The sequence below is a fragment of the Panthera pardus genome, unplaced genomic scaffold (genome assembly GCF_024362965.1).
Source record: "Panthera pardus isolate Hobbes unplaced genomic scaffold, ASM2436296v1 HiC_scaffold_6, whole genome shotgun sequence".
In the NCBI taxonomy this organism is placed as follows: Eukaryota; Metazoa; Chordata; class Mammalia; order Carnivora; family Felidae; genus Panthera; species Panthera pardus.
Genome location: NW_026526991.1, coordinates 56,645,540 through 56,789,718, shown reverse-complemented (window position 1 = coordinate 56,789,718; position 144,179 = coordinate 56,645,540). Strand labels below are relative to the sequence as shown.

The 144,179-nt window shown below is 39.4% G+C and overlaps 1 protein-coding gene across 3 annotated transcripts; it reads right to left on the bottom strand.

Annotated features, from left to right (window-relative positions):
* Positions 1-76,944: 76,944 nt before the first annotated feature.
* Positions 76,945-129,399, bottom strand: LRIG3 (leucine rich repeats and immunoglobulin like domains 3). 3 transcript variants are annotated; one of them, XM_019454953.2, is made up of 19 exons: positions 128,897-129,399; positions 123,222-123,293; positions 122,934-123,008; positions 99,223-99,354; positions 98,289-98,432; positions 97,121-97,264; positions 96,676-96,819; positions 96,139-96,282; positions 95,133-95,213; positions 94,161-94,232; positions 91,691-91,762; positions 91,029-91,192; positions 88,370-88,690; positions 86,545-86,826; positions 85,119-85,571; positions 84,198-84,356; positions 82,248-82,391; positions 81,879-82,154; positions 76,945-80,660 (listed from the first exon to the last, which is right to left on the bottom strand). In XM_019454953.2, exons 1-19 carry the CDS (start codon positions 129,139-129,141, stop codon positions 80,416-80,418), a joined length of 3,369 nt encoding a protein of 1,122 aa, XP_019310498.1. In that variant the 5' UTR covers positions 129,142-129,399; the 3' UTR covers positions 76,945-80,415. The 3 variants fall into 3 exon arrangements, with proteins under 3 accessions (XP_019310498.1, XP_019310499.1, XP_019310500.1); XM_019454954.2 differs by lacking the exon at positions 81,879-82,154; XM_019454955.2 differs by lacking the exons at positions 122,934-123,008; positions 123,222-123,293; positions 128,897-129,399 and adding an exon at positions 106,773-106,899.
* Positions 129,400-144,179: the final 14,780 nt, after the last annotated feature.

Sequence of the window (144,179 nt, the reverse complement as noted above, 5' to 3'; positions counted from 1 at the left end):
CTGAAAGAACAGATCTTAAATGTTCTCATTTATGGTAAATATGTGAGGTGATGGATATGCTAATAAACTTGATTGTGGTAATCATTCCACGATGTGTATGTATACCAAAACATCACATTGTATACTGTAAATACATACACTTTGCATTTGTCAATTACCTCAATAAAGCTGGGGAAGGGGTAGAAAAAACACATTTAAAATTTTTTCCCCTGTTTTCCTGAAGATATGATTTTTCACGGATCCCGACTTTCCAAAGGGGACTGTGATCCGGCTCTCAACCCTAGTTAGGTCCAAGGCTGTTTTCCTTTTCCTCTTATGAACATAGAAGCTCTAACCTAACTGGTTTCTCACATGCCCTCTGGGAAAACAAGCAGCTTCCTCACCACTATCCACTCTTTCAACTTGTGCTCTCGCTTTTTTGTGTGAATTTGGAGCGATTCACTCAGGGTTCATCCGTTTCTTTACAAGGATAATTTTAAAATATTTTTTCTGACATGTATTTGTACGTGTGTGTAATGGAACAGAGACATTAAGGTCTCCGAATGTTACAGAATCAAAAACTGGTATGTTATTTCTCTAATCAAATAAAATGTAACAAGTGTACTTTTAGGGTAAAATACATTAGCCCTTTGTTAAAGGGGGAAAAAAGACATACTGGCACCCTACTTACTTAATGTTCATCCGTAACAGAATTGCCTTCACTGACAGGTATTCTGATCCTTTGAGAAAGCCTTGTTGCAGGATAAGGGGATTTGTGGGATTGTATGGCAGACGCCCAGATCAAAGAGCGGGTGGAGGAATGAGACTTGGAACAGCCCCAGAGAGTCTTGGTAGCAGCACTGATAAACTGATAAATGCCGTCTCTCAGACAGTGTCTCCGACATTGAATGAACTCCAACCATTTTCGATTGCTTTATGAATTTGCGTATTTCAGAGAGGGAGCATCTAATTGGCTTCTCTTAGGTTAATTGGCAAAGAGTGATAACTATTTCCAAGCATCCGTGTTCCCTTCTTCCCACAACAGAACTCAGTTTCAGGCTAACCAGCTAGACCACGTTTCCTTGGCAGCGAGGTGAACAGAAACGATTTCCTCAGTTTTCAGGTTCTCTTAAAGATAAAGGCATGTTCCCTAGGACTTGCTTCTCCTTCCTCCACATGGGGAAACAAGGACATGTGGGATGTTAACCCTGACTGGCGTTGACGGACCGGATGATGACAGTAGTCCTGGGGGTGGCACAACAATATGGAAGGATGGAGACCCTGGAACCGTGTTCTGGAGCAAAGCTGGTCTGCCGATCTGAAATGACTACTATCATGAGAGAGAAATAAACTCCTGCCTCATTTATTTAGAAGCATCTTTGTTACATCTGCTTATACTTTGCCCTGACGTGACTATGCCTGTGCTAGGGGGCATAAGACACCATGTTAGCTGACTGTCCTTAAAATGAATTGGGATGCCAGAACCGGCCCCCCAAAGTGGAATCAATTCTGGGCAGCCAAAGCAACAAACGTTCAGTACAGATTTCATGGGGTACCAAACATATTTTACAGCTTCTATAGAAAAAAGGTTATTTTTTTAAGTTTATTTATTTATTTATTTATCTATTTAGAGAGCAGAAGAGGGAGGGAGAGAGAGAGGGAGTTCCAAACAGAGTCTGCACTGACAGTGCAGAGCCCAGCATGGGCTTCGAATGCATGAACCACAGGATCATGACCTGAGCTGAAATCAATAGTTGGTTACTTAACTGACTGAGCCACCAAGACCCCCAAGAAACAGGCAATTTAAACTTATTGCTGTGTTTGGTCTAAGAATATTCTGAGAATTTTGTCCAGTACATCACTCCCTACATTAAAATGTCCCCTCCCCCCACTTTTTTTTTTTTGAGAGAGAGGGAGAGAGAGAAAAAGAGGGAGCAGGAGCATGAGTAAGGGAGAGGGGCAGAGGAAGAGAGAGAGAGAGAGAGGGAGAGAGAGAATCCAAAGCACTCTCCATGCCCAGCACAGAGCCCAACATGGGGCTCAATCTCTGGACCATGAGATCATGACCTGAGCCAAAATCAGGGTAGGACTGGGTCACCCAGGCGCCCCTTAAGTTTCTCGTAAAATACTTTATTTACAGGGCCAGCTGGGTGGCTCAGTCAGTTAGGCATCCGACTTCGGCTCAGGTCATGATCCCCCAAGCCCCATTTGGGCTCTGTTGCTGACAGCTCAGAGCCTGGAGCCTGCTTCGGATTCTCTCTCTCTCTCTCTCTCTCTCTCTCTCTCTCTCTCAAAAATGAACAAACATTTAAAAAATTTTAAAAAATACTTTATTTAAAGCTAAATGTTTGGAAAAGCTTTTGTGCCCCTGGGGTAGTGATGTGATTTTGATTTTGACAGAAAAACTACATGCATGTACATGTTTCCTTCTTTGTTTGGTACTAGGAAGTTTAGAGTCGAATTACAGGTCAGATAATGTGTATATCGCTCTTCACAGCCTGCAAAGTATTTCCTTTTTTGGTTTTTGATCTCACTTTCTTAATCTAGTTTTATTTCCTGGATTTTGACTTTTGAACTTTTATATTTTGGGATTTTACTTTATATGACTTAATTGTCATATAGACTCACCTACTCTATAAACTGGTGGCCCATAAATGAATGAGAAAGTAATTCAACAAACAGAACGTTCATAATTCTGAAAGATACATGTTCAACTTCTATTTTATCAGGAAACTCTTATCTCTCTTTTATTTATCCTGGCCAAGTTCCTATTCTCCTTTTGAAGTTTCTGTAGATTTTCTCTAATCTCCTTTCCTTCACTCTCCCAACCAAGCCCTTAACATCTTTAATTGTGGCCACTTAGCCTTATGTTTAGGACACACAGTAGGATCTAGGTTTTATGGGACCTAAAACTCATAGAACACAAGGGACCCTTCTTTACTCAATGCACACCAAGGAATTAAAGTGAATATTTACTTAGAACGAGAAATCATAACAACACATACATTTTTTAAAGAAGAAACTGAAAAATACCATAAACAATAAATTTGGGGCAGGAAAGCTAATGTTATTATTGAACTGCCTTATATACCTACATAATACTCATTTTCCTACATTTTTTTGGCTGCCTATTCTTCAATCATATCTTCATATACCAACAAATTTATAGTGTTATTTTCTCTATATATACAGAATATAAAATACATCAGCCTATTTTATAATTGGTATTTAGGAAAGCTACTTGTATCTTTATAACTTATTAGGAATGTCATTTCAACTTTTAGAATGATTGTTACATTGAGATCATATCAATGACCAATAAATATCAATATATAAAACATACTTGCAGGGGATTTTATTCTAGTGACTAAATATTTTGGGGATCTTTGACACTTCTTTAACAGTTTGCTCTTTAAACCCTCTTTGTAGTTTTTTTTTTTTATCTGTGCCAGCGTTTCATGTTCAATCAACATGAAATTAAATAATCTTCTAATGTGTTCATTAATTCATATATTTTCATCAATTCCACTAATAAACAGGCAAAGAGTCCCCAGTTTAACTTGAAATTTGTATCTTCCTCTTAATGGATGATTGCTTTTGATACTGTGGAGAAATTTTTGTTATAAATTGCTTCCTAATGTAAGAATAGTTTCTATTGATTTCATTATTTATCTTTATCACTTTTGTTTCATATTTCATTACTTTTGTGATTCTTTTATCTTGGTGTTTTAAAATAACTAAATTTAAAGATAATACAAGAAGGATGTCTCATATATGTTACAGTAATATGCAATTTCTCACTTATTTTTTATAACATCCCAAAATATCTTTTCAGATTTTAGTTAGCAGCTCTTCCTTCCTCCCTCCCTCCCTTCCTCCCTTCCTTCCTTCCTTCCTTCCTTCCTCTTTCTTTCTTTGTCTCTTTCTTTCTTTCTTTCTTTCTTTCTTTCTTTCTTTCTTTCCTTCTTTCTTTGGAGGCTTCATGCCCAGCACAGAGGCCAACGTGGGTCTTGAACTCACTACCTGAGATCAAGACTTGAGCTGAGATCAAGAATCCGATGCTTAACCAGCTGAGCCACCCAGGTGCCCCAGCAGCACTTTTTTGAGCTTATCAGACACACCCTTACTATAAAAAATGATGTTTTTATAATATGATATCAGGGACTGTTTAGTATATTTTTTGACACAAGAAAATGTCTTTTCTGACTGGCATTTGATGGACAGTAAATGTTCAGCTTGGAGTGCTATATACCTAAAGATTGCATCATTTTCTCCCAGACTAGCATGTTGACTCCTTACATTTCAGACCTGAGTTCTCTACTGTTATCCCATACTTCCAGGGCTGAGCGCCGCCATTCATATTGCCATGTGGCAGCTGGCCCCGCAGCCTGGTCCACAAAGCAGTGTAAGTCAGCACGGCAGGTGCTAGCCCCATTCTTGGAAGCTAGGTGTTCTTTCTCCGGGCAGGTGGTAAGAAGTCAAGAATGGCAGCCAAGTGCATAAATACATTTTACGATATTCAAACTGAAGGTTTGCCTCCAACACAACTACCCTAAGCCTGATCCCCAAAATGCCTGAGGCTCCTCCAGTGCCATCTGATAACAGAAAGTCAACCAAAATCAGAGTGACAACAAAAGTCAGAGTGAAGGGGCGCCTGGGTGGCTCAGTCGGTTGGGCGTCCGACTTCGGCTCAGGTCATGATCTCACCATGGCTGTGAGTTCGAACCCCGTGTCGGGCTCTGTGCTGACAGCTCAGAGCCTGGAACCTGTTTCAGATTCTGTGTCTCCCTCTCTCTCTCTCCCGTTCATGCTCTGTCTCTCTCTGTCTCAAAAGTAAATAAATGTTAAAAAAAAAATTAAAAAAAAAGTCAGAGTGAAGACAGACTGAAGCCTTCACTCAATGTGCTCAGTGTTTGCAAATTTACAAAAACATATGGCCGTGCAAACACATTACTCACACCCTTGTAGGAATGCCCTGAAGCTTAAGCTTTATTTTTTTCATGGTAAATCATCTTCTGCTTGAGTATAGTTTGAAACTTGAACAGAGAAATAAACCATATCATAGAGGCCTTTTATTGAAAGGCCATTCTTAGAAATTTGCTTTAAATACTAATATTAGCAGTAATTATTTCAATAAGAATATATTCTTGAATGGAAAAATTCAAGGTAAAATTATCTTTTAAAATAACGTTCCCTTGATTTTGTAAGTAATGCATGCAAATAATACAAAATTGCACTTTGAATCACATCCTTTAGAGAGAACCACTGCCAAAATTTTAGTATGTTTCCTTGCAGTATTTCAAGTGTACTTTTAAAAAGTTAATATCTACAAACAGTAATGTGCTATTTAAAAATCATATGATATAAGTTATATATCCATATGAAAAATTTATATCTGTAATATCCATATGAACTAACTTCTTTCTTTTTCTTTTTCTTTTTTTTTAGGTTTATTTATTTATTTATTTTGAGAGAGAGAGAGAGAGAGAGAGAGAGCACATGCGCCAGCAGGGTAGGGGTAGAGAGAGAGAGGGAGAGAGAGAATCCCAAGCAGGCTCTGTGCTGCCAGTGCTGAGCCTGGTGCAGGACTCGATCTCATGCACAGCAAGATCATGACCTGAGCTGAGATCAAAATTTGGGCCCTTAACTGACTGAGCCACCCAGGTGCCCCTCTTTCTTTTTCAAAGTTTGTATTTTCTAGCTCTGTCCACTGAAAAGGCCTAGAAACAATAAAAAATAAAAAATAAAAAATAAATGAAAATGAACACACCTAGCACTCAGACACATATGTCTGAATTTCACAGCCTTTATTTCTTCATGTAAGTTTTCTACCCTTTTCTCTCTTCTCCTTCTGGGACCCCTATAATTCAGATGTTATCCTGCTTGGTGTTGTCCCACAAGTTTGTTAGGCTAACTACACTTTTTTAAATTCTTTTTTAATTTTGTTGCTCTGTGTGAGTCCCACTACCCTGTCTCCCAGGTCACTGATCCATTTTTCCACTTCAGCTGGTCTGCTGTTGTACTACTCTCATGTATTTTTCAGTTCAGTTGTTGTGTTCTTCAGCTCTGTGACTTCTGTTTGGTACTTCCTTATATTTTTGTATTTGTTGAAGTTCTCACCCTGTTCACCACCTTTTCTCCTGACTATGACCAGATAGTATGGTATTGGAATAAAAACAGACACCTAGATCAATGAAACAGAATAGTAAGTCCAGAAATAAATCTGCAGATATATGGTCAATTAAGTTATGGCAAAGGAGTCAAGAACATACAATGGGAAGAGGACAGCCTCTTTGATAAATGTTGTTGGGAAAACCAGCCAGCCACTTGCAAAAGAGTGAAACTAGACACTATCTAATACCATACCCCAAAATTAACTCTAATGGGTTAAAGACTTGAATGTAAGACCTGAAACCATAAAATTCCTAGAGGATAACATAGGTGGTAAACTCCTTGACATTGGTCTTAGCAATGCATTTTGGATCTGACTTCAAAGGCAAGGGAAACAAAATTAAAAAATAAGCAAATGGGACCACACAAAACTACAAAGCTTCTGAACAGTGAAGGAAACCAAACAAATGAAAAGGCAATCTATTGACTGGGACAAGATATTTGCAAATCATATTTCCAATAAGAGATTAATATCCAAAATAGGTAAAGGACTCATATAACTCAACAACAACAAAAGACAATCTGATTTAAAAATGGACATAGGATCTGAATTTTTTTCAGAGAAGATATGCAGATGGTCAACAGGCACATGGAAACTGTTCAACATCATTAATCATCAAGGACTGTAAATTGGTGCAACCACCATGGAAAGCAGTATGGATATTCTTCAAAAAATTAAAATGGAACTACCATACGGTTCAACTATTCTACTTCTCGGTGTTTATCCCAAGATATGAAAACACTATTTCAAAAAGATATATACATCCTATGTTTATCACAGCATTATTTATAATAGTCAAGACACAGAAAGAACCTAAGTGTCCATCGATGGATGAATGGATACAGAAGAGGTGGTGTATATATACAATAGAATACTACCCAACTACAAAAATGGAGGAAATTTTGCCCTTTGTAATAACATGGATGGGCCTTGAGGGTATTACATTAAGTGAAATAAGTCAAATGGAGAAAGACAAATACCATATGATTTCACTTACATGTGAAATCTGAAAAACAGAACAACGACGAAGAAACAAAACAAAACAAAACAAAACTCAGAGACACAGAGAACCGATTGGTGGTTACCAGAAGGGAAGGGGGGGTGGCAGTAGAAGGATAGGCAAAATGGCAGAAGGAGCTCAATTGTATGCTGATGAATGGTAACTAGACATGGTGGTGATCACTTTGCAATATATACAAATACTGAATTACAAGGTTGTATAACTGAAACTTATATGGTGTTATATAGCAGTTTTACTTCAATAACAAATAAGTAAATAAATAAATAAATAAAATTGAACATTTATTTTGTCTTGAGGATAAGTTGTATTTTAAGGGAACAAAATAGCCCTAGTTGATGGGAGAAAGATTGTACTGAAGAACTTCAGCTAATAATTTTTTTAAACATAAAAATTAGGAAATTACCATCTTTGTAATCCCCTAATGAAAAAAATTAACACATGCAATTATCATTTATGGGTATAGACATTAGATCAAAAACTGATGTGGAGCATCACATTAGAGGGGACAGATTGTCAGCCACCTGAAATCACTGATCAGTCTCAGCCTCGCTAAAATATTTCAGGTTTTTAATGTGATGCAAGTTGGAGCAGACAGCAATGTCAAAAACAAAAACAAAAACGTTCTTGCCAAAAATGTTAAACCTAATACTAATCAAGACTCTAGAAATAACTTGCATTTAGAGCAAATATGGAGGATGGAGGGACAAATTAAGTGATCTCTTGAGGAATCATGCAGGTTAATCCAGACTGTGGAACATTCTACACAACAATAATTTAGTTTCTTCTGAAAAACTAAATTTTACAAAGGGGGGAGAGAAGATGAGGAGGAAGTGGGTACATTAAAGCGGATTAAAGGGATACATCAATTAAATGTAATGTATGAATCTTGTTTGGATCCCGTTTCAAACAAACCAACTACAAAAACACATTTTTAATATAACAGAAATTTATTTATGTACATTAGCTGATCTCAAGGAATTGTTTTTACTTTCTTACACATGATAATTGCATTGAGGTTATATTTATTTTTATTAAGTATTTTTTAAAGTTTATTTATTTATTTCAAAGCCGGGGAGGGGCAGAGAGAAGGAGGGGGAGAATCCCAGGCAGGGTCGAATTCACAAACCATGAGATCACAACCTGAGCCAAAGTTGATGCTTAACCGACTGAGCCACTCAGGTACCCCCGCAGTTATATTCTTTAACTGAACAAATGTTTAGTTGTATAATGGAGGATGCAGGGGTGAAAGGACGTGATATCTAGAATTTGCTTTTACATTTTTTGGTAAAGAGAAAAAAAAAACCAAAACCAACTAGATGAAGCAAATTGATCATTTTTCAAATTTGGTTGATGGTTCAACTATCTTCATAAATTGAAAATGTGTACTCCATATCATTGGCTTAAAACACATAAAATTTTGTTTTAAAATGAATTATTATTTTTATATTCAAGTAACTACATTTTCGTTGTATAATATTAAAGTAAAAAAGAAACAAAATAGTTTGAAATCTGCTCACTGAGAAGTAACCATTGTTAATATTTGAGTCTAATATTTACATAAGTAAAATAATACTGTAATAAAGTTTCTAACCTGTTAGTATCCAGTCAATCAATATCATCATACATGCACAATACAGAATTATTCCCCAAAACCTGATTTTAAAAACATTTACTTAATATCTTGAATTGCTATTACTTACATATTACCCAATATCTAATAGACTAACTAAACATTACCTGTGATATCTGTTGTTGCATTTGTTTGGCACATACTTTGATTGGCCAAATTCATATTTTCTCATCTATTTCTCTTTGTCAACTATTACAACAGCTGGCAAATAAATTTAACAAGCATTTATTGAATGCTTACTATGTGCCAGATAGGATGCACTGATAAATTAGATATTGTTGCAGTCCACAAATAATAAGAATCTATTAAGTAGTATGGATATATGAATTTAAGATCTACAATAAAATGTGATATGTGCTCTAATGGACGTGTGTGGAGATGATACGGAGCACAGAAGAGGGAGCCATTAACTCTTCCTGGGAAAGTATAAAAAGACTAATATGATTAGCACAGTTATTCATGCTCAATTTTGAAAGACGATCAAGGTTTGGGGTGGGAATCAGTGAAATGGCATTCAAAATGAAGACAGTAGCAGGGCGCCTGCGTGGCTCAGTCGGTTAAGCACCTGACTTCGGCCCAGGTCATTCATTATCTCATAGTTTGTGGGGTCTCTGGCCCTTCCCTGCTTTGTGCTCTCTCTCTCTCTCTCTCTCTCTCTCAAAAGTAGTAAATAAACATTAAATTTTTTTTTTTAATGAAGCTAGTAGAAACAAGGAAGACAGGGTGGCATAAACACTAGCTGTATAGGCAGCACAGTACGAGTTCACGGTGAAAGTTGTGCAGTGAGTGGGGTGACAGTGATGGGACATGGAAAAGGAGGTAATGGGCGTTTATGAGAGGCAAGACTAAAAAGTAGGCACAGCCAGATCAAGCCTATAATATAAAAGTTTGATAAAACCTTGCAATTGTTACACAAGCCTATGTAATACACTAATGCACAAAAGCTAACTTCCAACTATTTTCTCAGGTATTAATGTTTTTCCCCCCTGATCTTTAAAATAAAGACTAGGGTGCCCGGGTGGCTCAGTCAGTTAGGCATCTGCGTCTGACTCTTGGTTCTGGCTCAGGTCATGATCTTTTGCCTTCCAGAGCTGGAGTCCATGACAGGCTCTGTACTGACAGCTGGAGCCTGCTTAGGAGTCTCTGTCTCCCTCTCTCTCTCTGCCCCTCCTCCACTCACTCCGTCTCTGTCTCTCTCAAAACAAATACATAAACTTACAAAAACAATTTTTTTTTTAAATTTTAAAATAAAGACATTAGAGTATTTTACTTCTGCTCCTCAGGAGGAAGACAGGAATAGATTCAAAAACATGATCAAGTAAGCCAGACACAGACAATCCAATAAACGCACGCACGAGATTGTTAATGCTCTGTAATGAGAGTTGGGCCGGTTTTCATAGCCAGTGTCCGTTTGGTGGCAGCTAATGAAATCGCAGAACCGTTAAAGCAAAGCAAGCTGGTAGGAGCTCACTTCGGAATCTCAGGACAGATTTCGGATGTCAGTTTTGTTATAAAACCGAATATTGTTCTTTAGGCTAAAAGCACTCAGTTAAAGAAAGGATTAAATTGCATCGAAAGGAAGAATTCACTGGTGAAGTCCAAATTTAGAAAGGATTTTTTTTGTTGTTTTCTATTTTATTGTTTTTACACCTGTTTCTTTGATAACAGGGATGTTCTATTTATTTAGACCTACTAAAGTATTCTGAGGACCCACAGAGGCACAAAGGGAATCTGATGTACTTTGGTTTGTTATTCAAGTTTCCCCAAGTTCAACTTCTTGGAACAATAACGAATCTCAGTGAATACTGGCATTTTCTCTACCTCCATTTTTTTGGAATTTGGGAAGAGATGTTGGAAACCTAGAATTTCACTTATTTAGTATCTAATTTCTTTACATGTTCAATTTTAAAGAGCTGTCTTTTATCCCTCATTCTTTTTGAAAGAAATGACAAGAATATTTTTGTTCCAAGTTGATGGAATGTTAAATTGTCAGTTCCGGCTTTCTCCTTTTTTTTTAGCTTTCAAACACATTGCACAGGTCATCCATTTAAATGACAGATAGAGGTCTCATTTCCAGAGACGAAACCATATTCCTGCAAAACTAAAGTATATATTGCGGGGAAAAAATATGATACAGACCTTCTTGACACCAAGTACGTAGAGATGCAGCTCTTACCTTGGAACTACTCCTTGCCTTTGCGTTGGTATGATCGTGCTGTCATGCAAACCATCTACACGGATTCCTTTTGCTCCAGCAATTGCAAAATAAATTGTTGTCAGACATTGGAAATCTTTTGATATGCCCTCTTAATAGGAAAAATAATCAGAGATCACATATTTCTGAAATAGCAGCATTGAGCAAGGTAAACTATGTGAAGAAAAACAAATGGAAAAATTCATTGCAAAACAATTTTCATAAAGCAGAGGAGTTGTCAGCCACATCTGGTTCTAAATATGGGCGAAGTTTCTCCTTTATAGAAGTTTCATAAGAGTTTCCAAGGTTCAAAAAGCTGAAGTACAGAAAATGATTTTTTTTTTCACTTTTAGAGTAGCTTATTTTGCAGGTAAGATACTGACACTCGTGAATAAACCAAAGATGGTTGAAATTTTTAAGCTTTTCCTTTTGTGAACCTGGCAATCAAACAGTAGAGAAATGTGTCAAATCTCCTGCATGTCATTTTAGGAGGCATCTACGCAACAATTAGAAATAAACATCAGATTAACTGACAGCTTTGTGCAGCCACTCTGAAACTTTATTTGCCTCATAAAATAAATTTGAAAGTCTGGGAAATCATAACATTCTCAATAAAGACGAAGACATTGGTGCTAAGTGCTCTTTCCCTGTGACATGCGTGTGTGCACGCCCACACACACTTCAAGATGCTCTTCTTATCTCCCTTCACACTGCTGTTCTACACAAGCCAAGGTCAGCTCTGCTCAACGCCGTGGGCCGCATTCCAGAGTAAACCTCTCAGGACTGGTGCCCGAAAAAGAAAAACCCACCTGTTACTAGGATACCAAGGTTCTTTATCTTCTGACACTAGTAAATTGGAATCAAGTCGAAGATGCCCTTGTAATGCAAGAAAGTTGTTTGAAGGGCAAACCGCTTCCATAGACGACGTTTCATTGCACCCTGGCTTAAAGAACATTTCCCATAGTAAATGCCTGGGTAGAATCTTCCAAAAAACAAGAGTCACTGAAATGTAGATTAGAAACAGTGGAGAAATTTAATTTAAAAGAGCCCCATGAAAGTTTGTGTCATACCACCAAAGCAGCATACTCCCATGCCTGCTTTCATTTTCATGGTGCAAGGCGTCGGCTGAGCTAAATGAGAAAAATGTTTGAATATGGTCGAAAGCCTGGAAATGATTTTGTACTTTGCATGTGCTCTGTTATTGTACCTATCAGGGACGAACTACACAAATACTATACAAACATCATTGTTAAATTACCCTCCAGACTTGTCTTCCCTGTCCCAAATTATACAATTTCCCTTAACATATTCCCATAATTCCCATTTCTCAACTCTTTCATTATTTGTATTGTATTACGACTTCTCCAGCTTTTCTATGTCACCTTGATTTGCTGCATTGATCAAAATTTGGTCATATAGTTATTGATATTTAAGCTTGTGCAAGTTGTACAGAGCTATCATGGTGATTTTCATACGACATCCTGATGTGCACATAATATTCATATTTTCTCCTTATTGTAGCATTTTTGTGAAGCATCTAGGGAGTATCTATATAATTAATTGGAACATCAGTATAATTGAGAGTTGTAAGACATAGTTTTAACTGGTTATCTTGTTACTGCAGTAAGGTATTATTATAATAACGTAAAAGCAATTGTACATTTTCTGCAATATTTCAAAGATGGGAATCACTGGTATTGCAAATGCATCACGTCGTGTTGCCTTCTTTTCAGAGAAGTAAGAAAACATGTTGTGGGTGGTTTTATCCATGAGAGTGCACTCAGTCATCTTTGCCCAGCAGCTGTCGTTCTGTCCCCAACCCTTATGCTCTGAGCAGTCCATTACCAAGAGACTGCCAGTTAAAGGACTAAAGACCAGGTCATTTATGTCAGCAGAGTGTTTTTGTAAAATTAACACATTGTACTTGTCATAGGGCTATTGTAATGGAAATCTATTCTTCTGCAGGTGACTCCAGAGACCACGAATCATTTTCCCTGCCTGAAGACATGTTTTCAAGAAAAAAGCTAAGAGAGGGCTGTTATGGAGGTGACATTGCTGACAAAGTAAAGCTAAAATACATGAAACAGAACCATAGTCAAGCTTACCTTGTTTCTAAAAGTGACAGCTACAGTCATTAAAGAGATATTGTGATAAAAGGAAGAAGAAAATCCTTGACTTTTCCATACTCTTTACCTTAGAACTTTCAAAAGATTGAGCTACAGGACTTTGGATCCTACAGGCAAGGGTCTTTTAGGGGTTAGTGTGTTTTCTAGTGACTATGATGTGAGGTTGTGGAAAAAGCCCTTTCCTCAGATTCAGGAGACCTGTGTTCTGAGTGCAGCTGTGCCATTGGTTGGCTATGTGACCCTGTAAATGCCACTTAATCATTATAGGCTTCAATTCCTTTATTTGTAAAATGAAGGGATTGGATCACTATTCTCACCATACTGTAAGAAACCTATTTTTGTTGTCCAATCTGCTGGTTTCCACCCATTAGTATTAGAACATATTGAGATTCGTTCACAAGATAATTGAACACAATTATAACATAATTGAAAGGTACATTCTGTGAGGCAAAATTGGGAGTGCTGGTGCATTTGAGGGCTTTGGTACAGATTTTATAAACACCCTCTCAATCTGACTTAAAAAATGCAATGTCCTGATTGCTGCGAGTGAACAAGTATTCCTATTTCATTTCCACAAATTTGGCCTGTAAAGCACGGTACAAAATAAATGTATTTCCAGCCAGTACTGGGGGGAAGATACTATCTTGGGGCATTTCATCAGCAATCCCCTGCAAATTGTCCGTTACTATGTCTGTATTTAGAAAAAATAGACACAATAATATTTAATACAACAGATAAAATATGGACAGCATTATCAAGCAAGAGCAGTTACTGCAATCTGCATTCTTATACATTTTACCACCGACAAATGTTCAGATTAGTTGAACAAAACAGAACAAAACCATACCTTACCCTGACACCATCCACACACCACATTGCTTGTGATTCCCACTATCAGACCTCGTACCAAAGAGTAATAATAATTGACGTTACCATTTGTGACCAATATAGATCGAAAGAGGAGGTCAATCATTGTTAATAACTAAGAATAATGTTAGAACCACTCAGAAGCTGTTTGCGGATAGCAGAAAACTGAAATCAGGTTATGCAAAAAGGCAAAAGATAATGTTGTAAGACTACAACTTGTGTCTTATAATTGCTTTGCTTCCTTGACTCCTGTCTATGCTTGACCATTTTCCTAGGTTACCAATCCAATGGGAGAATCACCAGTTCATTTTAATCTGTTCACAAAGGCAGCTTAATCTTTTTTTTTGTTTTGTTTTACTATAAATTAGTATTTTACTTTTCTGATTATTAATACATTCTTATAAAGCATTTAAAAAATAAAAACTAATAACTAATAGAAACTAATAAAGTATAAGCGTTTATAATAAGTATTTATACATGATATAAGTTTCCTCTAATTAGGAGGAGGATTAGGCATGAAATGAAACTCAGGAATATCTGTCACAGGATAAGATAATGTGTTCAGCAAAAAAGTGAGGCATTTTTTGGTTAAAAAAATCCAAAACTATGAGGAAGAGTGGAATATATACCTATTTTCCAAATGTGGTAATTCAAACGGTAAACAAGCATTTCTGAAATATAAAGACAACCATGAGGAGAGTGAGCCATAGCATATCAAATATCTGGAAAATAATCTTGGTCTTCCATTTTATTTCCTCACAGAACACACATTTAAACACTCTAGGGTCAACAAAGTAGAGTGCAACACAGTGAGACAGTCCCTCCAGTACTCTGAAACCAGACCTAATAATAAGTAAAAGTAACAAACGAATCAAGCCTACATGTGAATAAAATACATACCAAAAATTGGCTTTTTAAACACTTACATGAGAGAAGTATGAATAACTTATGACCACAATGTTCCTTTCTTATTTTTTTTTTTAAACACTCTTTTAAGTGGGGAAGGAGAAAGGCCCTTCTTAATATAGAGAAGAAATCTCTTTTAAACCCGAAGTAAATATTATAATTAACCATGGAGTGCCAGAGACATTATTACTGCAATCTATTAAAGAATAAAACAAAGATTAGGCTGCTGAATTTGAAGTGAGAACTTAAAGTAAACATTGAATTCGTGTTAATCTCCACTCCTTTTATCCTCATTCAATAATAATCAGCATTAAAGAATTATCTGTTAGGCTCCCGTGCTATGCAAGTAAATTGCTGAGATGTCAGAGACTTTCGTGATAAGTAAACAGTTGCTGTATTTAGAGAGTTCTCAGTCTAGAGAGGAAATAGACAAGGATACATGCAATTTTGGATGGTTATGACAACCGCTATCATAAAGGTTAAGAACTGATGGCTGGGGATGCATTTAAAAAGGGATCACAGCGCAGGAAAGGGTGGCCTCTATACTAAGGCCTAACAAACAAGTAGGACTCGGGAGAATACATTGAACAGGGAGTATAAAAGGAAAGTATAAACAGGAAAGGAAAGTATAAAATATTGAACAGCGAAAAACGTTGACATGCAAGATAGAATGGTGTGTTTAAAGAACTGCAAATATTCAGGATAATTTTTAAGGGAGTTATTTAAATAGCCTCCAATAAGTCAAACCCCACTAATTTTGGATTTTAATGTGTTTTGAAGATAGCCAAAATAGTATATAATTGCATCCTTTATGGCTATGAGTTGGCATTATTATTGCAGGAAAAAATCTTCCTTATCGTTACTTTGACTTGACTCCAGTCACAGCAGGGACATCAGACATACCAATCCTTGCTTGTCTATTGTTTTTAATAAGTGATTTACTCAAAAGTGTTTATATTTAATATCTGCCCTAGAACTCCAGAGAATTTCCAGCCTTCTCAAAACCACAGAGTAACCACATAGAATTGTTTTGGGAAACCTTACACAATTCATTACTTATAGTAGAAGGGCTTGATTAGGTCATGTCTGGAAACCAGACAGGGTTCTCATCAAATCTGAAAGTCATCTTCATAAGGTTGTTAATTTCCCCTCATTTTTACATCTTTCAAACCCTTAATAACCCTCTGGAATTTTCCAAGTGCTCTACTGGGATGAAACATTTTGTCTACAAATAAGTTATCATATTTTATCTCAGGAAGGTATTATGATTTACCTTTAACATGAGCTTTATCTTTTGTTTGCAGACAGAAGTCAAGTTTGCATGAAAGTAGAGTGGTGTAGTGGCCTTAACCAGAAAGCTTGCAATCTTTGACAACTGACTTAGGAACGAACCCCAGTAACGCAGCAGCTATGTCTGGAACATACTGAGGAGTCAGTAAATACATAGTAAATAAACAAATGAATGTTGATGGAGCTGCTTTCACCTTAATGACTAGATAGTCATTTAATTCATTTGGAATATATACGCCAGCTAACACAAGTGTACTGACCAGCTAGAGAGATTTTGAAGATTCTAAAGCTGATTTATTTAGCAGGGCAATGTAATTTGTCTACTGCAGAAGAAGCTTGGGAAATTCATTTAAAAGGAAGTATTTCTTTCTTTTTTTTTTTTTTTTTAGTGTTTACTTTTGAGAGAGAGAGAAAGAGCACACATGAGTGCAGAGCAGAGAGACAGGGAGACAGAAGATCCAAAGCAGGCTCTGTGCTGACAGCAGAACCCAAGGCCGGGCTGGAACTCACAAACCATGAGATCACGACCTGAGCCAAAATCAAGAGTTGGATGTTTAAATGACTAAGCCACCCAGGCGCCCCAGGGTGAAATACAGTAGCCTGATAGTTTAACAAATGTTAATCTACACCTCAGGAACTTTCACTTCTTTGATATGACCTTCGTAGAGCATTCACAGAAGGTTATTTTTCCCAGACACATCATCAAACTCAGATCATCGTCTATTTAAACAGAGTTGCTATTGGTCCACTGGGACTTCACTCAGAGTTTAGGTGGGTAACATGATGGGGTAACAGAACAACTAAAATTCTAAACTGATGACAACCAGAGGAGATAGCTCATGATGTTACACTGGTGAGCTAAAGATAACCATGACTGTCACATTGGGGTGGATTCTTTTGTTCAAACAAATTTTGGAAATGACTTATGCCTCTAAAAAATTTGAGTTTTGAAACCACACCCCACACATTACAGGCAAACAGAGGCACAAGAAGTAAGAAGATGTAACTAGTAAAGCAAACTTTGGGTTAGAGAGAGAGAGAAGGAAAGAGACAAAAACTCCATTTGGTTGTTCATTCATTCACTCATTCATTTATACGCATATCAAATATTGAGTGCCTACCACGTGCCAAGTGCTGTTCTATTCTCTTATAATAGAGAAGTGGATGAAAAATATAAAATATTTCTGTCTACTTGCATTTTACATTCTTGTAGAAGATAATAAAAATTAATAAACAAAAATAAACAAAACAGACCATCAGAATATGACAAATGCTATAGACAAAAAATTATTCAGAAAAGTAAGGCTAGAGATTGGGGAGTTGGAGAAAAGTTGGATGTTATGATTTAAAAATTTTTTTTAATATAGGGATGCCTGGGTGGCTCAGTCAGTTAAGTGTCTGACTTCAGCTCTGGTCATGATCTCGCAGTTCTTGAGTTCAAGCCCCGCGTCGGGCTCTGTGCTGTTGGCTCAGAGCCTGGAGCCTGCTTCGGGTTCTGTGTCTCCCCCTATAAGACTCGTGACCGATCGCTCTACTGAAACTTGGCAGGCCAGAAAGGAATGGCAGGAGATCTTCAATGTGATGAACAGAAAAAAATATGCAGCCGAGAATCCTTTACCAGCAAGTCTGTCATTTAGAGTAGAAGGAGAGATAAAGGTCTTCCCAAACAAACAAAAACTGAAGGAATTCATCACCACTAAACCAGCTCTACAAGAGATCCTAAGGGGGATCCTGTGAGACAAAGTACCAGAGACATCGCTACAAGCATGAAACCTACGGACATCACAATGACTCTAAACCTATATCTTTCTATAATAACACTGAATGTGAATGGACTAAATGCACCAACCAAAAGACATAGGGTATCAGAATGGATAAAAAACAAGACCCATCTATTTGCTGTCTACAAGAGACTCATTTTAGACCTGAGGACATCTTCAGATTGAGAGTGAGGGGATGGAGAACTATTTATCATGCCACTGGAAGTCAAAAGAAAGCTGAGTAGCCAGACTTATATCAGACAAACTAGACTTTAAATTAAAGGCTGTAACAAGAGACGAAGAAGGGTCTAATAATCACAGGGTCTATCCATCAGGAAGATCTAACAATTATAAATGTCTATGTGCTGAATACAGGAGCCCCCAAATATATAAAACAATTAATCACAAACATAAGCAACCTTATTGATAAGAATGTGGTAATTGCTGGGGACTTTAACACCCCACTCACAGAAATGGATAGATCATCTGGACACACGGTCATAAAGAAACAAGGGCCCTGAATGATACATTGGATCAGATGGACTTGACAGATATATTTAGAACTCTGCATCCCAAAGCAACAGAATATACTTTCTTCTCGAGGGCACATGGAACATTCTCCAAGATAGATCACATACTGGGTCACAAAATAGCCCTTCATAAGTACACAAGAATTGAGATCATACCATACATACTTTCAGACCACAATGCTATGAAGCTTGAAATCAACCACAGGAAAAAGTCTGGAAAACCTCCAAAAGCATGGAGGTTAAAGAACACCCTACTAAAGAATGAGGGGGCCAACCAGGCAATTAGAGAAGAAATTAAAAAATATATGGAAACAAACGAAAATGAAAATACAACAATCCAAACGCTTTGGGATGCAGCGAAGGCAGTCCTGAGAGGAAAATACATTGCAATCCAGGCCTATCTCAAGAAACAAGAAAAATCCCAAATACAAAATCTAATGGGTTCTGTGTCTCCCGCTCTCCCTGCCCCTCCCCAACTTGCACTCTGTCTCTCGAAAATAAACAAAAACTTCAAAAAAATTTCTTTTAATTTTTTAAAATATTTATTTATTTTGGGGTGGGGGGGCAGAGAGAGAAGGAAACACAGAATCAGAAGCAGGATCTAGGCTCCAAGCTGTCAACACAGAGCCCAGTGGGGGAGTTCAGACCCACGAACCACGAGATCATGACCTGAGTCGAAGTTGGACGCTTAACCGACTGGGCCACCCAGGCACCCTGGATATTATGATTTTAAAATGGCAGGTCTGGAAAGTCCTTTCAGAGAGGATTAATTTAAGCAAAATTGGAAGCAGGTGAGAGGGAGCAATAAGGCTATCTGGGGAAGAAAGAACTGTGCTGGCAGAGCAAGGTCTTTTTTATTTAACAAGAAATTGGCTTCATTATTTTATCTAGCATATTGAAGAAAAACCAATGCTCCTTAGAAATATACGTGATGAGGACTTGCAAGTGTAATCTCTAAGCAGTTTTAGAAATTTTGAACAGGTCATATGAAACATCCTACAGCAAGGAAACAACTGGTTGACAAAGACAAGCACGGACTTAAAAGAGCATAAAGACGGTGGACTATGCAGGGAAGTTCTTACAAAAGATGATGTGGGGGGCGGTTGGATGGCTCAATCAGTTAGTTAAGCGTCCAACTTTGCCTCAGGTCATGATCTCAGGGTCCTTGGGTTCGAGCCTTGGGTGGGGCTCTGTGCTGACAGCTCAGAGCCTGGAGCCTGCTTCCGATTCTGTGTCTCCCTCTCTCTCTGCCCCTCTCCCACTCACGCTCTGTCTCTGTCCATCTCTCAAAAATGGAGAAGCGTTAAAAAATTAAAAAAAAAAAAAGAAAAGATGATGTGGAATGAAATTCTTTAGCTGCATCGGGGGCAGAGCTTCATCAGGGCCTAGGTTAATACCAAAACCACCTAGTCACGAATGTGTAGTTTATTCTGATCAACAGTTATTGAATGTTTGTGATGTGTCATCCAATGTACCAACTGCTTTCCAAGCACCGTTTCATACAATCCTCACTTTAAGTGATCGGTAGGACTTTTATCTTCATTTTATGAAGAATAAAGTTAAGGCATAGAGAGATTAAATGATTTGCCTATGAAGCTAGTAAATTGTGGAGAAAACACATGGACCCAGGCAGCTTTGTGATAGGTAGAGAAAAATGTATTCATGCTCAACTATATAGAAAAATAACATAAGGCACCTGGGTGGCTCAGTCGGTTAAACGTCCGCCTTCAGTTCAGGTCATGATCTCACAGTTCATGAGTTCAAGCCCCGCCTTGGGCTCTGTGCTGACAGCTCAGAGCCTGGAACCTGCTTTGGATTCTGTGTCCCCCTCTCTTTCTCAAAAGAAACTCATGCTCTGTCCCTCTCTTTCTCAAAAATAAGCATTAAAAATTTTAAAAAATAAAGATAAATAACATGAAATTCTTACACCTTCTCGTGTTTTTAATTAAATGTTTTTAAAGAAACTCGCCAAGAATAAGAATGTAAGGTATCTTCCAGACCTGGCCACAGACATATAAGCAAGGTGGAAGCCCCAACCACCCCGTGCTAACAAGACAAACACTCTCTCTCATAGGAAGCTTCTCTTTAGCACCGTGGATCTCTGCCTGTGCTGTTATTCACTACACTTGAATGTAGACGTTTGCCTTTGGCTCAAGAAACTGAAGGAAATAAAGGAAACCAAGACGAACCTCTTCCTTATTGCTGTAGAAGACCAGCGTACAGGTAATTACATCTAAAACACAAGTAAGAACAACAAGGACTCTGAGAAGAGGGACAGTAGACTTTTGTTTGGGAATTTGTGAATTTGCCAAAAACAAATTACAAACACCTGCTATGTATTACTGTCACACCCCTTTAGCAAGCTTCATCTGATTTTTCTTCCCGCTCTAATCCTTTTTCAGGTACCATTATTTCCTGAAGACCATTTGAATAAAATCTGGGAACAATGGGGAGACTTTGGAAGTAAAAACACCATTTTCTCATATCAGGTGTTTTAAAACCTGATATAAGTTCTCTTTTTTAAAAAGAGAGATGTGAATAATAAAAGATAGCTTGTTTCAAGAACTATTTCCAAGTATTAATAAATGGATATTGGAATATTTTCTGGGAAAATATTATCATAAGGGTCCCTGTGTCATTGACAAGACAAATAATGAAATTAATGTCTTATCTATTTTGGATTTCTCCCAAAGCTCCTATACTGTATTTCATAAGTAATTCTCAATCTATATGTCTATATGTCTATTATGTCTCAATCTAATATATCTATATGTCTATATATCAATTTGCTTGAATTATCTAGCCAACTGCCTCTTATTTTTACCCTATTTTGCAAAGTAAAGACTTGGTATTTTAGTTGCTTCAAAATGTACATGTTTATTGAAAGCTATTATTTGTAAGATGTTATTCACTACTTCTTTTAACTAGCGAATCTTAATTATTTAGGTCAACAAACTGGGTAGTTCCTCATGAGCCTAAAATATCCATATCTTTGTCTCTGTATGTGAATACTAACTGGCAGTGACCTCAGTGAAAATCAGTTTTGAAAAGGCCCTAATGTATGTAACGCTTACCATTTCCAAAAAGCCAAGGCTTCTGAACAATGGGAATATCACAGGGAAAAGGATCCAAGATTTTCAGACTAAAATCGCCTCTCTTTAGTGACAGGATGAAATCACTAAGTTTTAGGACCTTTACTCCCTTACTCAAATTGACCTTCTCTAACTACTAAATTAAGCATATCAATCTCAGGCCCTTCAGAGCCATCACTGATTTCATGGACAATAGCGTGAAACTAAGCATGTGCAATCCTTATGAAGTTGTAACATTGTAGAAAGATGTCTCTCTGTTTTCTCTAAGACTAAGAAATCCCACCTTAACTATTCTTTTTATTAACAATACAGTTTTAAATTTTTATTTATTTTTAGTTGCTGCTTACTCTGTTTTAAAATTCCAGTGTAGTTAGCAGACAGTGTTATATTATTTCAGGTGTGCAATATAGTGATTCAACACTTGCATACAACATGTAGTGCTCATCACAAGTGGACTCCTTCATCCCCATCACCTATTTCACCCATCCCCCCACTCCACTCCCCTCTTGTAACCATCAGTTTGTTCTCTTAGGTTAAGAGTCTGTTTCCTGGTTTCTCTTTCTCTTTCTCTCTCTCTCCTTTTTTCAAACCTTTGTCATTTGTTTTGTTCTTAAATTCCACATATGAGCGAAATCATATGGCGTTTGCCTTTCTCTAATTTACTTTGCTGAGCATTATACTCTGTCATCCATGTTGTTGCAAATACACCTTGCTATTCTCCACACACTGTATCTTCAGACTTTATTAAGCATGCCATAATTATGTAATTTAGACTGGAGTCTCACCAGACTAAAGGATCTGTCCTTCTGACGGCCTCTTTCATTAACTTTTAAATGTTTATTTATTTTTGAGAGAGAGAGAGAGAGAGGGAGAGAGAGAATGAGAGAGAGGAAGAGAGATGGAGCAGGGGCAGAGAGAGGGGGGACAGGATCCAAAGGGAGCCCTGCACTGACAGCAGAGAGTCTGTTGGGAGCTTGGGCTCAGGAACCATGAGATCATGACCTGAACAGAAGTCAGATGCTTAACCGACTGAGCCACTCACGTGCTCCCATGATGGTCTCTTTCATTTTAAAGATCTAAATTTTCATGCACCTGCTGAATGCTTCCATATTGCTACATATCCTGTGATGTTTGAACTTCTGTCTGTTTTCACATTCAAGACTCAGAGAACTTTTGTGAATATTTTTCTTTGTATCTACTAGAATATTGAATGGTGGCACAGTATTCACTTAATTTCTCTATAGCCATTTGTATAGGGATTTTTCACCTATAATATTCAGCAACTCCAATGCCCCAAGTTCGTGATTACAGCCATGGTGTTATGATTGTAACAGATAATTTTATGATTAAAAAAAGCACTTGACTGATGACAGTGGGACTTCTTTTTGCTCATGAGTGATCTTTGACTTCATAGTAGCAGGCTTAACATCTTCCCTCTTTCAAACTGCTTGGTAGTCATCATCCTACTTTGGGCTCGTTGTGGGGGGTGGATAAGGTATGCTTCATTACAGACTGCAGCCTCAAAGCCTATCTCTTCACTTCAAGAAAGTTTCAACTAATATTTTCAACATTTAAGCCCAACTTATCTTTTTGCTTTCTTTTTGTTTAACGTCCAAGTCAACATTTGTCCAAAGTGGTAGAAATTCTATTCAACTCATTTTCCCCACTAAATATGTCAGCCAATCTTTGACTTGTTCTTCAATTATTCCCCATCCTTGAAAGGCTTAGAGACAATGCCGGCAGTATATCCAGTTGTCATTCCCCCACAAGGCTTAGAAGTCTGTTGCATAAAGGACATCTCATGCAGGTACCAATATGGAAACTGTGTTGAACTCTCAGAGAGCAGGCACTATGGCTATGTTTACAAACACAGTACTCAAACAGCAAGCTAATTTTTAGAGATTTGATCAACTAACTAGTTGCTTAGTTCACAGTCTGTCAAATAATCATGGCACATAGTCGCTTCAAATTGACTACATGGACAGTTTTTTCATAATGTATATAGCCAGAATTTTAAATTAAATTGACTATAAAATCCTATGATAATGCATTAGTGAAAATAGGCTAACTGATACCACAATCCCCAAATCTCAGTAACTTAGCACAGTGAAAAGAAAAGGACCCAAGCTCCTGTCTTCTTAAGCTCTTCCTTTTCTGGGTCCATGGGCTCCTCTGTATCTAACTGGAAGGTAAGGAAAGAGCACAAGAATTATGCATGGGAGCATTTTAAAGTCCAGACCTGGAAAGGCATTACATCACTTCTGCACACATTCTACTGTCTGGAGTTAGCTCACGTGCACCAGCTAATTACAAGGCAGCTGGGAACTGTGGTATAACTGTGTACCCAAGAGGAAAGGAAACTAGTCTGGTAAATGCTTAGAACTATCTGGTACCAATGGCACCACACAAATACGGGACTTTCTTAAATCTTCCTTATTCAAGCAATTGGGATAGTAGTGGAAATGACTGGTGTCAGATGAATCTATGAAAATCGCAGGTTGGAATATGGAGTAAAGGATGCCCACACTTCAGACTCACTCCCAATATACTTAGAGAGATGTGTTAGACGAGTTGGTTTCCTTGTTCTCTGCCTCTAACAGAGTTTTAACATTTGCCCAGTTCTCTTCTTCACAACCAAATATCTGCCATAAAACTTTGTTGTGGAGACACTGGGATCTTCATTCCCGTCCCCCCCACCCCCACCCCCCATCTCTCTGAAGTCTGAGGGAGAGGTAGTATTACCTTTATTTAAAAGAACAGCTATTCACTGAAGTTGGTAACATGAAAACGATTAGATTAGGAATGCAAATCTGGAACTTCAGTCTTCTGACACTTAGTTTAGGTCTTTTTCCTTAAACATGGCTCCTCTTTTCAGCACTTATACCCCAAGAACAAGGGAAGTAAAAAGAAATAAACAGCAAGTTGGCTAGTCCATTTGCCCCTATTTTCTAGATCTAGGACGTAAATGTGATGACTTTTTACTGGCTAAATTAAGATTGGAAACATATCTGTCATTCTTTTCTTCTTTAAACAGCTTTATCATGGTAGTTATAGTTCTATAGGACTGTGTGTTTTCCCTCAAAACCTTCTTACCTGCAACAGAGGTAATTTTCAGAATCATCAAGAAAGAACGCTCTTAGTATTTTGTTCAATTCAGTCTTAAGGACTCTAAATAGTTTGGACTAGCACTCAAATTTGAGATTCTACTTTATTTCTTTGAGTATTGCCCATTTATGGCTGGGAAGAGAAAACACAGAGTGTTCAAACCTAATACTGCATAAAACGTTTTGAAAGGATTACAGTAAGTCTATCCAGTGGATCTCACATCAAAATCTCTCTAGATATAAAAGCATTTACTTTTTTAATTTTTAAGGGCCAAATATTCATCTTGCAATAAAAGCCAGAAAGCAAATAGATTCTTAGTTGGGTGAAAATAAAGATGCCTACCACCAATGGGGGAATGGAATTGAAAAGGGGATGGGGAGAAAATATCTCCAGGGCCACCCACTGTGAGAGAGTTTCAGCTGGATCCAATAGCAGGAGTCTAAAACCAGCATGACAAGAAACAGAAAAAGGAATGAAAACTTGGACTGCATTCTTGCCCACACACACACAACTGTAATGGAAAGAATCACCAAACTAATTGCCATCTGATAGTCTGTGTATTAAGGGAATCAGCAAATGCTTTCTTGCTTATGTTTGGTTTGAATACTGTTTTCTACCCACAACATAAAATTATGAACATATTAGTCAAAAAAATTGTGCTATTTGTATTCATAAAGAAATGCTAGAAAGTATGGAAATAAATAAAAGCAGTAAATAAACATCAATGGAAAGGTTACATTTCTTTTGCTATTATAAAAATTATATACACTATATTAAAAAATGAAAGCTATAATGCAGAAAATGTTTCTTAATCATTAAAGATCTGTCGTATCTCTTTTTTTTTTTACTACTTTAAGCAAAAAAGAAAAAAAGACACCAGATTTACTGACTTATCTGTAGTAATAAATCTCATGTTTAAACACTGGTAATTGATTACTATAATGATGAATAATGTAATGGAATTTGTTGTATTAAATTGTAAATATAGTTTTATTTGCTTTGTGTTTCTCCCCGCAAAATACATAGCAAAACCTCAATATATCGTTGTTATAATCAATACAAATATAATCATAAGAATAACAATTGTTGCTGCCTCTGATTATCATTCTCTTTTCAGCCTAACGGTTTTCAAGCCAGTTCATCATTTGGAGACCTGTGTGTGCCAAGATAACATATCTAAAAGTTGTTACGCTCATATGAATTCTATTAACATGTTTAAAGTTTTATTTAAAAATTTTTTTAATTTCAAAATATTTGCCTTAGGAATAAGGAAGCTACTATAAGTTTGCTGTAAAAAATATTTGGTACATTATATATCCACTGACTGTAACTTGTTTCAGTTGGAAATGAAAAAGAAAAATATCATCTTAAGAGTTGATGCTGAATCATGATGGGAATGGCAGAGTAAAAACCTCTAAAAATCCTCTCTTTCATAAAAGCAGTAAGAATACTAGCCAAAAAAAGGTCCAAATTAACTTTTAAATGTGTTTTTTTAATGTTCATTTATTTTTGAAGGAGAGAGGGACAGAGTGTAAGCAGGGGAGAGGCAGAAGAGAGGGAGGCACAGAATCCAAAGCAGGCTCCAGGCTCTGAGCTGTCAGCACAGAGACCTATGTGGGGTTCGAACCCATGAATCGTGAGATCATGACCTGAGCCAAAGTCAGATGCTTAACTGACTGAGCCACCCAGACTCACTGGTCCAAATTAACTTTTAAAGAACTCTGAAAATTAATCAAAGGCTTGCAACAATCTGGGGAGCCTATATTTAGGAAAGATGGCTAAATCTCAGTAAGAAAACCTTTGTGGCACTTACCTTGTCCTAGTCTCACTCACCTTCCCCAGTTTCTTAAGAGTCTTAGCCCACAACCCTGCAATCATGGTGAAAGGCAGCAGCCTAAAAGACACAGGAGGGAAAAAAATGGGTCGGAGCTCCTCCACAGCCTCCCTCCTAGATAACTGTCATTTGGACTCTGGCAGTTCCCTAAAAATTCCTTTCACAAAACTTGTCTTTATTTGAGCTGACTCAGAGCTCTCTCAGGGTGAACGGATGTTTTCCCTGGGGCATTTGTCAAAAACAATCAGCAACAATTGTTTAACATCACAACTGCTTGAAGCAGTGCTAGCAGTTTGGGCAAATAACTCCTGAAACAATACACTAGTGGAACACCTGGGGGAAGGAAATATCCAGAGGAGGTTTTAAAAAGTTTGGATATATCCCTGAGAATGAAAGCAACATGTATGAGTTGGGCTCTGTACACGCCCAGGAAAGACCTGAAAAAGTCCTAATATCTCACCTCTCGCTGACTTTGCAGCTAAGTGCATTCACGAAGTGAAGACTAAGACAGAGTTGTTAACTGCCTGCCTGAGCATGTAAAGCGAGCCCCCAAACCTACAGTGGACAATTCCTCAAAGGCTACGAGACTTACGGTTCCATGCGTTTAAAAAAATCTCAGTTCAGTCATTAGCTGACTACGAAGCTAAATGAGCAAAGATATCAATGGCACTGTGTGCATGTGTGGGATGTGTGTGTGTGTGTGTGTGTGTGTGTGTGTGTGCATGTATCAAGAAAAGGTAATGAATAAAAGGTTGCTTTCTCATTGATTAGAAGGATGTATGTAACCAGGCATCTATCAGCAGTATGGTAACGGATTAGTTTCAAAGTGAAAGATTTCTGGTGCTGTTTAAAAAAAAAATGTTTTTTAAATGTTTTATTTACTTTTGAGACAGAGAGAGACAGAGCATGAGCAGGGGAGGGGTGGAGAGAGAGGGAAACACAGAATCCAAAGCAGGCTCCAGGCTCCAGGCAGTCAGCACAGAGCCCGACACGGGGCTCGAACTCACAGACCGCAAGATCATGACCTGAGCCAAAGTCAGACGCTTAACCAACTGAGCCACCCAGGCACCCTTCTGGTGCTGTTTCAAAAAAAGATCTGCTGTGATCAGTTTCCCATCATGTACCACATTCACAAGGTCCATGAGCTCATACAAAAAATGAATGGTGAAGAGTAGTAACTGCCAAAATTTTACATTGAATCACCTAGTTGTATTAGGAAAGTTTTTTTTCATTTGCTTTAACGATTTCTCCTAAATAATACTCTCTCCAGCAACGCTTGACTAATATATTCATTGTCATTATTTCTGTACCTTTTTTACCCACTCAATAGCTATTTAAAAAAATCAGATAACTTGACTGGGTGCCTGGGTGGCTCAGTCGGTTGAACATCTGACTTTGGCTCAGGTCATGATCTCACGGGTCGTGAGTTTGAGCCCCGTGTCTGGCTCTGTGCTGACAGCTCAGAACCTGGAGCCTGTTCTGGATTCTGTGTCTCCTCTCTGCTCCTCCCTGGCCTACACTCTGTCTCTCTCTCTCTCTCTTTCTCAAAAATAAATAAACATTAAACAAATTTTAAAAATCAGATAACTTGAGTTAACAGAAGATTTTACTATGAACCTAAAATTGCTCTAAAAATTTTTTTTAAAAACACCCTAAAACCAACTTTTTACTATTAGTTATTTTATAGAAAAACGTAAATTAATTGGTTTTAATTGGTTAATACCTATGCAATCCTTTAAGTGTAAGTCTATTTTGCAATCTCTACCAAATGATAGAGTTATCACAGTTAGGGAGCCATCTGGTTTCTCTAAGTTCACAAGAGCATATTCTTTTTCCTCAAACGTATAGTAGTTATCTTCTGCTATATTTCAAATTATCCAGACTTAGCCAATTAAAAGAAAGATTTAGCTGGTTTATAGTTTCTCAATGTGGTTGCAGCCAAGCCATCAGGTTTACAGTCATCTCAAGGCTTAAGACTGAAGACTCTACTTTGAATTTCGCTCATAGGGTTATTAGCAGGGTTCTGTGAAAGACCTGCCCAGTGAATGAAAAGACAAGCCACGGACTAGGAGAAAATATTCACAAAAGACATATCTGATAAAGGATGTTATCCAAAATATATAAACTCTTAAAACTCAACATTGAGGAAACAAACAACTCAATTTAAAAATAGACCAAAGACCTCACCAGATACCTCAACAAAAAGATATATAGCATATGAATAAGTATACGAATAAACATATGAAAAGATGCTCCATGTTGTATGTCAACAGAGAAATTCAAATTAAAACAATAATGGGGTTGTCGTTTCCTTCCTCACATACCATTTGCAAGGAAGCTTTTGGTTCCTTGATTCTGGAGCCTCTCTCCTGGGTTATCTGAATAATCTCTGAAATGGCAGTTAGCTTTTTGAAGTACAAGTGGTGTGAGAGAGAGAGAGACCCAAGATGTAAGACAGTCTTTCTGTAATTTTGTCTTAGAAGGACATCCCATTCCTTCTGCCGTATTCTATTTATTAGAAGTGAACAAGTAAGTCCAACCCACTCCCAACAGGCAGGCATTCATGAGAGAATGAATACCAGGGGCAGGATCATTGATGGCCAACTCAGATGCTGCCTACCACAACATGCCAATGTCACCTTAGGTTGAGAGGAAGTCAAGCCACACAGAACCGTATTCTTCTCTTGAGAGAAAATAACTTCTGAGTTTCCACTTTGAGCAACTGGATAGATAGTAGTGTGATTTAGTAAGCAAGAGAACACTGGTAAAAGACAGTGTGAGGAAAGAGAACATGAGTTCAGTTATGGGTATGGGTAAGTTGGTTAAGTTTGTGGTTAATTTGAGACTGCCAGCTGGAGATGTTGAGCTGACACTTTGTTGGGTGTGATGGAGCTCAGAGGGAAGTTTGGAATGGAGACACTCACTTGAAAGCCTTTAAAGATACGGGTGTGGACAAAACCATGAGGGAGAAAACATAAAATAAGATGAGGAAAGGAACAAATTCAAAGCCTTGAATAACTCAAGATTAAAAGCCAAGTAATGGACAGCAATATAGCAAAGGATATTGAGAGGAGTTAGTTCCAGAGGTAAAAGAGAATGGAGGGAGTCTGGTGATACAGAAGCCCAGGATAGAGTGTTTCAAAAAGGACAGAGCACTCTACACATTTTTTTTTTTAAATTTTTTTTTCAACGTTTTTTATTTATTTTTGGGACAGAGAGAGACAGAGCATGAACGGGGGAAGGGCAGAGAGAGAGGGAGACACAGAATCGGAAACAGGCTCCAGGCTCCGAGCCATCAGCCCAGAGCCTGATGCGGGGCTCGAACTCACGGACCGCGAGATCGTGACCTGGCTGAAGTCGGACGCTTAACCGACTGCGCCACCCAGGCGCCCCCCTACACATTTTAAATGCTGCTGAGGGGGTCAAATAACAGGAAAATAGAAAAATGTCCACTAGCTTAGTGATGAAGGAGTGAGAGAGAAGCACAGACTGAAGTGAGGTGAGGATCGGTGATCAGTGATACAGACAATTTTTTAAGGCTTTGTAAAGGAAGGAAAAATACAGCAACCATCAAAAGGAAAGTAGAGTCCAAGGATGGTGATTTCATTTTAATATGAAAGGGAATTACATTTGTTTAAATGGTGATGGGAAGGGTGCAATAGAAAGAAAGAACAAGAAATAACAACAACAACAACAAATAGTGTGAGGTTCTAGAAAAAGTGTGTGGGATGTGTGAGCTCTAACGCAAATGGAGAGTTAGCTCCTGACCTGCCATGAGAAGGAACGGAAGCAGAAGAGATGAGACATAGGCTGCAGAAGGGATTGTAGATCTGTTGGCAAGAAAGTGAAGTCTTTTTTGGTCTGTTGGTTTTATTTTGTGGTAAAGGTGGAAAAGAGGTACATGGGCCTGTATGTGAGTGTGTACATAGAATGACAATGAAGAGAACACACAAGTAAAGCAGTTGTTGGTAGGACCTCAGGTGAGCCAGCACAGGAGGAAATGAATAAAATAGTTCAGTGACATCGCCTAATCCTTTGGAGAAAGTTAATCTCAGGCTAGACTATGAAACAGGAATATAGGCCATTCCACTCTCATTTCTAACTGTTTCTCCTTCTTCAGAGTTTTTATGCGTCTCCTCTTTGATCATAATGAACGGAGTCTAATAAAGGAAGTTCACTTATCAGCCAGGGACTTGAGTGATAGTACCTCTCAGGACAGTTTGCATTTAAAAAGAAGAGGTCAGGGGCACCTGGCTGGCTCAGTCGGAAGTGTCCAACTTCGACCCAGGTCATCCTATCAACGGTTTGTGGGTTCAAGCCCCGCATCAGGCTCTGTGCTGACAGCTCAGAGCTTGGAGCCTGCTTCGGATTCTGTGTCTTCCTCTTTCTCTGCCCCTCCCCTACTCACACTTTGTCTCTCTCTCCAAAATAAACACTAAAAAGAAGATGTCCAAAGAGGGTAGTGCTCTCTGCCTAACCCAGAAGAGTGAAGTACTAATAAAGAAATGTAGTTCCAAGCAGAGTTTGGGGTAAACAGTTCTATCACTTGCAAACTATGCAGTTTATCTGGGCCTCAACTTCCCCACCTGCAAAATGTAGACACTGAATTTAAAAGGTTGTATAGAGATTTGACATGATATATCACAAGTTCCTGACAGTCGCTCTTCTTCTTTTTATTGAAGTATAGCTGACGCACAATGTTATATTAGTTTCAAATATACAACATGGCGATTCAACAATTCTATACATTACTCAGTGTTCACCAGTCGCTATCTGTCACCACACAATGTTATTACGATACTACTAACTATATTTCCTATGCTGTACTTTTCATCCCTGTGATTTATGCATTTTATAACTGAAAGTGTGTTCCTCTCAATCCCCTTTATCTATTTCCCCCATCACCATACCCTCCTCTTCTCTGGCAACCACCTGTTTATTCTCTGTACTTATGAGTCTGTTTCCGTTTCTGTTTTTGTTTTTTAGATTCCATATGTAAGTGAAATCATATGGTATTTATCCTTCACTGTCTACTTATTTCACTTAGCATTATACCATTTAGGTCCATCCATGTTGTCACAAATGGCAACATCTCATTCTTTGCTGTGGCTGTGTAATATATTCCAGTGTGTGTATGTGTGTGTGTGTATACACATACATACCACATCCTCTTTATTCATTCATCTCTCAAGGGACATTTAGTTTTTTTTCTATATCTTGGCTATTGTAAATAGTAATGCAATAAATACAGGGATGCGTATATCTTTTCAAATTAGCATTCATTTTTGTTTCTTTGGGTGAATACCCAGGGGTAGAATTACTGGATCATATGGTATGTCTATTAATTTTCTGAGGAAGTTACATACTGTTTTCCACAGTGGCTGCACCAATTTGCATTCCTGCCAACAGTGTATGAGGGCTCCCTTTTCTCCATATCCTAGCCAATACCTGTTATTTCTTATCTTTTTGATATTAGCCTTTCTAACAGGCACAAGGTGATATCTTACTGTGGTTGTAATTTGCATTTTTCTGATGATTATTGATGTTTACTCTGTCACTCTTATCATACTCAAGAAAAATAGTAGTAGCTACCATTGCCACCAGGACTATTGTCAATGTGGTTATTCATTCATCAACCAAATATTTCTGAGTGCCTGTGTGACTCCTCAAACTAACAGCTGACCCAAGAGGGCAAGAATGCAAACAGTCACAATACAACATGCCAAGCACGACACCAGACATAAAAATACAATGTGTTGTAGGAGCACAGAGAAGGCAAAGCTAAATATGCCCAGGAGAGTTAGAGGAGACTTCACAAAAATGGAGAGTATAAGATGGGTTTTGAAGAATGAGTGAGTTTGCTAGATGGAAAGGAGGTAATTGCAGACAATGGGGTTAGCATGGATAAAGAGCCATTGAACAGGAAAAAATACACCTATTATGCAGTTTTAAATACTTCCGATTCCTTGACTTCAGTCTAGGAGTAAACACCTCCTAACCGTTGCTTCTGATCTAGAAATTGGACTTTTAGCCTGAAAAATAGCTCCATAATAAGAAAAAGTCATTTTAGTCAGAAATAGCTGACAAATATCTATTACCTTGAAACAAAGTACAATGGAAAAACATATGAAAGTCCAGTTTTAATGAGTTACTAACAGTCAAACAAATTCCTTTTGTGCAAATGCATCGTAGTTGAGTTATGAGGCTAACACCCCAGTCCACATGCAGAACAGGAAAGCCAGCTCTGGCAAGGCTGTTAGTCACCCCCAGTAGTTCCTATGTTCCTACAATAATAAAATCCCTAATTTTTATTGGATATGTCATCACCTGAACGCATTTTATTTCTCAGTTTCCTCTTTACTGGTTGTGGTAAAGTAAGCTGTGGCCAATAACAAGGGGAGAGAAGGGGTGTGGCAATTTCTGTGATGCGTTCTTAAAGGGAAAGTGTGTCTCTTTCTTCCTCTTGTTTTGCTCCTGGGAATGCATATCTGATGACCAGAGCTCCATCTTGACTTCTAAGGACCATGATGGCTCACTTTAAGGATGGTGGAACAAAAAAACTGGAGGCAGACTGGGGTTCAGAGGACTACAGAGTGATAGGTCCAACTCTTAATTGCCTATATATGCAAAATTATATGAGATTTTATATTGATGTGTTTTTTTATGTAACTCCCTTAAGAAATAACTGTAGCCAAACCTTTATTTGAACTAATACATCAACTAGGAAATAAAACTCTACTACTTTTGTATAATTTCAGATTGGCTATATATTTCTGTGTTCTTCACTCAAAAGGCTATCTTTTTAAGTTGGTGGATTTTTTTTTCCTTCTAAAGGACATGGCGATTATTATTTGATAAAAGCAAATAAATAGAAAGAGAACTCACTATACTTCGACATGGAAAGTAAAATATGAGTTTCTTACTCTGAACCTCCCTAAAAGTATAATTAACTGCCTGGCTCCCCACTCTGAATCTTCCAGTGTCTGACTTAAGTTCTTTCCAGGGACTCACTCATTCAATCCCTCCAACAGCTCTTTGAAATAGCTATTTTCAGTCCTATTGTATTTTCAGCACGGAAGTGAAGGAATTGACTAATGCCTCCCAGCTAGAACGTGAAGAACTTGGGCTTTTAGACGAGGCAGTCTGACTCCATAGCGTAACTATTAAACACAACTCTCACCACACTGTAGGTATGGATAGTCCTAGAAATTCTGTGATGGGGGCTTGTTCACAGCAGAAAAAAAAATATATAAGTAGAAACAAGCAAATAAATATCTTGGCATGAGACATTCTTATGGATGTATTCCTTAGTTCTTAGACTTTCTTCCTTGTTCCTAAAATATCGATAGACTGGATTCCTATTTTGCCCTCCATGACTGAATTTTCTGTTCCTCAGTCCATAGTGTTTTCTCTAACTCTGCTCTGCATTGTCAGATGCTTGGGACCTGAACATAATTTGGATCATTTGTTGTCCATGATCGTCGTCTTCTTTCCACTCTTTTTGAGCTACTCTACCATTTTCAGTTCTGACTTCAGATTTGTGTTTTTCTCTCTCTCTCTGTCTCTCTCTCTCTCTCTCTCTGTCTCTCTCTCTCTCTCAATATCTGGAAAAGCCAGCCTCTGGTTTGGAATGCCATGCTTAGCTTCGGTTTTGGATCTGACTTAACCTTATTTCTAAAACTAGATTCTAGACACTTAGAACTGAGAACACTGAATTTGGCAGATGGTTTGATTCTACAACAAAAGTATGATTAGCTTTGGCATTGTTGGTCACAATGTAGACGTCCTTTGGCTGGACCATGCACTCAGTTATTCACCATTCACTAAGCACTGGTCACATGCCAGGCATCTTGCTGTGTGCAGAGAGAAAACCATGAATGAGCTGGTTCCTGTGCTTTCAGAATACTTACACTAGTAAACAATACTTACAAGAGGCAACAGTGGTTACAATAGCAGCCATGGTTGTAACAGTAAACAAGTTACAGACTCTGCGTGAAGGATATAACAAGGAAGTCATCAGCTGCCTGTGGGGAGTGAAGGTTGAGCTGAGTTTTGAAAGCTGTGTGGTTCACCAGGTTGACAAGGGAATGTGGGGTATTGTAACCAAGGAAGCAGAATTTACAAACGTATAGAAGCATAACCGAAAGCTTAGAATAGGACAAAAGGAATAATCGGAGATGGTATGGAAGAGAGGTTTAGAGTTACATCAGGAAATGCTTCATATGCCATGCAGACGAGCTGGGGCTTTGAAGGGATTTAGGCAATCCAATGAAATGATGAGATCTGCCAGGTTAAACCACTCCTTCAGGCTTCTGCACATCAATGTGCCACCAGACGAGTGAATACAGAGAAGTGATTAATGAGCTCTGTGACCACCCAGAAAACATTTCTGGCAGCTGTAGGCCCCAAGACACATCGAGGAATCTGCTTCTCTGGCAACATTTAAGTTAGAAATAAGTCTATTTTTGAGAGTTTTTTTGCTGCTTTAGTCACATCTCTTTTTATCTGCCCCATCACCGTATCATAGTTGCTGGTTGCTTCTTCTTTCTATGGATTGTTTTCAGGGATTAAGATACAGATTAATTGATACAAAGAAGGTTTGTATTGCCTTAGTTTTGGGGTGAGCTGAGATGGATCATGCAAATCCAAAAATAATTTGGTAGGGCACACAAATTCCTATTAGCAAGAAGTGCATTCACTACTGTTCCCCAGTGAAGTAACAAAACTTTATTAAAATGGAAAATGACAACGTATATGTGAGAAAGCCATGTTGACAGGCCTTAAGATCCCTTCAGCCTAGTCCTCACTTTCTGATGATGCTAGCAAGGGACACTTGTAGGGAGGTCCTAGAGTTACCCTCCCTGACTCCAAACCTCAAGGTTGATGGATAAAGCTGATTACACTTGATGAACTCAACAGCTTTACTTCCACAAGCATTTAACTTCAAGTGTCATTTTGCATCTTCTGTCAACACTGAAATATGTAGCAGATTAGTACCAGGAATTTATCAGGACAATGTTGTTTATTAATACGAGCCCTTTGGAGCAAATAGGAAGTATCCAAGTCTAATTTTTAGAAGATGGAAAAATGGTATCATTCTAAAAACATCAGATAAGTGTATAATATTCTGTTCATTTGGGGCTTTCTAATCTAGCCTCAGGGATCTACTTCATGTTTCTATCTTTTTTTAGCATGAGAACAGCGTTTACCTCCCATTTTACAGTGATTGAAATTCCCAATGCCTCAACTCAAGCCAAAAAAATGAAAAAGAGTACAAGCAAGGAAATAATGTTCCAGGGACAGGATACACATTTTTGCTCAATGTAACAATACCGAGAAGTGAATATCAAGACAAGGATTATCTCCCTGGATTTTTTTTAAACAAATGCAGAGGTGGTTATAAGAAGAAATAAAATGTTGAACAGCAGAAGCAGCAGGGAGGATTTCATATTGGATGGTAACTAGTTGAGACATTTTGGATATCTTCTTGCAGACCAGTAATTGGAAATTAAATAAATATTCCCTATATAAAGAAGAGGCACCTGCTTACAGCTTTGTGTTCTATTATTCCTGCTTTTCTCCTTTGATGCCTGATATCCATGTGCTTAGAATAATTCATGAGAATTACTTCAACATTTCAGAAAAGAAGCAATGGATAAAAGCTTGCTGTCTAGAAAAATATTACATAGCTGACTTCTGACACTATAAAGAAACTTGGAAATCTTTCCCCCTGCACTATCTGCAGTAAACCTGGTTTCATTAAAAAGCAACAATTTTAGAGTCAGGTGTCCTGGGCACAAGACCCCACTTCCATTGGTAGCTAACTGTGTACCCTTGGAAAAGTCATTCACCTCTCTGAAATTTAGTCACGTGGTCTAAAAAATGATGGAAGGTGTTTGACAAGCAGTGAGGACTATGCTACCTTTAATACTCCATGACAATTTGTTATGTTTTAGATTAAACACAAATGAACTGAGAAAAAGGAAGGCAGAAATTAAGGGTGCCATCATTAATGCACTTGGGGGTATGGAGAATCACACATGAAAATCTGGAGTTGCTTTTTCCCCATACCTTAGATGGGAATAAGCAGCCATGCATTTAAAAATGAAACTTTGGAACGTAGTGAAACTAACATGTAGGGCTAGAGAAAGAACCAAACCCACAGCTTTAGGGGTGGTAGAAATCCTGATACCAGCTGTATCCTATGGTTCCTGTGGATCTGGGACTCAGAGAGGGAGAATGTGACTCACAAGGCGAACACTTTCGTTCATCCCACAGACCTCGGTTCTTACAAATATTCCAGATCAGTGGGAGACCACTCTGTCTGCCTTGGAGAACCAAGCCAATTTCTGGGCTGGGAAGGAGTAGGTATCTAAAATGAATGCTTGGGTAATGAAAGAAAAATACATCCTCTACGATCCTGGAACATGGGCCTCACAGGAGGTCTAAGGATAGGATTCAGGTTTTTCTAAATGAATTTTCTTTCCGTTTGTTTTTACTGCATTGAAATTGGTCCTTTGGACAAACTGTTGTCAAGTTATTAAGGTCCAATTATTAAAGTATTTATTGAGGCAACTCTACAGTGGATTGAGGAGTTACTATGGACAGTGAAATGGCATATGCTTCTCATGGTTGCCAAGTTATGATGTCCAGAATGATTTTTTTATGAACCCTAGGAAAAAATGTATCCTACCAGTATGACTATAAATATCTCATTACAAACTTATAATATAAGGCACAGCTCAAGTTAGAAAACGTCAGAGAAAAAAATGGTACAATGAAACTTACAGATCCTTTGGTTTTATTTTCATTGCAAAAATTAGGGGACAGAAACAGTCTTCTTGAGTAGTTGTGCTCTTTCCAAAAGAAGCATAAAGTCAACCAAGCATGTTTTCGATGCATACTAAACAATGTGGGTTTCAGGAGGAGAAAGCTTAATTTTAAAAATCTGGAACTTGTACACTTTTTTTTTGTTTACAACCATCCAAAACTTAACTCAAATTAATTCAAGCACCCACACACAAAAATAATATTAGGTTATCTCAATGAACTTAAATCAAGAATTACCTGGCCCCCAGAGAGCAACTAGAACAGGAGACATTAACTCTATTTGAACTCCTGTTTTTTTCTTATTGTGTTTATTTCTGTCCATTTACTTTATTCTACTTCATTGCAGCTCGGCTTCCACCATTTTTCTGGGGTATGGTCTACATGATAGGAATATATGGGCTCCAACATACCTATATTTTCCATAATATTAATACGTTAAGCAACCTAGAAAAGATCTGCTTTTTTTTGGTACAATACCAGTCCAAAAATTCCCAGGCAGGGATCTATTTCACCTAGCATTGGGCAGGTGTATAAACACAGGCTGATCAACTCTGGCCAGGGTTAACATTATAGGAACATAGTTGTTCTTCCTGTCACCAGTGGATGAAAGGTGTAATGTAACCTCTTAGAAAAGAATTGGTATTACTTGGCTTTAATGCATAGAAATATACTGTACACCCTTGATCCCCCAGTGTAGATGTCAAAAGTGTCCTGCTGAAAGTTTTCCGCCTTTCCCAGGTGAACTTTGGTTTTGACCCAAAATTATACTTACCCTGCATTCTGATATAATGACCGGGGCAATGATTCTCTGTGGCCAGGCTTTATGAGTGCAGCTCAGCCCTACTGCATTCAGTTTCAATTACTTATTTATATAGTTCTTTATAACATGTAATATACCCAATAAACAATGGTGGGGAAGAAAAGCAATATAATTACAACAAAAATTTTATTTGGTTAAAAGAATGAAAAAGTTGCAGTGTATATTGGCCACTGATCCTTAACATATCCTGATGTAAAGGGATATAAGGCGAATAATAAAATGAGTAAATATCTTGGACATAGGCTTGTTAACTCTCTTCTCTAGAAGTCAAGTGGATGCTTTGATTATTCTATCCACTGATTGGGAGGGTTTCCTCTAATGGGTGTTCTTCAGGAGTTGTCCTATGATGGGTGTTCCTCAAGAATTGCATTTGACATTGGAATTGGGGAGGATCTCTCCTACATCACCTCTGTAATTCTCTTTTTACCAGTACCTGTATGTGGGCCTTGCTTTACTGGGTTTCCTGTGAATGCAACTTCTATAAAATGTTGTTCAATTATCTGTCAATTTCATCGGCGAGAATTCTATTTTTAAATAACCAGTGAAAGAGATGTGTTGAATTGAACCTCTAGCCTGAAATGGTCTTGTCTTCTTGGATTCTACTTTAGAGCATCAGTCTTTAGGACTCTTCTCTTCCCTTTCTTTCTCAGTTGAAGGATCTTTTGCATGAATGAAAAACAATAGGTTGGGACAGGGAAGTTTGTGCCTTTATTCTGTACTGAGCCCTCAGCCTCCAGCTGTATTCCAGCTCTAGCTAAATATACTTTACAAAGAGAGGGTCATCAGTGTGTCCACCCCTGTACTATTGGTGCTTTGGAGGAGCACCTTAAGTTCTCTGGGACTGCCCAGATATTCCTATTCCAATTTCTAGAATGGAATTTATTTGTTTTAATTTCAGAATAGAGTGCAACAGAGGATTTGCTTTTTGCAGTTCAGCAAGGTAAACAATTGATCCCTAGCTGGTCAAAGGCACAAGTTATAAATATGTACTATTGTGCTGACAGCACACAGCCTGCTTGGGATTCTCTCTCTCTCCCTCTCTGTCTCTGCCTCTCCCACACTCGTGTGTGTATGCACACACTCTCTCTCAAAATAAATAAATAAAATCTTAAAGTAATAAATATGTCCTATTGTCTTTGAGCTGCTTTCATTTGAGCCACCTCAAACTGAATATTATTCTTTTGTGAAAAAACCCTAATAAAGTCTGAATGAAGTAGCCAACATATTAAAATATTCTGACACTTGTCACCAACTCCCCTAAACTGGATACAAGATACAAAAGAAGATAACCAACTGCTATGCTATGTCAATTCTTCTCCTGGTCCCAGGGAAGGGATTCTCGCCATCCCACCCTACCTTCATTCAGTCGGTGTGCAATGTCTGCCCTTACACTCCTTCCTTGGAAAAACAAGTTGTGCACATCCATGCCATGGAATACTATTTGGCAATAAAAAGGAAGCACCTTAATGAAGCCTTGACTCAGTGATGCAAAAGTATGGATGTCAAAACATTATCCTGAATGACAGGTGCAAGACGTGGCAAGGCATGTAGTCTGACTTCATTTATATTAATTACAAGATCAGGCAAAACTAATCTATGGTAATAGAAACCAGAGGTGATTGTCTCTGAGTGGGAAGTAGAGAACTTCCTGAAAAGGGACACAAGCAAATATCCAGCAAAATGTCTTTGTTGGAGGAGGCCATCAAGAGGATGTGACTGCCCCCTGACCCAAGAGCTGGACCAGGGCAATTGGAGGCTCCTCATGCCTTCCTGTGGCCTTGGAATGTATGTTCTTCCCACTGTTCCCACATTATGAATTATTCCAAGGACATAGCCTTCAGAGAGTGATGTGTTGTTGAGATGACCTGTATGGTATAACATGATTGAATCCAGTTAAAGCCTTTATGTAAACTTTAAAAATTCTGGAGGGTAGGTGTGGACTCTACTCATCTTGTAGCTGCCCAAGGCAAGCCTCCTGTGTAAGTTCCCTTGCTTATTAAACCTGCCACTTACCAGTCTGGTATGACCTGCCTCTTTCTTTGGTCTCTCTTTGACTTCTTTGTATGGGCACCAGTTTACCCAGGGAACCCTAAGGTTGCAAACCAAAAATTTTGTTTTGGGTAGTTGTTACATTGATGCTTACACACGTGAAAATTTATCAAACTGAACACTTAAGGTCTGTGCATCTTACTATATGTAAATCACACTTCAGTTTAAGACAAAAAACTAGTTTTTCCAGTAGAGGTAACATAAATCTCACTCAAATTAGGTACAGCAAAAAATAAAGGAATTGATTACAGGGATCTGTGAGGGTTTGGGGAAGACAAGTGGAATGCATGTGAGTGTAAGAAATGAGCTGGGACCAGAAATTTAAGTGCTCTCAGGATTCAGTCTCCCACTAAAGCTGATCTTAGCACATCTCCTTCATTTCCCTTCCATCTCTGCACCTTCCTCTGCTTCTTGGGTCCAACTGCCAGAAAATACAGATGACAGCAGTCCCTACGTGTCACATGTTACAGGATAGTCCAATCCTTCATTTGTTCAGCAAATATTTACTGATACTGATTATTGATTTTCACAGTGCGGCAGGTACTCTCGTAGGCCCTGGGGCTATTTATCTGAACTGGCCAGACAAATCCTCTGGAAAAGTATATTCCAACTAAGGGGAAAGGAGGTGAGAAGTAAAAAACACACAAACAAAAACCACCAAAACAATATAATGTTAGGTAGTAATAGGGATACTAAAAAGGAAAAGAATATGCAAGTCAAATAATACATGCCATATTTCAGAGACAGAAGAATTAGTGGGGCTGGATGAGAAGTAGACTGCTAAAAAAACATGAGGCACCTGGTGGCTCTGTTGCCTCTTGATTTCGGCTCAGGTCATGATCTCAAAGTTATGAGATGGGGCGCCGTGTCTGGCTCCATGTGGAGCATGGATCCTGCTTAGGATTCTCTCTCTCTCTCTCTCTCTCTCTCTCTGCTCCTCCCCCCACATGCATGGGTGCGCACCCTCTCATAAATAAATAAATAAATAAATAAATAAATAAATAAATAAATAAAGTCAAGAAGGTAGGCAGACGCTATCTTCGAGAGCCATAAAGACACGGATGCAGAATTGGCTTACATTTTAAGAGCAATGGCAATCGTTGTGTGATTTTAATCACTGGAGAAATAGGTTCTGGTTGATATTTTTAGACTAAAGATAATAGACTCTCATAGGTAGTTCTGATATCCCTTTCTTAAATGTATGCTTTTCTTAAGTTCCTGATTACGGAAAAAATTCCTTGTCCAGTCTGGGTCAGGGCTCCACCCCTCAGTTCAATGGTTGTGGCCATTAAATAGGATCATTTTACAGAGTCAATGGTAAGCCCTGTACAATTTATATGTTTACAGGAACAAAGAATTTTTAGAAAGGTGTGGTAGACAGACCAACCTATAAATGCTCACTCTATATCCCACCCCAAAAACTAAAGCTCTCTGCGAATTTGTTTTCTTGTACTGCCAAGTAGAGATGTGACATAACCTGGAAAGGCTTCAAGGAATCATGCTTTAGAAACACGAGAAGCAGTTTGTGCCTTGGTTTGTGGTTTGTGCCTCTGTCGACATTAACCACTCCAGAAATACAGATATTTCACTCCATATTTTGAAGGAGGTCTTAGAGGAATTGGCAGATGTGCCATTTTCCTTCAGCATAAACTGGATGGAATGACTGACGCGTCCAAGTGCAGATAGTTCCTAGCTTTCTTCCTTCACAGCTTACGAGAAGGCATGGGATCAGGTCTATACTGTTCACTGTTGCACCCACAATGAGCAGCATAGGGTAGGTACTCCATATATTTGTTGAATATGTAAATTATGATGCCACCAAAAATGCATTTGTATTTTATGTCTGATCTGGAAACTTCAAGAAAATTGATGTCTCTGAATTGTTAAAATGAAAAACACAGTGTCTTGGATGGAAAGAAAAATGCTGGGACATTATGGTTAGGTAGTGTTTGAAATTTTTGGTGGCACATCCGGGTTTGTTTGTTTTTTTTTTTTTTTTTGGCCAAAGATACAAGCTCTACACATAATCGTGGTCATTGCAATAATTATCTAACTATTCCCTGCCATGTCTCACAATCTAATAGACATCCTGATGTATAGCTGTAGCTGGTACTTCATAAATATTTGCCAAATTATTACCAATATATCAGGATGTATTGACATCAAAGATTTTTTTTCAATTATCTCAAAATAAGCCTTGTCTACTGCTATGATGTTGTCACTTGCTATTATGTTTCTTCAAATGGTTTCTAAGAATTAGAACTAATAATGAATTTCTTTTTTCATTATGTGCAAAAGTCTATGATTTTCCAGAAGACAAATCTCACAGGTTTTCATTGATCCTGAGGAAGAAGTTACACTTTTATTGAGGATTAAAGAAAACCTATGTGAAGCACTTTGACAAGGAGGGGCTCATTACTGACCTGGATCGTTTGGTGGATAATTTTCACTATGTTAACCTGGTTAACTTTCGGTTTCAATGCCCTGCAGTTAACTAACGTGCTTCGACAGAAGGCCTGTAATCTCTTTTGACCAAGATGCTCCAACAGCAAAGAAAACTGGAGGGAGAGTGCTCTGAGCTGCCAAATATCAAAATAAATCCTTCTGTAAAGTGCAGGTTCTGACGCAACAAAATAAAACTCGTGGCAAAATTTTCTGTGAATAAGTCTTACAACACTTCAGAGGAGACTGTCAATAGCTTTCAGAGGATTCTCCATGAGCCTTTGACTCCAGAATGTGAAGAACCACTGTTACCCCAACATTCAATTTATAGATGAAATGTTCTGTGACTTTTTTTTTTAATTTTTTTTTTAACGTTTATTTTTTATTTTTGAGACAGAGAGAGACAGAGCATGAACGGGGGAGGGTCAGAGAGAGAGGGAGACACAGAATCTGAAAAAGGCTCCAGGCTCTGAGCTGTCAGCACAGAGCCCGATGCGGGGCTCGAACTCACGGACCGCGAGATCATGACCTGAGCTGAAGTCGGCCGCTTAACCGACTGAGCCACCCAGGCGCCCCTGTGAGAGACTTTTAAAGGAGGAAGAGAAGTAAGCTTCGGGCCAGGTACCCTGAGAGCACTTCACATGCGTTATCAGTCATTCTCTTTCTTTCTCTCCATATGTATGTATTCAATGCTGTCATGACTCAGTTGTGAGCCCATGGCAAGAGGTTCAGTCAGTCCTGAGCAGACGATTTAGTCCACACCCCAACCACTTCCATTAAGCTCACACACTGCAGCTCGCTATGTTTTGGTCCTCATTCCCTGGTGCCAGATAGCACACAACAAGGGACAATCCCCATGACCTGAAGTCCATGAAAAATTATTCAAATTAGCCAATCCACAGACAGCCTGTGAACCCCACCCCATCTGGGTTCCCATACAAATATGCCCTCTATTCCCTTCCTCCCCAGGAACAACCCACTGTGCTCCCTTGAGGGGTTGTAAGGAACTTGGAGCTCTGTCTCTCACCTATCTGCGAGTCATTGGCTTGTGTTCCACCACCAAAAGAATCCTTAAATCTCCTAAAACACCTTCACAATCCTATGAAGTAAACATCATGGATTCTGTTTTGCAGATGAGGAAACTGAGCCTCAGAGAAGTTAATAAAGTACCCCAAATTTAATCATCTGTTAATTGGTAGAGCTGACATCTCAGTCCACATCTGTCTATACACCACTACACCTGGCCCTGAGAATGAACTCTAAGTTTATAAATTCAAATATCCTACAAATATGGTATATATTGCAATGATCGAGATTTCTTAATCTTCAGATACAAATGAGAGAGAGAGAAAGAGAGAGAGAGAGAGACATGACCTAATATTTGGTTAAGGAAAACTGACAAAAAATGTATCAAGATCAGTAATCATCACAAGTGATAATGAATCTTCACTAACAATGAAATAACGCTAATATTTGTCATTAAACAACCTTCATTGATTTTTTTTTCCCCTTATGAAATACAAAATGAGAAAAGGTATTAAAAGGTTTCGCTAACAGAATATATATCCCTGCCATGCAGAGGCATGCCAGAGCCAGGGCTTATAAGCTTATAACCTGTTGTTAAACTTTTAGGAAATTTGTAAGGCAGTTGTTATACAATTGGAAATTTGCTATGGTTTGGAGGCATTTTAAAGGATCACTTATGTGATTGCAGACCAAATCATCTCTGAGCTGTTTTCCAAATTCCACTACTCTAACTGGAAAATCTTACCTCCTCTTTTCTTCCACCTTAATTGCTTAATTATCGATCACCCTAATTAACCTGTTTTCTGGATTTCTATATTCCATATTCTATACTGTGCTACTCAGAAATTCTCATAATTTTTATATTTTTGAAATAGTCTGTGAAAAAGTTACATTAAAATTTTTTTAAAACATCATATCCGCATAGTGGTAGATCTGAATGGTAAGAAACAGAATTCCACTATGAATTACAAAGTAGAAAGTAGGAAATAATTATTTAATTTAACATCAACAAATTACTATGTAAAGTGATAATAAATAAACATATGCACCTTAAGGACAGAGAACAAGGAGTATGTACAAGTGAGACTTTGGGATATCACCCAAGTCATTTGTACTTTAGTATCATTACCTGCAAGATTGAAAACTTCACTTTTGTGTTGACAGAAAAAAAACAACAACAACATTATGAAAGAAAAGTGCTTCGAAGGAAAACACACTGTCCCAGAGCAGAGGCTTACTATAAGGTGCATTAATTTATTTCTGTGATTCTGGTTCACATTTTAAGTTTTAATTACCTTCTCATTTAATGCCTAAGTTTCTCACACTAGATTGTAAACTTTCTTTTTTTTTAATGTTTATTTATTTTTGAGAGAGAGAGCATGAGTGGGGGAGGTGCAGAGAGAGAGGGAGGAACAGAGGATCTGAAATGGGCTCGTGTTCACAGCAGAGAGCCCGATATGGAGCTTGAACTCATGAACCATGTGATCGTGACCTGAGCAGAAGTCGGACGCTCAACCGACTGAGCCACCCAGGCACCCCTAGATTGTAAATTTTCTGAGATCAGGCATGGAGCTTTCTCCAGCACCTAATTCAGTCTGTGGCACATAGTAGCCACTCAATAAATATTTCTACAATAAAGGGATGAATGCATACCTAATGACTCAGAATGGATTGCCAGAAATATAGAAGTGGATATACACCAAAGCGATCATTACTGTTTGTGTGAGCATGTTTAATGGTGTCTTTCGTGACACTGAGGATGTACCATCTGCCTCCTTTCAAAGAGAGAAGGGATAAGGTGTAACCTGGAACAAGAGGAAGGAACGAACATAGGACATGCCTGGTCCATAAGGCAAGTTGACATTGGTCAGTTTTCAATTAGAAGTAGCCATTAGTCCAGTGGAGAGAGAAATGAGAGCTCTGTTTGTGGCAATCCAGTACTTCCAGAACCCATTGCCACATCCCTGACTCCTCTCCCCCATTCTGCCACCACCAGCTACAACTTCCAGACTCTGAAAGGTCATAGTGGAAAATCTTTGTTCCATGACCTGCCTTCTGCTTCTATATCCTTGTCCCTCACAAATAATTCTAATGAAAATCATTTTTCCATTTCTACTTCTGAGATTTGGTTTCTCTCAAAAGCCAGACTGCTCTTATGTCCTTACCTGAGGTGTTTTCTTAGCAAGAAAAGTCTGTGTACATGGATGGTAATGACTAGATCACCTTCTTAAAAGGGTATGTCCATGTATCACATAAGAATAGTCCCCTTTAGAGAGTGCTAAAGAAAACTAGGGGAAGGGTAGGGGAAAGGGGCAGTTATTAAAAAAGGTAAAATGCTGCCGATGAGTATAACTGATAAAAGCAATTAAGCATTAAGTGTGGAGTAGGGAATATAAAGCATGGCATAAATTATAGCCACACCTCATGTTTCCTTCGTCCCTAGACATTGACATTACAAACCCCAGCGGCGTTCCAAATCAATAAATTCAGCCCTGTTTAGGATGCTCATTTCCTTGTGAATGTAGGAGGTGTCTCTCCCAGTGACTCAGCTGCATGAATATTATTAAAGTTATGTCACAAAGAGCTGACCCGAAGTGAAGCCATTAGTAGGGGGAACGAGGTGCAACGGTGTAGAGGAATAGGCTTTGGGCAATTAGGAGTGAAGAAAAGAGGTTATTTACTTAAAGCTACTCTGTCTCTCGTTGCTAAAGCACCTTAAAGTTTATCAGCAAAAACCATCTCTCTCTACCTGCTCTTTCACACTGCAATTATTGTAGTTTCTTAATCTCAAGAGGATGCCAGTATCTTCTAAAGCAATAAAACCTGTTCCAGAATGATGTTATGGGCTTGCAAAGTACTTTTTCTAAGCCTTCCTAACAATGCCATCTCAAGAAGCCTCCACTTTAGAGATGATATCATATCCCACATATTTGACATATTCAAGGAGAGCAGAGATTTAAAGTACAATTTATTTCTAGTAAAGACAAAACGGAAAGTGTGCTCCATACTGATTGAAAGGCAGCCACGAAAATAGGTTTGTTTCAGACCTTTTTGTTGTTAGTAGAAGCCATAAAGCTCTGAAAAAAACAAAGATATATGATCTTAAATCTGAGTAAGACCAAATAAACCTGATGGCTTTTTCTGAGCAAGAGGTGGTGAGATGGCCTAGAAACCTGTGTTGTGTGACGATCGTGAGATAGATCATACCAATTTAATTGGTATAAAGATTGAAATGGTTGTACAAAATTATTCCTCTGGGGCTATTTTACTGCCAAGATAGTACAGATTTACACCCAGCTAGGTAAAACTTCTTAAAAAGGGCAATTTCTATCCCGAACACAAAGCCTAAAAAGAGTTAAGAATGAATGAAGTCATGCAAACTTATAGTTGACAGTTTTTTGGGGAGCCTGGATGGCTCAGTTGGTTAAGCAACCCACTTCAGCTCAGGTCATGATCTCACGTTGGTAGGTTCAAGCCCCCGTTGCTGACAGCTCAGAGCTCGGAGGCTGCTTCAGATTCTGTGTCTCCCTCTCTCTGCCCCTTCCCTGCTCGCACTCTGTCTCTCTCTATCACCAATGAATAAATGTTCAAAAAAATTATAGTTGACAGTTTCTTTTTTTTAAAAAAATGCATCTATAACTACAGACTATAAAGTAGTCCTTGCTAAGTGGATACAAATTCTGCAAACCTCTCTCATGCATGGATCCCAACTCAGTCAGTTACTAAAATGCATGATTATATAAAAATGAAACAGAAAAGAGAGCTTAAAAGAATTGCGTTCCTGCAGGTAGTTTGATGAGTCTCTGGGGGTAAGCCAGGTCTGCTCGGTTTGCTTAAGATCAGCGGAACCTACGGAAGGGATATGAAAGATTAATGACGTTATAATTCAACATTATAGGGTTTGCCAACCATATTTCATTCATTACCCGGTAAATTAATGATGGCCTAAATTAATGCTGCCAACAAGCAGCAAGACAATGTGAAGGAGAGAAAAGCCTGAGCAGAGCTACTCACTTGCTAATCACTCTAAAAAGAAACCCATCACTGCACAGCTCAATACAAACCACATCACACTGAAATTCTTTGCCAAAGGACCCTCAAATGAGTGAAGACACAGAACGTGTTTACAACTACCACTTCCCATAGAAATTGTAGAAACCCTTTCTCGAACCGCGTACCAGACAGCCATGGTGCTCTGGTCCCCCCGGAATTGTTCCCTCTTTACCAGCACTAACCAACGTCCAATTGTTTATTTTATTTCACCCCCACAGCAGCTCTCTGAGGCAGGAATTATTGCCCTCATGTGAAAGATAAGGTCATGAAGTCTTAAGAGAAGCCAAATGGCTTATCCAAGTTCTCTGGCCATCAAAAGGGGAATTAGGACTAAGTCCTCTCAGAGTCAGGACTCCCGTAGAAGGTGCTCTTAGGTAGTGCTCCTCAAATTACCCGTGGTGAAAGGTGTTTCTAAAATTCCAATTTGTTACTTTTGTGATGATGCATTAGTTAAAAAAAAGTTACTAGGAAGGTGAGATTTTTTTTAAAAACACCTAGAAGATGTAGCATACAGACTCAAATATTTTAGGATTAGGTTCGAAAGGTGTAAAGTTACTCTGTCAAATTGCTACCTTCAATTACCATTACAGACTGGTAACAAATAGTCCCTCGGCCCACATTGGCCCTAATCCACACTTTGAATAGCATTGTGCTGAAGTACTGGTTCAATGAGTATCTACGTAATGGTCCCCAAGCCGTAAGCATTATATGGAAAACTCCTACCAGCTACTAGTTTCCTCATGAACAGAACCATGAACCGAGACTGCTCACAGTCGGTCATTCTGTCTTCACCTGGACCTTCCTCCAAGGAATCTTTCCAGGAGATTTCAACACTTGGGCACTACTTGGTGCAAAGGTAGGATCAGAGCCCACGCTTGTTTTCGTGACAACTGATCTGCACGTCTATGGGTGGCTACCGTTTCTCTTGTGCCCGGGTGAAATGGAGCCCAAAAGGGGCAGGGAACGAAGTCGGCTTTGCACTCACCTCCATGGGTCTTGCGTCCCTGCACTCTCACCAGCGAATGCCCAGAACTTGTGGACCACAGGGCGGACCCTGTCTGACAGCTGTGCTTTCTGGCAAGCACTTTGCCTTTACTTGGTTTGTATGTGAGAGATCAATATAAATAGCAATTTTTCTGAAGGCAGCTTTACATCTTTATGCAATGTTTAAAATAATGTATGCATCGGGGCGCCTGGGTGGCTCAGTCCGTTCAGCATCTGACTCTTGTTTTCAGCCAGGTCATAATCTTGTGGTTCATAGGATCAAGCCCCCGTGCAGGGCTCTGTGCTGACCTCATGGTCAGCTTGAGATCCTCTCTCTCCCTCACTCCTCTCTCCCTCACTCTCTGCCCCTCCTCCCCATCTCAAAATAAATAAATAAACATTTAAAAATATATGCATTGTCTGTTTCAAACTAGGATGTCCTCCTTATTTTTATTTGGGGCTCACTTGAGAGAACTGAGGGAAATGACTGGGGTCAAGCTACTAAGTCTCTTCTCGCTCTTCAGTTTTTCGAGAAACATGTCCTTCAACTTCACTTCCTTCTCTTGCCACCATCCAATTTTGTGCCTTCTGTTCACAGTCAAATTTTGGAAGAAGCACTCATATTACTTACCACCTTCTATTACCCTGAACTAGATCAATTTTCTCGATTTGACTCATATCATTTTTCTGAAGCTGCCATAGCCAGAGTGCCAACAACCTCTTTACTACTTCATACAGTGGATACATCTTAGACCTTCTCTTATTTTATGTATCTGAAGTGTTGGATATGATTTACCAGGACCACTTTTTAAAATTACAAGAAGCACCCGGGTGGCTCAGTCGGTTGAGCATCCGACTTCGGCTCAGGTCATGATCTCACGGTTGGTGAGCCCGAGCCCTGCGTCGGGCTCTGTGCTGACAGCTCGGAGCCTGCTTTGGATCTTCTGTCCTTTTCTCTCTCTGCTCCTCCCCCGCTAGCACTCGCTGTCTGTCTCGCAAAAATAAACATTTAAACATTTTTTTTAAATAAAAGTATGTGGAATAGAAAAAATAAAAAGCAAAACCTCTGGTCCACCTCCCATGAACCACACTTCTGTTTGAACTTTCCTTAAATTTTCTTCCAAATCTATACCACAAAGACTTCTGAAGTATTTATAAATGTAAGACACTGTTCAAAGCATTTTACCAATGTTAACTTATTTAGTCTTTGTAATCACTTCATGAAATAGGTACTATTATTGTGGTCATTTTGGGGTGGCAGAAATTAAGGCTTCAATTGAAGCTTTTTTTTTGTTTTTTCCCTTACTCCAGTCTAGACTGCGATTATCTGAACGTGCCAGCCAGCTTTCATCTTGGGAGCTCCCTTCACTGCCCTCCTGTGTGGGATCTACTGCATGCTGGATCTGACATCATCCTCTTTCTTGATTTTCTATCTCCTTTTACTTTTTTAAGAAAGGCCACATGGGAAGTAAAAGTATTATGACTCCTTGCATATCCAAAAATATCTCTATTCCGCTTATATGCTTGAGTGATCCTTTGGCTAGAAATACAATTTTGAATTGAGAAAAAGAATTCCCTTAGAAATTCAAAAGCACTGTTTTAATACCTTCTAAAAGCCATTGTTGCTGATGATAAGTCGATACTGGTCTTTTTCTTTAAAATTTTCTTTTTTAACATTTATTTATTTTTGAGAGAGGGAGACAGGGCATGAGTGGGCGAGGGGCAGAAAGAGGGGGGAGGGGGGACACAGAATCTGAAGCAGGCTCCAGGCTCTGAGCTGTCAGCACAGAGCCCAATGCGGGGCTTGAACTCACAAACTGTGAGATCATGACCTGAGCCGAAAGTCGGATGCTTAACCGACTGAGCCACCAGGCACCCCCAGTACTGGTTTTTTTCTCATTCCGTGGTACGTGACATGCTTTTTCTGTTCTGGAATCTTTTAATTGCTTTGGTGTTTTGAAATTTTGTATGAAAGGTCTAGTGAAGGCAGAATTATAAGATATCTCCCAAGATTTTCCACCTCTCTGATCTACATGCCCTAGATAATCCCGGGGTCTGTGAATGTGATGAGTTTTATTCCCATTAACTGGCACAGTTGACCTTAAGATAGGGAGACTACTGGGGACTTGAATTAATTACATGAGTCCTTTAGAAACAAAGAGCTTTTTTGGTGGTCACAGAAAAGGAAGCCGGGAATTGGAAACACAAAAATGATTCAAGGCACCATTGCTGGCTTGAAGGTGGAGGGGGTCACTTGGCAAAGAATGAAGGTGGCCTGTAGATGTGGGAGTGGCCCCAGCTGACAGCAAGGAAATGGAGACCCTACAAGAAACTGAATTCTGCCAACAAGAATGAGCTTGGAAGCAAACTCTTCCCAAGAACTCTCCAGATGAGAGCTCAACGTGCCCAACACATTGATCCCAAGTCATGTGATACCCTGAGTAGAGAACCTAGTCAAGGTCCATTTTATTTTAAATTATTAAAATTTTCGGTCTTTCTCTTTCATGTCACAGTTTTTCTCACATATCTGGTAATCCTTTTAATATTATAAGTTACATGAGAACAGAGACTTTGTTGTTTTTCCACTGCTTATTAAACTGTCCGTAATTCTTAAATTAATTGAATGAGTAAGTGAATGAATGAATGGAGTGATAGAACTTTGTGTACAAGGGAAGAATATTGATGACAGAGCTCTACCTTATGGTGAACAGACTAGAAGAAGGTTTCTTTCAGAGATGAATCCTCTAATATTTTGCCTCAGATAAGTGCTTAGTCATTATGAACACAGAGATGATTAAAGGGACTCAAGAAGAGTCAAGTTTCGGCATACATATTTATTCTGTTCCCTTGTTCTCAACCCCCCTTATTGCTTCTGGTCTTCATTATACCCACTGTCCCACTATGCTAACTGCAAAGCCTCTCCAAGGTTATACTGGAAACACAGGCACCTTCCTTACCTCCAGCCCCCTTTTTTTCATATGTTGAGATAATTCTAGTTTCTTCTATGCTGCTTCATCAGTGCATACTTTTTAATGCACTTTCCAGAAATTTGTTTATGTGTTTATCTGCTAGAGATTCTCTCCATTCTCTTCACTGTTGAGAATTTATAACATTTATAACATTCCATTATTTTCATTTTAGTATAGTATCAAGAGTGGGAGAGGAAGGGAGGAGACACACACTTACGCTCAGTTTACAATCTTGAAGTAGAAACCCACTCCCTATTTCTCATGACTTTTTCCTACATTTATGGCCATGACATCACATACCTCTCATCAGAGTTTGAAGAGAAAAACAACCAAACTAAATCGATATTAATGTTCATATTAATTTATATTCCAACTAAATATTATATAAATTATAAATATATATTTGATTATATACAAATAATATATATTACATTAAATATTAATTGTAAATAAATGATGTTACTATAAATGATGTTTTATTGTTAATCGCTTCTGTTTTTATTTTCTTTTCCATACTCTCTTGAGGACTGTGATACTCTAGTTACATATCCACCTTTTTAAAAAAAATTTTTTTTAACCTTTATTTATTTTTGAGACAGAGAGAGACAGAGCGTGAACAGGGGAGGGACAGAGAGAGAGGGAGACACAGAATCTGAAACAGGCTCCAGGCTCTGAGCTGTCAGCACAGAGCCCGACGCCGGGCTCGAACTCACAGACGTGAGATCATGACCTGAGCGGAAGTTGGACACTTAACCGACCGAGCCACCCAGGCGCCCCACATATCCACCTTTTAAGGAAGGGAGGCCAGGGGCACCTGGGTGGCTCAGTTGGTTAAGCCTCCGACTTCGACTCAGGTCACGATCTCGCAGTCTGTTAGTTTGAGCCCCGCGTGGGGCTCTGGGCTGATGGTTCAGAGCCTGGAGCCTGCTTCCAATTCTGTGTCTCCTTCTCTCTCTGCTCCTCCCCCATTCATGCTGTGTCTCTCTCTGTCTCAAAAATAAATAAACGTCAAAAATAAAAAAAAATAAGGAAGGGAGGCCATTTATGATGAGTCAAGTCCTTTTCAGAACTGCAGCATCATGCCTGTGCCAGCAACTACTTGGGTCCTTTTGTTTGTTGGAAGCTTCTAGAACATTAGTGCTGCAGAAAGAAATTCTTGCTTTAGAAGTATGGAAATATGTCTGGACTCTTTAAGATGTCTCTAAATTGCTTTCTTGAGGATTAAAAGACAGATAGCATTTAAATGCAAACATCAAATGTATCAGGTTTTTTAGTTTCTATAAATTTTTAACACAGTTATGGATTTCAATTCATATTATGCATATATAGGGTTTAAATATTTTATTTTTTTCTCCAGGTAATGGTATAAAATCATGATAGTTTCTAGAAGCATAAAGTGATTATTTCATTTTGTCTTACTAATAAATACTGAGTGAAGCATTTTATGCCCTGTCCCAAAGTAGCATCTTAAATTGAATTTAGTAAATCCAGTAACTTAAACTCCTTTGATTCACCACCTAATCTACATAAATCAAGGTTCCTCAGAGAACTAATTGAAGCTATTTTCCCATTTGTAGTTGAAACAAGTTCTTTTGCAGTATAAGTCCATTTCATAATAAAATTCTTGCTGGTAAATTCTCTTCTAGTATGTAATTGTCATAGTTCTGAAGGCACTCTTAATTTTGTTAGGTGCAAACCGTTCATGCTACTAGGTGCAAAAATCATGAAATAATGGTGAAATTCCTGATACACACAGAAAAATTTGGATGTCATTATTTCTATTGCTCTATTTTATCTGTTTAATCTTTTATAAAGCCTCTTTTTGTTTCAAGAGGATAAATAGACACACACTTTTAAGAGGGATTCTGAAGTACGTAGTAAATGACAGTTAAAGAACTATGTTATATGCTTACATGAAAATATTTCCCTTTTTTCCCCTATTATTCCACTATGTACTGACTTTATCTATTCCTCAGACTGATTTGGGCAGTAAAAGAACAGCAGTTGCAATAGTACATTCTTAATCTCTATTTGGGATTAAATACACAAATTCGTTTAAGCTTGACAATAGCCCTACCATTGTTATATCATATTACATTAGTACCATTATCTTACAGAAAAATAAACCAAAGATTTTTTTTAATATTTATTTATTTTGGTAGAGAAAGAAAGAGAGAGAGAGAGAAAGAGAGAGAGAGAGAGAGAGAGAGAGAGGCAGGGAGAGAGGAAGATGGAAGAAGCTGAGGCCTGATATGGGGCCCAAACTCATGAACCATGAGATCATGAGCTAAGCTGAAGTCAGATGCGTAACTGACTGAGCCACCCCAAACAAAAGTTTTTAGAGTAAGTAAGGTGGTCAAGGCCACACAGCTTACAAGTGATAGTCAAATTACCAAGTCTGTTCTATCCGACCAGAGAGCTTCCCTATGATAAATATTCAGAGACATTCAAGATCAACAAAAAGAAATAAATCATTGATATGAATTTAAGTTAATAAGAATTATTACAATAAACAATAATTTTGTTACAAACATGTCTATAAGATATCTGGATCAGTTAGGGTTGGAAGAGAGAATTTAGTACCAGTTAATAGAGTTTCCACTCAATCCTCTTGTTTGTCTGATAAAAAATAAACAGTGATGAAATAACAGCACTATTTTCTCAGACTATCAAAGTAAGCAGAGGTCTTTCACCCCGTCTAACCTCACTTTTCCAAAATTTATAGGAACTCATGCAACGCAATGGCAAATAAATAAATAAATAAATAATCTGATTATAAAATGGGCAAAGGACCTGAGTAGACATTTTTTTCCAAAAAAAGACATACAGATGATCGGCAAGTACTTGAAAAAGCGCTCAGCATCACTAATCATCAGGGAGATGCAAATCAAACCATAATGAAGTATCACTTCATGCCTATTCGGATGGCTATCATCAAAAAGACAAAAGATAACGAGCATTGGTGAGGATATGGAAAAAAGAGAACCCTTGTGCACTATTGGTTGCGATGTAAATTGGTACAGCCACTCTGGAAAACACTATGTGGGTTCCTCCAAAAATAAAAAAAAATAAATGAAACCTGATATGATCCAGCAAGTCTACTCCTAGGTATTTATACAAGAAACAGAAAAGTCTATGTCAGCAAAATACTTGTATTTGATTATTTCTCAAAACTTTATTTGTAAGAGCCTAAAATCTGAAAGAACCTAAATGTCCATCAAGAAGTGAATTGAGAAATTGTGGTGTGTTTATGCAAGGGATACTACTCCACAGTACTGAGCTGCTGAAATACACAACACAGTTGAATCTCAAGTGAAAAAGCCAGATATGAAAGACTGTATGATTCCATGTATAAGAAATTTTAGAAAAAGCAAAAATATAGCAACAGAAATCAGATTAGTGGTTTCTGGGGGACTAGTTTGTAGAGGAAAAGGATTGGCTGCAAGTCTTTGCATAGGTAGGATTTTGGGGGGGTGATGAATATGTTCTATGTCATGATTGTGGTAATGATTATGCTACTGTGTACATTAGTAAAACTTCATCAAATTATACACTTACATCGATAAGTTAGTGAAGTTTACTCTGTGTAAATTATGCTTCACAAAGCGACCAAATGAAAAAAGAAATGGTGAAAAAAGAAATGGCAAATATTCTAAGAGTTGATCAGATATGAACTTCCTTGAATTTTGTTTTTCCACAAACATACCTTTATCTGTTCTTCCCTCCTTCCCTCAGACCATAAGGTGTCCCTTCTCGTATTTAAGACCAAACTCTTTATCTTGACTTGATTTCATTCCTTCTACTACCTTGATTCTCTCCATTTCCTCTAGTATACTGTCTGTGCGTTTTCTACACCATTGGATCTTCCCCAGATACTCCCTCTTAGCCTTGAACCATGATAAAGCAAATAAGAACACATCCACTGACCATAGTTTCAGCTGTGTTTCTCTCCTTCCCTCTTCAGCCAATCCTGGTGAAATAGGTTATTCTCTGTGCCTCCGCACATGCTCTTTCCTTGCTCAGAATTCCTTTCCTTGTCCCTTCATCCTGCACCTTGCATTTTCACGTGACTGACACTTGAACATTCAATGTTATCAATTCCTCCCGGATCTTTCCATTATATCTTATGCAACATTAGGCCTAAATGTTTCATTTTGTGTTCTCCAATTTGCTTATTCCACATTGCTTTAAAACCAAATGATTTTGAGACTGTTTTGAGGGTATGACATTTGTGTCACTAGTTATACTAATCTAGAATGTAGCAAATGCTTTGTGTTAAATGTGAATAATATAGTTTTGTAATGTATAAAACATATGTAAATGAGAGTCTCATTTAAAATGCGGAGGGTGAGGGGCGCCTGGGTGTTTCAGAGGTTGAGCCTCTTAGGTCATGATCCCAGGTTGGTGGGATCAAGCTCAGCATCAGGCTTCACGCTGAGTGTGGAGCCTGCTCAAGATTTTCTCTCTCTCTCTCTCTCTCTCTCTCTCTCCCTCTGCCTCTCTCCCCTGGGCTATTATTTTATAATAAATAAAATAAAATAAAATGCTGATGGTGAGCCATTTATAGAAATTTAAATTAACTTTGGGGCATTTTTTAAAAATAACTCTAAAGATGGATTACATGCTTTAGAAATACCAATCTCCAGCAGAGTTTGCAATACATATCGTGTAATATTTAAAGGGATAGTCTGATTCTGTTATACGGATTAACTAATTCCTCTAGAATTCTGGATAGACTTGGCTTTTGTCATATTCATTATGCCTTGTAGGAGTATTACACACATTTCAAAATGTTTTCATATACACTTTACCATTAGATATGGTCATCTGCGCTACAGCAAAGCTAAGGCACGTATTGCCAGGTTATAATGTTATATCTTCCTCAAGTCATAGTGAAACTCCTGCCACTGGAGGTGTTGAAATTGAGACTAGATGACAGACTATCCCCACTGGGCCTTTCTCCATCTTCAAAAAAATACAAATTGACCATAAAAGTCAGTGTCCTCTTGGCTGTTGACAATGACCTTTTAGGAGGAGTTATTTTTTATATAGGTCATATGTAACATAAAACTTAAAGCTTTCATTTTTTTCTTTAGGATTACAGAACTATAATTTCATCCCAAGCAGTCATATTTCACCAGGCAGCCTTCATGGAAGTATTTAATTATAATTCATGATTTTCCTTACTACTTTAAAAACATGCCTTAATTGTGTTTTTCTATAGGCCTTCTCCCATCTTTAATGACTTGCTATTTAAACGGGCATGGATTAAAATACAACTGTTGCTGAATGTGTGAACTGCCAATAAACTTCACAAACCAAATGCTGCTGGTATCAGATGTCCAATGTTACAAAGAGCTAGCAAGTACCACTTTGCATTAGACACGCTATTATTTATAGCTCATATTGTTGGCATAGGAATGAATCCGTGCAGGTGGGAGCAACAGGAAACACCAACGAACATCTCTTGAACAATAGGTGTCACTCTTCCTCCTGAATCTGAGCCCTATTTGCTTTGGAAGAGCTGGGGAGTTTAGCTTTGTCATTCACTGTTTGTAGATATTGTCTTCATAAGTCAAGTCTTTTATTAGCGTGAATAGAAAATAGTGTTTCCCTTGTCACTTATAGACAATAATCACCCACTTTACAAATTGCTGATTGAAAAGATCATGGTCATTAACATTTGTTGAGCAGCCCCTGGGTACAATGGGCTATAACAGGGAGAAGAGGAAGGAGAAATGAATGAGAAAGTGAAGGGCAGGTTCCAGAGAGAGTGTTTAAGCTGACCATCAAGACTCTTAGACCTACTGGGTGTGCTAGAAAGGCAATTTAGTTTAGCAAATATGTATTTACTATTAACTGAAGCATGGGGATGGTTTAAAAAGATGATTTTAAAAGACCCAGACATAGTATGCTCCCTCAAAGAATGAACGTCCAGCTATACAGACAGAACATGAACATGTAAAAAGTAACTGACAGTGCCATTCAGTAAATTAGGTTACATGAGTAACAAAGAGCACGGAAGGCTGTAGATGTGGACAGCTGTATAAGGAAGAACTTATGGCTTAGAAGAAATCTATTTTGAGGTGGCTCTTTAAAAATGGGCAACATTTGATGCATGGAGGAGAGAGAGGGAGGCTGTATTGAGAGTCAGTGATAGGCTTCTACTTCTACTGTGCTGGAAAGGGTGTAGAAGTTGTTCTGGAATAATAGGAGACAACCACCAGAAGATGGTTTGGGCCATAACTGTGGAAAACCCTGAGTAATAATAAATATTTAGCTTCTTTAATGGATTCTGCAAGACAAAAACAAAAGGGTAACAACATATATATTTTTTTATTTTCCTTTTTGTGCCTGGAAAGTTGGTTTTCCTATTGTCTTTAATAGCTTTTCCAAATACTGACTTGTATACCAACCAACTCACCTATCCTGGGTAACTGCTCTGAAAGGCACGGGTCCTGGTAACAAACCTACATTTGAGAGCTTACTCTGGGAAGATAGAGACCTGGAACACAAATGACTCTAATCTAGGGAGGCAGAGCCTTATCTGTGTAAGAGAGGTTTTGGGCAAGATGGGATTCGGCGAAGGAAGCATTTGTATCTGGCCGAAGGTATCAGCACATGTATATCCTATGCTTGTTTTGTCTTCGTGCCCAAGATGGCACCACCACTTGAGTGTGAGAACTCTTCCAAAGGTTCCTCACAAAACCAAAGAAGAGCTGTCCAGACGCAAGAAGTGGTGCAATTTCAGGCTCTATGACCCCCAAATGGAGGAGATATTTAAGGTGAGGTCTATCTCTGAGATACCTGATATCTTTCTCACCAGGTGACAGCCACTCTGTCTGACGGGACTCATTGGAGCACTAGGAATCCTTACCTCTGCTCCCTGTAAACGGTGGATTACACACTTGAGCAGACCTGTCTGCTTCTGAGTCATGCACGTGGGTAAGCCCATAGGGTCCTCAGATCACAAGAAAGGAGGGTCTGCCCATGTGCCTCTCAGGGCTGCTAGTGACCTTCTGGTATCTGTACCTACCTGTTAGGGAAAATGGTTACGTCAGCTTTCATATTCAGAAGAAAAGTACTCCACTGACTTTTCAAAGAATACGTTTATTATTGTAGAGAGGGAATGGGGAGAACTGGGTTTTGAATGGACACAGGGAAGATCTGCCCATGTGTCAAAAGAGTCTTTGCTCCTTCACAGAATGAAAATATTGATGTTTCAGAAGGAGCACCATAAATTGAATGTGAATGTACAAAATAATTTCTCTTTTATTCAGTTAACATACGTAGAGGAATCTTTTCCCACAATTACTGTTTTAAAGTGATGATTCAATGCCTGTCAGATACTATGGCAACTGAAAAACATCTGCATACCGGTTTTTGGTTAATTAAAAATTTTTTCATAAAAATTTGTTTCTGTTGCACAAATGATCTTAGCTATATGTTGGGCAAATATTATGCTTCCTTCTTGTTTTACAAAAGAAAGAGGATGAAAAGTGCAGTATAGGGAATATAGTTAGTAATATTATAATAATCTTGTATGGTAAACACAATAATAATAACCAAAACAAAAGAAAGAGAATGAAGAAATTGCTTGGCTAGAATTACATATCGAGTTGGTCCAAAACCCACATTCTTTCCAAACCATAACACTAAGGAACCCATAAAGTGATACTTTGAAATATGCCTTTACAAAATTAAGGGAGGTTAAAAATCAAGAAACCGATCTGAGTAGATGTAAGGATTTAGTATATGATAAAGGAAGCAGATTGGGACACCTGGATGGCTCAGTCGGGTAAGCGTCTAACTCCTGATGTCATCTCAGGTCATGATTGCACGGTTCTTGAGACTGAGCTATGTATCGGGCTCTGTGCTGACAGCACGGGGCCTGCTTGGGATTCTCTCTCTCCCTCTCTCTCTCTGCTCCTCCCCCCACGTGCTCTCTCTCTCCCTCAAAATAAATTTAAAAAAACTTTAAAAAAAGGAAGCATTTTGCATCAGCAAAAAAGGAATGCATAGTTTATGAATAGTCTTTGAACCCTGTTAAATCATCTGGGAAAAAAGGTCCCTTCCTCACATCAGCATCCACATAAATTCCAGATGGACTGACAATTTCAATATAAAAAAGTTCTTTCAATGAAAGAACTGGAAGAAAAGATAGGTGGCCTTTTTGTAGCTCTAGTATGAAGATCACTTACTAAATATTAAAGCAAAGAAAAGCCATGAAAGAAGCAAGTGATGATAGTAAAGAGATACACACACGCACACACACACACAAACACACAAAGAGATATATTTGATTACATAAAATATAAAACTTCTTTAAGCCAAATTACCATATCCAGAATTAATACAAACGACTCACCAGAGAAACATTTGCAAACTATATCACAAAATATTTTATGGTTGGTATATAAATATTTCTTATGTATCAATAAAAGGTGAACACCCTAAAAGAACAATGAGAAAATGTTTTGAATAGTAAATCCATAAAACTAAGAGAAAGAACCAATAAATACATTAAAAAATTCAATCTCATTGTCACAGGGATTGACTAAGCTCAGAGTTGGACTGTGTGTGTTCAAATCCAGGCTTGCAAAGCTAAACATTTTTTTTTTTCTTTTTTTACTCAGGATAAATTATTTAGTTTAACCTTTTAACCTATGAAGAAGAAATTAACTTTTGTGTGCCTCATTTTCCTTGCCTGTATTGTGATGATATTAATTGGACATACCTCATAGTATCTACTTGATAGGATTAATACGAGGATCAGATAATGTAATTCATTCAAAGTGCTCTAAAAAGTGTTTTGTTTTGTTGGTTTTTTTTTTTTTTTTTTTTTTTTTTACAACAAACACCGGGAATTTTTGTGTAAATTAAACTATCAACAAGAATCCATTTTTCACTTTTGGATTGTCAAAAAATGTGTAGACATCATAATACTTTTGATAAGGACTGGGAAACTAGTCCCTCATATGCACTGCTAATGGGTATAAATTGATGAACTCTTTCAAAAGAACAAAAATATCAAGCTTTAAAATGTATAACTCCTTTGCTCTAATATTTCTTCTTCTAGATATTTATTCTGAGAAAATGAGTAATGTTTGTTAATGTGTTTTTTTATTAGGAAAAAATTAAGTAACTTAAATGTTCAACAATATGAAAATGATTTAATAAATTATGATACACATATGTTCTCTTTTATTGAGGTATAATTGACACATAACATCATATTAGTTTCAGGTATATAATATTATGACTTGATATTTGTATATATTGTAAAATGCTCATTATAGTAAATTTAGTTATATTCTTTAAAAGTATGCCTGTGTTAAATATATACATGAAATATATACATGAATATATACACATAATATATGTATGAATATATACACAAACATTATATTTAATGCTATATATATAATTTGTATATATGGTGTTCTATGTGGAAAATAAGGCACAAAAGTATGATCAGATTCCATGTAGATAATACATGAATATGATGGACACACAGGTTTATCACTGAACAGGGGGATGACAAATTATTTGAATTTTCTTTCTTAACCATTGTCTTTAAAACTTTACAGTGATTACTTTCATAATAAGTGCATTGCTGTTGTTTTCCTTAAAAAGACAAAGAAGAAGTGGGGAATGCAATAAGCGTGCAGAGGAAGTTGGTTTCAGATACCCATGTGGTCCAAACGCTAACATGATAAATGGGAGCATTACCCCTAAGGCTGTACCTCATCCAAACGATGAGTGCCAACCCAGCTCTTGCTCATGTGTTTGTAACTAACTAGATTGAATGGTTCTTAAAACCAAGGCAGAGGGTGTGAATGTCCTGAGCTAAGACAAAAACCAACCTCTTGACTTTCCCATTAACATCATTTAAACTTTGGCAAATTACCCACCTACATGCATATGTATTAGTAACTCTTGTGGTTAATAGAAAAATTGCATTCGAGGGGGGCCTGGGTGGCTCAGTTGGTTGAGAGTCTGACTTTGGGTCTGGTCATGATCTCATGGCTTGTGAGTTCGAGTCTTGCATCGGGCTCTGTGCTGACAGCTCAGAGCCTGGAGCCTGCTTCAGATTGTGTCTCCCTTCCTCTCTGCCCCTCCCCCGCTTGTGCTCTGTCTCTCTTTCTCTGTTTCTCTCTCAAAAAGAAATAAGCATTAAAAAAAATTTTTTTTTAAAAGAAAAATTGCATTCAGTTTTCTGACAAACAGTTATTGAACATCTAATTCAATGCCAGTGCTTTGCTAGGCCTTGGGGAGACTGCAGAAAAGAATAAATGCTCTGACCTACTCTAGTAAACCGTTCCCTCAGGTGAAGGAGAGAGACACTTAGCAACCATTGGTCGTAGAGTATGGCAGGTGTTATGATGAGGGAAGGGCCACACGTTGCTACTCACTAGGTATTTACAAAGTGTCTACTATGTGCAAGGTGCTGCCACATACACTGAGGATACAGCCATGAGACTACTGATCCCTGCCTTTGTAGGGCTTACGTTCTAGTGAAAAAGAGAGAAAATTAAAAGAAAAAAAATAACAGTGTAGGTAAGATGGTGGGAAGTTGTAAAGAAAACATAGAGCAGGAAAAAATATGGGGGAGCAATTGTCACTAGATAAAGAATAAAGGGAACCTGCCAGAGAAAATAATATTTGACTGAAGACCCAATGGAGTGGAAGGAATGAGCCATATGAATATTTAGGGTAGGATCATTTTGGAAGAGGGAAAGGAAGAGGAAGGAGAGTCAAGTAGAAGCTGAGGGTCCCCAGCAAGGGCAAAGGCTCTGAAAAGAGAGCAGGGTGGTGCTTTCTGAGAACTCTTAAGTTGTGCGTGTGGTTGGAGGTACTGAGAGAGGAGAGAATATAGTAGATGGTGTCAGATAGGTAAGGGTGGTAATCTAGACCCTACATGGCCTTGGAGACAAATGCAGAGGTCCTTACCTTTTCCTGTCAAGTCACTGCAGTGTTTTGAGCATAGGAAGGGCCCCACCCCCCGTAGGTCATGCCCTGTATGTCGTTAAAAAAAATGACATCAACAGAGGATCACTCTGTTGTTTTCTTACGACAGCAAGGATACCAATTATGAGTATTTTGCAATAATTTAAGTGAGGATGGAAGTAGCTTGGAGCAGACTGGAGGCAAGGGATAAGGTGAGAAGTTGCTGGATTCTGGATATATTTTGAAAGCTGAGTCACCAGAATTTGCTGACGGATTGGAAATAGGGTATCACAGGAAGAAGGAAGTTAAAAGTGATTATTATTTTTTTAAAACATGAGCAAGGAAAGAATGGAGTTGCCATTAAATAAAATGAAGAAGATGATAGGAGGAGCAACTTTTGAGGGTGGCAGATAAGGATTTCAGTGCTTAGCATTGAAGGCTGAGATGCCTGCAAGCCATCTAAATAGAGATGTCAGGGAGGCAGAGGAATAGGAGTTCAGGGAAGAGATTAGGGCTGGGGTACACACGTGAGCATTATCAGCATTTAGATGGTGTTCAAAGTGAATGAGATAGGACAGTGTTCAGAAGACTGGGTGTAGACAGAGATGAGAAGCGGTTCAGACTCTGATGTTAAGAGACTGGGAATATGAGGTGGAGTCACCAAAGGAGGGTAGGAAGGAGCAGCCCTTGGGATAGAAGGAAAACATCCCAGAGGCCAGGAGAAGAAAATGCTTAAAGAGATGGGATAGATCAACTGTCAAATGCTGCTGGGAGGTCAAGTATTGGTAGGACTAAGAAGTGGCCACCGGATTTGGAAACATGGAAGTCATAGGTGACCATAAACTGTAACAAATACAATTTTAGAGAAGAGCTGGGTACAGAAACATCAAGGGGGTGGGCCCACGAAAGGGTAGAAGGTGAGGAGTTAGATGCAACTGTTCCAAGAGTTCTGTGGTTTAAAAAAATAGCAAAAGGGGGGCGCCTGGGTGGCTCAGTCGGTTGAGCGGCCGACTTTGGCTCAGGTCATGATCTCACGGTCAGTGAGTTCAAGCCCCGCGTCCTGCTCTGTGCTGACCGCTCAGAGCCTGGAGCCTGTTTCGGATTCTGTGTCTCCCTCTCTCTGACCCTCCCCCGTTCATGCTCTGTCTCCCTCTGTCTCAAAAATAAATAAACGTTAAAAATAAAAAATAAAAAAAAATTGCAAAAGGGAAAAAAGGGAGGCAAAATGAAGCATATGGAGTAAGAAACGGTGTCCAGATGGCATCCAGATTTTTATTTTTATTAAGAGAGAGAAATAACATTGGTCTGGATCCTAATTTCAGGAATCCAGAATAGAGAGAAAAATCGATGATGCCTGCAGGAGAGGAGAAATTACTGCCTCCCTTGAGGAGGCAAGAGAAAAGCCCTAGTGTCTCAGTGTGGTTCTCTAGAACAACAATGCTTCATACGTTAACATTTTGATTGGGAAGGTAAAATCACAAGGAGGCAGAAATGAAGGTAAAGGGAGAGTGGTGGGGAAGGAAAGTAAGCAAACCTAGGAGAATATTACCGATCTGACCACAGCTTGGTGGCAAACTGATTGCCCAGTCCTGCAGGACATCTTCTGAGACGCCATACCAGAGAAATTAGCGAAGTTCCCAAACAGTGCAGAATTTGTTCAACAGTTCACACCTCCCTTCTGAAAACCCAGCGTAGGAGGCAAGAGACTGTTAGGTTGCTCGTGGCAGAGAAGCGCTGGTCAGTGCACTGATCTGAGGTGATGCAGACACTGGCAATAGAACAGAAGGCTCGGACTTAGGACTGGAGAACTGACAGCTCGTCCAAAGTAACAAGAAAGACAGGAAGTTATTTGAGCATAGATGCATATAGGTGGGTGGTGGGGGAGTTTGTGAAAATTCTCTTCCGTTTGCTTCTATTTTCTCAATAAAATCAGCTGAGTGAGGACAGGGGATTGATGAAGTCGGAGAGGCTCTTGGAGAGGGGAGGCTAAAATGATTATTCAGGAGAGTGGAAGGAGTAAAAAGACCGGGGAGTCTGAAAGCACTCATCTTGTCTAGCAAGTCTGCAAAAGCTTCCTGGAGAAAGGGATCTGGGAGCTGAGACCTTAAGAATGAGCTGGAGTTAGTCAAATGGACAGGGGACTTACCTTCTGGAAAAGGGAATATAGTATGTGATAAGACCTAGGGACTAGAAAAAGCATAACACATGTAAATATTGCCAATCGCAGTGCACAACGAGCAAAGTGTAGGATTTGAATTTGTAAAAAAACGGATGGGTGGAAGATTTGCTTTTCAGGTCTTTTATTTCATAGGGGTTTGGTCTTCTTAACAGCGATAATAAAATACTTGATGAATTGGGGTGCCTGGGTGGCTCAGTCGGTTAAGCGTCTGACTTCAGCTCAGGTCATGATCTTGCAGTTCCTGAGTTCGAGATCTGCATTGGGCTCTGTGCTGACAGCTCAGAGCCTGGAGCCTGCTTCAAATTCTGTGTCTCCCTCTCTCTCTGTCCCTCCCCTGCTCTCTCTCTCTCTCTCTCATACACATACACACACACACACACACACACACACACTCTCACACACACAAATAGACATCAAAAAATTTTTAAAAAGAACTTGGTGAATTAAGATTATTGAAGTGCAAGTCAAGTGTTAAGAAATTTATACATACTTGTGAAATTCAGATACACTGGGAATTCCTGGTGTCCCTAATGAAAGTCACAGTTAGTCCCACGAGCAGAAAAGTAAGCATAGCTGCAATTCTCAAATACGAAAAGTATTAATCATTTTGCAAATAATAGACTACATTATCTTCAACTCCTCTGTAATATCTTTGTAGCTATTACATCAGAGAGGAATTTAATGATATACTTATGATACTCAGTATCCTTAGTAAAAGTGTCCTAAGATCACACTCAGAATTACACAAACACACATCTATGCACATACATAGATATTCATAACTTTGGCAGAGAAGCTAGATAAAATGTGAAATGGAAGAATGTAAAAATAAAACCAATTACCATCTTGGCAATAAGAGTTCTTTCACTCTGCTTGGAATTTCTCTGAAAATAAGAGGATGCATTAGCATCAATTCAGAGAGTAATATGTTCCAATACTTACATCTCTAGGAGGTTTTACCCTTCCCACAAATAATCAAAAGACACTTGGACATGATGACATCTTAAACTATAGAGAATTAAGACCAAATACGACACAGTAATGAGACTCCATTTTTTTAAAAGTCTCACTTGGGGTTTATTCAAAATTTAAGTCTTCAATTAAACATACTAATAGTGTCCTACTTACCTTGTGTGTTCTGAGATCAGGCATCACTGAGGACACCCCTTTGATTTTATTCATTCTTCACTGTCGTGTGGACGTGTCTACAGTGTTCTCAGAGTTATGTTAAAAGCTATGGAGAATACTCAAAGAAGTACCTGCCCTTGGGAAGACTCCCAGAGAAAACTCACGAGAACCACAGTTCTCCTTTCATCCCTCACTCAAATAAGGTAATTGGCTCAAGTCCATGAGGCTTCTCCAAGCGAAAGAAGGGTCTGGTAGAACCACATGAATCATGAATGCTTCCATCATCAGCCATTAAAATACAGTGGAAAATTTAAGTCACCACATGCACGGCATGCTGTGGTCCACAGAGGGGGAGAAGTGGTGTGCCTCCTTTAATTACTCCCACAGAACTGAGCACATGTCTAGCCATGGTCTTTTCTTTTACTATTTTCCAAATAATGAGTACTCTAATTGCTTCAGTTCGAGCAGCCCTTGCTCATTTTAATGGTTGGCTGCCAGTGTTCTTTCTCTTTCTTTCTTCCCTCTATTCTCTACACACACACACACACACACACACACACACACACACACACAGAGTCTCCCCTCCCTCCCCCGTTTTTGGTCTGAATTTGATGAAAGTCTGGTTTCTACTCCCTGAAAGTTTAAGTGGTTAAATTAAATCACAACTTGCTTTGGTCAATCATCTAGGGAGCTCTTTAGGAATTGGGGAAACATTTTATTTACGACTCAGCTTTCCACCTGTGCTGACATGGCACGGGATTTACAACTATATTGAAAGCGTTATAACCAGCACCTCAGAAATTCCACATTCTCCTGAGCTGTATTATTATGGAACATTTGTCAGGCAGCCAATTGCTGTGTCAGCCCCTAATTGATTTATATTAGCATCTGTAGGAACGAGGTGGAGTGAGGATGGGGGTGAGCCTGGGCCGACTTCAGACTACCCCATTGCTGGGTCTCCTATGGACACGAGAGATTTGCAAACAGAATTGAACAGAGATACTGTGTTTTCCTTTTGTTTTGTTTTTAGGCAAGATGTTTAACATTACAGATGTTAACACAGCCAGTATAAACTTTTACTACCTTGGGAAAGTTTCGGGGAGCCTAGCATCTCCCTGCCAGGCTGTCACTTAACTATAAAGAACACGCGGCCCTAAAAGGTGAGCTGCATGTTTCCCCGGAGGGCAGGGGTTGGGGGTTGTGGGTAAAGAAACCCAGAAACAACTTCAAAATGTTTTCCTCTGTCAGCCTTCATTTACAAAAATAGTAGTTAGCTCTCATAGCTCTTTTTTACACTTAGATTCCCCACCTCCTAGATTAGAAACCTACATCTACCTATATTGTTCATTCAGAAACACCTGGACTGAGGTTGGGTCCAAGCTGAGGGACCCTGGAGAAATCAGCAAAAGGGACCATGGTGAAAAGGCCCAAGACGCTCGTTCACTACAACATGGGTTCTTGGAGACAAATGGTTTGCACAAGAGCTTTCAAACAATGGTGCTCCCGGAGTGTCTTGGCCAACATGATTTTAGATGTTAGCATCCTTGATGGACGTCACAGTCCCTGCCACTCCCTAACGTATCATGTCTGGTTCACAGCACACATTTAGATCACGGGCCTGGTCTCTGATGTACGTGAATCTGCAATGATTCACACACTGTCATCATGAAGCTTCTGCAGGAGATACAGGGCAGGGATGAAGGATGATGGGAAATGGGCAGGGTGTGAGTGTGGGGAATGCAAAGCTTTCTCACGGAAGAAAGGAGTTCCTTAGGTTTGTCTAGGCTTCGGGCTATGGGGCAACCACAGCTGAGAGTAACTTTAGGAAAGGCCTGCCTCTTTCTACTGCCCGCAGAGAACTACTGGCTGGTCAGCAGAGGTCCTGGTGGCAGGTGCTGGACACGGTGTGCCTGGCTGACAGAGCTCCTAGGCCACAGCAGACCTGGGTTACAGTATGCCTTCATCTCCCCGTGCCTGGATTATAGTATACTTTGTTTGTAGCATGCTCGTGTCACGTGCTGGTCGGGCACCATGTGCCTTGATCACAACTTGCTTCAGTTACACTCCCTAGACTTGACACACCTTGGTCAGAATGCACCTTGGTCACACCAGGCTTGTGCCATAGTGTTCCTTGGTTCCCAAATGCCTTGGTCCCAAAATATTGGCCATAGAGACCCTCTAACATGGTATACCTTTGTTGTGGCACTAGTGTGCTTTGCTCATAGTATATCTTGGCCACAAGTATGCTTGCTGTCTTGTGCCTTTGTCTATGTAGATGGGTCACAGTAGCCCTTGGTCATTGTGGGCTTCTGTCTCTATGTTCTTGGCTCACAAAGTGCCTAGCGTGCCCAGGCCACTACACAATGATGGTCACTCACCACTGGGTATCTGGGTGCCTGAGTCATGGCTCATGTGGGTCACAGCATTGATGAGGTTATAATGTGACTTCTGTTTACAAAGTAACAGTAACTGTAAATAACCCCCTGGCGTGAAGTGTTCTCACTGGAGGTGGAGAGACAAGTGGGATTCCAGAAGCCAAGTAACAGAGGCGTCACAGAGCCAGTAAGATAGGCAGGTACTCAAAATCAGTATACCTATGGTATACATAGTAACAGACTTTGTGTCGCAGAATGTTGAAGTGAATACTTTAAAAACTATCTCTATGCTAATGAATCCTGAATTTATCAATTCTTCCCAGCCCCATATGTTCATCTACCTGCTCGACATTACCACTTTGAATTGATGCCTGTGTCCCAAACTGAGCTGACATTCTCTTCTAACCTGACCTTCCTGCCTTCTTCCCCAATGGAGATTACACAATTCCAGGGCTCAGGTCGTTCAGACCAAAACTGATGGTCACCCTGACTCTACTTTTTCTCTCCTACCCCACACCCAACCCATCATCAAACCCTGCAGACTCTATAGTCAAAATATATAAACAATATAATCCTCACCACCTTCATTGCTATAGCTCTAGTCCAAATGACATCTTTCCTGGGTTATTAAAATCATCACATAATTAATCTCTTCGCTTCCAAACTTGTCCTCTTTACTCTGTTATCAACATAGGCACTAGATGAACCTGTTAACATGTAAGTCTTTTCTCTGGTGAAAACTCTTCGAAGTCTGTGTCCACTCCGCTGGGAAAGGCCGAAGTCCCTGCAGTGACTCCGAAGGACCCACAGTCTGACCCTGTGTGTTACCTCTCTGGTGTTATCCCCTCACTCTTTTCTCTCCAGGCCGCCCCCTTCTGGCTGCATGCCCCTGCTTCAGTGCCTTTACACTTGGAGTTTCTTGACTCCATGTGGAGAGCTCTGTCCCCAGACGTCAACAACGCTGAATCCCTCACTTTTTTTCAGCGCTTCGCTCAAATGATCCTGAATTTTGCCTTACTGCAAAGCACATTTCTTTGCTTTGTTTTTCTTAGCATTTGCCACTCTGTAACATACCCTGTATTTTAACTCATTCATTTTGCGTATTGTCTGTCTTGCACAGTGAGTTCAATGAGGGCAGCAACTTTTATTTAGTCTTTGTATTCCCTACAAGTGGAACAATGCTTGACATGCAAACGGTGCTCAAGACATGTTTGCCAAATGATTGAATATTAGGCAGTTACTACATTTTAAATGTCCCTTTTGCTCTCTGTTTTTTCTTTAACCTTTCTGAAAACTCTTTTGAGGTTTCATTGTCCTGTACACTTTTGACTCTTTTATCTATTCACTGTACAAACTCCTCATCTCATACCTCTCAGGACTTAGACTAACTTACATGCTAATCACTCACATCTCTTCATCAAGAGCATTTTTCACTCTCCTGACCTTTCTACTCTCTGACAGCCCACTGAAATTTCCTCTTGGTTTTCTAATACGGTCCTCAAATTGTATGAAATAAAATTCATTGCTTTCTTTCTCCAAATTTGTCATGTTCTATATCTCAGTTAATGGTGCTAGAGTCTAATCACAAAAATCAGAATTTTGGTATCTTCTTCAGTTTCTCCATGATAGTTACTTCTTTTTTTATTTTTTTTAAAAACCATTTTTTAAATGTTTATTTATTTTTGAGAGAGAGAGAGTGTGTGTGAGTGGGAGAGGGGCAGAGAGAGAGAAAGACACAGAATCCAAAACAGGCTCCAGGCTCTGAGCTGTCAGCACAGACCCCAACGTGGGGCTCGAACCTGAAAACCGGACCATGACCTGAGCCGAAGTCAGATGCCCATCCGACTGAGCCTCCCAGGTGCCCCTCCATGATAGTTACCTCCAATTTCTATTCGAAGACCTCTTTTTGGTCAGGATGACAAATTTTGATTTCTTATTTCAATCTTTACCTAGTAAATATAACATCCATGTATGCATCTATGGATGTATGTACATAAGACACACACATGCACACAGCACACAGCAATATGAGAAGCTAAAGTCACAGTCCTATTAAGTTCTAATTCAAAAACCTGATGGAACTAGAAGTTTGACCAACAGCCAAAAGTTCCTCAGGCATCAAAGGGAATGAAGCCAGGCTTACCGCATGAGATTGGGCACTGCAAGAGGCTCTCTACCTGTGGAATGCAGTGCAAAAAGCAGTGGCTACTGACCAGGGTGAAGGTTTTCAATCTGTCCACTTGCAGCACTTAAGACAGGCTGGACTTGAACCACGCTGTCTGCTACTCCTCTGACTGAATGGGACAAGTGCTGCATATCATCCGTAGTTTCTCCTATGAAACCAACCTACTTCTTGGCGAGCGGTCTAGCTATGCCCCCAAGGCTATCATAAAAAACACTATAGAGAAAAACAAAAGTGGTCCTACAGGGAGAAAAGAAAAATGATCAACCTGCAAGCCAAAATTCCAAAGCACACAACTAAAAGAGACAGTCAATAATATTGACAAGTGGGAGATGGTGTCAGTCTCGAAAAAAATACAAATAATGGAACAATCTATACATGATTTTGAAACCTTTTTATTTAAGATTCTCAGAGACACACAAAAGCTATGACCCAGGGAAAAGTTGTGAAATACCAACTAGAAGATATAATTCAGAAATGGTTAAAAACAGATACAGCTAGCAATTGTGTGTATATAGACAGCGTCCTTGACTTTAAAAAAAGGAGGACCTTCTACAATGTAGTCAAAGAATTAGAGAATTCAGACACTACTGGGCATTTGCCTACAACAAACACAGAAGGAGAGTAAATTAAAAATGTAAAAGATAATTTGAGGTTCCAAATTACATCTTAAAAGGGATGTGAGACTTCAAAAACAAATCAACCCTTCTCTAGAAAATAATTTTCCAGACTTCAGGTTATGAGTTTTCATATCAAAAGTGCATCCTTAGTTGCAGGTATGGTCAATAAAAATAAACCCACATTCACACCCATCGCAGTGAAATTGAAAGGCATAAAAGATAGAGTAAAAGTCTCAAAAGTTATGAGAGAAAAGATGGATTAGCAACAAAAGAATGATGATTATACTTAAAACTGATTTCAACTAATGATTCTGGAAGACAACAGAGTAGTATCTCTGAAATGCCAAGAGAAAACTACCATCGTTTTAACACTTTATATCAAGCTAAACCATGATTCAAGAGTGAGGAACCGATGAAGACTCACAAAGGCCATGAAAATGTACTTTTCCACAAGTTAAAATAACTCTTAAGGGATAGAGTTCATCAATAAGAAAAATGAACCAAATGAAATTAAATAGGAAAACAAAAATGATCGAAGTAATGGTAAAATATGTTGGCAATCTATAAAGCCATCTGCAAGAAAATTCTAGAAACATCACTGGAGAGAGTGGAGGTGGTAGGAAGTGGTAGGAACTCAGGAAGAATGTGTTAAAGTCATTCATTAAGAGAAGGACAGAGAAGATTTCCCTCTTGCTAGAAAAAAAAACAAAACAAAACAGAAAAATGCATGTTAACATTTTAGTAGTAAATTCCTAAAGAATAAAAATGCAAACAACAGGTTCCAAACTAGCAAGGTAAAAGAAGAGTGAACAAGAAAATTTTCAGCAATCTAACAGAAGTCAGGAAAGGGAAAAAAATGGGTACCTGGGTGGTCAGTTTGTTGAGAGTGAGACTTGGGCTCAGGTCATGATCTCACAGTTTGTGGGTTCAAGCCTTGCTCTGTGCTGACAGCTTGGAGCCTGTAGCCAGCTTCAGATCCTCTTTCTCTTCCTGCCCCTCCCCACTCTTGCTCTGTGTGTGTGTGTCCCTCTCTCCCTCAAAAATAAACATTAAAAGAATTAAAAATAAATAAAAAATTAAAAAAGGAAAGGGGAAAATGAAGAAAGCATAGAAAAAGGATGGGAAACAGAAGAAAACAAAATGGTAAAATCCAAATATATTAGCAAAGTCAAATGGTAATAGCTTGAACTCCTCTATTAAAAACTAAAAACCACATTGGGGGAAATTTTCAGGTACATTCTGATTATAAAGGACATTTTTTTTTAAATTGTGGTAAAAAAGACAACACAATTTAGCATCTTAACCATTTTTAAGGGCACCGCTCAATAGGGTTAAGTGCATTCACATTGTTATGGAACAGATCTCCAGAGCTTTTTCATCTTGTAAATCTGAAACTCTCCATAATAGAGTCCCCCTTTCCCCTAGCCCTGGTAACCATCATTCCACTTTCTGTTTCTATGAATTTGATTACTTTAGATACTTCAGGTAAGTGAAATTATACTTTTTATTTTTATTTAAGAAATTGTTTTAATGTTTATCTTTGAGAGAGAGAGAGAGAGAGAGAGAGAGAGAGAGAGAGAATATGGAATATGAATCTAAAGCAGGCTCCAGGCTCTGAGCTGTCAGCACAGAGCCCTATGCAGGGCTCGAACTCACGAAATGTGAGATCATGACCTGAGCTGAAGTCGGACACTGAACCGACTGAGCCACCCCAGGCTCCCTGGAATTATACTTTATAAATCACACAAAAAGATGGAAAATAACAGGATTGGAAAAGAGACATAAAGCAAATAGAAAATTAATTGGTGTAGAATAAACATTAGCCACTCCAATCAGCTTATGCTCAGAGCAACACTGCTTTTTAAGGAGTGGGGCGTAGAAGAAGAATCAATGGAGGAGACCAAGAAAAAAAATGAATGGGAGAATCATGAGCAGAATAAGAATGTAGAGATTCAGAGAGTAAAGATTATGCAACAATATATTAGTTCAGTCAAATAAGGACCTAAACACATGAGCAAATGTAGAAGTTCAGAGTACTGATTATCTCTATTGGTGATCTTGGCCAAAGCAATTTCAGTTGAATTTGAGCAAATTCCTGTCTCTCAGATTGAAGAGGAATTGTGCTTTTGAGAAGTTTGAGAAAAAATGGGTGAGAAGATAACGTACAGGTGAGGCTAAGGGAATATAAATATTGCTTTACAGGACACATATAACCATTTTTATATATTGAGAGCAAAGAGATTAAGCCAGAGGGGTGGCAACATTTCTCTCCAGCTACATCTCACATACATTTCCTTTAACACAGGGCCACTCACTGGTCCCTGAACAGCCCTATACCTTCACCTGTACTTTGATATCGGTACTGTTTCCAGGGACTAAAATTTCCTTTCCCTTTTTTGCCACTTCTTACTCATCCCTTTAGATTTAGCTCAAATATGCCCTCCTTTGTTAAATCCTCTCTGACTCTCCCAGGAGAACCAAACCCTTGATCCATTGTATTCATTGGGTTTGTAAATAAGTCTGTTCTTCTGTAACAAGATAAATGTTATTTATACATGGAATTATATATGCCATTTCTAGGTATGAGTCTAGCCATGGATTTCTCCTCCTTAGTATAAGTCATATTTTCCTGCTTCTTTACAGACCTGGTAATTTTTTTATTATTGTATCAAATATTATGAATTTAAACTTGAGTGTTGTGTGTTTTGGTATTTCTATAAATATTCTTGAGCTTTGTTTTCAAAGACATATAAGTAACTTTGAAATAGCTTGACTCTTTTGAATCTTCATAGTTTTTAGGTGGGACCAGAGCAGTCTTTAGGGCTAATTTTGCCCCATTACTAAGGCAATGTCCTGGGGAGTCTACCTGATGCCCACTGAATTATGAAGTTTTACACTCCAGTTAGGACCAACTACTGCCCCTGTGGGAACTTCGGAAATGTTCCTTCTAATTCTTTTCCTGGCCGTGGGTTGTTGCCTCACACACATGTGCTAATGGATATCCAACTAAAGACTCAAGGGGAACCTGTGCAGATCTCTGAAATTGTCTGTGTAGTTTTCTCCTATGTAGTACCCTACACTCCCAACTCTCTTTCACTCAGATAGATGGTTGGACCCCAGTTGGTCCCCTCTTCCAATGCCATAGCCTGGTATTAGAGGGCTCACCTTATTAATTTTTATTTCCTTGGGGATCATTGCCTTGTGATTCCCAATGTCTAATGTCTGAAAATGACTGTTTGAACAATCATGTTTCAATGAGGAAAAGAATGGGAAGCTAGGAGCTGGGAGATTTCAGATTAAAAAAATAAATATCAACAGTGAAGTTTTTAAAGTTATACATGCATAGCCATAAAATTTAGTCATTACTGATTAAATTCTAACTTTTTATCACCATGATATTTTGCATAGATTTAATGGCTTCTCCTTCCCTATATAGCTGTTATTATTCGCATAGAGCTTCTTGGGTATTAGCATCCATGTAATATGATATGTGAATTATAAAGCCATTCAAAAGGAGCTACACTGTGTAGGCAACAGGTTTTTTCTTCTTCTCCTGGTTGTGATAAGCTTATAACTACTTGTGTTCCGAGAAAGGCAAATCACATCCACTACTGATTATATTAATATCTACTTTTATTGAGAATTTTACCATAAGAAAATCATCACTGTTTTATCAGGGTGTGACCTCCTGAAAAGAAGAATCCTTCAGTGATCCAGGCCATGTCTCATTGACTTTTGATATCCCAAGAGTCTGTCACATTGCTGGTACTCACGTGTTAAGAGAACTTGAAACACAGTTGCAAAAATCTGTATGACCAAATACACTCAATAAGCCTCCTTTAAAAGTATATCCATGGTTGAGGTGGAAAGAGAGGACATTGTAACAGCGGTGGGATGTACCACTGCAAGAGGATGCTCAGTAAATGCTAGCAGGGTCGAGGACTTAGTGACCTGCCACAACAGAACCCAAGTCCTGGCATCTATGTTACTGCTGGTCATTGAGGCCAAGCTGTTCATTTTTAAAAGGGAGCTTGATAAATTAATGAAGAACAAAGTCAATGAGCATCTTGGGCTGTTCTTCATTTTAAAATATGATTTTAAGCAGGGGCAGGACAAGCTGTTATAAATACACCCCAAATGCCATGTTCAAGTGCAATAAGCACTTTTTTCCTCACTTATGTTGCTAGTCTTCAAAGCAAATATCCCAGGTTGGTGGGGAGACCGTATTCCATTCAGCCATTCAGAGACCCAGTCTCTCCTACAGGTGAAGTCAAGGAAGAGCAGCTCTCGGCTATGGCTTTCCAATCAGACAGCTGCAGGAAAAGGACATGGATGGGTGCTTGTAAGTAAAGGTTGTGTGTCCAGGCTTTCTACTTCTGTTCACATTCCACTGGGGGGAAAAGTCACACAGCGATAGACACACCTAAATGCAAGGTGACTGAGAAATATATAGTTGCTGGGCAGCCATATGTGCAGTTCCTACCCAAATAAAAATCTGTTGACACACCTGGCCACCTGTTTACTTTTAGTAAACTGAACAGGAAATTATTTTCCTGCTGACTGCTGGACCAAATCATCTGGTGATTGTTTGAAAAAGAAACAAAGATCTTTTGACTTCCTTTAGTTCTTTCTAGAAGGCGTCCTACTGACACACAGGTTAACTGTTCTTAGTATTTTTCATACAATGACATCACAGCTGGCTTTGTAACTAACAGCTTCCTGTGTTACTCTCATGACAGTTCATATGAAGTTCTATGGGAAAACATTGCTACGTGTGGGGCAAAAAGAAAAAGCTTGCTTTTCAAGGAGCCTCTGGATTCGAACAGAAGAAAAATAAACATTTCAGGACAATAATTTTTTCGTATGTCTAGGAGTTTCTTTGGGGAAAAATATGAGTATTTAAAATATTTAATATTTAATAGCCCAAGCATCTAAGATAGCACCTAAGAGTACTCAAAAAAAAGTTTGCAAAAAAAATGAGAAAATACACACAAGGACAAGAGTGTTGTTGCCAAATTTCAACTTTAGGCTGTACATGTGTCAATATAAACCACAGAGGTGCATAGGGGCTGGTCAGGGGTACTGTACTGTTCTCTGAAAAGCTGGGAGTAGGGGGTTGCAAAGCGGGTACGGTTTGAAAGGTGGGCTGGATCTATGAGTGAAAGATCTTATACACCATAAATGGGATTTAAAGCTTAGCCATCAATGGTTTTTAAACAGGAAAGTGACCAATTCAGATCTAGTTTAGAAAACTAATTTTGTGAAACAATGAATCGGGTAGGAGAGAGACAAAGGACAAAAGACAGATGAGGGTCTGAACTTGGCAGTGGCAATGGGCTAAGAGGGAAGGCATAAACCATCTTGAGGACATTCAGGTGCAAAATCAATAGGAGTGGTGATTACTGATGATTAAACATGGAAAGGAGTACCAGAAATGAAATTGTTCTGGGATGCAGGTGGGAAACCTGGATAATCAACTTGTTCTAGGACACGCTGAGTGAAGTGCATTTAACACTTGTAGATAGTTCCATTAAAATTACAAAGTTAGTTAAAAAATAGCTACAGGGGCCAAAGCTATTTAATGCAAGGTATTATAAGTATTTATGAACCTGCTTCCTGTCCCTCTGATTAATTAGGACAAGGATCATTTTACTCATTTCTCTATCACTGATTCAAAATATACATACAACTAAGTATATAAGAAATGTCTGACAGCTGAGAGTGTGTTATCAAATTTCCACTCTGAGCTGTAGATAGATCAAAACAAAACCATATGCAGAAATATCACAGTAACTACCAAAACAATGACAATCTCATGAAGGCATTAGGTGTTATGTTTAAACAGGATTAAAAAAAAAAGTTTACTTGTTAAAAGCTAAAATCAACCATAAAACCCAACAGAGATACATGAAAATTATAGAAATCCGAGAGTGAAATTGTAACAATTGTGGATTGCTTTGCCTTATTAAGATGTATTCTTAAAAATTCTTTAAAACATGTAATTCTAATAAAAGGCTACATGCAAATACTGATTATAATTTCTTATGCTCATGGATATCAATCAACATATGGGAGGATACAGAATTCGGACCCTAGACACTAAAACCGGTAGAAATGATAATTATCTTGAAATTTTTACAATAGAGAGATTTGGGGAAACTGTATACATTTCAATTTATAATATAGATTTTCATGTTTTTTAATCTCAGTAATACATCTCAAGTTAAATCAAACATCTTTATTAAAAGACACCAATTATCAGATTTCTCAAAAAAAACAAAACAAACCAAATGGTCCCAAATATTGGGATCAATATTTCTCTGTTAAAAGACTTTCTTTTTATACATTAGTTTAAAAAGTGCCTCATGGAAAAGGTAAGTTCTGGTAACTGGATATTTCTCAAATATTGAAATAATTCCAATTCATGAAGAAACCGTACCCCTCTTTGAAGACTCTAATAGTTTTTTTGGCAGGACGCTGCGCTATTCAATGTGTTCATGGAATGCCGTCTTAAAAAATAGTGAGTTCTAAATTATCCTATTACACAAGTCCAACCACTACAGATTCCGAGAGTGGGAGGCACATAGCAGGCTCTCTGTGGTGACATTTGGTTCTCCTTCTTGAAAAATACCCCTGTAGCACATCTATTGTAATGTTGGTTATAACTTACTTCCTATCACATTAAATCAAAAGGACTAACACCCTTCAGGTGTGTACAAATAGCAATTCACTTTCCTTTTTGACATCAAGTTTTTAAAAATAGTACCATTGGCTTTATTCTGAGAAGTAATTTCTGGCTTCTGTTAAGAGGACTGTGAAAGTGAGTTGTAAACGTTCCACAGACTAGACATTACGAAATATTGCTGGGGCACCTGGGTGGCTGTTGGGTAAGTGTCCGACTTTGGCTCAGGTCATGATCTCACGGTTCCTGGGTTCGAGCCCTGAGTCGGGCTCTGTGGTGACAGCTCAGGGCCTGGAGCCTGCTTCGGATTCTGTGTCTCCCTCTCTCTCTGCTCCTCCCCTGCTCATACTCGGTCTCTCACAAAAATAAACATTAAACAAATTTTTTTAATGTTGCCTGCCACAGTTATATAACCTTTATCTCCGAATATCTTAAAAAACAGGTTGAGATTACACACAGTAACGATGTTATCATTAGCACTGGTAATGAAGAAAACACTATGAAAGTGGCGTGACCATCTATTAAGACATGTTGTATGTGAATTAGTCTTTATCAGAAAGCACAGAAAGATTAAATTGAAAAATTTTAGGCATTATTTTTCATAAACTAAATGATTTGGTATTTATCTTTTTCTGAAGTCTGTATTATTCTAGGATATATTAATACTTACTAGATTCATTTTGTGATTATATACGTTCTTTTCCTGCAAATGTCAAAGAGAAATTGAGCTCCTGTTTTTCCACACAGCTAAAATTATCTGTAATCCATATATACACACAGAGTAAAAGGGAAAAATCATATTAAAGTAGAGTGAATATAATTTTTGAATTTCAAGTGTTAATGATTTAAACCTTTGTGGCTAAGTCCGGAAAAATGAAATCTGTTAAAAGAAGTTCTTAATCATTGAATAGGCCCCCATCAATGCTTGCAACACATCTGGCAATAATGAAGACAAGTTAGTAAGATTTTGAAAGTCTGGCAATATGATAAAGCCAAAGCATACAAAATCACTTCTCTGCACATAGTCACTGGTGTTCCAAGGAAGGATCAACTTCCTGTCCTAGACTCTGGTGTCTACATTAAAAGAAGAAAATCTTACTACAGTCTGGGGTCGTTTCTGGCTCACAGACAGCAAAACTGGACACTCCCTAAGCAGGAAAACGTCACCCCACCCCCCAACATATCCTCCGAGAAGAATCTGCTTTTCTAACACTTTAGTTCAAACACACTTTAGTTCAAAGGACTGACAATGGCATAAATTCACACCTTCATCAGGTTGGATTTTAAAGCTTAATGTGCTATGCATTAACTCTTCCCATATATATTTAACTATTCTTGGGCAAGAGGATTGGTCTTTAAACTATAGACGTAAACAAGAATTGCCTTTAAAAAATCCAATTTCATCACCTGAATTAGTAGACTTAAGTTTACTTCAAGTAATTGAAATAATGTCAATTTTAAAGATGACTATATTCATGTTTTGTGTGTATATACGCACCATGTAATGACATTTTCACTTAAATACTATTTAAAACAAATATTTTAAATAGTTTAAGTAACAGATTTGATACTCAGTTTTTACCAAAAGCAGGATAACCAAATTAGGAAAATATTTTAATTCTTTAGAATAGCTTAAAAGTACCTTTTTTTATAAGAACTGCTCATCCAACACAAAATCAGTAAAAAATAGCCAAGATTTCTATCAGCATCCCACTATAACCTGGAACAGTAAATGAAAATCACCTCTGCTATAGCCACTTTAACTACAGAAATGTGCAGTAAACCATGCTCTTGTTATAATTAAAGGGATGGTAAATGTGAAACTATTTGGAAAAGCACAAGGCATCAGGCCACGTAAGGCATTATTATAATTAAAGAAACATGGCTTGAGCAGTGATTTAAGCAATGGTGGTTGCACTACATTATACCAGACTATACCAACAAATGTTTGTAAAGTTAGAAATAAATTAATACACCTCGAATCTTTGTAGCTCTTTTTCGTTTACAATGTGCTTTTATATACACTAATCTGATTTGAGTTTGCATTACCTCAACTCTGTGTGATAGGCAGAATGGTCAGTTTTTGCTCATATTTTAATGTGCTAAGTAGAATTTCCTTCAATTTGGACGTGATAATATGAAATTATTAAGCCTAAAATGTTGTTGAGAACAACAAAAACTGTAATTGTATAGATGGGGCTTAGGATCAAAATGACACATTTTATTAAATGCAATGTGCAAAATAAAATGAAGTGACCTCTATTCAAAAAAGGTACAAGACAGGTATTAATTAAAATGTTTTAGTACTCATTTTCAATAAAAAGAAATCTGGCATTATAAAAATACATAAAATAGTCATGGATTCATACCATTAATTTACATTAAGATTTTTTTTTCACATAAAACAAAGTTAAAATAGTTTAAAAAGGTATCCTTATATGAAAGTTACTCCCAGTATAAAATTTTTTATAACTTTTTGTAATTTTGGTCCATCTGTATAAATAAGACATTTTATCCTTTTAAAATTCATAACTCCATTTAAAAACATAGGATTCTCTCTCTTTTAAATAAAAGTCTGCTTGAGGTAGTATGTTAGAGCTCTTCTTTGCTCCTACTCAGTCTAGGTGTCCAAGTCATAAGACTGAAAATTTGGAGTCCTATGGTTTTCTAAGGTCTGTTGATAGGTACACGTGTGATTTTCTTGCTGAAAATCTGTCCTTTCTTTCCCATATTCCTCTGACTCAGAGTCCAAGTCTGGGGAAGAACGAGCTTTTAGGTGAAATGCTCTTGGCTGACAATCTGATGGCTGTCCAAAGCTTGAAAAAGCATCCAGGTGAGCTCTCTTCAGAGGCTTTCCAAATGTTCCTGAAAGAAAACAAAAAACAAACAAAACAAAAAAGACCCCTTAACATATGGGTCCTTTGGCTAGTATGGATATTAAAACATTTTAAATGAAGGAGCATCTTACCCCGTGAGCACAAATAAGTGTTTTGTACAAGTCACTTATGGTTTCAGGTATATGTGCATCTGTGTTATGGAGAGAGAACTTACGGAACGGAGCTGAGGAATGAACACATATGTCCAATCATTGCATTTCATAACCTACAGTAATATTAATCACTGTGCAATGAAGTTCCCCAATGTAAGTTCTTCCAAATCCTAGCTTTGTTACTGAAGGGTCCACAATTTTCCATGAAGGAGATATGGATTGTTGGTTACAACTAAATTGTGCCTAGATACAGAAACTTTCTCTCAAAATCATCCTTATGCCTTGCCCTTTCTTCTTCACTAACAAAATATTATTTGACTCAAATTCTTGTCGCAGTCATATAAAAGATATTTTCATTGTTAAAAGAAGGAATATAAGTAGTTACACTGTGACAAAACAAAATTTCTTAAAAGCTGGTAAACGGTTTTAAAATTCCGTTTTTTAAAAACAAGATAATTTGTGGTTCATTTTCCCATATCCTCACTCAGTGAAAAGATGGCCTCAGTTCTATCCATTGCTTGTCTGAAGCACTAGACCAAAAAACTCACAAATGAGTCTTGGCACTAGCCAGTGTCTACCACCACCAACTTGGGCTTTAAGGCTCTGACGGGCTCCTCCACCAAAGCAGTCCGGCTTGGCAGACGGGCAGATGTTGCCAAGCAGGACGCTGTCCACCCTCCGACCGTGGTCCAAGTGTGAGCACCACCAGACAGCCCAAACCACAATCATGCAGCGCGCACAACTCCACCCCAAAAGCTGCTGTAGCCCAAAACCACTTTTTCCACATGGCTGACAAATGGAGCTCCTAAGTCACTCCCCAAATTCTTGTCTTCTAGATGATGCCACACACAGTGTTAACCAGAAAGCTCCTAGGGCTTACTTACGGATTACATATATAATCAAGGAAAATCCCCCGTGGCTGACTCCGCCTTTAGAAACACGTGTACTAACTCACAGGATGTCATGACAACACCATTTCAACAACAACAACGACAAAACACTCTTCACAAGTTTGGCATCTGAGGCGCTCGCTGCTCTCCCACATACAACATGGAATGTGAGTCCTGAGTTAAGGGGTCTACTAATAAACTCACCCATGAAAGAATTACTTGAAGCAACTGATGCTGGCTCTGGACTTAGACTGAAATCTAAAGAGGACTTGTTTAGACACAAACTTTTCATTCCGGGTCCTTCATTCTGAGAGTAAGTGGAGTTGATTAATTTCCTCACATGTGAAGGCCATCCTACATCACTGCCATTCTGTTCACAGGATTCTTCTGAAGGATAAGGACATGGGTAGCACTCCTTTTTCTTTATGTGACTGGGCTCACAGTGGTCCATTAAAGCTGTTCTCAGGTCAGGGCCACAGCCTTTCGAATTTGGGGACATTATCAGAAAGAGCCAGAGTTAGTGCTTCTGAAAATCTCTCCAGGAAACAGGACTCAGATAAGAAAACCACATACCTGTATGATAGGCTTCAAAAGGATCGGAGCCACATACATTCCCCTTCAAATACACAGGGCCTGAGGATCCCAAAAAGGGACAAAGGAATGGATCCGTGGAAACTTCCACATCGGCTTCACTGCTATTGTCGATATTACACGTTCCTTTAAAACAGACATCTCAGTCACCAAATGAATTTGATTCAAGTATCCTTCAACACTGTCTCCACTTTTGGTATTTTTCCATTATTTAGAGATAAAAATTTTGGATAGAATGACATATAAAAGAAATAAATTGCAGAAATTTATAGCAGGAAATTTACTGAGGCCTATGGATTAGTAACTAACTAAATCTGTGCCATCTTACAGAAAGAGTCACTTGATTAACCATCATACGGACGTGTTCACCTGGGTGAGCCTCCCCGCCCGGCTTACGAGAGAAACTGATCCGTGTGTCTGCGTACAGCACCTAAAGCAGCCATGGTCTGAAACACATGATGGCATCAGCACTGCCCCCTTCCTCCATAATGTCACAGGTGAGCAGGATGAGGAAGGGGCCTCAGCAAATGATCTCTGAATGCCCAGCTCAAAGATGAGCTCGGCCAAAAAAAAAAAAATAAATCCCTACTGTGAGTATCTGAGCCAAAAAACCCAGAAATGATATGCCAGTTAGCAGTGGCCACAGTAGAAGGAGGACAAGAGATGTGGTGCAGGTGAGAGATGCCATGATAGGCCATGTGCCTGAGAAGTAGGAACCGGGCAGTCTTCGAGAGAAGAGACTGTACAGAATGTGATCAGTGATGCTGGTGGCCTCTGGAGTTGCTGACAGCACCAATCTCCAGCCCCGGCGCCCACGTGACACAGCATTATTGCGTTCCAGTTCTGTTGCTTTAAACTTTCATAAATGTCTCGGGTAAACCCTGCTACATTTGAACAAGCTTGGGCTTCTGCCCTTTGCAACCAAATGAGCCCAACCAGAACACCCACTTGGGTGTGCAAATCTTCTATCTCTAGACCGCTGCCTTGCCAAGCACTTTGTGATTATTTGTTGAAATTTTTGTCTCATCACTGACTACACTATGAGACTGAAAACAAGTATCTTCCCTCTTGACTACAGAGCCCACCACAGAGCAGATATTCAATAAATGCTTGTGGGACAAGATGGTAAAATGTTTGAAAAGAATGTCAATAGCTTTCACTTTTTGAGCCCTTTAGTATGTGCCAAGCACTATGCAGTTTTCCAGTATCATTTTAATTTCACAACAACCTAATAAGTACTATAGAAATGCCCAAGGATACACAGGGAGTAAATGTCAGAAGTGGGTCTTGAACCAAGCCTGCGTGCTTGTCTTATGCTGCCTCCATGGTTATTCTTAAAACCACACAGTTCTTTTTTTAATGTTTATTTTTGACAGAAAGACAAAATGTGAGTGGGGAAGGGGCAGAGAAAGAGGAGACACAGAATCCAAAGCAGGTTCCAAGCTCTGAGCTGTCACCACAGAACCCAATGCAGGGCTCGAACCCAGGAACTGTGAGATCATGACCTGAGCTGAAGTTGGAAGCCGAAGTTGGAAGCCGACTGAGCCACCCAGGTGCCCCAAAACCATACAGTTCTTAAAGAGTCAGAATTTGATTCCTCTCATTTGACTTTTAAGACCATACATGAAACCAGTTAACATCATTTAAAAAAGGAGAACGTTCGGGGCCAAAGAGCATTTACGGTGTAAAGAAAATACTGTGTTGCATGGGGAAATTAAACTTTAGTTCTTCCACTGGTCTTCTATTATTATCAGAAACAAAGATTTTTCCAGTATTTAAGAGAACAGCATAAAAGTATTTAGTTTCAAGCTTTGCTAGTGATGCTAGGCCAGTTCCTGAATATATGAGTGTATCGATTTCTTGAACTGTACTTCAGCCTTCCATCAAATTATTTCAAAACAACTACAGCCCGTGTTCATTTTAAACACTTACCGTTACTGTCGTGTTGCGGTAAGAAAAATCCTCCTCCTGAAGAAGTGACGAACTGGTGGTGGCTTCCACTTTCTGAGGAGATGTACCCATCCTGCCTGTCGGCTAAGGTTCCCTGAGATGACAAATAACTAGGGATATCTGCTGGCAAGTTGGTCTCATCTACAATCCAACAACAGCACTCTGTTAACCCAGGATGACCGTACATACCCCACAGCTTTCCTTGATGAACAGTAAATACTGTTTGGGTTTCTGTACAAATCAAGTAAACCTCCTCCTGAAAACCCATCTTGATTGTATAGTATTTAGGTAAGGAAGATTAGGGCTTTCTGTCTGCTGCTCGGCAAGCACAAGCCCATTTTCTACTGATCTTCTACAGAATACCCCTCCCAAATTTCAAAAAATAAAGGCTTAGGAATTTTCATGGGATGTATCTAAGCTCTTGAATTAAGCTTGATTTCTGCCATTTTTCCAACTTAATATTTACCAGCAGAGGAGTCTGCACGTATTAGTCAAGTGACAGCCCCCTCCCACTAATAACAGGATCCTCCCCAGATGGCTGCACGCACATGACAAGACAAAGAACTACGTCAGCGTGTAAAGCTCACAGCTGAAGGGCTGCTCCTGTTCTCCATCACCACCGTGTGAAAGAGTGAGTCTGTTTTACTCTGTGATTTGGGCTGTATCTCACAGCCAACAGGATATTCTGATGAGGTTTTAACAAAAAGGATTAATCTTTAAATGTCAGCTTTCCTTGGGGCTGAGGTGTTATTTTTAGCTAACCGTATTTCTGCAGCTTGCAACAAGTGAGTCACCCCTCTGCCATGGCCTCAGGATGTGAGACACACATTCTAGACGAAAATTACCACGGGACCACAAACACACATGACGACGGCCCCCTGTGCCAAGCTTCTGTTTACACACCTGTGTTGGTAATGCTGCAATCTTCGTTCCTCCGCCTTGTGTGGTATATGATGACCACCCACACGAGCGACGTGCCCACCACACAGCAAACCACTGCTATGATCACGACGCCCACGGTGGCCCATCCGTCGTCGTCTAACGACGAAGCAGTCATCTGAGGGGAGTCGCAGGTGGGAGTGGGGATCACACTGAGGCGCACGTTGCCTCTCTCAGTGCCAAGGGTATTAGACATTTCACATGTGTACTTCCCAGCATCGCTGACATCAGAGTCCACAATGATCAGCAGCTGATTGCCTGCTGCAAAAAAGTGCCTTTCGGTGACCACCAAGGGGCTGTCATCCTTGGTCCAGTTCAGTCTGGGAGGAGGGCTACCTCCAGCAATGCACTGCAGGACGGCCGTTTCTCCCTTGGTTACAGTTCGGTCCAACAGGGGCCGCAGAAAGGATGGTGTCTCTGAAATGACAAGTTATGCTTTTAATCTAAATGAAATTAGGTTCTGCATATCATAAGACCCACTAGTTCAATTTACTAAAACTGGCACCTAACAATGTATTCTTCCACGTCTTAATGTGTACACTTCTTTAAGAGCCTAAATGTGTATACAACATTTGGGATTTCATTTCATTATTTGGCTGTCATTTATTGTGACACCTGTTAAGGATAATATTTACTATTTTTCAAATCTCAGCCTCTCTCACTCTTGGCAAGATTGGGAATTGTGGGAGAGGGGCAATGTGAAACATTTTAGACATTTCTTAGAAACAGAAGATATATAAAAATAATTTTAAGCAGGGGGATGTGTTGATGGAAGAAAGATTTCAGAATGTTTAAATGTTTTAAAGGGAAACTTTCTAGTGCTAGATGTCCAAACCTATATTTAAATTATGAAAGTATTTTTATTTTCTGGTATTCATAGGTTACTTTGCTCAACTCTTTCAAAGATACGCAGATGATTAACATATTCAAATGCTTAAAAAGCTCCCGTTGAGGCAAAAGGTAAAAGACAAACTCCTGATTTCCAGAATGGCAGGGCAGGCCACGTAAAGAGAACAGGTCCTTCCCAATCTGCTCACGTGTTTTTTTTTTCCTTACATAGTTTTTATAGTGTTAGGATTATTGGTAGAGACTGGGCAATGGGAAGAGGAGGGCAGAGGAAAAGGTGACTCCAAAAAGGGGAAGCTTCAAAGCATTTACTTTTCCCCTGCCCTCGGAACAGAAGAAGCAGATTCATCTCACTGGCCTCAGGCTAGAAGATGTAACGCACTCCCCACGTCGAGCTCCCAAGAAGCCATCTGCCCTCTCCAAAGGAAGGCAGTGTCTTATGGATTACCTCTCACCCTCACAACTTGGGACACTTAGGGCCTCTGGGGGAGCTAGTTATCTTTAAGATTAACTTACATCACGGAACCTGACAACAGCCACCTACCTAGGACAGTCAGAGTCGCATTTGCAGAAATGCTTCCTGCACTGTTCTGAGCTGTGCAGCTATAAACCCCGATGTCCTCTATCTTCACATCCACAATAAAGAACACATCGTCCTCAGGCATAACATGCATGCGTCTCTCCCTCGCAGCAGGGAAGTCTGTGCCCCCGTCCTTCTGCCAGGCTATCTGTGGGGCTGGATGCCCCAGGGCGGCACACTCCAGACGCGCCATTGCCCCAGCCCGGATGGTAAGGTCCATGGGGGTCTTGGTGAAGGAAGGAAGCACTGAAATCAGATAAAGAATATGGGCATCAGTGCTATGGAGTTTTAGCGGTTCATTTCCATCCTGGTTTTTTTTTTTTTTAAGTACATACCTACCAATGCCCCTGACATAGTTAAGGCTGGTGTTATTTCTGATTGCAAGATAAGGAATGTAAAGCTGAGACGAAGAGATGCCCTCAAGGTTACACAGACACAGAAATGATGAAGTCAGGCTGAAACAACACAGGTCACCTGATGTTCAGAGTGAAGGTCTTTCTGTTATTTTCAAGATACTTCTCAGTTCCCTCAGTAATCATCTGTGAGATCCTGGGCAAATCAATTAATCTCTTTGTACGCTGACCACTCTCTCCTGGCTCCAACATTCTATGACTTTAGATATGTGTTTTGTCCTACAATTTTAAACTCAAAATTGTATGTGTCAGGCCTCAGCAACCATTTGTAGAATGGATACATTAATGTATCATGCAAGAAAATCTCCTACCACGGAAAGTACAAATGATTAAAGATAAAGTGGTAAGACTCCAGTCATAAAAATGTATACCAGCCACACAAAGTAATTACATATTTTTACTAACACTAGTTAATACTTACTGCCTTCAGTGAGCATTCACTGTATTCTAGGTATTCTGCTAAGTTCTCTGTACCAATTATTTTATTTAATGAAGATCACACCTCTCTGTAAGGTAGGTACCATTATTCCTAATTGAAAGATGTGGGGGGGGAAAAAGATGTGGAAATGGAGGCACAGAAAGGTTAAGTAACTTGCTAAGGGGTACACAGCTATAAGCACGAGTTGCAGGATTCCAACCCAGACCTCAGAATTAAAGGCGGTGTGCTCTAACAGCATACATCATGGCCTCCCCGCATCAGACTAATACATTGTTGGGGTGTCTGAGTGGCTCAGGTGGTTGAGTGTCTGACTCTTGATTTTGGCTCAGGCCATGATTCCAGGGTCGTAGGATTGAGATCCACATCAGGGTCAGCATGGAGCCTGCTTGGGATTCTCTCTCTCCCTCTGCCCCTCCTCTGCTTGCACGCACACTCTCCAAAAATTAAAAATGAAAAAAAATGGGGTGCCTGGGTGGCTCAGTTAAGCATTGAACTTTGGCTCAGGCCATGATCTCATGGTTTGTGAGTTCAGGCCCTGTATTGGGCTCTGTGCTAACAGCTCAGAGCCTGGAGCCTGCTTCGGATTCTGTGTCTCCCTCTCTCCCTGCCCCCCCCCCCCCCCCACCCTGCTCGCACTCTGTGTCTCTCTCTCTTTCAAAAATAAATAAACATTGCAAAAAATTAAAAAAAAAAAAAGACTAATACATTGTGAACTCCCAGGAGAGCAAAGAGTGTCTGATTCACTCCTGTGTTACCCACCACGATGGGGTCCTCGACACAATAACTGCTTGTGTAGATGCCAAGACTCTTAATTTTGTAGACAGGCAGAGAAGGGAAGGGTTAGGTGGGAAACTGAGCAGAAGACAGGGTCAGGAGTAAGAGAAAACCAAATCTAAAAGGCGTCTTTAAATGCAAAAGGAAAAGTCAGATCACATACTATTTACTGTGAGCTTGGCTTTGACAGAGTAGGATGAGCCAAAGTGATTGGAGATGACACACTGATATCTCCCCTCACTGGTGAATTCCACGCTGCGCAGCCGGAGAATGGTGGTGTACTCCATCACCTCGCCGCCTTGGGCCCGCAGGTGTGCGTAATTTTCCATTTCAGCATCATGCAGTAGTTCATTGTCTTTTTTCCAAGCAAAAGTCATCGGGGAATCACTGCTGCTGGCAGCCGAGCAGATAAAACTCAAATTGGAACCTTTTATTGCCGACTGTGTTTCTGGCTGAACCGTGATCTGGGGTTTAGGAAAATCATCTGTTCAAAATGGAGAGGAGAAAACAAAACAATTTTAAGGCTTGAGAGTCCAAAAGCTACTCACTTTTTAATACCAAGAAACCCAAAACAAATGAGGGCTTAGGTTTTACCCTTTGTGTATGTTTCACAAATGGACTAACAGTCCTAGTGTTGAAATGATGGCCTGGGAGAGTGTTTATCAACTAATCTGTTCACTTCAAAGAGAGACAAACTTATTTATCAGTCACCAACTGAGAGGAGACTGCTATTTTGGAAGATAGGTTATCCTAGGCCCCTTATGCTTTTTTCATACAGATACAAGAAGAAATCAGTTATGGAACTTCCAGGCTCAGAGATCATACTTAAATGCTACTTGTTTTGGGGAAGTGTGATTTTTTTCCATGTTACCCATGAGTAAGCAGCAGGGAAATTAAGAAATCACTATCACTAAAGAGCAATTAACACCCCATTTACCAAAGACAGAACCCATATTAAAAAGCAGTAATTTTTAGATACAGCAGAAAAAGATAATCCTGCAGTGAAAGAAAAAGCATCTTTCAAACTTCCTGTGAGACCCTGGCTTCAGCCTGGGGTTTCGGGTGGACAATCAATCAGGCCGCTGTGCTACACTGTTGGAGCTACATTATAATTAGAGCTGAGCAACTCTTTCATTCCAAACAGCTATTTTTAGTTCTCTGTTACTTTTTGGAAAAGTTACCTTCTTGAACTGCAGTTTCTTGGAGATGGTCTAAACCCAGAAGGAAAACAGCTTAGAAATACTGAAATGTATTATTTGGGTGCTCTAGAAAAACAACTCGTGTGAGTGTGTGTGTGTGTGTGTGTGTGTGTGTGTGTGTGTGAGAGTGTGTGTGAGAGTGTGTGAGTGTGTGTGTGTGTGTGTGAGAGAGAGAGTGAGAGAGAGAGAGAGAGAGAGAAAGAGAGAGAGAGAGAGAATGATTATGTGTGCCTCTGTGTCTGCACGTGCGTGAATGGGGCGTGGGAATGTTCTGATAACTCCAATGCTGCACACTTCCAATACCATGCTGTAATCAGGATGGTTTCTTCTTCCGTGGAATTATTCTAAAATTCTCATCTGGTATATCAATGTTTAGATCCACAATGGAAGGAGTGACAGAAAAATCTAAGGACACCATATGTACGTCTCAAAGTAATCGCGTTCCTATCTTGAGACTAGAGAACTGTGAAATAAGCACCATGGGAAAGGCATGGCTCAGGCCCTTCTAGATGAGTGCCAAAAGCTTATTTAGATCCAAAAGCTACATCAGACATTTTATTTCCAGAAACCGTTGGCACTGTTTAATGCTGCAACCTAAAAAAATATATTTTTCTGGTACTTGACTAAACAATCGTAGGCAAAGCAGTTTCAAATAAATTTTTAAAGGCCAATGTAAAATTAGGTTCTGTAATATCTTAACACACACGCTAAAATTTAAGCACAAGTCGATTTCGTGTTCTATGTGCACATTTATTTTTACAAAGGTCTCCATGGTGGTGAATAGTAAACAGCAGTGTGGTGTGGTAGATAGAAGCCTGCACCAGGGAGATGAGAACCTGGGTTTTGATCCGATCTGCTGACTAGCAATGTCAAGTGTGAGATTTCTGACACTGAGATTCTTAGATGCTATGACAATGGACCTTACATTTATTTATAATGAATTCAAACTTTCTACTCCTTATAGTGCTTTACCCACCGGGAGCAAAATTGTTAACGGCCCATCAATCATAAGCAGATAATTTTTCTCTTTCTACTCTTAATACACAGCATTTACACAGGGGTTAGTTCAGCCTCTCAACAACCCCACGGTTGGGAAGGGAAGTCCACAGAGTTCCCATTTCACGGACACAGAGATTGAGATTTAGGGAAGCAGGAGGACTGCCCCTGTCCTTCAATTCTCCCAAGATCCAATGTCCTACTCTTTCCATCAAACCACCCTGATGTCAAAACAATGACATTTTGGAAAACTCTCATCTGTAACATTAAAATCATCACTATAGATCCATTTACATCTACCTCAGCAGACACGGAAGCTTCATTAAGAGAACAGAAGCTTAGGGGGCGCCATTAGGGATGGCCCAGTCTGTTAAGCATCTGACTTCAGCTCAGGTCATGATCTCACAGTTCATGAGTTTGAGCCCTGCGTCGGGCTCTGTGCTGACAGCTCAGAGCCTAGAGTCTGCTTCAGATTCAGTGTCTCCCTCTTTCTCTCTGCCCCTCCCCCACTTGCACTCTTTCTCAAAATAAATAAACATTAAAAAAAAGAGACAGGGAACATAAGCTTATTCAAAACCATTAGCTGGAGGGAAAAAGAAGGAATGCAGAGGCAACAGGTACACTCACCACACACAAAGCCATCTGGGCTAACAGCGAAAATACTTCTTCCTTTGAGCAGCTGAGGATGGGCACAACTGGCATTTACAAAGCTCTGAAAGTTGTTTTCTGCCACCCACTGTGGGAGCCATTTTAGCTGGCAATCGCACAAAAGGCTTGATGTATTTAAATGCCTGAGGAGAGTAATTATGTTCAATTTGTTTTATATGAAATGCAGATTCTACAAGTAAACTAACTCAAGTAAATAGTAACAAAGCAATGAATGTGGAAACCAAATACACCCTATGAAATAAATATTCTCTAGTCCACCTTAAAATGTAAGAAATGTATTAGCACCATATTGTTTGTTCTTACCGACCTGCTGAGGGAGAGAGGCTGATGATATATCAAAAATCTCTCACTACTGAAGACCTGTTACTGGGATATTCATTGCCCTGCATTAGGTCCCAAAAATGTAAATTGTAAATTCCTAACAGAAACAAAAAGATACTCCTCTTTTTGACCAAAGGAACAAATAACCAATTCCCTTTGCTTTCTGGTATAAAAATTAAGTAATGCTGAGAACGTGCTAGACACTTTTCATAGACACGTGATCTAGGATGACATACCTCATGAGAGCTCCCCCCACCATGTTTTATTTGAAACCCTTGGAAGAAAAAAGAAAAGCTTACAATTGCTGAAGTTTCTTCATCTGTGAAAATGCATTGCCTTGTAACGACATGATTGCATTGTCACTCAAATCTCTGAAAACAAATCAAATACATTAGAGCGAATTATGGTCACTGCATGCCTCAGGGAAAGGCTGGGCCCACACTCCTCACCCCATTCACCGAACTACTCCATGCGCTAAAATATATAAACCATGAAACTCCAGAAGAACACAAGAAACTTAGATCAAAGAACAAGAATATCTATTTGTATCAGAGGTAGGTTCTGTTATAGTAAAAGAGATTTGCTTTATATCATTATGTACAGGTTATTTGACTCCTAAGGGCCTAAGCTGTTCTGCTGTATTTTTTTAAATAGTTATATGGCTTGTTCTGCTCTGATACTTTATTGTTTCTCATTATTCAAGTTGGTAACTTGAGAAGTTAGAACTTCAGAAGTTACTGAGAGTAACTTTTAAATACAGAACTAAAATTCTTCATAGTTATCCTTTTTAAAAAACCCATCATGCATCAAATCCTTTCTATGACATGCACTGGGTTAAATGATTTAACATTTACTCCTCACAGCAACCCAAAAGAAGATGGTTTTACTACCTTGTTCAGCATGACAGGCACAGCTAAGATGCAAACACCATTAGTTTCAATTTCAAAACCTATGCTCTTAGTAGCCCATTCTGCAACACACATGTATGTCACTGCTAAAGACAGTACGGTGTTCAGACGAGATGTACTTGCCGTAACACACTCTGGGAAACGCATTAGTAAAACCAGAGAATATTCGAGGCTGACTTTATTTGTAACTAGTACCTACAAGCAGTCTGAATTAAAGCATTCTCCACAATGATTACTACTCTGGTTTTCTTTACAGGTCAGAGTGTACAAAAAGGATTTTGAATGAGATGAGGGGCAAGAGAGGACAGAGTGAAGGTACCAAACATGGGCAGAGAAAGAGGCTGGGAGAGTCAAGAAGGTTTAGAAAGCTAAAGCCGAGGTCAATACTCCACTGATCCACTAATTCCACTTTCCCAGAAATGGAATGGGTCAGATGACAAACCCTTTTGGCTAGTTTCCCTCTGAAAGTAATTTGTTTCAAGAAGTCCAGCAACACTGGCCCGCCCTTCCAAATTCTGCAATGCAGAATCACCCTCCTCCAGCCCAAACTGTTTCTGTTGGTGTGGCTAGCCATCCAAACCTCCCTCAAACTAACAAGTGAGTCAGAAGACAACAAGGTGGTCATGGATAATGGTGAAATCTTCCCTCTTGATACGCAGTGCAAACACAGGTACAACCAAATGTGTATTGTAAATCAGACCATCTTTTGTCGAAGTTAATAGTTATTAAAACTTTTGGCTACAAACATTCCCTAACAGAGTGGAGACATTTAGTATCACTTTGTACTTTTGCTGGACAAGTATAAAACACAGATCCAGTTGTAAGAAGCTGGTCGGTTCAAGCTCATGCAGGTTTTGACTCCTACCAAGGTTGGCTAGCTTGCCCTCCTAGTGGCTGGAAATATCCGAGTCCCTGAATGTCATTTCAAAACTGTGTGCCAGGAGTTGCTAAGAGGGGGTGGTGCAGAGCTCGTGGAGGTGAGAGCTGCTCGGCACAGGGACGCCTACGGCAGAGGCAGCCCCAGTTTGAGTCCTACTTCTGTCAATTGCTAGCCGATGGACTGGTAGCAAAATGGAAAAAGAGAAAGAACAAAGGTGGAAAATGGACTGTCTGCTTTACAATTAACCACAACAACAAACTACTAAAAGCCTCCCAGTAGTGCTACTAGTCTCCTAATGTTATGCCTGACGACTGCGGGGAGTGGTCTTTGTATCTTTAAAATTCAAGTCACCATCTTAACTGTTCGATGGAATCAATGGACACTCTGGACTTCCATTTCTTCACTTCAAAATAAAGGTAGTAATAGCTATTGAATAGTTTTTCCTTTTTTAGAGATGGAGTGCAAGCAAGGGAGAGGGGCACAGGCAGAGACAGAATGTTAAAGCAGGCTCCACGCTCAGCGCTGAGCCCCATGTGGGGCTCGATCCCATGACCCAGGGATCACCTGAGCCAAAATCAAGAGTCAGACACTCAACCAACTGGGCCACCCAGGTGCCCCTGAATAGTTTTCTCATGAGGATTAAATGAGACTGTATATAAATACCTGGCACAATGCCTGACATGTATATACAATAAATGGTAGGTTTTTGAAAACTAAATATGTCACCGCTTGAGAAAAATAACTAAAAGAAAACCCAATAACATGCAGCAATGTCCTCAAATGCAAAGGAAAATACATACCTATATACTGCCATGAAGATATAGATAGGTAGACAAATAGGTACAGGATAAGCAGATGTGTAAATATACTTTATGGTACAGAAAGGATGCCAACAAAATTACATTCTACTTTATCTTTCATGACACATAAGTAGATAACCATCTCAGATTCCTTTAGGGTAACTAAATTCCAGTCACTCACAGATGTTCTAATGCGTCCAAACCAGTAAAGGCTTTTTTGGTAATAGATCGAATCCGGTTCCCCTGGAGTATTCTGGGGAAAAAAAAAAATTACATTGGAACAGTTAAAGCCAATTGGGGATGGAATTCTCATGAAAAAAATTGCTTTTAAAATCATTTGTGAATAATTCTATTCTCTTCAATTAAATAATGTATCCTGTAAAAATGTTATCCATGCCATCTATATCAGTAATACAGTTCAGCAGGGTCTCAAAGCATTCAGCAGAGAACTCAGCAAAAGTAGGTATTCAGTAAGTTACTCTGGCAGCTAAATTAAAGCAGTGATTTTGAAAGTCTTTTTAGGAAGAGGCAGAAACTTTCTTCCAAGTAAATGGTCTCAAAAACTATAATCAGTAAAGAAGATATAGTGGAGATCTTCTCTTTACCCTTCCTCCCCATGGACACTTTCATCATCCACAGAAGCTTAGGGCTATATGAAACTCAACCTGAAAACTTAAAACCCAGAATCTGGCCACCTTACAAGGCCACTTTAAGGCTAAATAGAAGCAGGTTTTCCTCCTCTAGGGCTTGGAACCTCCTGCAGTACTGTCAGTGGACACTGGGTCACTCCACTTAAAAACTGTGAGCAGAATACAACTCTGAAAGGTTCAAAATGGCAGACTTAGTAAGCATGTTAATTTTTATACGATGATAATCCCAAGAGCCTAAGCACTCAAAACAATTTAACACTCTTATCTAGATATTAAAATAAGTTACAACTCACCAAAGTGTTGAACAAAACCACCATCCCAAGGAAGAAAAGCTAATTAATACCCATCTTGTGTAACAATACTCATTTGGGAAAATGTCCAAGGGAAACAACCAGATATAAAGCCTCTAGTTCTAAACTCTTCCGAATGTGAACCTGTAGACTGGACCTCCAGTGAACGTGTAGGTCAGAGAGTGAGACAAACATGAAGCAAATCCCACTCACAGCCGCCTCAGTTTGTCAAGCCCAGAGAAAGCACCGTTCATGTCTTCAATAGTCCAGGAAATTTCATTGTTCTTCAGATCCCTAATTATTAAAAGAAACGTTACTGAAACCGGTACCAGATATTTAACACAAGATACAAACACTCCCCTTAGAGATACGCTCAAAAAGCTAAGATCACCGCCCAGGTGGCATATAATTTGTAACGAATTCTTCATGATCCCTCACATCATCTCTACCCCTTTCAAAACAATACAAAATTTTCTCTCTCCCTGCCCTCCTGCCTCAACAACATTTTAAGTATTGCTGCCCAAAAATCAAGACAGTTGAACCTGTCCTATTAATTCCTCTATCAAGATGACTCAATTCTGAAAGACCTGAACAGTCTGAAAAATACATTAAACTTTAAAACCACGGCTCCAACCACATTAGCAGGAGTTGGCCAAAGCACACAGCATGTCTTTCAATTATGTCATGCTTCAAATAGTGAATGGAGCAAAAATTTCTGACAGTGCAAAAACCAAAAACCCACTGCACAACATTAAAATGAACATTTCAGAGATATTTCAAAGGTCAATTAATCCAAAATTTTCTCTTCTCTTAGGAGATGGATTAAATCTGGATATAACTTGTATGATAAATAGGCATCTTCCTTTGCTGCCCTTTGTAGATCTTTTCACTCTGGGTAATTTCTAATCTGCATTTTTATAAAGAAAAATCAGTGGATTTACAATCGTTTCCCCTTTGAGCAGTTACCGACTTCCTGGAGATCCTGAGAAGGCTAAGTGTAATCACCAAACCAATCTGATCATTGTCCTTTTTAATCCCTCTAAGAAACACATATGGATGAAATGGACCTATTTTAATCAAACTGATCTGGGAAAGATTAAGACACAACTTCTGAGGCTGTAGATATTTCCTTCACAACAAAGGAAATCTGCTTGGAGAAAAGTGGGCACATTTAGGAACCAATTAGGTTCATGTACGGAGAGCAAAATGTGTAACTTACAAAGTCTTTAAACTGGAAAGCCCCCGGAAGGCACAATCAGCAATGTAGCTGACTTTGTTATTCCCAATGTGCAGTGTATTTAGTAAGCTTAGGCCCAGGAAGCTTGAATCATCCAACCTCGATAAGTGATTGAAAGTTAGGTCCCTGTAAAAACAAAAAACAAACAACAGCTTTTATTTTCCAATTCAACACAACGATTTCTTTTCTAAACAACAGGTGATATATGTAACCACAATAATTCTTATTTTGACACTCTGCCTTCTTAATAATACTCAGGTAAACATTATTTCTAATCCTAGTAATTAAAAAAATTCTCTTTATTTGAAAATAACCATCACTGATTTAGCCCATGTGCCCCAGAAGTCAAATAGCAGAGTTGGCTTCAACTTATCACAACAAAAATATGACTAGGTTGCATGTGAAAAAAGCTGTCACCTTGGAAACTTTGTTATGAAAATTTCACAGATCAGTGGTAAGAAGCTCATGCTCTGGCATGATCCTTGCTCTCAAACCTGGGGAGAATAAAAGGCAACTCACAGCTCACTGAGTTTCTGGCAGAACTCCCAGGCATCAGGGCTGATCCTGTTGATGGCATTTTGGCTGAGATGAAGTTCCTGCAGCATCAGCAAGCCATAAAGCCAGCCTTTGGTAATCTCTGTTAGGTTGTTATGGTCCAGCTGCCTACATTTACAATAAGAATCAAAAGCAGGATCAAAAGTTCATTATCTAGTCTTTTCAAAGGAGACATATGATTACAACCTATTACATATTCCTATTGTTACAAGATGTTTAGCTTTTGTGATATAAAGGCATCAGCCCAAAGTACCATGTGCTTCTAAATTTCAGTCACATTACCTGAAACAAAACTGGGTATTAAATGAGGAGACTGTAACATAGGATTTCAAATAAAGCTCCTGCATGTTCACTGCGTGGTCCATGGTCGTACTACCTAAGCAGGAACTGTAGGATAAGCCATACTTACAAGATTTCCATGTTGCTCAGCCCCCAAAAAGCTCCATCCATAAGTTTTGTTACTCCATTTCTTTGCATTTTCAGAGACTTCAGAGCACCAAGCCCTTGGAATGTGAGCCCATCTACGTTTCTAATCTTGTTTCGGTTCAGTTCACTGCATTGGATATAACAGTTAAACAGTTAGCTTATATGACAAATTCTGGAGTTAGTAATAAAATGCAACATTACTATAATATAGTTAAACCAGCCGGTGTTAAATTACATGGAATGTTTTAAATTACTAAACATTTTTAGTGAGAAGAAGTTTGATTTATTAGCAGTGAGGGCATTTCCTTCTGAAACGTGTGATGTATTTTTAGAATGAAATACTGAAACTAGACTACACTTTAATTTCTAAATGGTCATCTACTCAGTATATTTGTCTGTAAATTATCCAGTAAATTATCCAGAGTGAGAATACCGAATATAATGTTAAAACATGAGGTCTATTTCGGGGGCAGGGCCGTCAAGCTTAGCCTGCTTACAAAAGTTGGTTGGTTACTCTCTTTGACGATTCTTTTTATGTTTAATGCTTTCTCTTTAAGGCAGTCCTTTTCAACCTTGGTTGCACACTGGAATCACCCGGGGAGTTTTAAAAATTACCGAAGCCTGGATCTTACCCCCAGAGGTTCTAATATAATTGGTCTAGGGTGTGGCCTGGACATTGGGATTTTTAAAAGCTCCCCAGTGTCTATAATGTGCAGCCAAGGTTGAAAACCACTGTGTTGCAGGAGCCTGTTCACAGATCATTCCACTGCTATTAACGAGACAGTTCTCTGCAGCCACTTAAGCTATCAGAGCCTCCTGGAGTTGTCGGTATTATTCTCATAAACCATAGCTGTTGAGAGTCACCCACGATGTCTTCTGTGCCACAATGACGCCTTTGTGTGGAGATTGTTCAATGATTACACTGTGCATTCCTTCAGTAACAATCTAACCTGCCCTGTCAGGCAGGAGTCTGCACTAGGTGACTGTGAAGGCTCTTTCCAATTCAGAAATTCTACCACTCCAGCTCTCGAAGGAAAGACAGCCACATCCTTGCTTCTAAACTCCTTTGGCCATGTTGTGGATTTTGGGCAACAGATGCCAAGGGTTAGGAGGAGCTGAGGAAACAATATCTAAGAGAACATTTTACTTACAGGTGTTGTAGTTGGGACAGTTTAAACATCTTGGGTGGGATAGCTGGGATTCGGTTCCTGTTCAGCTTCAACACCAGGAGCGTGTTGGACAAGCTGTCAAAATACCCAGGTTCCATCGAAGTGACCCGGTTGCTGTTGATATACCTGTTAAAAGTCTGAAGATGAGCTGCTCTTTCCGGTTCTTTGGAAAGTTAAAGCACAAACATTCTCTGTGTTATAATGTCCAGAGAACCTAACTATCATCTGTAACTATGGACACTTTAAAAATTAAGTATTCAGGTCCTTGTGGACCAACGCTAAACTAGGGTTCACACGTACTGCTCAGGAAAGAGTGACTGGAATATCTGAAGGTTATACAAGTTTGTTAGAGATGCTTATCCAATTTTTATAAAATTCACTTATTAATGAAACAAGCAGTGGTTTAATTTTTTCAAAGGAGCACTTTTAACTCCACCTACTTTTTCTAACACTCAAAGGATGTCTAATTTTTTTTTTGTTTACATTTTTTTTTAAATGTTTATTTCTATGAGAGCGAGCGAGCATGGGGGCACACGAGTGGGGGAGGGGCAGAGAGAGCGGGAGACAGAATCCAAAGTAGACTCCAGGCTCCGAGCTGTCAGCACAGACCCTGCCGTGGGGCTCGAACTTACGAGCTGTGAGAGCATGACCTGAGCTGAAGTCAGACACCCAACCGACTGAGCCACCCAGGTGCCCGGATGTCTAATTTTTTGTAATCCAAAAGTACAACAACAAAATAAAGATTGTGGTTATTTGGGCTTACAGCAAATTACACATCAATAAAAGTTAAATGGCTGATACACCAGCAATTTAAAAAAAGGCAGATTTTATTATATCCTAAAGTTGATTTTTTGTTATTATTACAATGATATTTTCATCATAGGTGAATATTTTTGTTAAAGAAGAACTGACTTACAGGTATTTGAGTTGTAGGGGTGGAAGGGGAATTTTAAGCTCTGAAATATTATTGCTGCTCAGGTCCAAAGTTTCGAGGGATTGAAACTGTTTCAGATGTTCAGGTAATACTTCAACAATCCTGTTTCCAGCTCTGGAATTTAAGGATAACACAGATGACAAGGTTAATAGTACAACAATCTGAAAGGCCATCCCTAATTTGTTCTTCAGAATTATGGAAAATTGATTGCTCTAAACTGTACTTTTAAAAGTTAAACAGCAACTCTTAAGTCACTTTAATTTTGCCTTAAACAGTAAATCATAATATTAGAATGTATGAAAAACATTCCTATGTAAATCTGAATGTGTTTACCAGTTGTGGTTACCTAGGTGCTATGCACTTAAACTGATTTTTCTTTATGTTATTTTATTACCAGTCCTTCTTCCTTACCATTTTATTATATGTTATGTAAAATGACTAGCACCGAGTTGGCATTCTAGGTACCGGTGTGTTAGTTCCCTATTCTTTTTCTTGATTCCTAATCTATTTCTAATTCTTCTCCTGGAGAGTACCCACACTATAGGTACCAATAACCTTAAAATAATCATCAGATTGGGGTTATTTTTTAAAGCCACGCTAGAGAGCCCTCTTTTTCTTTAAGAGACAGCAAGTTTCAATGTATTGCTATACAAGTCTTCAAAAGCAGTGGATGTGCTCCAGGGCTTTGAATATTATAGAAGTATTACATAAAAAGCACACCAGTCTAAAGAATTCCTAGAGAACCAGATTAATAAAGTTTGACCTTAACAGCCTTAAACACCTGACCATGATGACCAATATGGTAGGTAGCCATATGTAGCACTTTAAATTAAATTTAAATGTTAAAACTCAGTTCCTTAGTCACAGTAGCCACATTTCAGGTCCTCGACAGCCACATGTGCTTGGTGGCTGTCAAATGGGTCAGTGCACATACAGAATATTTCATCACTGAAAGTTCCACTGGTGAGCCCTACACTAGATCACAAATGAAAAACAAAACAAAAAAAGAGGCCAAGTCAATCTCTTAAAAGGTCATTAATACAACAGCTTTCAAGGGGAAAGTCAGCATTAAATGACAATCTTGCTAGAGAACAGGAATCAAACTGATGTGCGAGCCATCTTATTTGTCATATTAGATCAGGAAGTGTGGACTTCTTAAACCATCATTTGGCGGGGGAAAACAACATGTCAAGGTAGGAAGCGTAGGAAGGCCAGGATGAAAACAGAGTCCACCTGCAAAAAAAGTCTCTTTACAATCCAAGGAACAGTGAAACAACCTGAAGGCTCTGGGCAGAACTCAGAAACAGGATGAAAACAGAGTCCACCTGTAAAAAAAAAGTCTCTTTACAATCCAAGGAACAGGGAAACAATCTGAAGGCTCTGGGCAGAACTCTGTGAATGTCACATGCTGACGTTTTTATACATAGTCTACGGTTAAGCCTCATTTAATGAGAAAACTTAGGAAATACAGCTCATATGTGTATCTTTCTCCAATAACTTATTTCTATAGTGCTTTCAGTTTATTAAGCTCTTTTGCATTATTATAACTCACAGGCCTCTCACCATCTCAGAAGGTCCCTGAGTTAGGAGCACCTCGTATGTATTTTCACAGGATCCTACACTGTGTTCTGACATTGCACTTCTACACTGCTGATTTTCTCTGCCAAACTGTAGTGAAAGTAGGGATAGGTGTCTACCCCAGTCTTGGATTGTATATGAAATCTAATAATGTTGAGAACATCTCACATGTCAAGCCAAGGCTAAGCATTTTTCATATGTCGTGCCATTTAATCCTAATAGCATTTCTCTAGTGTAGATATTATAGATAATTGCAAAATTAAGAAACTAGAGCTTTTAACCTAACAAAGCCATACTGGTCCCAAAGCAAGGCTTATTTCATAAAACACAGTGTCAGATTTATTCTGGCAATTCAATTCTTACATGGAGATGCACGTCCAGAAAGGGCCACTACTTCCCACTCTTGCAGACATGTTTAACTTCTGGTTTCAAACTAATGTGGGAATCAACACCGGCTCACAGAGCCATCACCATGCCAACAGTAAGGATGCCCTGGAAACAGGGTCTCCCCAGTCTTGCTTGTACCCCAGGAAGATAACCCAGGGGTTTGCATGTATTTGCCATACACCAGAGCTTCTAGAAGACCGACTTCCTGAATAGGCGCCAATGTCGGGTGCTGATTTCCCTGCCAGAAAGGACAATAAGGGGAGAAAACAGGTTGGATGCTTTCTATTTAAACGACAAACTAGGGGCATCTGGGTGGCTCAGTCGGCTGGGAGTCCAACTTCGGCTCAGGTCATGATCTCACGGTTAGTGAGTTCGAGCCTGCACTGGGCTCTGTGCTGACAGCTCGGAGCCTGGAGCCAGCTTGGGATTCTGTGTCTCCCTCTCTCTCTCTGCCCCTCCCCCACTCACGTTCTGTCTCTCTCTTTCTCTCTCTCTCAAGAATAAACAGTAAGAAAATTTAAAAATAAATAAAAATAAACAAAACTTGTCAAAATACTGTTAAAACCCTCCATATGTTACTTTTAAGGGCTGCAGGGATTCATGTCTTGATCCAAGTCATCTGGGAATCTATGTTTTGAAATAATCCTATACAAGGTAACAGGCATAGGTGATGTGTATCTTAAGAACTGAATTTGTCTGAGATAATAGTAAGGTTAAAAAAAATAAAGGATTAACAGTCCTATTTACAAGTAACAAATATCAAGCCCCTTAGACTCCCATAAAGTCTTACAGACTTTGTTTAGAGTCAAGTCAGCCATGACCTCTGATTTTGACCATTTCCCACATCTGGATTTGCCAGTGTTTAAACTCCTTGATCTAGTTGTGAGGTATAGGGTAATGCAACAGAGACAATTAGTCAATTTCTAGGTCCCGGAGATGGATTTAGTCCAAGAGAAAAGCCACAGGGCCTTAGGGTCAGGGTGTGTGGGTTAAACAAAACCACACTTTAGGGGACAAAAATGTTCTCTTAAACACATAACCCAAATGTTTGCATTACCAGGATGTCCTCCCACAAACAGTAGAGTAACCCTGAAATGCCCCTCTGTCTCCACCCCCCTCCCTGTCCCTAGTCGCTACCTCCCATCAAACTCTGCATCTGGTTTTGGCCCCCAGGCTGTCTGACGCTGGTACAGCTACACTTAACGTTTAACAACACAAAGAAAACGCTCAGCTATAGATTTTTGCAATAAACGGAACAACCTGGTTTTTTTGTGGGAAGGAGAGGGAGGCCTACAGGTGTCTATCACGTTGGTCAAATAAGGCTACAGGTTAGATAACAGGCCATACAATCTTTGGTTTATATGTTCGTTTGTTTATTAAGTAATTATGAACAAGGTATTAAAACTGCCAATTACTTGAGTGACGAATAAAATTTTCCTTGCAGTTAAAGTATGCTCCAGCCAAAGCCAGCAATTTCCTGAACTGCACACTTCCTAAATTGCAGTGTGAAAGTGCTCAGTTACAGACGGAGTGCGCACAGTGCCCTCTTTGTCAGCCCTGCTTCCTCGCACAAAAATCCCTTACAACTGCCAGGATAATAGTCCCTGTATCACAGAATTTTAACTCTGTTCTCATGGAACTGAATTAAATCCAAATACCAGTTTCGTATTAGCTCTCAGACTAACTGACAAATAACCACCTGATATGTACCAGTTTAAACAAAACAAACTTGCTTTATATCATGCAAGAGTTTTTAAAAAAGGAGACAGCTCCATTAAAAACTAGATTGAAAAACCTTTCTAATCACCTAAAACCCTCAAAATAAACATAATTCTAATAGAGTTGGTCACAAATAGCCGCTTCTAAAAGACAAAGATTCAATTCAACTCCAGCTTTAATTTTTCTCCAAATATGGATAAATGCCAAAATTGATGAACACACTGAAAGCACTGCAGTTAATATTTTTGGCAGGATATGTGCAATGGTTTAACGAAAACAAAACAGTGTGAATGCCTTTTTCCACGCCTTGATGTGGAAATGCCATCACTGCATTGTTCAAAATTGACAACACGTATGTCGTGTAAGTACTAGAAGGCATTTTAACCTTGTGCAAATCCACCTAAAAAGGACCGTGAACGTTTTGGTCATCTGTGTCTGTTGACAGTACAAGGTGTTCCATGGTCAAATCACTGCTGAGGTCAAGTATAATTAGTCCCTTGTGGACACACACAGATCTGGGGGCTTGGGCTGTCGGAATGCAGATGGTTCCCTGAGGCTTCCAAGAAGCCAAGGAAAAACAGGAGTCCCAGGTATAGCCTTGGCTTCTCAGGACCAACCATGCTGGTTTCACTTTGTTGCTAGTTTCCCACTTCCGGCCCACTTTGCCCAATACCTTTAGAATGCCGAGGCAAATAAAGCTTACCATTTGCTTATGGGAGATTTGCTCTGTGAGTGCTGAAGATCTAACAAGGAACAAGATGGATATGGTCCCTGACCTCACGGAGCTTACGTTCTGGTGGGGCAAAGACGCAGGCAGATGAAACCAGTCACCAGAGTGATAACTGCTGTGATAAGACTGCAGTGGGAGAAGAACGACCAGCTTTTTACTTTTTAGGAGTAAAAGGGGGGGCAATGGTCAGCAGAACTTCCCAGAGCAAGGAGACGGGGCTAGCGCTCCAAGCAGAACCGAGTATGAGTAAGGCAGGGCTTCCCTTGGAAGAAATGAAAGAAAGAAAGCCTTGATGGCTGGAGTAGGGAGTTCCTGGGTCAAGACTGGGGAGAGATGAATCCAAGAGTGAGGTAGCTGGGAGAAGAGGAGTGCAGGTCAAGTGGGACCCTGTAAACCACTGTAGGCACTGGAACTTTGTCTCAATCAGCTGGGGGAGGAGGGCAGAGGACTTTGAATGTGGGGTGGCAATATCAGGTGTGCATTCTAGAAAGGCTGCTCTGGCAGTGGTGGGTAGAAACACTGGTGAGGGCAGGTAAGACCAGGTGCAGGAGCACCAGGGGGTGCAGAGGACCAATGGCGGCGTGTCGGGATAACAATGACTTCTGCCTAGCGATCAACTTTGGGGGTGAAGCACCATTCTTCATCTGGTTCCCAGGACACAGGCTGTGCTTTTCTCCTCCCCTGACTCAGGTTTCCAGTTCTGCAGCCTCTGGACACTGGAACCCAATTCAGCACCACTCGCCACTACCACTCGTGTGTTGTGCCGCTGACATGGAAGGCCTTGTAAAGCATGGGACACAGACTAGGATTGCGTCTCGCTCAGGTCTGAGATGCTACTGAGCAGAACAGCCCTGTACTGGCATTTTAATGTCTGTAACCGCTCGGAAAATGGACAAATGTGTTATTCCCATCTATAAGAATGTCCCAATTTGTTCCGATACTCTCAACACCTGCACTGAATGTAAACCCAGACTAAATTATTAACAGTAAAATATAACTTTCGAGGCTAGTGACATGATTACTTGGTATGATGATTTACCTTCTGACTCACTACTATCTCCACAAAGTGTAAGAGTCTCAGAAGAATTTCATGGACTCTTAAGTGGATATAAATGGTATCTGTTTATTTCCAGAGTCTGAGAGTGGAATATTCTTTGTGAGGAACCAGAGTATCAGTTTTTTTTTCACACTGGAATTCCTGAACTAATTAAACTGTAGCGTCTTGATGAATAAGAAATATCTGTCAATAGTTTCAACTGTCTCCTACATACTGCAAAAGGTAACAGGCAGCTTAAAGTTTCTCAACTGTGATGTGTAAAGACGTGCAATCTTGGCTATTCAGAGAACGTTATATGCATGTGGCATTTACCTTTTAGAAAAGGTGTGAGCAGTAAAGTTTACTCTGAACCGTATATGTTGCAATGCCCCCTTTTCTTAGAATGCATTACTCTAACCACATCACTTATGTCCAATTCAGTGACAGCAGCTAACAAATTGCCGAATCTGTGGTCTTTCTATACAACCACAGGACAAGCGTATTAACTGTATTGATGGGGACCAATACAGTGGGGGTCGGCCTGGCCCAAGGAAATACTGATTTCTATATATAATTTGCAAACAACCAGTTTAGCACCCACTTATGAAAGAATTACAAGTTGTTAAAGAAAACGTTACATTTTGCAAATACATTAAAGGTCACTTACACTTCCAATGATGACCTTCTCTCCCCAAGAAAATGCTTCCTTGAAAACTACCTTGGCTGAAATAACTAACACTCCATAATATTAGGCTTCTTTTAACAGAGAGACTTGGCAAACAGAGAGCCTCTCCCAAGCAGATAAAAATAAACTGTCTCTGCTCATCTTTTTTTCTAAAAAGATAATTAAGAAGTTTCATTAAAAGAACACATGTTCAGACTGGTCCGCTTGGTACTGTGGCATCAAAGAATAAAGCCAATTGAAGAAACTTTTGCAAGGAGATTCTTGATTAAGAACTAATGATACTAAGCAGCAAATGAACTACTGTAAGGAGCAAAGTGTTCTTTCAGCTAAAAGCCAGGTCAACATAAAATATAATTGTCTTTTGGATCAAAACATGAATGAAGATGGCCATATTTTAATATAGAGGTTCTACAATAATCAGGGCCTTCTTCATGTGCCAATATAATACATGTTATTTGCCAATATAAATACATGTATTTATAATACATGTTAAAAATGAAAAAAAGAAATAGGGGTCAAAAACCCATTTTCACTACATATGAAACCACCTGTTTTGATCCCCAAGTGTGAATTCAACTTAAGAATCTTTTTTATTTTGAGAGAGACAGAGACAGTGTGAGTGGGGGAGGGGCAGAGAGAGAGGGGGGGAGAGAGAATCCCAAGCAGGCTCCACACTGCAAGAACAGAGCCCGATGCAGGGCTGGAACTCAAAAACCGTGAGACCATGACCTGACCTGAAACCAAGAGACAGACGCTTAACCAGTTGAGTGACCTGGGTGACCGATGTGTGAATTCCATTTAGTCCTTTATGTAAACAGAGATTTCAGGGTGAACCCGCTAATGTTAAATGTCAAAGATACTTACTGAACAATTATCTGAATCTCAAACAATTTAATTACGTATAAAAAAATTTAATTTCTAAAATTTAACAATTTTCTCTACCTCTCTTGTGAGGCAGAGGCTTTTCGTAAGAGAGTTTCATATGCCAGACCACTGTTAGAGTTCAGCTTTGAGTTTGAGTTTCCCCTTACCTTGGGACTTACTTGTGAGTAGAGAGGCTAACTCATCTTTGGTTCCCCAGAATTTAGGATTAAATGAATGGGTTTGAGACCTAGAGTGACCAGTGCTTCACCTAGAAATTCTAGATCAAGCTTCAGATTGGCTGGTAAGGATTTATCTCAACTATGGTTCAAGACACATAAGTACATCAGAAAATACTATGACCATTACAGCTACCAGCCAAAAAAAGTAAAACTGCCATTCCATATGCTAACCAACCTGTTAAAAGTAGGATCTCCTTGACACAGTAATTGAAATCACAGTTCCCTAGCAAGATTTTGATTCTCTTCCTGGCTCTCTTTTGATTTACTACACTTTGTGGACCTTGATTTTCTCACCTGTTAGTCAAGAGGACATTGAATGGAACGATTTCATCCATGTCTAAGAGGCTGTGATTCTGGATTTGGATGATGAACTCTGCAGAAGATCAGATTTGCCACGAAGGCTTCACAGAACCATTATTAGAAAATGAAGCCTTACAGAATCCGGCCTCGCTCTGGAGGGATTTCACCTCCTTCCTCTGTGGGGGAGTCTCACTGCCTGGCTGCCCAGTCTTCATCCTTGGTTTACTTGTTCATTTTCCTGGGGCATATCCTCCACCAGCTTTACAAGAAACCATGCACAGAGGTGCTTCCCTCAGCCCCCATGTTTGGAGATGACTTAACAGGATTGATAGTTTAGGTGTACACAGAATTTAGAAGTCATTCTCCCTTGGGATTTTGAAGACATTGTTTTACTCTATATCCACAGCACTCATGCAAGTACTCAGAGGAGCTGGAGGCCATTCTGATTCTCTATCCCAGGGTTTCTCAAACTTTGGCAGGCATCAGAACTGGGGGGTGGGGGTGGGGGCATGGCTTCTCTTCCAGCAGGTCTAGGTGGGACCTGAGAATCTGCATTTCTACCAAGTTGATGCTGATGCTGCTGGCAGCACACTAGAAGAGCCACTGTCAACCCTTACAGGTGACCTGTTCTGTGTTTTCTCCCCTCCTCTCAGAGCTTCTTTACTCCTGGCATACTGAAACTGCACAGTAATGTCTCTAGCATAGGTCTTTTTTCAATTGCTGGCGCTCAGTAGGGCCTTTCAACCTAGAAATGTGTGTTTCTCAGTTCTGGGAAATGTTTTTGTATCGCTGATAATTTCATCCCTTCTATGTCCACAGATGTCTCTGTGGAATTCCGATTAGACAGGTTTTAGATTTCGGTCTGATATTCCTATTTTCTCATTTTTTCCTCTCCCATTTTCCATCCTTTGTCTTTTGGTGCTTCCTTTTGAGAGAGTTTTCAGCTTTCTTCCAATACTTCTATTGCCTTTTAAAGTGTCTGTTATATTTTTAATTTCTAAGACTTCCTCCTTATTGTCCCAATATTCTTTATTGTCATGTACTAATTATTTACCATTCTTTACTTATTTTGTGGATGTAACACCTCTTTTCTTTCCACACATATTAGGTTGTTCTGAGATTCCCTTTTCCTTCCACTGTCTCTGGCTCTCTTTTTCCATTTATTTCAGTCAAACACTGATTTTATTATTAGAAACTTCTACAAAAGTCTGGCAACCACCGGGCTATCCATTTATATTTAACAAAAAAACACTCAAAAGCTTACTGAGGGTGGGGCACCCGAGTGGCTCAATCGGTTAAGCGAAGGACTCTTGATTTCAGTTCGGGTCATGATCTCATGATTTGTGAGACTGAGCCCCACACTGGGCTACGTGCTGACAGTGTGCACAGCCTGCTTCTGATCTTCTTTCTCCTTCCCTCTCTCTCTCTGCTTGCTCTCCCTCAAAACAAACAAACAAAAAAACAAAACAAAACAAAACAACAAAAACAACTTACTGAGGGCTGTGTGTGGAACAGACTTGTTGCCTGGCGAGTCCTAGCCACAGGTGGCAGGCAGAGTGGCGACCTATTTCATGATGGGATCTCTTACATGTCTTACTGCTCCGATCCTCCAACCTCCAGTCTGGTAAGTCTAAGCATGATTGCTAGCCTCTGGAAGGGCTAACAGGTACATAAGCTGAGGTGAGGCAGTGTCCTCCTCAGTGTTCAGATTAGATTTAATTGCCCTGATGCTGCCCTGAATCCCCACTTCTTCTCTGCCCAGTAGGTCTTGCCTCTTAAATTCTAGAGACTCAGTGCTTCAACTCTCCAGAGGGTAACTTCCGGTCTTCTGTCCATGTCAATCACCGGGCTTTGAGTTTGGAGGAGGAAGCTGGAGGTCTCACTCCTTCTTATAAGAGTTTTAGCCTTTCCCCCATTTTCAGTCCTCCTCTGCACCCAAACCCTTATAGTCTTTGAATTTCTGAACTCAGAATGGTTCTGCAGAAAAGAAGTCTGCTGCTTTTGAACTCCACTCCATTTTCTCAAAGTCAGTTACAATTTGTCCATTTGCGTGCAAAATTTTTATGACATCTCTCATGTGGACGGTCTCCTTTCCTGTTTTATCTTTGTTCCTATCTGTGTGCATTTTCTTTTTAGACCTTTACTTCCCTTTTAAGGGAGTTTTAAGGTGCAGGGTGAAATGAATTCATTTAGTCCACCATGCTTGATAGGAAGTCTTCAAAAGAACTCTTAATGAAGAAAAATGGATTTTCTCTAAAAACCCCAAAATAAATCACAAAACCTTCCGTCAAAAAAGCTACTGTAATTTTTTGCTGGAAAAAAATCATCCAACTTAGATTTGTATATTTTAATGAAAAGTTAGCCTATATAAAGGATTTTCATTTAAGATGATGCTACAAAGCAGAAAACACATTATTTTGAACCTCAAATTAACAAACAGTTGTCATACAGAAAATTAATTCTGTACAAAAACATCAGGCTAAATTAATGTTATTTTATTTACTGATATGGTTCACAGACGAATGGACTAAGAACATCTCAGGCACCAAATATCTTGATTTAACCAAGTATTTAAACTGTCCTTGTGGGGCACGGCACCTGATTGGCTCCTTCGGCAGAGCATGTGACTCTTGATCTTGGGGTCATGAGTTTGAGCCCCATGTTCAGTCTAGAGTTTACTTAAATAATTTAAAAATAAACAAACTGTCCTTGTGAATAAGACACAGAAAATGTGGTGATGATGATCATACAGGCAATTGAGCTCACATCCCTTAACTTTTGTTCACAGACTGACATGAACCTTTAAAGGAAGCTGCTAGATACAAAATCAATGTACCTAAATCTGGTGGATTTCTATACACTAATAATGAAGGAGCAGAAAGAGAAATTCAGAGAACAATCCCACTTACAAATGCACCAAAAATAATAAAATAGTTAGGAATAAACTTAACCAAAGAGGTGAAAGAGCTATACTCTGAAAACAATAGAACACTGATGAAAGCAACTGGAGACAACTCAAAGAAATGTAAAAACATTCCATGCTCATGGACTGGAAAAACAAATATTGTTAAAATATCTATACTACTGAAAGCAATCCATAGGTTTAATACAAACCCTATCAAAACACCAACAGCATGTTTCATAGAACTAGAACAAACAATCCTAAAATTTGTATGGAACCCCAAACTGCCAAAGCAATCTTAAAAAAGAAAAACAAAACTGGGGGATCACAAGCCCAGAATTCAAAATATACTACAAAGCTGTAGTAATAAAAACAATATAGTACTGGCCGCAAAAAAACACACAAAGATCAGTCAAAGAAAAGAAAGCCCAGAAATAAAATCCCAATTATATGGTCAACTGATCTTTAACAAGTATATGCAATGGGGAAAAGACAGTCTCTTCAACAAATGGTGTTGGGAAAACTGGACAGCTACATGCAAAACAAGGAAACTGGACCACATTCTTACACCATACAAAAAATAAGTTCAAATGTAATAAAGACCTAAATGTGACGTCTGAAACCATAAAAATTCTAGAAGAGAGCACAGGAAGTTATTTCTCTGACACTGCCTGTAACAACACCTTCTAGATATGCCTTCTGAGGCATGGGAAGCAATAGCAAAAATAAACTTATTGGATCTACATCAAAGTAAAAACCTTCTACACAGGGAAGGAAACAATCAACAAAACTAAAAGACAACCTACCAAATGGGAGAAGATATTTGCGAATGACATATCTTGTAAAGGGTTAGTATCTAAAATACATTAACAACTTCTACAGTTCAACGCCTAAAACCTAAATAATCCAATTAAAAATGGGCAGAAGGCATGAACAGACATTTCTTGAAGGAGACATCCAGATGGCCAGCACACATGAAAAGATGCCCAACATCACTCATTATCAGGGAAATGCAAATCAAAACCACATGGGAGATATCACCTCACACCTGGCTAAAAGCAAAAACATGAGAAACGAAAAGTGTTGGCGAGGATGTGGAGGAAAAGAAACCCTCTTATACTGTTGGTGGGAATGCAAACCGGTGCAGTTACTCTGGAAAACTGTATGGAAGTTCTTAAAAAGTTAAAAATAGAACTACCCTACGATCCAATAATTAATTGTGCTACTGAACGTTTACCCAAAGAATATGAAAACACCCCTATGTTTATTGCAGTAGTATTTACAATAGCCAAATTAAGGAAGCAGTTCAGGGTCCACTGATAGAGGAATGGATAAAAAGAGCTGACACACATATACACACAATGGAATATTACCCCACTATACATAAGAATGAAATACTGCCATTCGCAATGAATGACATGGATGGAGCTAGAGAGTGTAATGCTAAGCAATATAAGCCAATCAGAGAAAGAAAAATACCTCATGATTTCACTCATATGTAGTATTTAAGAAGTAAAACAAATAGGGGAAAAAAGAGAGACAAACCCAAAAACACTCTTTAGAGTACAAATTGATGGTCACCAGAGGGGAGATGGGTGGGGGGTTGGGTGAAATAGGTCATGGGAATTATGAGTACAGTTAACTTGATGAGAACTGCGGAATACATGGAACTGCTGAATCACTGTATTATACACCTGAAGCTAATATAACACTGTACTTAACTACAATGGAATCAAAATTAACAACGAAAAAGGGAAGCTGCCAGTGGCTGCAATTGGGTCTGTGGCCCTTGTGCTCTCAACATTCGTATGAGCATGGACAGAGGTAGGAATGATCAAATGTGAATGTCCTAGAATTAAACGTATACCTCATCTATTAGATGAATCATGATCCCACAACTCTCAATGTACTAAAATGATGGTCTAGAAGCAATTAGAGAAATTAAGTTGGGATAAGTGTTTTGAATTTTTAATTAATCATTTTTAAAAGGCCTATGTGAAAGAAATTCTCATGAAAATGACAATAGACCTGGGGAGCTTGGATGACCACAACTCAATATGAGCCAAAAATACAACACAGTCCTTAAAAAGTCAACACAATTTTAAGCTTCATTAATGTCCAGTAATCTGGTCAATGGGCATGATCCCACCGTATTTTGTGTTGGACTTACCTCAAATATCTTGTCTGGGCACATTTTACACTGTCACGGTTAATGACGTATGAATAGGGCAACTTTAAGAATCTAGACCTGTACTGTCCTGGACAACAGCCACCGGCCATGTGTAGCTAGTTAATTTTAAATTAAATAAAATTAAAAATGGAACTTTTCAGTATACTAGCCACATTTCAAGTGTTCAATATGCATGTGTCTAGTACCTACCACAGGGGACAGCACAGATACAGAGCATTTCCATCAATGCAGAAAGGGCCACTGAATACCACTGGTCTAGACTCCATGTCATATAGGAAAGGATAATTGGAATTTGAGCCAGTAAAAGAGAAGGCTTTAAGAAAACCTTATGTTTTATGACCTGTAGGTATTATGCAGAAAACAGAACAAAGTTGTTTTTCCCAATACAGAGAACTAAGGCTATAGGTAAAGGTAGGGGAAGAGCTCAGCTTAACAAATAAAACATCCTAGTAACTACGACTATTCACAGGGAATGGCTTGTCACCAAGAAGTGAGGCTTTGTCCCTGGAAGTGCTCAAAGGGAGGCTGGATAACCTCTTTTTCCAGAGATCTCTCCATAGAGAGAAATGTGTCTTCCCATTCTAAGTTACTAGGATTGCACACAGATAGTCAAAACCAAGAAAAAATGGGTTGTGACCAGTTATACAATCTACTGAACTGTTTTTAATTCCCCTCATCCTTTAGTGGACACTTAAATGGGGATGATGGTGAGGAACTGAAAGCAAAAAAGACAGGAGGAGGAGAAAAAAAGAAGGATTTATACAATTGACTACTTTCCTGATTCTGCAAACATCTATTCATCTTTAAAGAGTACTGCCTCTATTCCTAGGCCAGTACCTTGTTCAGGATTACATGGCAATTAGTGACTAACTTCAAAAAGCGTCTTGTTTTTTTTTTTTTTTCTAAAAAAAAAATGTTCGTTTTGATTCTATTCCAATGTTTGTTTTGGAATAAAAACATTTAAAATCGCTCATGCACAGTAAAACTGACCGTCCAAGAACACACACCATGTTTATCCTGTGTTGTAGGGTACCTGCAGCATGAACGTTACCTTAATATTTCATTTTGCCTTCAATCTCATTCTAGAGACTGGTCTATCTACTGGCTAAAGCTTCACAGGGAGGAAGGGAGACTCTCAGGCAGGTGATTTTACATTTATAATTGCCTCTCCTTTCATGTTTCGAATTTAGTACTTATCCAACTTTCAGCCAAGGCAAGAAGCAGTGGTACAGGTTAGAGCCCTGTTTCACTGTTTTGGTCTCTCTATCCAACTAGAGCCTTGAGCCTCTCATCTGTGGAAGATGGCAGCGATACTAAAATGAGGATGAGAAGGAGGAAAAGCAACTAGGCCAGGAGAGAGACATGTTCACTCTTGCCACCCCATCATGAAAAGCAACTGGCTGTGACTTTATTGTCTTGTCTGTCTTGGCAGCACTAGCCTCATTCAGCACAGAAACGTCTCTGGCAGAAGTCGCACTTGATACTTCAAAGCAGCAATCGAAATGGCTAGCATGAAGTTGAGGGGAGATGAGAAAATGCTGCAGGTTCAGGTAAACATCGGTAACACAGGAGTTTTGGGGGCAAGCTATGCTGGAAGGACAAGTTCAAGGGAGCGGCGAGTCATTTCTATGGGCTCCGAGTACCACCACTGAAGAAAGATGTCCACTGGGTCACTATATCAAATCTGAGACTGTTGTTACCTTGGAAAAAGCAAGTGTTAATAGTGAAAACAGTTCTAAGTGTATATGGAGAGGCGTGAACAGAAAGGTTAACTGAACAGTGTCTTCTACCATTAACTGTATACGATATTAATTAGGGCTATCCATTTGGTCATTCATTCAACAACCATGCACTGTCTACCAGGGGCCAGGCACTCACGCTAGAGTTATAACTGGGATGAAAACACACACGCTCTCAGCTTTTATGAAGTTCCATTCTGGTGGGGAAAATGGACATTAAAAAAATCACACATACAGGGTGCCTGAGTGACTCAGTGGGTTGAGTGTCTGACTTCGGCTCAGGTCATGATCTCATGGTCTGTGAGTTCAAGCCCCGCGTCGAGCTCTGTGCTGACGGCTCAGAGCCCGGAGCCTGCTTTGGATTCTGTGTCTCCCTCTCTCTCTGCCCCTCCCCTGCTCATGCTCTGTCTCTGTCTCTCAAAAATAAATAAATGGAAAAAAAAAATCACAAATACACAACTGACAAATGTGACTGCAGGTATGACAGCATCATAGACACTGTAAATAAAGGTGATAGGAAAATGTGTCACGTGAAACCTAAGTCTGACTTAGCAAGAGTTAGGAAAAGGGTGAGTACTGTGGGCAGAGAGGAAAGTATCCAAAGGGAAGTGACGCAGAACAAGCTGGCACACTCCTAAAAGCAAGAGCTGAGTCTGGAGAGGGCTCAGCAGGAGAAGATTCAGATTGGGCAAGCGCCTTGTAGGTCTTGTGAAAGATTCTGCTCTTGACCTAAGAGGAGTGGGGAATTCCTGAAGGGTTTAAAGAGCCACGGCATGATCACAAATGTTTCATATCTAAATTGAGAATTCAAACACCTAGCAAACCTGTATTGTGGGGACTGGTTTATGATTAATTGTAAAGATAAACGTAGAGTGTAACAAACACATCTTTGTGTACAATAAACTCTTTTATGTGCAAATCACATATAAACATTTAAAAATCCAATAAAAGAATACAACTTATCATATTAAGATGTTTATGTGTTTATTTTGTAAGACTTCAGCTTTATGAGCTTATTTCCATTAAACACAATAACGTCTGGGTTATTTACACTGGTAAAGGCTATAGCCTTCAGATGCAATGTCCTTTAAATACAAAGACACTAGTCTATTCATCCACATCACTAGAGCAGACATTTAGGGATGAGTTCTTCAGTTAAGGTGGTCAAATTCTATGGGCTCATCTACACCCACAAACGGGTAAAGATGATATGGTTTATGTCCACTTAATCAGAACAAAGCTCCCAGATTCCCCAGAAACTTAAGATTCTAATTTTGGCTAAAGCTTCTCCCCATTTCCCTAATTAACATGACACATTGGTAACCTTCTTTCAGATGCTGACTTACATAGGTTTGGTTTAAAAACAAACTATTTGAGCTTTACCACAGTTACAGTTGCTTAGTTACATCATCACTTGAAATTACATCAATCATCGTATGTGAAAACGTATGTAATGCTTGCCTTCCTTTTATGCAACTTTATCTGAGTTATAAACTATTCAAATATCAACACGCTTTAAAATCACAAATTGAGTTTGAGGAATTATTTAAATCAACTCTGTGCCATATAACCAAGCAATGGTCTCTTGAGTCACCATCTCCCAAGATGATTTTATTAGTCTGATTTTTGAAATGTAACAAAAAATGCATGCTTATGGATGAAATTCCCACTCAGTATGGTGTTGGCTTCTAGATATATATATATATATATATATATATATATATATATTCTGATATATATGTATTCTGATATATGTATATACATATTGTGATATATATATTCTGATATGTATGTATATATATTGGTACATATATTCTGATATGTACATATATATGATACGTGTATATATATTCTGATATGTATATATATATATTGATATGTATATACATATATACATATCAGAATACTGCAAATCTGATTAATTTTTTTTATTTTTGAGAAAGAGAGAGAGAGCGTACACAGGGGAAGGGCAGAAAGAGAAGGTGACACAATCCAAAGTAGACTCCAGACTCTGAGCTGTCAGCACAGAGGCCGATGTGGGACTCAAACTCACGGACCATGAGATCATGACCTGAGCTGAAGTCAATGCTTAACTGACTGAGCCACCCAGGCACCCCTGCAGACCTGATTTCTAATCACTAGTTCAACTCCACCCTTTTCATCATACAGAAGTCAATGTTTATATGATGCCCACCCTGTGGTCAATTTTCTTTTGTGGGAAAGAGAGATGTGGCCCTAACAGACAGCAAGGGCCAGAGCACAGGATAGTTCTAAGGATGGATGGATAGCAGGTATTTGGCAAATCGTAACTGTTAATGATCAACAGCACATTATTTATCTTCATGGCATTTGATTTTGAAAATGAACATGGTTTAGTGACTTGCAAAAAAGGAAAGAAGATTCTGTGCTTCAATGAAATGTAGTCACCTCATTCTCCTGATTAACAAAAACGTCATTTCCTCCTCCAGACCTGTAAAACACTTAGGTGCATCACTACCAACTTACCCATGTCTCCTTTCCTTCTGTGGACCTCACTCACCCTCACGTTCCACACACACTGAAACTACAGCTCTCTTCCGCACTGGGACAGCCCTAGGCATCTCTCCATCATTCAGGGCATCACCCTACTCGCAGCATGCCCTTATTGTCTGTCTTCCCCCGTTATTCCTTATTTAAAGTCCCTTGAGGGCAGAGGCCAAGTCCCATTTTTCTTTGTTCCCTAGCACTGAGCACATAGGTGGTGTTGCTGGGCACCCCGAACAGCTCAAAATCCACCTACAGACACACAAGCCCTCAGGGTAGAAATGCTGTTCAGTCATTACAACTGAGATTTCACCAATTCTTTGAACTACTGGAAGAGAGCAAAAGTTTTCCACATAAACCACTCCAAATGCAAACGCAAAGTTCTACCTCCCTCCTTCCCTCCCTCAACTATGTGGCCAGGATGTTTCTCAATCCTGCCTTCCCCCTGTGACCCTCTGGCTCCAGAATCCACTCTGGCCCTGCTGCAAGTGCTGCTGCTCGCACCTTTCAGAGCCGTCTCCTTCTGTTCACTCTGCCATTTGATCCTGCACCGGAACCACAGGAAATGGAGGGGCAGACATCTCACACCGTGTTTACAGATAAAGAAGAGGTGACGAAGTCGGCCTGAGGTCCGGCAAGTCACTGGTGTGAGACAAGACAACAACGTGTGCGCCCCATTCCCAGTTCAGGTCTCTCCACTGTTGTACAACGGCCCCACGGTCTCTCTCCGGACTCAGATATTTAACGAGCACCTCCTGCGTGCCAGATTCTGGGCTGGGCTGCTGAGGGACTAACAGCTCAGTAGGACATGAATCCTACCCTGGAATGAGACATGTGACAAATGCCATTGGAGAATCTGAGGGAGTTTCAAAACTGAAGGGAAAAAGCCACCATTCTTCTCAGAATTCCATAATATCATGCAGGCCACACAAGTTGCCAGCATCCTCAGATGCCCAGGACTGTTCCTTGCAGCGGGTAAATCACATTAGACCTCAGGAAAGGGCGTAACCCCTGTACTTCCCCACATCCCAGAGCATCCCCGGTACAGGAGGGCACGTGATGCGATGGGCCCCACGTCACACCACGTCAGGCTCTAATGTCAGCACACGAGGGGAAAACATCTATCAATAACACACCCTTGAAGATCCCTTTAAGACAACAGGGAAGTGTTCTTATGCAGGTATATTCTCCCTCCCTGAGTCCTATATGACCAGTTTTGCCTTAAGTGTTGGAACAGATCGATTATGTATTTTGTTATTGTTTCTTATTTTGAATTTTCAGTTCAGGACCTGATGAAGTAGTTCACATGTATGCTGGGCCCAAAACCTGAAGACCAAAGTCATCCCGGGTGGGCTGAGATATTCAAACTGAGAAAGGCAAATAATGAAGGGGGGCTTTTATTTCCCACACAGTTCCATCTCAAACACACTGCAGGGCGTGCACTCACTGGCTAGGGCGGGGAGCTGAATCCTTTCACTACTTAAATTACTTCTCTTGTTCTTTCTTTTACTTATTACTATTGCTGTTGTTATAATTTATTATTATTTACCAAGCACGCAGAGTTGAAGACACATTAAGTAAAACATACATATGCTTGGTCTTCACTGTAAGTTTTTAGGCACTGGCATAGACTAAGTAACAGGAAATCCGCCTGAATAATGCTAAGTGCATGTGGCTTTCCATATATACTCCTTAATTTTTATACCTAATTAAGCACCGACTACATGCTATTCATCTGCCAAGTGCTGGGGAAACTAAGAGCAGGCCCACAGGCCCCAAAGTATACTACGGGAGAAAAGTATGAAAAAAATCATTTCATTACCATGTAGGAGTTGGACATACAAGGCGGGAGGGCCTGGATAGATTAGGGGAGACTTAAGGAGATGACCCTGACCCCCAGGATGCTGCACATGACCCTTCCCTCACCTTCAGGCCATGATTCAAGTGTCATCTTCTCAGCAGACCTCTCCCTTCATCCCCATTTAAAGTGTTTGGGGTGGCTTTGGGCTCCTGGGTGGCTCAGTTGGTTGAGCATTCGATTTTGGCTCAGGTTCCCTGAGTTCTCATGTTCCCTGAGTTCAAGCCCCATGTCAGGCTCTATGCTGACAGCTCGGAGCCTGGAGCCTGCTTCAGATTCTCTCTCTCTGCCCCTCCCCCACTTGCACTCTCTCAAAAATAATAAACATTAAAGTAAAAAAATAAAGTAAAATAAAACTGTAAACCCCCTCTTGCCACAAACCCCTATTACCTCAGCTCTTTTTTCTTCCTAGCCCTCACTACCTTCTGAGCACATTTTTTATTTTACTTTTTTGTTCTCTTCCGTGAGAAGGTCAGCTCTGTGAGGGCAGGAATTTTGTCTGTTTGGTCAAAACAGTAATCTCAACCTGAGACGGTACCCAGCACATAGCAGGATTTGGCAAATACTCAGTAGCCTTCCTTGAACATATTAAAGGGCATCCGCCAGGGCTCTTCTCTGTTCTTGCTTTCCCACGAGATAAATGCCAGAACAGCATTTATCAAGAAACTGAAGTAATCTTTAAACAAAAAAAATTGTTACTTAGTGTCCTCTTACTCCTCACCAGAAATGGAAACTTCACAGCAGTGACTTGTCTGTTTTGTTCACTGCTGTGTCCCCAGCACTTAAAACAGAGACTGGCACTGTGTATTTATTCCACGAATTTCACTTGAGTGAATGATCATCATCATCATGATCACAGCTCATCATATTCACTGAGCACTCAGCATATGCCAGATGGTTCTGTCTGTATTCTCTTTTCAGATCCTCACAACCCTAGGAGGTGGGCACTGTTATGATTCTCATTTTGTAGATGAGGAAACATAGACAGAGACTTGCCCAAGATCTGAAACCTAGTAGATGGAAGAACCAGCAAATAATTCCAACTTAAGCTTTGCTTTAATCACTGTTCTGCTGCTGTGACACAGTACTGGCATCACTCTTGGGCTAGTTCCCCCATCATCTGTCCCCTCTACACCACCCTCCGGCCACCTTCAGGACATCCTCCACACTAAAGACAAAATGACACCTTCAGATAGCGAAACTCATCACCTCATTCTGCCTTAAATCTCTCCACTGGATGTCCATTGGTAGAGTACACATTTTGAGGTCCCACCAGCAATGTTTATAATAACCACCCTCGAAGGATGACATTATCATTTCTAGAAAAATTACAGGCTATAAAGAACATGATGGGCTTGGGAGAAATGCTCTACCCTTGAGATAAGAAATAACGAGAAAAGGCTTATTTGATTATAACTGGATTCCATCAGCGGTTCCAGAAATACTTACTGAATATCTAATCAGAACCAACTAGGTAGATGTGTTAAAATGGATATTCCTGGGCCCCACCCAATCCCATTAATTCAGAATCTCTAGGGAGAGGGTCAGGAAATCGACATTTTTTAACAAGTACTCTGGGTATTCCTTTGACATTCAGGGACCTAAGTCTTTTCAACTCTAACACATAGGCAAGTACTTACATGTTGAGCAATGCTATATAAAACCACCAGTGTCAAGGCCAAGATCTAACCAACTTTATTTAATGACCAGTGAGAACTCTTTTGTTCAATAATAATGTTATGTATCAATAATGTTATATAATTCAACAAAAATGCTCTAACTCAAAACTGCCCGAACTCAAGCCATAATTTTTATAGATGTCCAATGTTTGAGTGGCTCATGCTGCCTCACAGGAGGTAAGAACTACCATGTCTGGTGAAATTAACTTATTTATGCCAGGTCAACAGTTTTATTTTTTTAAGTTTGTTTATTTTGAAAGGGAGAGGGAGAGGAGAGAAGAGAAAGAGAGAGAGAGAAGAGAGAGAGAGAGAGAGAGAGAGAGAGAGAGAGAGAGCGCGAGCGAGCATAAGCAGAGGAGGGGCAGAGAGAGAAAGAGGGAGAGAATCCCAAGCAGGCTTCGCGCTATCAGCACAAAGCTGACGTGGGACTCCATCTCATGAACTATGAGATCATGACCTGAGCTGAAACCAAGAGTCGGGCACTTAACTGAGCCACCAAGGTGCCTTATCAGGGCAACAGTTTTAATGTATGTTCATTCCAAACATTATTGCATTTCTTCCCTTAACGTATAGCATCCTGCCATGGCTACAAAATAGAAAAAAAGAAAAAAAAAAATCACACAAACCATGTGCTGCCTCTAGCATGTCAAATGACTTCTGTGCTCTGGGTGGGATTCAAAGAAAAGCAAGTCTGTTCAGGTCTTTTACATTCTGACAGACCCCTAAAAAGGTTAGAGATGAACTTTGTTAAGGGAAAGTTCAATGCTCATCCAACCACCATCCCAAAGACCCTGGTATTTTACCAGGCTTCCCTGACATTATCAGAAGTGGTCCCTAAACGAATTCATCTCTGGACCTGGGATGCCGTTTGCTCCGGGCTCCTGAAGATGAGAGAAGGTGAAGGTCTCACCAGGTGCTCTTCTCTGCCTCCATCTAGGAAGGGTCCCCACTGCACAGAGCAGCAAAGATATGGAGAACCAACCTTAAATCTTTTTGTTCAAGACTCCCAACTGATTTTTCCTTTCCTTTAATATGTTTCCAAATGATTTAACTTGCACAAATGACCCCCCAAAACCTATTTTCCTCCACAAATGTTATGAAAAAACAAAAACCAAACACCTTGATCAAAAAGAAGTCAAACAGTCCTGAGACCTACTTTGATAGACATGGTGCTTAACTGTGGTGCCATGGCAAGCTTCTAATCTAAGCCATGGGATGTGGTTGAACAATCTCTTTTGAAATTTCAGAAATTTAAGTACTGACCTAATGTTCAAGTACTTCTATATAAAAGAAAATGCTCTGTCCTATACAACACAAGACAGAAATTAACAGTGCTTCAGAAACAATGACCGTGTACTGCAATATCGAAAGAGGACTACAGGAGAAAACAACACATTTGTAAAAGAAAACAGCCAGAGAAATACATTTTTCAACATAGTTTATAGGCATGAAAACAATTTTTCACTACCTATATTGAATTAGCAGCCCCATCACATAAATAATCCTTTGCGGATGCTATGTAATCTAGGTAATAAATAGGATCTCTCATTACATAAAAATGAACAAAATAATCCCCGGTAAGACATGCTGCAACACATTAGAGGGAAAGAAAGTGAGAGTCTTCAAGTTCAGTAAAAGATTATTCAGCGCTCACTAAAGTAAAACACAAATGAAAACAGGGAGGACGGTTCAAGTTTCGAAGGCTTCTGTCTTTCCAGAGTTCTTTTTCAGTTTTCAAATTATAAAGGAAAGCTTGAAGTGTAATTAAAATCACCTAGGTTGTTTATTTCCAATAGAAGTTTCTAATTTCCTTACAAGTTCTTACGATTTCAACTCTATACCAAGTCAAAGAGAAGACTGTTTTCCCCACCCCACCCAGATTCTAAAACTCCACGGTGGACCCTCTCAACCATGAAGCACCCAATGACCCTCAACTCAAGACTCTCTTGAACATGCTGACAGAACCTGCCAATACACAGGACGAGAACAGCAGGGGGAAGAGGCATTCCCTGGGATTTAGAAAGGCCCCACTGGTCCAATGCGAATAGCTAAAGCTGTTTAAGATACCAAAACCAGTACTCCATTTTGACACCAAATTCTTAAGCAATTATGAAAGACAAAGAAAACAGGTATTAATGCTAGCATAAAAATGTTTCTTAAATTCAGTGTTTATTTGTCAAATACCAACTCCTTTTTCTTTCATTCCTTTCTGTTTCTGATCTTTGGAAAAACCACATCAGTATCAAATGTCACTTAGTTCTTATTCAAACAGAGGAAAGCAGACACAGCGGCTGCACTCGTGACTTAGGTGACCTGGGCCCTCAGTAAAACCCAACCTCTATAAATCACCAGATGTAAGCAATTGGGTAGTGATCACTTTAATTAATTGAACAGCTTTCCTGAAATTTACTGTATAATTTCAACCCTCACAACACCTTTCCTAGAAGCAAGCAACAACGGTGGTTTTTTCTTAAGTTGTATTAGGAAGGAAAACATTTTAAGCTCAATGGCTTAAATATATTTTTAAATTATTCAAGATCATGGTGGCAAGCTACTTAAATTTTAGAAATTTAATGTTGCACATCCTACATGCTACCCTTAAGTGCCAAAAGTCAAAATTATGCCAGAACCTCTCCAAAGCATGAGTATAAACATGTTATTTGTCCTAAAAATACAGGAAATTTAGCACAATTTTAATTTTATTTGAAAACTCATCTTCGCAAAGTAACATGCAGTGGTGTTTATAACTTCAATCACGTACTTAATTTTAACTGTATAAAGCTGATATTTTGATTTATTGTCTCTGAACCTCGGTTTCTACTACAGGTACCACACTTAAAAGAGAATACTTCAGTGTCTTATTACCAACTCCCACTTCTCACAAAACAACTCCAATCACCCTCCACTAGGAACTATGTAATACCTAACCCACAGATCCCATGCCGACCACTGAGCAATAACCAGAATTAGTCCTAGTCTACAGGACATCATCCAACACCTGTCTCTATGAGGTGAAAGCAGCTCCTCTGAATCTTGGAGACCAGTTCAGCAATGAGAGCAACACATAAAGTGTGTTGTTACAATGGTATTTCAAATTTGGGAGAGAACGGCTGGAAAACAAGTCAACCAATTTAAAAAATGCTTCTACGTTATCTATAGAAACATTCGTATTTTGCTTGTAAGACCTTTACTCTAGCCCATGCGGAACTGCTACTACCCATGGTCCTTGCAAACATACACACAAAATCCTAACGTTCACTTACAAGGAGAGAAGTGTAATATTTGCTGAGACTGGTCCTAGATTTGGAATGGTGTCCAATTCATTGTTGTTCAGTTTCCTTTAGGTGCCAAAAAAAAAAAGGGGGGGGGGAGAAAAAAAGACAAAAAGAATGCTGATTAGATAATCTGTAATTCACAGAGGTAAAAACTTTATAAAATTAAAGATACCTCCCAAATTAAAAGTTTTTAATAATTTACTGTTATCTAAATGTTCTTTACAGTTAAGTGGTATATTTTATTCAACCTCAAATAGAAAGTAAAATAAGACTCACACTTCTCGAAGGCTCTGAAGGTGGCTCATGGAATTTGCCTTGATTAAAGACAATCTGTTGTGACTCAAGTCCCTATGAGAAAACAAAAATAAAGTTATAGGTAGTTTCAAAAACAAATCACTAACGGTCTTTAACAAAGTGCAAGACAGTTATGAAATATCTCTATCAACACTAGTGACAACATAAGAAATAACTGGTTCATCCTTTCCCCAAACTAGATGGTAACCAAACTGCCAAAATCAAAAATGCAAATTCTGAGGACAAAATTAGTTTAGGAGGCTGGCAGATTCAAGTGCTTTGAGCCTACAAATTTTTAGGAGATGTTTTTTGGCACAAGGTGAACAGATCTTTTGTGAACTGGTTGTTTTGCTTCACCCTCCCCATCCCCTACCATCTCCTCGCTTCCAACCTGATATGATGAAGTCATGGCCTATGAAAAGTGGCTAATTAGGCAGGCTGCTGAAACTCAAATCTCTAAAGAAACCTTTTTATTATTATCATAAAATTAAGCATCAGTGTCTTTATTACAAACAAAATAGAAATTGCTTTTTATACATATTTGTTTCTCTGGGTTTAGGCACCAAATTACTTCAAGTACCATTTTGTGTGTGTGTGTGTGTGTGTGTGTGTGTGTGTGTGTGAGAGAGAGAGTAGGAAGCCACCTGAATTCTACTTTCCTGAATTTCCCAAATCTCAGTATCTGATAATGTAATGTGTAATTTAAACCACATAAACCACCTACAAAGTAGGCTGTATAGAAACCTATGATCAGATTTTTTTCAATCATTAAATACATCTGCTTCTTACTCAAAGACTTAACCTGAGTAACAATTTCCATAAGACAGCATTATTTTTAAGAAAGCAAAACAAAACTTCTACTTATACAATATTCTAGGCCAGGACATCATCTGAGCATTTAAGATTCAAGAATTTTAAAGAAACCCAGTAAATATTTGATGGCATTCCCTTTATGTGTTAATAAACTGAATGTGCGCCTTCCACGTGGTATAATGAAAACGAAATGGTTGGAACAGCCATCGAAAATCAGGCTTACAAGAAGTATGGCTTAAAGCTCTCCCACTGAAGGAAGCTTACCAACCCTTACCAAATTAATTCTTTCAGTGTTTAAAAATGAAGACTTGTAACTAACCCAAGTTTTAGGTAACCAAACTTGACTGGAGAAAAGCATGAACCAAAAATAAAGGGCCGAAGAATCACATCCAGAAAAACACAGTGTAACTTGGTGCACATCTATTAAGCTAACAATTAGAAACCAGCAATCCTTTCAAGTCTTTGAATTTTTATTTTGAGAATAAACCTGGATTTCTCTATTTCACCTAAATAGAAAAAAAAAAATCTGCAAAGGTTTTATTTGAAACATGTTTGCTTAAAGACCTACCAGACAGTAACAGACATGAGTAGATTTGTTCTGGTAGAGTTATAACATGAAAAAAAATCTGGCACAGTCTTTAAACTATAAAAATCCTGCAATTACAACCACTGCTGTGCATGCTCACCACGCTGGAGCCAGACACTTTCCCTCACGGCCCAGCTCACGTCCGTCTGGAGTTCATCAAGGAACCCGTGGGCCCAACAACTCACGTTAGGATTCAAACAAAACCTGTGTGCTTTTAGCACCACAGACAGTCACGGATTTCCCACAGGGTTTCAAAAACAACCAGCGAAAAGAGTCCTTCACCTGGGAGGTAGCCTGAATCAACAGAGAGTCTCATTTGGATCCACTTAACTAAAGAACATTGAACCAGCATAAAACTGCGTCCCTGATTGTTTCAATTTTTAAAAGGAAAAGGGGAGCCAATCTGGCATTGCCATTTAATACAGGTGGTTTTCTTTTTAATTAGAAAAAACTAAAACCACACTCTTCGCTTCGTTTTAAACATTATTTCATAGGGCAATCCTGTGAGAAAAGAGAGCGAGTGTTGAGCTTTTTTTCAACCAGTAATGGGATGAGATCTCCAACAAAAGACCTTTAAAATGAGAAACTGCCTTCCAAGAACTATGCACATGCTGGGGACCACTCATTTCTGATCCAGAAGAGGGAACTGGCAACCTTAAATATTTCAGTTATTGCAACACACTTCCATTCCTGAGTTTTGTGTACTATTAAAACCACATTATATGTGGGAGGAAAAAAAAAATCACCTCTTAAGTGACTTTTACTACTAAATACTTAAAGCCATGAATCTTTGAATGCATCTAAATTTAGATTTAATACAGTTTATGTTTCAGAAATGATTACTTTCCAGTTAAAGGATGTCACATTTTCCTCAGTCTTCCCTATATTGTTTTTATGGCTAAACCACATTAAAAACAAACACAAGTCATACAATGTCGATATTTTCTTAAACCCGCAAGAACATTCAGGGAGAAAAGCAGATTCTTCATTTTTAGGGTTCCATTAATGAACACCTTCCCCAGGAAACCTTACTAAAAAACTCTGTAGAGTGAGGTTAATAAATGTGAAAAGTGGCGAGGCAAGGAGGTGTGAACTATTTACCTAGAACTCAGCCGGCCAAATGCTTGAAAATTAAACGCTACATGGTAGAGAAAAGTCTTCCTGCACGTTAGCAAGCAAATAAATATACGTGAAAAAAATTCATTTACAACATTTGGTTCCGGCCATCATTTTGTTCCTTTTAGCATTTGGAAATCTGACTTCCAAGTCAAATTTTAAAATGCAAATCCAGCTCAGCTTCTTAATCAATCCCACTGGGGCCTGCAGAGCTGCAAATTCAGCAGAAATCTGGAAAGCTGAAAAACAAAAAGCCAGGCTGTAGCTGTTTTAAGACACTGATCCAAAGTGACTCATAAATCAGCCTGCTATGTTCAAGTTTTAGTCTGGAAATACAGAAAAACAGCTGTGAAAACCATAAGGCCCATTACCCCCACTCCAGCCCCAATTCTGGTACCGAGCAGACGATTTCTAACAGGAGAACACTAAAGCCACACCAGCAGAAAGTACCTTTCGGACTTTCGCCTCAGCCCAGCTAACTCAAACATCTCTGTGTGATAAGATAATTCTGAAACTCCATTGAGATTTTAATACGTTTCGCTCTCACTGGCAATTGAGCAACTTCTCTCTCTTTTGGCTAAAGTAACATATTCCAACAAGCACTCCTCTTTGGGTTCAGAACTCTGTAAGTGTAAACTCAAAAGATGTAAACTCAAGTCTGCCTTTAAAGGCAGTTTGTAAGCAAAGACTTCCAGTAGTTACTGTTTTAAAAGCCACTTTCAGTAAAGTACAAGTTACTTTTGGAAAAGAGAACTACAGTATTATTATTTTACAGCTCAAACTATTCAATTTTTCACACACGAGATTCTTAAGGCAATACATTACAACCGAATAAAGTGAACAAAGTACATACGCACGTACATTGGATTTTAACTCGCAAATTCAACAAAAGACACAAAACACAAAGTTTTCCTGAATGGTGCTCTCATCAATTAGTCCTAAGGCAAATGTTTACTCTCTTAATTACCCGAGAAAAAGTTAAGATACGGGAAAGAATGATACGTACTCTTCTGTTTAGTTCTCAACTCTGAAACAGTCTACTTAAACGCTTTTATAATTGTGTAAAATTTAAGAAACGGTGATCTTATGCCTCCTGTTCCAAACACCAAGTAACAGGGAAGTAAAGCCCAATTCCACGTGTTTTTCTGCTCCTTTCAAAGGTGGAGCTAGGAGACCTCTAGAGCTTTAGGAACAAAAGAAACATTTATAATAAAGAATTTAGACCGCATGGCTTGGTGACAACTACAAAGTTGGTTAAAAGTCACACAAGTACAAGGATGACAGAACTGTCCAATGAGTGATCACAGTGGGGCTTCTGACAACAGACCTAGTGCTTATTTATACAAGTGGAACTTATTTTCACATATATTTAAGGAATGTGTACTTGCACTGAGACAATTTACTGCTGGCGGAAATGTAATTAAAGATTGTGCTAACCAAATAAACTGTAATTTGTTTTTAGTGTGCCACCAAATTATCTGCAAAACAAAATCCTAATTAGGTCAGCTACTTTTAAGACAACGTTTCAATAGATATCAAACCCCTTTTGGTTTAACTCAACTTCTAATCAAGACCAGTACAGTTATTTTTTTTTTAAGACATCCAAATTCACACCAAAAATATATACTGCACACTGGCATGACCCAATAGACTACTTGGCAATGAGAAACTACTAATATAAGTTTGGCGAATGATTCAAGCATTTCTAAACACACCCCTGGAAGGACTATTCATTTTCTTTTTCTCATCTCTCTATTATTCATACATGTTCACCTCCAGTCATTCAAATGTTCAGTTCCATATGTTGTCAATAGAGCCATTCACATTTCATGAATAAGGCAGCATGACCTCCACAAGAAGCAATTGAACAGAATTAGCCACAACTAATTGAAAGTCTTCCTGCTTCGGGTTAAAGCCCTTATCTCCTTTCAATTGTAAAAAAAAAAAAAAAAAAAAAAAAAAGACACTATTAAAACATCATAAGAGATTAAATCATCTAAACCTTTAATTCTACTTTTCTGTTAAAGTAAGGTTTATTAACACAAATAATGTGCTTTTGGGGCCAACAGTCCCACAATTCACAAATAAAGATTTTGATTAGCGCAATGATTTAAAAACACAATTTCTTAAACTACCAGACTAAACTTTCTACTACTATTACCAGGATGAAGGCAGAATTTGCGTTGCAATTCTGCTAGGCCCAAACCTAAGGATTAAGAATGGACTGTATTTCAACTTTTTTAGACAAGATAACTTTTTAATTTTTTTTGAGAAACACAAGTTTTGATTATTTACATTTTACACAAGTCCGCCAATTTTAACAAAAGACTGGGGCCTGGAGAGCCTAAGGAGAGGACATTTGGAAAGAATCAGCCTTTCCAACTAAACTACATCTTCTTCCTTGTTCTTCCACGCAGTTGGCAGTGATTTCAAGTTTTCAGACTTCACAGCTAGCTTCCAAAAACTTGCATAACAGCGTCCAGTCCTCTGTCCTAAACTGTTTGCTGAGAAGCTACAGAAATCACGCCCTTCGTTCTGAAAACGAGTTCCTTCCTTTCCGTATCTACTCATCAGTCTCGCCGACTTCTTACCGGAACCAGGATGCGTTACAATTTGGTGGAGGCTTTACGGAATTTCTTATAAGCGAAATTAAGCACAGGGGAAGAACAACAAAAGGATGTCTACTACAGCTTGCATGGAACTCTGGCGAGGGGGACTTCTCAAATAAAGGCTCACTCAGTTACTGGTTAGGAACAGTATAGGGGGCCAGAACCAGTTAGAACTGTAGTTGAGCCACAGGATCACACACTCAGGGAGAACTGAGAACGCCGGTAACACGTAGGTTGCCACCTCTCCCGTCCCGCCCTCGCAGGGGAGCGCAGTGGAATCCCCTTGGCAGGCTCAAGGCTCAGGACCCAGGCTCTACCCTTTGGAGTTGTCAGCAGCTCCCTTCCCCCGCCCACCTGCAGCCAGGCACCGGGGTAGAGAGACTGAGGCCTCGACGGCTCCTTTTCCATCCCCACGGAGCGCCGCTCGAGGCCTGGGCCAAGAGCAACTGCCCCAGAAGGGCCAACTGAGCGCCGAGCCCCAGGCCCCTTGCGAATCTCGAGCGGCTCCCCCCAGTGCCCTCGAAAATACTTACAGCCGAGCGACCCACGGCGGGAGCGACTCGGGAAGGCGCGCCAGCCGCTGGCGACTGCAGTCCAGGAGGTCCCCGAGGCAGCGGCAGGGAGCGGGACACAGGCGCTCGGCGGCGACCCCAGAAGGCTGCCCGAGTGTCCCCGAGCCGCCGCGACCGCTGCCCTCGGCCGGGCCCAGCCGCCCCAGCACCGCGCACAGCAGCAGTCCCAGCGCCACCGCCGGCGCACAGAGCCTCGGCGCGCCCATCGCACTCTTGCGGCCTCTAGCTCGGCCCGGCGCTCCGCAGCCGGCGCGCGCTCGGGGACCGGCACAAACTTGCAGCTGAGAGTGGCTGCCCGCGCTCGGGGCCGCGTATGCGCGCCCTGTCCGGCGCTCCACGGCAAACTCCTTTATTTTACGCCCCGCAGCGAATCCCTTTCATGCCCCGGAGCAGCGAGAGGAAAACCGGAGAGGACGGCCAGCTGCGACAGCGTTGCAGCCCCAGCAGCGTCGGCGCGCCGAAGACCCTCTCGCCCGCAAAGAAACTTTTTGCCTCCTCCCCGCCGCGGTGCGTGAAGTCCCGGCGCGGTGGAGTCGGGAGGCGGGGCGTGCGGAGCCGTCGAGCGCCCATTGGCCGGCCAGGCCCAGTCGCCCCGAGTCCACGTGACAACAACAGGGCTCCAGCCCCGGGCGGGAGCGCGGGAGAAAGTGGAGCTGAGATTGTAGGAAATTTGGAGTTAGAGTTTCCAGCCTCTCCGGCCAGCAGTCTCCACTACGTCCTGGGAAACATATATCAAATGGAGTTGAAGAGAAAAAGGGAGTGTGCAAACAACTGAACACATCATTAGGCCAGCTCTCGGAGTTGGAGGTATTTTGGCAAACTTGAGAGGAGTAAAGTTAGTCCTGTTATCAGGAAAGTTTTCAATTCCAAATTAAAAAAAAAAAAATTAGAAATTATCCACAGATGAAACGATGGTTTCAGTAAAAATACGGTTCCTTTAACATTAATAATGGTTGATTTTTTCACACATATGTCAGCTCTAAAGATAAAAATAATAAAATGTAAAAGTCATGGCATTGGAAATGGTATATGGCGTGGAAATAGCCAGCCTTAGTGCATTGGGTCGAGCTGGGGGGAAATTCTGGGAAATGACCTTCCAGTAAACTGTGATGGCAATCGTAGAGCATATGCAATAGCTAGGAATAATAAAAATAGTCAACAGTCATTTCAAGGCAAAATGAAAACTAGGACCTTGGAGGAAGAGGTTAATATAGGCCCCATAGTCTACCTGGGCTTTGAGTGATGACAAATTCTGATTGAGAATGCTATCAGGCTAAAAGTACTGGTGTACCTGCTTAGCTAGGGTGTGTGGGGACGGGGGTTGGGGAGTGGGGTGGATTCAGGCATGTAGGACTTCCCCAGTGAAGTCTGTGTCCTGACTTACTCCTGCAGGTGGTTGGGGCCACAGGATGTTGGAAACCCCGGAGATAATCTGTGAACATCCTCCTCCTCTAGGTGAGGATATATACCCAGAGAAGGTAACTAATCTGTTTGTGGTGAAAAAAGGAAGCTTATTTGAAACTTCACCTTCTGCAGTCGTTTCTTGCAGGTCATCTGCCAAAGCATTCCTTAGGGACCGCTTAAACTGTTCATTACTGAGGAGTGGACGTAGTTTGTCCAGTGGGGACTTTAACTCCAATTCCAGTGCTCTTTGATTTCTACTGCAGCAAACCACCTGTTAATAAGCACTCCCATTCTTGGGGGAGAGTAAAGACTCACTTTGAAGTTGAAGAACACTTTAGATATAATATCCCATCCTCTTCCGTTCACTACTGTTAGTGTCAACTCCACCACTTTTTTGGATGATGTACAATTAAGAAATATTTATAACGATGTCATCTCGGTTTTGAATGATCACTCTGCCTGCTTGGAGTGGTCACGAAACACCCCAGTCGTGCTGTGTTCAGCTCAGTCTCCCCCATCTATTTCATGTAAGGAAAATCAAGCTTAGTGCTTTGGAGTTTTTAGAAAGAAGCATGCCATTATACATGTGCCTTTATGTATAAGTGTGGTGGCTTGCTGATTGACCTATCACCCATGTGATGGAAGCAGTCAGAAATTGGCTACCATTTGGGGGAAGTTCAGCTCATTTTCTTTCTCCGTTTTCTACTCTCCTTATTTCATTTTCTGTTCATTTCACTTACTCCTATGTGCTGACATTTACCATATCCATATTTCCAGCCCACATCTTTCTCTTAAACTCGAGACTTACATATTCAACCATTCTTAGGTATTCTCAAACTGGACGTTCAAATGTAACATGTTTAAGATTAAATTTCATCACCCCTGAACCTTACTCCTTTTCTTCATGAGTTGGACATCTCAAGGAATGATTAAACCTCCCTCTTTCCAGATGAGTACAACTCCAGAAACCTCATTCACCCTTAATAGTCCTCATTCTCACCACCACCTCTGCATTTGATCAATTAGCAAGTCCTGATGAAGCTAGCAACTGAATGTATATCTCCGCTCCATCTCAAGAGGTGTTACGCAAACTCAGACCACCATCAGCTCTTGCTTGGATTACCGCTATAGCCTCCTTCCTATCTGGCATTCCAGTCCTTTCTCCACAGTGCACTCAAGTGATAAGCCGAAAGATCATATCTGAGCCTGTGATTCCAATGCCTAATTCCTACTGTCCTCAGAGTAAAGTTTAAATTCTCTAGCATAATATAGTCTCTTTTTGTATTTGGCCTCTGCTCACCTCTTTAACTCATTTCATTTAATCGTGTTCATTTTACTCCAGGAACTACTGGCAATTCTCTTCCCATGCTGTGCTCTTTCCCTTGTCCCTCCTTCGTACCCTGGGGCCTCTGTCGCTCTTCTGTCTGGTTGGTTTGCACTTCAACTTATGCACCCTTCTTTTGGAGAAGGCTTCCTTGAGTCCTATCCCTCCACTTCCAGCATATCCTTCCAGCATATCCACTCTTCACTGGAATGTAACTGGCCATTTTTACTCTGCTATTTCCTAGGTAGTGCTTAGAATTTTCCATATAATCATTTTTCCTGTACATTCTTCAAGGGTTTTACCAGATATATATTAATTAAATTACTTAAAATTTCAGTATTTCAGTTTCTCCATCTGTGAGTTGGGAATACAATATATATATATATATTTTTAAATTTGACTTCCAGTATAAGTTCACTGTATTAGCTGTCACCCTCTATTCCCTCTATATTATTTAAGGACTAATAGCCATGACTAGCTGAAATCTAGAGGCTACCAGCCCCTCCCTAGTACACCCTTTGCATGTTTGCTCCTACCAGTAGGATCCATAGTAGTTCCAGACTTGTTTATATCTATAATTACACAAGCGAATTAAATATTATGTTAACCAAATAAATTTGAGTGCAATCAAAAAGTAGCTTTATTCCTTATAATGAATACTGATTTGGATATCTAATGAAGAATTTGAAACTGGAGAAGATTCTTAAAAGGTAATTGCTAAAACACAATGCCATCAGATTAGATATGGGCAAGACAATTGAATAACTGGGGAGAAATTATAGATTAGAAGATTTCTTCACACAGATTGCTTTGTAAGCATCTTTAAGTTCTTATTTCACTTCAAAGTAATTGTAATTGGGAATCAATCAGCAGAGGATGTTTTATGGATGTGGCTTATGCTTGCTCAGAACTTCACATGGTCTTTGAGCAAACTGTGAAGACATGGAAAGGTTTTAGCATACATTAAATATGGCTATTCTCCGTGTCAATATGACCTCCACTATTCAGTCGATAGAAAGAGGAACTAGTTCTACACGGGAACTTTAAATCACCGTCATATTTTCAGAGACTTCTCAAACCCTTTATGAACCACAGGACGGAACTTCCATGGGGTTTCTGCTGAATGAGAATGTTCCTCACAGCCCTGTGCAGCTTCTTTTGTAAGTATGCAGACAGTAGGAATGGAGGCAGAGTGCCAGGAAACATGGTCTGTAATAGAGGAGGAAAAGGAATGTAAAACTTTGTTTAATCTTCCCAAATTTATCAGGGAATAGCAGTGATTCAGAAACGATCTTAATGTGTCATTGAATTCTCTGATCGTCTCATGACGTAGTTTATCTGTACACACACACATACAAATACAGTAGCATCACATGTTGATTCTCCATTCTTGTGGCTAATCTCTCATAAAAACAGATTTAGTATGAAGTAGCCAGATTCATTTTGAATGGAGGTCTTTTAACATTTGAATTAAGATGAGATCAAGTGTTGGATTTCTGTACTCCTTCAGAGGTTTACACTGGTTAACTGGGTAGTTGAAAATTGACTCTATTGGAAATGACCTAAATCACACCAGACAGTTTCTCATTTATAACTTTGTCCTGGTGAATGGCAATTCCCATCCGTTTTTAAAACAGCCTCCAGCTGCCCATTTTGTGGTTAGTATAACCCGGCCCCAGTTCTCTTTTCAGTTTTCCTGTGTTTTTTTTTTTTTTTTTCTTTCTTTCTTTTCTCCTTCTGGCAAGTGTGAGACTTTCTTATCTTGAGTGTTGGCAAGGGCAATGACTCACCGATAAAAAGTAATAGAGGTGCTAAGCTGTCAGTTTTAACATCCCAGGGCAAGAATGAAAGCTAAACACTCAGTACTTGCTTTATCATGACAATGAATGGCACAGTTTGTGTAAGTGTGAACTGTGAAAAGGAAAAAGAGATAAGGCAAAGGAGGAAGAAAAGCACAAAAATCCCCAGATAATGATGCCAAAAGCAAATGTTGCTGTACTCTGTAACCTAACCATATCTTTTCCCATTCATTAAGGCATTTTAGAAGAAATAGATAACCCCCCTTTCTCACAAAAAAAGTGCAATGTTTTACTTAGAGAACAGGAGACTAGAGTCTTAACTTTATAAAAGCTCTGCTATGAACATGTCTTAACTCTTCAGGAAATATTTAGAAAAATGAAGATAGCCACCCATCTGTTTCTCTCAAGCTGGCCAACCATGTGATATTACTGTAATTGAAAACAAACAATGTTATCTGAACATTCTATTCATCCAACCCCAGATTACACATATGCTGTCTTTTATTTTACCCATTTCTCTGGTCACCCACTAGGAATAATATGTGCTCTGAGGAAAATTCATATCGTGGACAGAACTGGATACGCTGGAACTCACCTAGGTGTAGCCTGGAGCCATCGGGAGCTGGGAACCTTGAGGTAGGGGTGGGAAATGCGTGAAGGCTCAGGGCTGTGATCTCCCCTAGATTCTCCTCAGTGGTGTGTCCTTTCCCAGCAACAGATCCTTTCAGTGGTCTCCAGTTTCTCCATTTTTTAAGGGACTTCCAGATAGGTTCTCTTCTTTCAATGTCTGTTCTTTTTCTGTAGCCAGCAGTAATACTAACTCCATGGGGAATCTCGATGCATAAAAAATAACCCACCCTGTCAGAAATGCAGAATTCCAAACGCTTGAGAAATTGTTATAGAGGATGCAAGGTAGAAGTCTGATAGGGACGTCATACACGCAGAAGCTTCGGCGTACCATACCTCATCACAATGGCCTGTAAAACAGGTGAAGAATGACACATTTGCTGTACGGTAGTATTCTGTTACTACAAAGTCCTTTATAGATTCTAGTTCCTGTGACTTAACTCCCAGGTTGCTATTTTCTTTTTTTTAATTTTTTTTTTTAACATTTATTCATTTTTGAGACAGAGAGAGACAGAGCATGAACGGGGGAGGGGCAGAGAGAGAGGGAGACACAGAATCGGAAGCAGGCTCCAGGCTCTGAGCCATCAGCCCAGAGCCCGATGCTGGGCTCGAACTCACGGACCGCAAGATCGTGACCTGAGCTGAAGTCGGACGCTTAACCGACTGAGCCACCCAGGCACCCCCCAGGTTGCTATTTTCTAATGATATTTCAGGGAAATAAAGTGAATTCACTATAGAAACATTCTCCTGCTGGGGTTTTTGACAATGGACTGTTGGAATTAAGGAAACCCTCAACTATTTGTCCTGAGAAAAGTAATATTTAACTTTAAGATGGAGAACAATGACAAAAACATTTTATAACCTTAATAGAAGATCCTTAATCTATGTGTATGACAGCATACTATACATATCCTGAGATTTTTAATAGGTCTTTTATTATGGCATATCAAAAAGTTACTGCATGACTCAATTTGTTATGATTTATCTTGTGAGGTCAAAGAGAATCATTAGGCATATTTACTAAAAAGATTCATATATACCTCCTGGAAACTTTTCTATAGAATATTTTTCTTCTACTTCTTGCGTGAACAGTTGGCGTATACACTATTCTAAGAATTAATATGCATTTCCAAAACATGAGAGCACTCATAAATGAGTTACTTATTGCTTTTATTTATGGTTTCATCCTCTTACACATTCGTTGTTTACTCAAGTCTATCAAATTATTAAGGTGAGTGTGCCATGAACATTCTCAAAAATCAAGTCCCCTACATTATTAAAAACTCTGTTTCGGGGCGCCTGGGTGGCTCAGTTGGTTAAGTGGCTGACTTCGGCTCAGGTCATGATCTCGCGGTCCGTGAGTTCGAGCCCCGCGTTGGGCTCTGTGCTGACAGCTCAGAGCCTGGAGCCTGTTTCAGATTCTGTGTCTCCCTCTCTCTGACCCTCCTCCGTTCATGCTTTGTCTTCTCTGTCTCAAAAAATAAAAACGTTAAAAAACAAACAAACAAACAAACAAAAAAACTCTGTTTCTATTCTTTAAGGATCCCTATCAAGCTACAGTGTTTACTGTATCATCACTCATAAGTATTTCAAATAGAGAATGAAGAATTTTGGTTGTATGGGGTCGGTTTCAACACGGCATCATGCTCCTGTCATAGTAAAGACAGAACAAGTACTTTCCTGCTAAAATCTTAAGTTTTTAGCCCAAAGCTTTACACATTTCTGTTGTTTATACATACATAAAGAAAGATTCCCTCAGAAACATTGACATGGAGCTTGAAGACGCTTTCAAGGGCACCTTGCTTATTGGCTTGCCCCGGGCACAACCATGTCTGCGGCAGGCAGCCTCCTCCACTCCCATGGCAATTATTTCAGACTTGAACACCTTTTTCAGTCAGAGCCTTCATCTTTAAAGCCCACACAAATAAATTCCTCCTGGTCTCTTGCTGTCATTTGAGCTTTTCTGTTTCTTCTGGGCAAAATAGAAGCTATTCCCAGAAATATTCCTTAGTTTTCCTCTTTGCACATTAAATAATTACAATTCTTTCTAACTCTTTCTCACAAGCAGTACCTTTCCTCTATCTAACACCCTCATGAGGATCAAAAATGTCTGTTTTTTGGTTGCCTTGCGTAGGTGAGTATGGCAAAATAGAAGTAGGAGACTCCTGGGACTCCACAAGTGAGGCTATTCAACCTTTGTCAAGCTTTTGCCATTCTTACAATTTTCTAAACATTTACTGTGTATTAACTCATTTATTACTTACCACCACCGTGTATGATGTCATCCCCATGTGGCAGATAAGGAAACCGAGGTATGAAGATGCTAAGGAATTTGCCTATGTCGGAATTGGGATTCCAACCCAGTTAATCTTAACTCCACAGTGTACTCTCCTAACCACTATGCTACACTGCTTTCCACTAGAGTCAGAAGAAGCAAGTTTCCGAAATGCTCCAGAGAAGGGGTTTCCAATTGGTAGATTGGGATCAAGATGGGAAGCATGCCTGGCATTTGCCCGGTAATTCTTGAGGATGCTTGACTGCAGTCATTGTTTCTCCTTTCCTTCCCTCCTTCTTCCTTGCTTTCTTCATTGATCCAAGTTTAGGGGGAAAATTGTCTTATGCAGATGTACGAATAAGTCACCTCATATTCTGATCATAAAGGTTAATATCCCTACCCTAGTTTCAGAGTACTCCTTCAAATGTAACCATTACAGATTAACCATATGTGCTCAGGCAGGACTGTCCCCCTAAAGTTCTCCTCTGCAATGTCACTACCCCCTCACCTCCAGGAGTGTTGCATCAGGTGTCATTGGCATTTTAGAGTCAGTGTTGTAGGAAAGTACTTATGACTTGCAGGAGAACCTAGGTGGTTGGTAATCAGAAGAAAGAAAAAATGTGGAAGGGGAGACAGGTTTGGCTTTCTCTACAATTTTGTCTAGGACTGCACCTAATTAGGGGAACCATGAATGGGATACATTTGTCCAAGAAGCCCAGAGAAAGGAAATATTAATACTAGAGATTATATTTCAGCTGTTGAGATGGTTTTCATGTGGTAGCAGAATTTTCTTTTAGCTTTTGGTTTATTAGCTAATGCTCATTTTTATGCTTTTCTACCTCTTATACAGGAGAATTGTTCTTAATGTGTCCCCCAAATTGGCTGATTTTGAATTCTAGTTTCCCAAGCAGTTTTGTTTTAAAGGCTGCCCTTTAAGTCCGTTGTCCCAGGAACATCTCAGAGGCTATAGGGGACTGTGCTCAAGTTCTCACAGTCTTTCTCACATTCAGAGATACAACTCAAGTTATGAGATAGTAATTCTTACCATCTTCATTTACACTTATTAAGCCATCTATCACCATGATGAATAGTTTCTATTATGAGTAATAGAGTAGACAACGTGAAAATGAACTTACTGGAGTTTTGATTAAAAATCTATATTTTTCTAATATTGTAAGCAAAAGTGCTAGCGACACAAGTTCCCCTGGGTTAAAAATTGTGAATTCATTTTTTAATTTTTATTATCATCTAATATTAAGAGCTCTCATCTACTATTTTATGAGTTTGTACACAAAACTAATTCATATAAAAGTATATTGATTTTTTCCAGGTATTTCTTAAATATGTTAGGAAAATAAAACTTATTTCAACAGTTTTTCCGAGAACATTAAATCATTTAATGCAGTGGTAAAATTTGGAAAAGCCAAGACCTATCTTAAAAACAGGAATTTGGATATAATCTTTATTTCAGCTAATGAGAGTATACCATAGGAAGTTAATGAAAGCATGAATAATTAATTACAGTAAATGCCGATGGATCTGTCCCAAAAGGATTCATAGCATTAGAAGTTGATGAGCATTTTCCTGAAGTTTGTGATTATTCATTGAAATTGATATGCTTGTAAAGGGAACAATAAAATGTACTATATTTTTTTCCTTGTAACTTTGGATCTTTTCCTATAGTTTTAATGAGAGTACATGCTAAATGTCTCAAGGTGAGGGTAGAATTCTCCATCTTGTTAGTAATTATACTTGACTTCTTGTGATCCAATACGAGAATGTTAGAAACAAAATTATGCATAATTTGAACATACTGATTGCAGTCACAAAAGCTCTTTCTAAAATTTTTGCCATAGGCAAAAAAAATTTTAAATCAGCTTTTATAAAATCACTCAAATGTAGCATGCTTGCTTCCATTAAAAATAACTAAATTATCCTAAGGCAATCCATATTTGGTAACTACAGTTACTTCTTTAAGATGTGTTTTATGTGTGACTAGATCTGAAATTAAGAGCAATCTGTTTCTTAAAACTGATATGTAAAAAAAAATAAAGGGTTTAGGTCAGAGAATCTTTAAAATATCTTGTATTTTCGTCATCCTTTGTTCTAAAACTTTATACTGAATATGATTCCTCTGTGTACTATTAGAAGGCACAGGATAAAACAAAAGTACTGATAGATGGTAGTGTTTCTCCAAGGATGATCATTATAACTTTAGCATCAGACCCAGGGAAGGAAGGCTCAATAAACAAAAAGACTATTTGGCCCTTTTCTCAACTTAACTGAATCAGAAATTCTATCGATGGGTTCTGAGGATCTACATTTTAACACACCCTCCAAAGTTTGGGAATCTGCAAGTTGCTACTCTGGAATTGTGGGGGACCAATTCTCCTATTACCATGTAGCCTTTTTATAGTTTCATTACATGGGTGATGAAACCCTTACCATGAATTCATGAAACTCCTCTCTCTTTCTACCCTGTTCTGTCAAATACATAATTGAAACTTACGGAGTATGGAAAAGGATACCATGATTCTATCTTGAATAATCATGGTTGCCTAGGACCACTATGGAAATTTGGCAAAAAAGAGGCATACTTTCCCATACGTTTTACATGGACAAGGATACATTCTATGGTGCCAAGCAATAGATCTTTGTATGCTATGTAATGATACATAATATGCTGCTGTACAGACCAATTTGTACAATCAGCTAACACTGAAATATCATGTATCTCAACAGGCCACACTATTCAGTGATCTATTTATGCTAAAGGCTAAAGAAGAAGGACTTAAATAAAAGTTATGGAAAATCTAGAGATCAGGAAGTTCCTGAGTATATTTCTGTAACAACACTTGTCAGGTGTGTGTGTGTGTGTGTGTGTGTGTGTGTGTGTGTGTGTGTGTGTGTGTGTATGTGTTTCTTCCTTATGATGTGAGCTCCTTGCATCTTGGAAGCCAGGAACTGTCTTACTGATTTGATTTGTGATTTGATCTGCCATTTCAGCTAATGGCACCTGGTTCTTCTCCGCTCTTCTCTTTCTCTCACAGTTTACAACTCCCCTCCCACATCAGCGAGTCCTGTCAATTCTATTTTCAAAATATATGACGATTCTCACCAGTTTCCACACCTCTATTCCCATGACACAGTTCCAGCTATCATTGTCTTCCTCCTGGATTAGTAGGAAAACCTCTTACCCAATCTCTGATGCCACTCTTGAATTCCTATAATCAGTTCTCCACAAAACAGTTCAGACCTTCTTAAACATAAACCAGACTCCTCTACAGACCCCTCTACTCTGCCCAATTCATAGATTCTCTCAAACTTGAAATTAAATCCAAAGTTTTCACCTTGGTGTGGTCTGCAAGGCTCCATAGGAGCTGCTTTCTTCCCCAACCTTATCTCCCACTCCTCTGCTCTGATTTGTACCACTCTTCCTCTGGCAACACCATACTTGGTCTCACTCTTATTTCTGGAACATACCAAGGTTATTCTCACCTGAGGACAGTTTCAATTGCTGTTAATTCAGCCAGGCCTAGACTGTGCTTCCTTGATCACCCCTAGTTCATTCTCTCCTCATTAAGGTCTCTGCTCAAATTTCACCTCCCAGAGAAACTTCCTTCCACAGCTTCAAAATAACCTCCCTCTCCTCCCTCCCTGGCCCTAGACAAGCTCTAGTTCTTGGCCTGTTATTTTATTTCCTTGTATTATCACTACATGAAATTACATTATATGTGTTTTTTTCTTTTCTTTCTTTCTTCCTTTCTCCTTCCTCCTTCCCTCTCTTTCTTTTTTCTTCCCTCCTTTCCTTTCTTCCCTCCTTTTCTTTCTTTCTCTTTCTTTCTTTCTTTCTTTCTTTCTTTCTTTCTTTCTTTCTTTCTTTCTTTCTTTCTTTCTTTCATGTTTTTCACCAGAAGGTAAGCCCCTTGGCCAAGTGGGAACTTGGTCCTGTTTACCACTGAAACTCCATGTCTAGAATATGTCTGGCATGACATAGTAATCAGTGAAACATCATTAAATGTCTGTATCCCCAGAGCAATTACATAATCAGAGGTTTATATATGGGGCTAAATGTCTCACAGAATGGCTATTAGAAGCTTTGTGTTTCCAGTTACAAATATTCACCTTAAACAGAATGTGCCCCTTGCAGGTAAGTGCTCTTACCTGGTCCTAACTCTGCTTCCTTGATCATATTTTCCATCAGAACAGATTTGTTTTCTCATGTTTGGATGAATGAAAGTCAAGTAGAAGCAAGTTCTTATTAAATAAAAACCAATTTGGGCTTGTTTGAAGCCTATAAAATAATCATAAAATTAATTTTGCCCAACAGAAGGATATAGGGTGGCATCCAAATTATCATGAAGCAAGACAGTATCAGAAATAAGACAATAGAGACTTAGTAATAGGCCTTTTTCACTTGTTTCTCTCTCTCTATGTCACTGAGAACCTAAATACCCTGTATAATAACCCACCTGTTATTGGTATCCTTCCCGTTACAATTTCAGATTCCTCCTCAGATTCTCAGGGGATACCAATTTAGGTTTTAGGCACTAATTGCCTCACTGTCACATTTCTTTATGGAAATGTGTCTTTATGGGACATCTTAAAACCTGCATAAATGAAAAGCTGAAGAATCCCAGCCAGTACAGTGGTCTTATAGAAAGGTGTCTACCTAGTCATACCTTAAAAAAATACCTTAAAAATATCATCTGCTATTATAGGAGCAGAAGTATGGCTTCTGACAACATTATCCAGAGTGGGAAATAACGGTAATGATGAATGCAAGTGAAATAATAAAACGGCTCCATGTTACAGTCCCCCTCCCCCTTAGAATTCAGTTGGAGGATAATTTCACACTGGTAGACAACTGCTTCCCACATGTGAATTACAGTTCAACTAGACCAATGATGTCATTGACATGGAATAAAGAGTGCTGTGATTTTTAGTGATAGCCATTTCACCACAGCTGTGAGCAATGTGTTCCATAAAGACTGGTATAATTCTCCCAGGAGCCATGTTAAAACCTCACTCTTGCCACTCTTTAGTAAAATATAATGATTAAAAATGGATGCTAAAGACATTTACCCACAAGGTCAGTATTTTATGTATTTCCTAGTTAAAAAAATTGTTCTGATATTATTATATATACGATACATTAGGCTGGTGTCCAGTACGTGCTTTATTATTAAGCAAGTCTGCAAATTCAAATAAGAGGGTGATCAAATACAATAGGGGTGATTTTCTGGTTTGAAATAAAAGTATAAGCACATGGTGCCTTTGAACTTCAAATATTTGAAGAAAAATAGCCCGGGTCAAAGGTAGAGCCAGATTTTTTTTTTCTTTAAAAGCTTTAAGATTGCCTACTCTTATTTTGGTTGGATTAAAGCAAATCGTTAGCATTACTATAACCCGGGTCAGAGCTGGCCTTGGGGGGATGGCTGTGTGCCCAGCAGACCCGTTCTGAGGGAAACGGCCATGGTGGCCTCTCCACAGGTGTCCTCCATGGGGCACAGTTTTCTCCTTGTGGGGTCTCAAGGATTCACCATTGAATTTCCATTGAAGAGAGAGATTTCCCAAAATGGGAAAAGGAAAACAACACCCAGCAACTGAATATATATTAAGTAGCTGTATTTAGCATAAAGAAAGGGAAGTCATTCCATGTGTTCAGTCCTTCACCTGATGTACTGTGATGTGATGTGATGTGATGTGATGTGACTGAGCAGATTGCAGACTGCCTGAGACATCTGTCTGTCCAGGTCCTAGTTGGCCACATTTTGCAGAAAGACCATTTATTCAGGTCATTGCAAAAATAAAGCCTCCTGGATTGGGTTTATTATAGAGGGAAGGATGGTTATCCAGGAAGGTTGAAGGCTCAATAGTGAATGTGGAAAATGCCTTTGCTGTGTTCTGAGCTTATATATTCATGAGCTCTGAGAATGCGTAAATTATTTCTAAAGTATTTATCATGATATCCCCTGAATTTAGACAAGTGCCTAGCACCTAGCATGTTTTATATGCTGAAAAGGGTTGTGTGTATGTGTGTGGGTTGAGATGGATAAAAGGAAAAAGGAAGAGATAAAGTGGGAAAATGAAAACGATGCTGAGTATCAGTTCTAAAAAGTGGTATGTGGCCATTTTCAGAGAACTACATGGATCCCTGAACTGGAAGAATAGGCTGGTGAACAGAGGACAGATCGATGTGAGTTTTCAAGACTAGGACGGTGCACTCTGCAAGGTAAGGATATTAAGTGCTCCTCCCAGTTTGGAAACAGGGCTGGCCTGACAGTTGACAGAAACCGTCCGTGACGGGGACAATGGACGCAATAGGCACCTTTGCTCCTGTGGTAAGTCCTGCTCAGTAACACCTGCCTCGCTGCCCAGTGCATTTTTTCCTTGTGGTATCCCCTCCTACTTTCCCCACTAGAGTGCACATAAATCTTAAGAACACCATGGATTGGCCTCTAGGACTGGGATATGTAGAGTGGTTTCCAAAGACACTTAATTTGCAATCAGGAAGTAACTCAGACATCAAGCTATTTTGGCTTAATTAAGAAAAAAAGATCTCTGACAGCTACAAGTGGAAAGTTCTTGGGATGGGACAGCTTTTAATAGCTCCAGACTTGGCAACCTTCAAAAGAAGTGCTGCCAGGTCTTAATTTTAAAACTAAGCCTATATTTATGCAACATTTAAACAACTGGTTAATTTAGTGAACTATCGTCACAATTTGATTTGACGACTTGTAGATGAACAGACCTTAGATTAACTAATTCACCTTCCAATCACTTGTCAAGATGTTGCAAAAGGAAGCTGATTTCTGTTTCACACAACTGAGATTTATGGTATCATTAAAGAGCCAAGGTTCAATGACTTTAAACTGTGCTTGAATAATGACATAAAACACTGTGTTACATTAATAATGGTGGGGATATGAAGATTTGCTTTTAAACTTAGTGTGACTTTTTGGCTTTTACTTTAGTGACATATTTATCAAAGATAAGTCTGTGCTGAGTGTTCAAATGTGCTTTTAACCAAGCTTTTATCTTAGAAAACGACAGCAGTCTTTTTATTTTGCATTTTATGATGTTAATCTCTTTCCTCCGATTTACCCTATACTGTTAAGGAAATCTTAAATATTATTTCATAGTGTAATTTTCCTCCTTAAAAACTTTAATGCTGTATATATGTACAGATATTATCATACATATATCTAATTGGACATATGAAAAATAATAAAATTATGGATAGATATACACAAAGGTAATGGATATGGAAGATTTGATTGCATTTTAAAATTCTTGTTTCTTATCTGTGTTGTCCTATTTTCTGCAAGGGGCACATCTTGCCTATGTAAAAATGTTTTTAATTTATTTTTATTTTTAAAAATTTCCATAAGGCCTACTGCCTTGGTTAAAAAAGAAACAGGAAAAGTAAAAAAAGTAGAAAAAGTAGAAAGCACATAAGAGTACAGAAAAAATCCAAACATGGTAGTAATCATATCATAATCAATGTAAACAAGTTAAATTCTTCAGTTAAAAACAATCTCAAATTGAATTTTAAAACAAATACAAAAATCAGCCATATTCAGTTCATGGGAGATACACTTAAAACACTCAGATAAAGGTTTAAAGTCAAGGGACGGAAAAAGTTCATTTACCTCTCAGTGGTAAACTAAACCAGCGCAGAGCCCAATATGGGGCTCGAACCCATGAAATGTGAGATCATGACCTGAGCCAAAGTCAAGAGCTTGACCCTTAACTGACTGAGCCACCCAGGTGCCCCAAGAGTTCTATTCCTTTTAAAGTAGTCTTCATGCC

Excerpts from the sequence above, each read along its gene's own strand:
- LRIG3 (XM_019454953.2), bottom strand. The coding sequence starts at position 129,141 with ATGGGCGCGCCGAGGCTCTGTGCGCCGGCGGTGGCGCTGGGACTGCTG. Across the intron at positions 99,355-122,933 it reads AATATTACACTTCTCTCCTT|AGCTGGAAACAGGATTGTTG; the intron begins GTAAGTGAACGT and ends CTTAAATTCCAG. Across the intron at positions 96,820-97,120 it reads CTGAGCAACATGGAAATCTT|GCAGCTGGACCATAACAACC; the intron begins GTAAGTATGGCT and ends TTGTAAATGTAG.